At 40.2% G+C, this 144,179-nt stretch overlaps 2 non-coding genes across 2 annotated transcripts; both read left to right on the top strand.

Moving 5' to 3' along the window:
• The first annotated feature begins 43,267 nt into the window (after window positions 1-43,267).
• On the top strand, window positions 43,268-43,339 carry trnam-cau. Its single transcript has one exon. It is a non-coding gene; the product is annotated as a tRNA-Met (tRNA).
• Window positions 43,340-44,471: 1,132 nt separating this feature from the next.
• trnam-cau lies at window positions 44,472-44,543 on the top strand. Its single transcript has one exon. It is a non-coding gene; the product is annotated as a tRNA-Met (tRNA).
• The last annotated feature ends 99,636 nt before the right edge of the window (window positions 44,544-144,179 follow it).

Raw genomic sequence — 144,179 nt, forward strand, 5'->3', positions numbered from 1 at the left:
TTTGTGCCATGTAGTATGCTTTGGAAATGTGCTGTGTGCAAAGTGAGGGAAAGTGCTTCCTATGAGGAGAAATAAAAGCGTGTGTGTTGAACTTGTGTCACGCATCTGTCTGTGTCGGGTTTGGGCAACAGGAGCTCCCTCTGGTTGCCACAATACATACAAACATAAATACATCCATATATATATGTGTGTGTGTGTGTATGGCTTATTAATTACAAAGCAAAATGTTTAATTATAAAGCAATATAAGAGAACAGTATTAACCAACCATTTTCCAACCCACTGAATTCAAACACAGGGGTCTGCTGGAGCCAATCCCAGCCAACACAGGGCACAAGGCAGGAACCAATCCCAGGCAGGGTGCCAACCCACCGCAGGACACACACAAACTAGGGCCAATTTAGAATCACCAATCCACCTAACCTGCATGTCTTTAGACTGTGGGAGGAAACCGGAGCGCCCAGTGGAAGCCCACGCAGACATGGGGAGAACATGCAAGCAGGACCTGGGAAGCAAACCCAGGTCTCCTAGCTGCGAGGCAGCCGCGCTACCACTGCGCCACCGTGCCAACCTAAACACAAGCTCTAAAAAGATTATGCTGTGCTAAAATAGTCTACAACCTTTAATTAAAATGTTGAGATAATGAGGTTCCTCTAATATTGGTGAATGACTCATATCAGAGATAAGGTGTCCTATAGCTACACTACACTACACTAGTTTACTAATTTTATTTATTCTCTGAATTTTAAGGGATCCTACATTGCAGTATAGACACTAATGTGCTCCTTTATAAAATACAGCTTAGAGATGCAACATTTCACCAGCATCCTCAACTATGCACCACAAATCATTATGTGTTCCAGCTCCTATAGTTCAGGGGAGGAAAGGGTTCATATGTCTGATCAGATGCTACAGTGGTGATTTCTCTTATGCTGCTTCTAATTAGCTTCTGTTGCTACTGTTAGATCATCCACTTACCCTCTAAGTGCCTGCCTTGAAGCCACTAGGAGACCACTAGTTTCTCCTACTGCAGACTTGGCAGTGAGGTTGTTCCCCCAGAGGTATGAATATCACTAATAGAGTGCAGCCAGTAATTATTAAGGTCTTGCCCAAGATATAATTTCATTATTATATTTAAACTGTAAATTCATGTCAGACACATAGCTTCAAATTACCACACAGTATCAACAACCATTTATTTGTTGCATCACCTAAAATCACAAAAGTAATGCCTCAATGGGCTTTACCAGGGCCTGTTTTTTGACAGCTCCACAGCCTTGAGTCTCTAATAATACAAAAAAAATACTCTCAAAAAACCATGTAAGAAATAATAAAAATCTTGGGAAGGGCAATGCAGAGAAAGAGGCACCCTCCCAGGTAGGTTAAGAGTGTAATGGTTGCCAGAAATGGGATAAATGCAACACACAAAACAGAGTAATCTTCACAGATCCAGACGCCAATCTATCATTGCCACCACAGAAATACAATACAATAGTACAAACTTCTTTGTTTTGCACAGCTAGCTGTTTTACTCCTGCTCACCATTCTACATCGGAGTCAGTGCTGGGCAAGCCAATCTAATGAAAGGACCCTTCCATCCGAAGTGCTCAGCTAAAATTTGTGCATGTCTCACTGATATTGTAACCTGGATTGAGGAACAGCTCAATCTGGTAAAGACAGACCTTCTTGTTATCCTGGCTGGTCCGACTATTCAGCTCCCCATCTCTGTTCATCTTAGCCCATTATTGCTAATACCTGCCAAGTCTGTACGCAGCCATAGGATAGTGATTGATGACCAGCTGTCCTTCAGGGATCATATTTCTGCGATTGCTTAGTGTTACAGTTTTATACAACAACATCCAAAAGTTCAGGCCATATTTGACAAAGTATGCAGAACAAACCCTAGCCCAGGCTTTGGTTTTATCACATCTGGACTACTGCCTCTCTCAATTGGCAGGAGTACTGTCATGTGTCACCAAGCCATTCCTGATGATTCAAAGTGCAGCTGTAAGTCTGGTGTTCAACCAGCTAATATGGGCACATGTCATTCTTCTTTTCAGATTACTACATTGGCTCCCTACATACTGAGATTAAATCCTTGATGCTTTTCTAAAGAGTTGTCAACAGGTCATTACCTGCAGTATATATCTAGAGACACTTGTGAGGTCCTCTGCTCCTTTTCATCCACACAGCTCTCACGAATGGTGCCTGGTGAGGCCACTTCTGTGTGGAATCAGATCTTAATCCACACTGTTTCTCATGTGTAGCTCCTTGCTGATGGAACAACCTGCTTACGTCTTTGTGAAATGCTGACTTCCTCAAATTATTTAAGAAATATTTGAAGAGTCTCTTGTTTGGTAAAGTTCTGTCTAACTGATGTTACCTCTTCTAACTACAAATTGTAGCCAGCTTGCATTTGGTCCCAAGCTCATCACTTATGATGATCAATTTTGTAACACTTGTTCCAAAACAGTCCTCCAGACTGATATTAACGCAATTATTTTGACCTTTTACGTAAGTAACTTTTGATTAAATTGTCTGCTAAACAAATAAATGTAAATACAATCAGTGATGAGCAAAAAGGTAAGTTTTGATTTGCAGACAGTTTTGTGAAACTGACATTAAATGAATTTTAGTTCAACTGCAACATGTTAAACTTACTAAAAAGAGCTTTTTGAAGATTTTAAGGTTTCTTTTTTTTGAGTAGAAAAAGAAGGAATGCTGCTTCATAAAGCTTTGTTCCCACTATTGTGTTTACCCTTGTTCTTTCTTCAACTGCATAATACATGCCATTAATTACTTTTATGCATCTCTTTCACATTACCGCAAAGGAGAACAGTGTGTTTTTTAAAAGTGTGGCATGCTATATATTTTCTACAAGAAGGCATGCTAAAACACACCATCTTGCCCGTTAATGTGTTTTATCCACAGAGAAATCTCAATACATGGGAAGATGTCCCCCCACCCTTGCCATTATGTAGAATCCACCCATTGCTGTTTCTTGATGCCTACAGAAGAGGATGAAGGTATGTACTCTCTGAGCACCATGGAGTTTCAAGTTTATTTTTGGTCTCCAATGTATCTTTGGCATTGCAGTCATCAATTGGAAAAGTGGGGAGCACACTGTTACGATTTTCATAATTGGTTTCTTTTAACCAAAGGATTATGTACTTATCCTTAGTTTGCATTCAGAAAGTGTTTTTTAAAAGTTAATTTATATTATTCTTTTCCATGATGCAATTTTGTTTATTATGGGTGCTGCCATTTTGTGGAGTGGTTGTTGCGGCATTGCTTAGGGAATGTCCCGGTAGTTAATGGCTTTGACATCATTTGGTTATGGGTATAAACATAATGACAAGCACATCCTATTTATTTAAGTTTGCAAAGAAAAAGCAAAGAATTTGGTGTGTTTATTTTGTGAGCTCTTTCCTGGTTAACAGATTTTGTGCTCTGACTTTTTTGACTTTGTTTTAGGGTTTGTGTTTGGTAACAGGAACCACAGGCAGGTTCAATGAACTCATATTAAACAAGAGGGTCACAGGACTACTGACTCAGACAATGTTTTTCAGATGTTTGATTATTAATAACATTGTGTTATACAAGCATTGCTTTAATATGTTTTTAAAGTCCACATCCAGTTCTTTCTTATTACTTGGTGACCATCCTTGTTGTCAGTAGCAGATTAACTTTGTGTGCTTTTGCTCCCATGGGTTGGTGTGTTAAGCTACTACCTACCAACCCTTCAGGTAGAATAACATCTAGTAGGGATACCACAGTAATGTAGGGGTCCCTGAAACTGGTTGGATTCCAGGCCTGAGTCCTTCTGTAACTCAGCAATTACAAGTGCTTCACCCTGCTCCTGTTGTCCCCATTGTGTGCATTCTGTCTGTCAGAGTTCCTACATGTTCTTGCACTCCTTCATGTAGCTATGAGATAAGGAGTTGCTAAAGCATTGCAAGAAGATATTTTTTAGCAGTGAGAGGAGAGAGAGGACTTTTGTTGTAGGACAGAAGATAGATAACATTTTGTCAGAGTTACAGTTGCAAGGCAGAGGGAGTTTTGTCGGTGGGTGGAAGATTTTATAACATGTACACCGTATATTATAACAGTCAGTTCTGCTTGAGATAAATCAAACTATTACACAAGTTATGCTACTTGTAACATCCATCAAACAACTTTCAATAACGTGTGGGTGTAGATTTTCATTGCAACCAACTGTTTATCAGAAACAAATTTCTACCTGAAGAGAAGTGACAATAGCTGCACTAGCAATAATGTTGGCTATCTATCGAAAAATGCTGTTTCTTTTGTTCTTTCTTGGTATTATACTTTTCATATTTCATGTGATTACATTTACAAGCATTGTACTAGAAATCTGTGGTGGGCTGGCGCCCTGCCGGGGCTTGTTTCCTGCCTTGCGCTCTGTGTTGGCCGGGATTGGCTCCAGCAGACCCCCGTGACCCTGTAGTTAGGATATAGTGGGTTGGATAATGGATTGATGGATGGATATACTAGAAATCTTTTAAAATCTTGGTTGCTCTTTTAACCCCTAAAACGTGTCACTAAATCAAGCGACACAGTAAAAAACAGCATTTAATCTTTCTTTTAAAGGAACAAAGTATGCAAGACAGCCACTAATGAAGGAAATGTCAGCTCAGATTATGAGTAATAGGACATACGCTGAATTTACACACTTCACTATGAATAAAAAACTGTGTCCAACTGATTTATTTTTAGTTTACCAAGCTTAATGACAGATGATCTTGAGGAACACCTACAATCATGCTTCCTAAACATTAAACTGCACTTCCCCGACGCTTGTGCTCTGATTTTCAATGTGTCATTTATATTTACAGCTGCAATGATCATATCTCACATAAAACTAATTTTCAGCTGTCACTCAGGTTAACCTCAGGTCATTGATTATAATAAAACCAATGCATCTTCCCAGGGTAGAAGACAAGCCAACTTTCAATGTATGAAAACATAAAAGCAGCGTAGGAAAGGAAGGTTACGCTGTCAAAATGTTTGAAAAGGATCCTGTGATATTTTTAAAATAATGCCATCAGAAGTAATACCTATTGTAGAAGTGTGCACATTTATATAAAAGGTAAATAAAAATAAGACAAAATAAAATTTGACTAATGGAAAACATGGACACACTAAACCCTAGCTTCTTGTTTTATATGTATTGGGCTTTAATAAAGCATAACAGGCCTTGAATGTGAGGTTAGTCTAGTACATGTATTTACTGTTACACACATAACTAAGTGTAAACAATGTGTGGCGCAGAAATGCACATGACACAGTATGTAGAGGCTCAAAGTGTAATAAAAGGGCACTCTTTAAGTTGCCTTCTGCATTCAAAGAAAAACCAAGGAAAACATGAATAAAAGAATGCATAAACTAAAAGAGATATAAATAAAAGAGGAACTGTGGTAAATGAACATCTAAACAAAACAAGAAATCTGCAGCATCTTTAGATCTGCTTAAATAGGTTTTCTGTCTTTCTGATGGGTGTTTCATCCACTTGCCAGATAAAACCACTCTTGTATTATTACCACGGTTCTTTCTCTACTTATTCAGTACCCTGGTTTCTGTTCCTCTTTCCAGCTGAGTGTTTGCCCCACTCTCTTCCTGACTCTGCATGGAGGTGGCTTTAAACTCCTATCTGGAGTTGATTCCAGCCAAGCCTCAGAATCGCATCAAGCTCAGCTCAGCTCAGCTTAGCCAGAGAGCCCCAAACCATAGATTCAGTAATACAGCACACACTAAACAAAATAAAACAAACTTTTATTCTCTTTAGGCACTTCTTCACAGACTTCACTCCAATAAACTGCCACAATCTATACTAATAAAAGGCAAAGCCCTCACTCACTCACTCACTCACTCACTCACTCACTCACTCACTGACTCATCACTAATTCTCCAACTTCCCGTGTAGGTAGAAGGCTGAAATTTGGCAGGCTCATTCCTTACAGCTTACTTACAAAAGTTGGGCAGGTTTCATTTCGAAATTCTACGCCTAATGGTCATAACTGGAAGGTATTTTTCTCCATTAACTGTAATGGAGTTGAGCTGGAATGACGTGGGGGGCGGAGTTTCGTGTGACATCATCACGCCTCCCACGTAATCACGTGAACTGACTGTCAACGCAGTGCGTAGAAAACCAGGAAGACCTCCAAAAAGCGCTTAAGAAAACATGCATTATATAATTGAGAAGGCAGCGAAACAATAAGAAGTGAGCGAGTGACATATACTACCATATTCATCAGTGCAGCTACCTCGGAAAGAAAGCAAGGTGTAAACCTAAACTTTAAATTAAGTTCATAGACAGGCTACCGCTGGCGTTTCACATGCCCACAGGTAATGCGGGATACAAGTTTAATGAGAGGACGCAGGATATAAACGAGAGTTTTGATCACTTTGTAACTAAGTTAAAATTGTAGGTGAAGGGGTGTGCTTATGCAAATTCCGAGACTGTGTTTGTGGGGATTGACAGTTAAGGCGGGTGGGGAGTCACGTCATCATCTCCCTCCCATTCATCTCATTTCGCTCTGAGCTGAGCTCAGCGCTAACGCCTCTTCGAAGCAACTTGTCAGACTGCCACCAAATACTCACAGAAAAATCCACAAGTTAATACACACGCTGTCTCTAGAGTTTCTCCACACTGAATCCTCCAGGCACTACTTACAAAAGGTTACATTGACAATCGTGTTACGTTATTTTTAAAATCTTTCCTTTTCTTAGCACAAGCACAGCTGAGAAGCTTCGATGCATGTGCTCCATAACGCGCTAAAAATAATGCATTTAATCACACTTTGCATTACAAGCAAAGGGAGCTTTTGTCAATGCATGATTTCCTGGTACACGATTACATTGATCAGCGCATCCCGATTCATTTTACCCTCGCACCACCTTAGTTTGAGAAGAAGTATGAAAAATATGAGGTTAACACAGAAAAACAGATCACCAATTCAAGCTTTATGAATAATCGATTCGCCATCAATAATTGTTTTGGTAAAGCCATCCTCCTTCCATTTTATAATTTTTCCGCCATAGCCATGATTAAATGAGCGGTAAATAAAGTAAGAGCAAAGCAGGGTGACTTATTTAGGCAGGCATATATATGACAGCAACACTCATGACAATGTCAATCATGTTACGTTATTATTAAAATGTTTCCTTTTCTTTTCATTACTTCTTTAACACACTACTTCTCCGCTGTGGCGGGTATTTTGATATATATATATATATATAATATATGAATGACCTCCAAAGAGGCTGAGACTTTTGATATCATGAGCGTGTCTGCAAAACTGGGTCTCCTGCCCAGCAAAAGTCGAGCAGCCAGCGCGCGTGCATAGCTGTGCCGCCTTTGAGACGCTGACTGCGCTTCTGCCTTAAGTCAAAGTGAGCACTTTTAATTTTTTTCATCCTCCCCTGCGCTATAGCCCAGACAAGTGCAAACACGGGACCCCTTTTCTACACCACGGCAAAATAATATTAAGGCGATTCACACTTTCTTTTGCGATATCGATTATCAGGTCCTCACCTCGGATTATGAAGACACGCACACGAGTGGAGGACTGACAGTGCCATCACAGCCGATTAATGGCGGGGCGTCTCACCAGTCTACACAAGACCCACGCGACTGTCCCCAAAAGGCGATCATAGCGTCAGCGAACACATCTCTCTATACTATATAAAAGAAAAAGGCAACTTTCCTTTCTTTACACCTTTTTCCTTTTATCCCAAACCAAAGCCTTTCTCTCTTAACACTGCAGAGGACACAAAACTAATTTTCTTTAAATGCCGGTAAGGCACATTACCAGAGGCACAAATTTGAACGTTCACATAGAAAATGTAATTTCAATGTACCTGTTCTTCTTAAAACGTTAATGTTTTACTGTTTAATAACTTATAGACTATAATTTATTATTTTTCCCTTGCACTCAGTGACCAAACCTATACACACACATATAGACACATACAAACATACACACAAGTATATGTATGTGTATATATACACACACACACACACACACACATACATACATACATACATACATACATACACATATATATAATTTGTGTGTGTATGTATGTATGTATGTGTGTGTATATATGATGTAGATAGGTATGTATGTATATATATATATATATATATGTGTGTATATGTAGATATGTATATAGATATGTAGATATGAAGATATGTATGTGTATATATATGTATTGTGCCGAAGAAAGATGTCCCAGGGTGCCGTGATGGACCCCGGGGACATAGTAGGACCCTCTCCGGGGACGTGCTGCCCTTCGGGTTGTGCCGTTCGACCACGTGTCCTCGCTAGCGGTGGGCACTGTGGTCCCGGCCGGGCTGGGGCCCGGCCGGGCGCCAGGAGGACGAGAGGAGGGCTTGTGCCTCCTCCACACCGTGAGGGGGCGTCCGTCCTGGTTTTGTTGGGAGCCACGGGTCGAGGGCATGGAAGCCCTACCCTGTAGGGGCCCGTGGTTACGCCAGGCGGCGCCCGATGCCGTTGATCCCATGCGGTCGCCGGCCGGAGCTGGAGCCTGGCCTGGACGCCTTGGAGGACGAGAGGAGGGCTTGTGCCTCCTCCACACCGCGAGGGGGCGTCCGTCCTGGTTCTGTTGGGACCACGGGTACAGGGCATGGAAGCCCAGCCCTGTAGGGACCCGTGGCCACCGCCAGGTGGCGCCCCGGTGCCTAATTATCCCGGGAGCCGGCACTTCCGCCACACCAGGAAGTGCCGGGGAAGACTTTGTGTGGCACCGGAGAGCTGCCAGGAAGCCAGCCGATACTTCCGCCACGCTGGGGCGTGGCTAAGGACGGAACACCTGGGGCTCATCCGGGAGCCTTATTTAGGGCCGCCTCCCTCCAGTCATTGGTGGAAGTCGGGAGGAAGCAGACTGAGCTGGAGAGCGAGGACAGGAGGCGCCAGGAAGGCACTAAGGACTGTGGGCCTGGACTTTTGGGGAATTCGGTGCGAGAAGGCACTGGGGGTGCACGTGAGCAAAGACCTTGTATATAGTGTATATAAATAAATAGTGTGTGGGAAAAATATGATGTCCGTCTGTCTGTGCCGGGGCCAGTTGTCACAGTGGCGTAGCCGGCAGGATCCTCCGCCTGGTTCAAGGCGGGGACCTGTGTTATTAAATCAAAAATATTCTGTGAACGGCCCGCGCAGCAGCGACCCACACACTGGCCGCGGAGCGCCCGTGCACAACCAGCGGAGCGCTCACCCAGAAACCGCTGCCGGACAGCGAATGGCTTTCCCGGTGCGGAGGAGAACCCGACATCGCCGGGCGCAGCGGGCTCCAGTCGCGCTGTCGAGACGGACAGCCAGGCCGGCGTGGCAGCACAGAAGGCCACACCGAGGCGGGGGCCTCGGCATGACGGGATCCGGGAGGTAAGTGCCCTGCCCTGCAATCATCGGCCCTCGGGTCGGTCTTACCTTCATTCCTACAGGGAGGGACGAACGGATCCGCGTCGTGGCAGGAGCACGCCAGGCCACGGGCTGTCGGCAGCGCGGCGACGGCGGCAGCAAAGAAGGCTGCGGAGTCGGAGCCGCTGTGGCTCAAGGAATCGCCGGCAACCACAACGCTGCGAAGAGGCACGCTCCGCACTCGAGCAGGGGAGGCAAGATGGCGCGGGCGGAGGTCCCGCCGCTGACAGGCACGGGATTGGCCGGTTTGTCTTGCGATGCCGCCGATGATTGGATAGAGGCGGGCCCAAGGAATGCCAGTCTCGTGTCGGAGAAGGACCCGATTGGGCCAGAGGGAGTGGCCCAGAGGAGGCAGGCGTCGCGTGGAGCCGATCGACAGGTAAGCTCACCGACGTCTGTCTCTCTCTCTCCACCAGCGGCTCGGCGCGTCTCGGAGGAATCCTTCGGCCCGTCGAGCCGACTTTAGAGGAATTGCTACGTGTTCTCGCCGCTCAGTGTGAGCAGCTGACGGGAAAGGCGGTCGCGTCGGGAGAGACGCCGCGTGGGACGGAGGATCGGCGCGCGCTGGAACCGAGGCCGGCAGAACACGGCGGGGTGGTGAGTATTACCGTCCCCGTAAAGCAAGTGGGGGGGTTTGCCGAACATGGCTGTGACCGTTTACGGGACGATCAGCTCCAAGTAAGCAACCTCCCGACAGCAGACGCCGCGGTGCAGACGGCTAGCGCGGCGAGGAGCTCGAATATGCAGGGGCCGGTAGGATCGGGGCTGCTAAGTGCCCTGGGTCCTAGCGCCCTGCGCTCCAAGTCCGCGGCTGTCACCTGTCGCTCTGCCGGGACGCAGACGGGGTGGTTTTGAGGTTTCGCTATGCTCAGACCCAGACCGTCAGCGTCCAAGAAAGAAGGAGGAACCGAAGGGTGAATGCCGGTTCCTCCGATAGAGAGGAGTGCGCTGGGTGCGCGCGTCCGGAGAAAGGCTGTCCTCTGTGCGGGCAGAGGAAGTCCCCTGGGCGGCTGGGCGAGCTGCCTGTGAGCGGTGCCGCGGACGAGCGGACGGGCACGGAACCAGCGGCGGAGGACTTCAGCAGGCAAGTCGGGGGCTGTCGGAAGGGGGCGGGAGCACTGCGGGTACGGAGACCGGCAGGGCGCTCGGGGTGAGTGTCCTGGCAGTGCTTCTGGCCCTCTTTTTCCTTTTTCCACAGGTCCGAAGCCCCGACGAGCGCTGAGGGCGGCGTGCCAGGGACCTGCCCTCCTGAAACGGGCCGCTCTGCGGGAGAGCTCCACGCCGGGAGGCCAATAGTGACCCAGCTGGGGGGGACAACGGAGGCGAGAGCGGCGCGAGCCAGAGGGGCACGTTTGCGCCGGCGGGGGTGCCGAAGAAAGATGTCCCAGGGTGCCGTGATGGACCCTGGGGACATAGTAGGACCCTCTCCGGGGACGTGCTGCCCTTTCGGGTTGTGCCGTTCGGACCCACGTGTCCTCGCTAGCGGTGGGGCACTGTGGTCCTGTGGGACGCCCAGGAGGACGAGAGGAGGGCTTGTGCCTCCTCCACACCGTGAGGGGGCGTCCGTCCTGGTTTTGTTGGGAGCCACGGGTCGAGGGCATGGAAGCCCTACCCTGTAGGGGCCCGTGGTTACCGCCAGGCGGCGCCCCGATGCCGGTTGATCCCATGCAGTCGCCGGCCGGAGCTGGAGCCCGGCCGGGCGCTTGGAGGACGAGGAGGGCTTGTGCCTCCTCCACACCGCGAGGGGGCGTCCGTCCTGGTTCTGTTGGGGACCACGGGTACAGGGCATGGAAGCCCAGCCCTGTAGGGGCCGTGGTCTCCGCCAGGCGGCGCGCCGATGCCGGTTTATCCCGTACGGTCCGCGGCTGGGGCTGGAGCCCGGCCGGGACACCTTGGAGGACGTGAGGAGGGCGAGTGCCTCCTCCAGACGGAGTGGGGCGTCCGTCCTGGTTAGGCAGGGGGCCTCGGGTACAGGGCTTTGAAGCCCAGCCCTGTAGGGACCCGTGGCCACCGCCAGGCGGCGCCCGGTGCCTAATTATCCCGGAGCCCGGCACTTCCGCCACACCAGGAAGTGCCGGGGGGAAGACTTTGTGTGGCACCCGGAGAGCTGCCAGGAAGACAGCCGATACTTCCGCCACGCTGGGGCGTGGCTAAGGACGGAACACCTGGGGCTCATCCGGGAGCCTTATTTAAGGGCCGCCTCCCTCCAGTCATTGGTGGAAGTCGGGAGGAAGCAGACTGAGCTGGAGAGCGAGGACAGGAGGCGGCCAGGAAGGCACTAAGGACTGTGGGCCTGGACTTTTGGGGATTGGTGCGAGAGGCACTGGGGTGCACGTGAGCAAAGACCTTGTATATAGTGTATATAAATAAATAGTGTGTGGGAAAAATATGATGTCCGTCTGTCTGTGCCGGGGCCAGTTGTCACAGTATATATATATATGTATGTATGTATGTATGTATGTGTGTTTGTGTGTGTGTGTCTATATATATGACAGCAGCAATCCAAGCTGTGAGAAAACAGTAAAAAGGAGGCGTGTCAGACGTCGTGGTACATTTTCAGATGTAGCTACCGAAAACAACTTCGTGACGCTGCCGCCAAATACACAAAACAATTATTTTGACAATCATGTTACATTATTTTTAAAATGTTTCCTTTTCTTTTTCATAACTTCTTTAACACATGACATCGCTGCGAAGCGGGTATTTTGCTGTATATATATATCACAGCGACACTCATAACAGTGACAAAACAATTACATTGACAATCATGTTACGTTATTTTCAAAATGTTTCCTTTTCTTTCTCTTTCCTTCTTTAACACACTACTTCTCCGCTGCCAAGCGTGGGTATATACTGTATATATATATATATATATATATATATAGATAGATAGAGATATTTATATATAGATAGATATGAGAACAACATATATAGATATATATATATATATATAAAGATAGATAGAGATATATATAGATAGATAGATATGAGAACAACACTCATATCAATGACAAAACAATTACATTAACAACCATGTTACGTTATTTTTAAAATTTTTCCTTTTCTTTTTCGTACCTTCTTTAACACACTACTTCTCCGCTGCGAAGCGTGGGTATTCTGCTAGTAATATAATAAAGTACAATAAACCAACATTTTCTCCTGCTTCTCCACCTCCATTGAGTTTTGCATGCCGCCTCCCTACTCTGACTCACTGGAACTGAGGCAGCGGACTCCTTTTATGTTGGACCCTGGAATCCTCCATAAGACGAAATTGGGCCTGATGCTGCAGAGCAAGAAAGGCCTATTTTTTTTCGGCATTGGTGCATGTGCATTCGATACTCATTGTACATGCGCACTCAGACCGACCAAGGAGCCTTAATTGCTTGCGACACAACCAGCCAGCCTTTATTGAACATGAATAATAATAACGAGGTAGTATCATAACAATATGAGATTAACATCAAAATATGTAACATTCAATAGCAATTGTCTGAAAAGTGCACTTAAGGCAGAAAACCTAACAATGAAATACATAAAATTTTGCAATCCTCTTGCGAAACAGAGTAAGAAAAAATGAATTTGCAGAGACATTGGGTCAAAGTGACTCAGTTCAGGCTTTTGAGGGTAAAAATTTGTCCTCAATTTAAATTCCTACCTTTTATCATTGCAGAACAGTTTAAATACCTAGGGGTAAACATTACAAGTAAACATAAAGCTCTATATCAACAAAATTTCACCGTCTGCATGGAAAAAATTAAACAAGACTTGCATAGATGGTCAACTCTTCATCTCACACTAGCTGGAAGAATTAACACTGTTAAGATGAATATTCTTCCTAAACTCCTTTTTTTATTTCAAAACATCCCAATATACATTAATAAATCATTCAAATCAATTAGATTTAACAATAACCTTGTTTATTTGGAATTCAAAACATCCACGCATCAAAAGAGCGACCTTACAAAGACAAAAGGCAGAAGGCGGCATGGCTCTACCTAACTTCCAGTTTTATTACTGGGCAACAAATATACAGGTGATAAGAACCTGGACACAAATAGAAGAACATACACAGGCTTGGACCGCAATAGAAGTAAAATTCTGCAGTACTTCTTTGTATTCCTTGCTCTGTGCTCCAATAAACACACGCTATCGGCAATATACAAATAACCCAATTGTGCTCCACTCACTTAGAATCTGGAACCAATGTAGAAAGCATTCTAAGACGGAGAAGCTTCTATCTGTGGCACCCCTGCAAGAGAACCACCTCTTTCAACCTTCACAAACATATGCAGTTTTTAATATCTGAAAAAAAATTGGAATTAACTTGCTTAGAGATCTTTATATAGACAGCGTCTTTGCATCCTATGAACAATTACATTCCAAATTTAACATTCCAGCTACACATTTCTTTCACTATCTTCAATTCAGAAACTTTGTTAAATAAAACCTTCCAGATTTTCTTCATCTTGCACCCTCATCCATGCTGGAAAAAATATTGCTCAATTTCAAGGAGTTAGACTCCATCTCTACAATATATAAAATCATTTTACAATCCCTCCCTTTCAAAGATCCAAGAGGACACTGGGAAAAAGATCTCTCAATTAATATATCGGAAAAGGAGTGGAAAGTAGCAATGCAGAGAATTCACTCAAGCTTCATATGCGCAAAGCATGCAATTATCCAACTTAAAATTATATATTGAGCACATCTGTCTCGGCTAAAACTCTCCAAAATATTTTCAGGGCATGATCCAACCTGCGAAAGTTGCAACCAAGTCCCAGCCTCACTGGGTCACATGTTCTGGGCCTGCACCAAATTAACATTATTCTGGACAAAAATTTTTAATTACCTTTCAGATAGCCTTGGACTCACAATCCCTCCTAACCCATTAACAGCTGTGTTTGGGGTTCTTCCAGATGGGTTTAAAGCGGAGAAAGACAAACAAATTGTGATTGCATTCACTACACTCTTGGCACGCAGACTTATTCTGATAAACTGGAAGAACCCAAACTCTCCTCTTTAAGTCAGTGGGAAACTGATGTGTTATATTATTTAAAATTGGAAAAAATCAAATACTCAGTTAGAGGATCCGTACAGACTTTTTTCAAAACATGGCAGGATCTAATCAGTAATATTTTAAAATAAGTTCATAAAGCAAAGAGAATTTATTAATTTAGGTATGTTTACAAGCCTTAAATTTAACGCCATTTGGCTTGCTCTCTCTCTCAGGGGTGGGGATCGATCTGTTCTTAACTTAATTTTTCTTTTTGTAAAAACTTGATTGCTTTGTATGGATTGTAATAAAATTAATAAAAAAAAAAATAATAAAATAAATAAAAATAAAAATAAATATAAATTTGATAATAGACCAGAATCCTGTCAAGGATTTAAAAAATTCTAAACATCCATGCCAGGCCCGCGGGACCGCTTTTAGTTTTACCTTTACAGATAACCATTTAAATACCCAATCGATTTTTACTGTACAACTAACTTTCAAGGTGAAAAATTTACTACGTGGCACTTACCGAACAATAATAAAGTGGCAAGAATCCCCAAGGTATTGCAAAAAAAGCAGCTAAATTACTAAGTAAACTGTTTAACGTAAAATTGATAGCATTAACTTGAAATCTTCGGTTAACAATAAACACAACAACGTTATAGTTACGTCACAGCGGAAAGAACAATAGTAACTGTATAATAAGTAATGCTGTATCTAGGCGTCCGAAAGTCGGACTCCAAATTTCATTTTAAGAATTATTTTGAGGTTAATATAGCAAAGGAAAACTGTTCAGCTTCCGGAAAATTCTTGTCTGTTTTCATCTGGGCCTATTTCAGGAATGGGACTAATGCTGCAGCATAAATAGCACACACCTTAATCTGGCCCTGCCTAACAGCATCCTTTAACGAGACCCAGGGACCCCAACAGGACTGCACTTCCGGACTCTAATTCCCAAGCACCCCTGTGGGTATTCCAACTGGGATGCCATATGAGGAGCACTTGGTGTGTGGGGTATGGAACCTCTTCTGAATCTTAGCTTTTGCTGGTCCGTTCGTTATTTCCTTTCGGCCGGACACATACTTATTTTTCCAATCCACAGGCCAATTTGATTTCGTGGTCACTCTGGCCTCCGCCCGGGTAATTAATTTTTCTCCCCATCTCATCCAGGATGCCTGTTCTTCTCCTACAAGGGGTAGTGACCTTGGAATAGACCATGTTCTGTAAATCTAATCTGGAGCAGAGCTCTTGTAGTGGCTCTTGGGCCCTGGTGCTACGCTACTCTAAGATTCAGTTTTTGCAGATGAGGAAACTGAGTCAGGGAGAATGTTAACTCCTTACAGAAAAGGTTGCCAGCCCTTAGTAAGGGCATGGGTGACAAGTGATTGTTAATGAAGTTAATATTTTATGGTTTGAATGTAATCCAAAACAAATAATTTACATAATTCCAGGATTAACTTGTCCACCAACATAAAAGAAGCTTTAGAGGTTAAAGTACCTTTCGTGAATACTTTTTCATGATAAAACATTCGTTTAGATTTCTGACTCAAAGAAACTTTAGATCCCATGCTAACGTTACCTTAGCCAGTCTTAGCATGTCTCCAAAATCCCTTCTAATATCATGGGTAACACACTTCTACACAGACACCAAACTAATCCTCCCTTGCTGCTTTGAGTTTTCTATCACCAAATTTGCAGGTGGTTTATAATTTTCACATTAGTAAGGATATTAAAGTCCATATTTTCTCATACTAGATACATGCGCTGCCCATTATTGGCCAGGAGGTATTTTAACCTCCTTACCCTCATCTGAGGCTTCTTTATGTCGATATTCCTTACACCACCTGGGTCACATACTGTCAAGCATATTGAAGGAACAGTGAATGCTTTCACCCAGGCTGTAATTCTCTTTCTCTCCCCAGCAAGGGTACGCTTCTACTTGAGGTGTGTGGCCATAGGTTTAAAGTGTGCCATTGTGATCTGTGAAGTTTATTTCAAACACATTATGATATGAAGACATAAAGCTGAAGCCATACAAACCAGCTGACAGGGTGAACCTGACTGGGAGATGAAATAACACAAATGGCAGATGACACAGGACGGCTGTTTAAAAGTGCTGATGTGCCCAGATAATATTATACAGTAAGGAGAGGGCCACAGTCTGCAGAAGCCATAAGTGATTAGACCAGGTGCAAAAGGTGCTATGTGGGTCTGAAAAGAGCACAACTCAGATGCCAGTTGTCCATATCTGGCAAGGTTCATAAAAATCTTGAGTATATACCATGAGGAGAAACCATCCAGAAGCGAGAAGTTTTCCCAATGCCATACCAGACTAACATTCATTAGCATTCCCCACTTTTTGAGCCATATTTTTCTCGTCTGATTATTTCCACCGTGGTTGCTGAAGGGATATGTATAAGATTCAAGTTTGTTCTGCATTTAATAAAGAACACAATCCCAGGGAGAAAATGCCCCTGCTGGAGACAATGAGTAAGGAGTACCATAACCTTCAGGATGGAGAAGAAGCGTGACTTCTTTTTCTTAATTTCTGTTTTATTCAATTTATTAAAAGCAGGTAGCATTCCATATGATCAAGTCAAACTTGACAAAACTAAATTCAATTCAACCACCACCAGAAAGAGAGGAAGGCCAAATGTCAGAGTAAAACTTTAAGCATCACAAAAAGGGGAGAGAATATTTTCCCCAATATAAATGCTTATTCTAAAATGTTATCAATTAGATCCAGCTAAGTGAGAATTTGATTTTTTTTCCAATTTCCAAAAGTATATAACATTAGTTACCCATTAAGCCTGCATACTAATAGTGTAGTAAATGCAATCAGAGTTTGTTTGTTCTTCTCCACTTTAAGCCCATCTTGAAGTACACCAAACACAGCTGTTAATGGATTAGGAGAGATTGTGATATCAAGGCTGTCTGATAGGCATTTAAAGATTTTGGTCCAGAATTATATTAATTTCGTACTTGCCCAAAACATATGGTCCAAACAGGCTGGTGCTTGATTGGCCTGGAAACATTTTTGACAATTTTAAACAAGACAGATATACTTGATAGATGATTTTAAGTTGAATAATTGTATGCTTTGTGCATATGGAGCTACAGTGAATTCTGCGCATGGCTGCCTTCCACTCCTTTTCTGAAATGTTGAGTAAGAGATCCTTTTCCCATTGTACTCTGGGATGTTTGAAAAGAAATGACTTTAAAATGTTTTTATATATTATAGAAATGCTGTCTGACATGACTTTTGGGGCCACCTTGAACATATTCCTCCTGTGCCCCATTAAATATGTCTCCATAAAATCAGGCCATTGGAGAAAATGTATGATAGATTACCACAGTTGGGGTTTTGGGAACCTTCAGGTTAATCCTATTTAATAAGGAAAAATTAACATTCAGAATTTGTTTTTGGCATTTGGATTCTCTTGTCCAGGTTTTAATTTTCCTTCTTTAGGAGGCACTTCTGAGGTTGAGTTCCATCTCCTGTAGATGTAGGTTTGATAATGAACACCAACCTCCAGTCTAACTAATTCTTATTTATTTCAGTGGGGCAGAATTGGCAGAGTTTCCTGGAAAGTACTTGTCAAAAGGTTTGGACCCGGACACAAACAGGCAGACACAGAATGTCCCACAACTCATGTTTAATGCTCCACATAAGAATACAGTGCACCAATTACCATCAAACAGTCCTTCAGACTTCTTTCTCTCCTCTTTACCGCCTCAATCTCCTCTCAGGCAAGCTCCGTCCTCTTCCACCCAACTCTGGATCCAGAGTGGAGTGAGGCGGCCTCTTTTATACAGCACCCAGAAGTGATCCAGGTTCTCCCCAATTAACATCCGGCAGCACTGCCGGATGTGGAGGAAGTGCTGCCCATAGACACAGAATTACTAGATGCCGCATGACCAGCAGCATTGTGTGTCAACATCACCACCATATTGCAAGTGGCACTGCTGTGGAGTGAAGTAATGAATAATGTGCTGCTTGGGATTGTACAAACCGCTGTATGCTCCAAACCAGATCCCGGGGGATTGCATTTCATAGGTAAGGCTGAACAAATCCCATTTTATAACCTTAGCACTCAAGGTCACCGTGCAATAAAATTAAACAACATTAGTAAAATTAAAACAAGAAAATGATAAATTAAAAAGCAATAATTAACAAAGATAACTGGCAGTTACAGTGCAAAATTCACAATTGGTATGCCAGTTTGAAAAGATAAGTTTTGAGGGCAGTTTTAAAATGTGTTACTGAATCGAGCTGACATATATGAAAAAATTCCTGAGTTGAGGAGCACTATGAGAGACGCTTGAGCTCTCATAGAGCAGAGTTTGATGTGTGGTACAGAAAGTGGAGCTGCAGATGGGGATCTGAGTAAGTGGAAGTCTGTAGGAGATCAGTGAGGTAGTGGAGAGCTTTAAATGTTAAGGGCAGTATATTGTATTGTATTCTGTAGTTAACAGGGAGCCAGTGAAGTTGAGAGAGAATAGGTGTAATATGTTCAGTGGATTTAGAAAGGTTATTATCCTTGTAGCAGAATTTTGAAGAAGTTGTAAGCAATGGAAACATTTTTGTGGGATACCAGATAGAATAGCATAACAGTAATCTGTACGTGACGTGACTCGGGCATTAACCAATACTTCAGTACTGTGTTGTGTAAGAACAGGACGTTTAAAATTTTCGGAGAAGGAAGAAGGCAGTCAGAGAAATGTTACTTATATGGGAGGAATTATTTAATAATAATTATTATTATTATTATTTAATAATTGCCATTATTAGTGTATAAATGGATATAAATAATTGCATGTAAGCGATTCGCCAAAATCTTTTGTATGTAAACGATACTGTTTTAAATGTTATTGTTTTTTCATCAGAAAACCTTGTTTCCATGTCTACCTGTAATAGTTTAAGTGGCACTTTTGCCACTCGCAATAGGGCAGATGTGCTGACGTATCGTGTCGACTGGGCAACACAGTGAATGCAGCCTCTATCTATATATGTCTGTTGTGCTGCCTGTGAGTTCAGTTCCTCTTCTGGCAGCACTTCCGGGTGTGGCAGAAGTGCTGTGGACCACAGTTCTGGAGCTGTCCATGTCCCTTCATAGGGTTGAGCTTCCAAGCTCTGTGACCCCCATGTAATCCTGGCAGGTCGCCCTCTTGTGGTCCAGGGAAGATACTGCCCTTTTCCCGGTCCTACCCTTCTTCCAGTGTCTCGGTGGGGCAAGGTCCCTGGACATCTGTCACAAACTGTAAGTGTCATCAGTTTTCATCCTGGCAGTTGTCTTCTTATCTGAAGATGGAAAGGGAGAAGTCAAAAATTGCACTTTCTACTGTGATATTAGAATTCTTACCTTGCCAGAGGCCTGAAGATGCTCACTACACACATGTGTCTAATAGATGCACTTAACACTAGTTGGTTTTAGTCCTCTAGCTACACATACATTTATTTACAGAATTTATGAGCCCAACAAACACTTTAATTATGTGGTGAGTTTGAATGTGATAATTGAAAGTGCATTAATGCAGGAAGTCAAAAAGATTAAACCAGAAATCCTACAAAAAGCAAATAGTGGTCCATGTTCTTGGTGCACAGCCCCCAGTTATGATCATGAGGCTTTAAAGATAATGCATATTCTATCAGGGAATAAAATGATATTCCCTTCCAGGCCAGTCCTTATGTGTGCCTTTCATAGAAGGGAAATAGAAGTAGAATTGAAAGTCGCTATTAATTAAATTTAGCTATCCCTGACTAAGCATTGTAGTTATAGCACTGTTCTCCTCTGAAGAATTTTGTTCATTGTAGGAGTCAAAAGAGCACATTGAAGCAGGTGGGGATTCTTGTAACTGAAGAATATTAATGATAGACTCACCAGCTGCCTCAGGCCATTGGGTTTCTTGTTTCAAGAATAGCATTCAAAAGCTTCCTATTTACTTTTACTAATGAAGCCAATAATCCTGCCTTAAGGCTGTAGCCAAAGCTTTTTATATGGGCTTTTTAATCTCATCGTATGTGTGAAATGAGATGTACATTTTCAATTAAAAGGTATATGATATAAAAAATCTGCAGCAAAACTACTGTCATTTTCATTTTAATCTATGATGCATATTGTAATGCGAAAAAGCACCATCTCACAATTTAAAATGTGCGATTTTCCCCTTTGATGCTGTATTTTGATGAATATGGAGCAGATAACATTGTAAACCGCATTATCATAGCATTAATACTGCTCATTATGCAGATACCTTTCTTGAAAGTCTGTGTGATATTTTTCTTCAGCATTATTTGCTGCTTTCAATCAGTTAAAAAATATGAGATTGAAACTGTTTTGTCAAACATACACCAAACTGCCAAGCATCATTTATGAGGGTGACTTGTTCTGGTGATTTATAAAGCAATGTCTTTCTTCTGCAGCAGCTGCACAGCTAAAATTGGATCACTGAATTTTAATATATGGAACGAATTGAAAAAAATGATTCTGGTTTGACATTTTGTAATGCTGAATGTGTAGGATTTTGTTTGGTTAGTTTCTTTGTAATTTGTACGGCTAAAAACATTTAATGAGACTTTATGGTGTATAATGTTATTACTAAAATATCAATGTGTACATGCTTCTTTACTGTACGGGAGTCTGCTGGGAGTAATGTAATTGAATTAACCATTAATTTTCAAAGCAAACAGACTTATCATCATTTTATGCAACTCATTTAAAGATAACTAAGAAAATGCTGTTACTATGTTACACTATGATGTTATAAAGACAATTCTGTACATAGATATTTAAAGAAACAGATCAGTTACAATAAAATATTTTTCTCAAACCTGTCTAATCCAGTTTAAGGTGGTAGGAGAGCCATAGGTGACTCCAGCAGCACCAGGCAGAAGGTAGGATTCAGTCCTGAATGGAGTACCTGTTCATCATAGGGTACACTTATGCACAAATAGCCAATATAGAATCAATAATTAACATAACCTGCATATGTTTGTTTAGAAAACAACAGTATCATTTTCAGTCTTTCATAATGAGCATGATTATATGCATAACTTTGCAGAAACATGTCTATCTTATATATATATACAGTATGTGTTATATGTATATAACATTTTATTATTATAATTCACTTTAGAGAGCATTTCACTTAACACTTTTGTGTTGTTTAGTATTCCAAACACAGATACATTTTTGTCTTTCTTTTCCTTTGTTTTTTCTGTTAACCCTTAGTTTATTGTAAGGGAAAGCCTGTGACCTGGCCAAGGGATGAAATCAAGAATGGGTTTCTGGTCCAAAGGGAGCTGGTCATACCAAGGAAGTGAAGTATCCGGTGACTGTGCGGACTGGTGTCCCCCCTCAAGAGGGCAGACTCCATGTTGCTGAAGACAGACACTCAATAAGTGGCCTCATGTAGCACCATGGACTGCTAGATATATTGTTTTCTTGTTGGTTAAGTCTCTGTATTATCGTAGTATTTCCCTCTACTTACCCTTTACCTGTTTTCTTTAAGGGTAAGTGTATTTGTCAAGTTCGTTATCGGGTTGGTCTACTGCTGCACTTTCAGATTAACGCACATACATGACTATACACACAGAAACTCAACTGTGCCCTTTGAAGGACAAACACACAGCTGGTTAACCTCTGGCACTTTAAACCACACAAGTGCCTCAGCAATAACACAGCCAGTCACTCTCTCAGCACTTCTTATTATCGGCATGAACAACATATGATGTTTTAATGATGTGGAGAAGTCAGCTACTGTAATTGAGACTACAATCATGCTCAGAATTGAAGAGAAAAGAACTGACTTAAGGACTGCACAAAATGCATTGGGTTTCTGAAAATTGCTTTGCTAATATTCTTTTGCTGCTGTTTCACTTTGTTACCCTTTGGAACGTGTGATATTTGTGGTAATTGTCTGTACGTCTATTAAGTATTAGTTTGAACTGCTGATAAAAAGGTTATTACATGTGTTTTACTCTAATCTCACTTAGCCCCCCACCCTCACATTCACTGAGTTCACTTCTGACCAGTTTTAATAGTACCTGGTAAGTGTAAAGTAACACTGACAACCTCTGATTCTGATGTATTTTACTAGTGCAGTTCAATATCCTATCGATGACAAGAGATGTGTGGATATGTGCTGTTGCTAGGAATTAAGAATTTAGCTCTTATTAACCTCATGAAAGATGGGCAAGTTTTAGATACATAAGTTCCTTCCCACATCTAAGAAGAAAGCCTGGGCATTGGATCAGGCAGGGTTTGATAACAGACAAGTTTACATCATCAGGGGATAAAGAAGTAAGTTGGATAATGTTAGACGATAAGCATACTAGAGAAACAAAGTCTTCCAAGAGCACAAATCACCAAGAATGCCTCCAGTTATTGCTGAGATATCAAATAACAATAAGTGCCTCCTGGAATTGCAGAACATATTGAATGTGCTGCTGGTTTTTGTCTGTTTTTTAAAGTACAGGACAATCCAGGTTGTATGGTGTTGACTTCCACATTCTATGTGCCTTTGTTTATGGTACTAGCTATTTAATAATAATATTTAAAGATTTTCTCAGCTTGGTCAATCGGGGTGAGAAAGAAGGAGCACACCTAATTGAGAAGGAGAGGTGCCCCCAACAATAAAACAGCAATTAAAGGATCCGGTGCAGGGCATGGAGAGGGGGAACACTGACTTCTTTTGACTGAAACAGTTATGTGGCTCTCCTCTGCAAAAATCCACTAGCCTTGGCACATAGTTCTTGACAAGTCTCGGGAAAAATCTTGACATGGATCAGTTGATAGAGTTGGGGAGTGAAAGAGATATCACCTTGGATGACATGTGAGCAGAGAGAGACTCTTTTTGCTATAGGTGATGGACTGGTGACTTTGGGGTAGGCTAGTCCATTTTTCTGTCACCTCAGGGTCATTATAATATACTTACTATGGAAAGGGTTATGGTCACAACCGATACATAAACTGTTTAATTGTATTTAGTGTTTAGTGCAATGCTATTGGACAGGACAGTATTTGTGGTGCTGCTATATTTTGAAAATATATACATTTTCCAACACTTATGAAATTGCTGCCATGATCAAGGTTATATTTTGAACTTTCTCTACAGTTTGGAATTTATTTATGTGGGTGCTGGAACAATGTTTGATGTGCTACTGTGATGTAATTATCTTTATATATAGTATAGTTTAATGATTAATGTTTCAAAATGTTGCTAATATGTGTATAATAAAAATGTGTCTAATGGCTGCCTAGAGCATTTCTAGAAAAAATCTATAAAAATACATTAAACTCCTCTGTTCCGTAGCAAAGAAGCAACATATTTTTACCTGACTTGTAAAGTCTTTGATGAACAACACTATAAAACAGTATAAAATACAGTGTTCATCTAAGAAAAGATTAGAAGCCTGCAAACATGTAAAGGAGAAGCTGATGAAGAAAATGAAACATCTTTCATAACAGATGTGTAGAAGAGACAAACAAAATGCATAAAATGTTGCGGTCCTGAGGCATGCACAGTTCAATGTTAAATGATGAATCTTCTTCTTCTTTCAGATTCTCCTGTTAGGGGTTGCCACAGCGGATCATCTTCTTCCATATCTTTCTGTCCTCTGCATCTTGTTCTGTTACACCCAGCACCTGCATGTCCTCTCTCACCACATCCATAAACCTGCGCTTAGGCCTTCCTCTTTTCCTCTTCCCTGGCAGCTCTATCCTTAACATCCTTCTCCCAATAAACTCAGCATCTCTCCTCTGCACATGTCCAAACCAACGATCAAATGATGAGTGAAAGGTTAAAATGGAAAAAAATGTCAAAGTGTGCTGTTTTCAGCCAGGGTTCCGAAGTAAGACTCCGTGATGTCCAAACTCCTAGGCAGCTGGTCCTGAAATGACTGCCAACTTCTAGTTAGCGAGTGCTTTAAATAGTGGAGTGGGCGAAAGAGCCAAAACAGAAGTGATGTCAAGTGTCTCCCAGATGCTTCTTCTCCATTCTAAGGGCAAAAACAGAACAGAGGTTAGTAAATGTGTCACCACCTCTGTCTTCACCCTTTCTTTCCTCATGAGCGACACCCATGAGACACTGCTGATACCTGTGTGTACAATACAGGACACTGCGTTACTCTGCCTCACTGTGCTATATCTTGTTCTCTGCTTACCACATCCACTCCAGGCCCCCTATTATAGTATAATCATTTGTACCTTCTTTAAATGGACTTCTTTCAAGTAATCGTACCATAGACTATAAGATATCAGCATTTTAAAGGAGTCAAGTTAAGTTATTCTTCAGTTTTGTTTTATAAAGGCACTTTTTTGACATTTTACTGCTTAGATACTAGACACAGTTCCTTGAAAAGAACCTAATTTCAAGAAAACCAGTATCCCCTGCTAGTGCTGAGGATTGTGATACATTAACAACATGTATTTCTCTTTAGATACATTTTTCTTCTTGGTTTTGAAGGTGATACTGGAACATGGGAAATTAAAATTAATAATTATCCCATTTCTGAAATTAGCATTAAACAAAGTCATTTTTATTTTCATTACATCTTGCCGTTTACGGCAAAACCAATTTGTTTTTCATTGGGTGCAGCCATTTCTTAGTTTGATTGACTAAAAACAATGATCAGTTACAATGGTCAGACAGTCGAGTAGCAGTGGAACAGGTTTAAAATGTTTTACATGTAATGCAGGACAGATACATACCTGAAATTGGAATTAATTTAAAAAAACTCAGCAATGGATTAATAAAGATTTTAAAAAAAGAAGCTGCAAAGTAAGAAGCTGCTTTATAAGGCATATAAGACTAATGACTGCAAAGTGAATCGTAGAGCATATGAGAACACGAGGGCAACCATTAGGAAGGATATCAGGGAGGATAAAAGACAGTTGGAGAGGAATAAATCAGATAAGGCAAAAGAAGACCCAAGAGATTCTTTCAGTATTTTAGTAGTAAAAGAACAGTCAAGTAGGAGGTGAAGTGCATCAGAAACAGTAAAGGGGAATTAAAAGATACAGACAATGAAATGGCGGATGTCCTAAACTTACATTTTTCTGAGGTGTTCACAAGTGAGCAAGTGGATAACCTCTCAGAGGTAAGCATGACTACTAAGGAGGTACTGAGGGATTTGAAAATTGTAGAGGGAGAAGTGCTGCTCAGATTAAATAAGCTGAAATCAAACAAATCACCAGGAACAGGTAATATTTACCCTTGAGTTCTTAAGAAGGCTTATGGGTACATATATAAACCCTTGACACATATTTTAGGAAGTCACTGCACACTGGAGAGATTCCAAAGGACTGAAAAATGGCAAATATCATCCCATTATATAAAAAGAGTGACAGCGCAGTTCCAAGCAACTATAGGCCAGTAAGCTTAACATGCATCACAAGAAAATTAATGGAAGGAATTATTAAGGATAAGATTGAGCAACACCTAGTAAGAACAGGAATTATTAGGAACAGTCAGCATGGGTTCAGAAGAAGGAGACCATGTTTTACTAACATGCTGGAATTCTATGAGGAGGCAACAAAAGAATATGATCAAAGTGGAGCAAATTATATCATACAGTATATCTTGACTTTCAGAACACATTTGATAAAGTGCCACATGAGAGGTTGTGCATCAAAGTAAAAAAGATGGGCGTTCAGGGTGATGTTTATAGATGGGTGCAGAATTGGCTCAGACACAGGAAGCAGAGGGTGATGGTGCGAGGAACCTCATCAGAATTGGCTGATGCTAAGAGTGGTGTTCCACAGGGGTCAGTGCTAGGGCTGCTGCTATTTTTAATATATATAAATGATTTGGATAAGAATATAAGTAACAAGCTGGTTAAGTTTGCAGATGATACCAAGATAGGTGGATTAGCAGAATAATTTAGAATACGTTATATCATTACAGGATGACTTGGATAGCATACAGGCTTGGGCATATTTGTGGCAGATGAAATTTAATGTCAGTAAATGTAAAGTATTACAAATAGGAAGTAAAGATGTTAGGTTTGAATACACAATGGGCATTTGGAAAATCGAGAGAACGCCTTATGAGAAGGATTTAGGAATCATAGTGGACTCTAAGCTATCAACTTCCAGACAGTGTTCAGAAGCCATCAAAACATGAAACACTGTTCTGCTCATAGGTAAAGAATAATAACAGAAGCAGCAGAATGAGTAATTTTCAAGCTACTGATCTGTTTAAACATTTTCTCAACTTATTAATTCCACCCAAGTTTTCGATTTGTGTCAAATGGGCCAAAGCTTATCTCTGGAGCAGTCAGTTGTAAGCTTCATCTGGCAGTTAAACCCGGGTGAATTGTCGGACCACAACAATTCACTTTCTTACATAGAGCCACAATGATTCATATGGTGCTTTTCTGTAGCACTGATTAATCCAAAATGCATGTCTTTGTGATGTGGGAAATAATGCCAAAATAATACCTATGAGAAAAATCTATACAAAACTATTGTGGACCACCAGGGGGCAAACAGCTCCCCAGACCCCGGACACAACAGACACAGAGACTAAGTCCAGCACTCAACACACGTGTATTTATAGTGGGGAAGCGCTTTTCTCTCGTAATACAGCACCAACAAGCATCAAATACTCAAGTAAGCACAGTCCCTTTCTTTTTATTGTCTTTTCTTCTTCATTCTCTCAGTCCTAATCCACCTTCACTCCTCCTGGCAAGGTTTTTCTCCCTTCCTTCCAACTCTGGTTCTTTGAGTAGTGGCAGATGGCCCCTTTTATAGTACACCCGGAAGTTCTCCAGGACCTTCTTCCGGCATCACTTCCGGTTGTGACGGAAGTGCTGCCACAGAGGGCTCAGCCGTACCTGCAGCACCCCCTGGCAGCGCCCAAGGAACCCAACAGGGCTGTTCCAAACTCCAACTCTCTGTGTGCCCTGTGGGAATCCGTGGTGCTGCAGCAACAGGGGGGCTGCCCTCTAGTGTCCCAGGGAAGATAATGCCCCAAACGTGCTCTCTCCTTCGATCCTTCCATCCAGCTGGCGTCTCAGCCACATAATGGCCCTGGCCATCTGTCACACTATGAACAAAGTGAAAAGTTCACACACATGCACTTAAAAGCTCTGGTTGTAGTAATTCCTCGCTGATGCCCAGAGTGCCACTGTTTACTAATGCCTCTTTTCTTCCTCCCTCAATGATTAGTCATTCCTTAGATGACTAGATGATTGTCAAACTTGGAACCTCTGAAATTTCTGGTGTCTGTCCACCTGGACCTATCTCTTCCTATCTGGCCTGTATTTAACCTTAAGTGTCATCATCTTGGGCAGTCTACTTTCAAACTCACGTCTAAAGAGACGTCTCTTTAGCTGAAAATCTAAAGAGACGTCTCTTTACAATATACAGGGTTATGGTGGTGCCCCAAACCTTTATTTGTCTTTGTCCTCTTTTACAGTGGTGTAGTTGGCAGGATTTACGAAGTTTTGCAGGATGAGTGAATTCCACAATGGCATGGATAACTGATTCGAACTAAATTTGAGTAGTTGAATGTAGGGGTGTAACAGATTATGCAAGACAATTTTCCACACATTTTGAAACTGTGCCTGTTGACCCTATCACTTCTGATAACAATTTAAAGAAATTTTAATGGTGTCCCAACCCTTTTTGAGAATATTATTTGTCTCTTAGACATATGATATGCTATGGTACAGCACTCATGGAAATAAAGAGAACACCAAAACTTTGATTTAACAAATTGGAAGTGAGAGTCAGAATGAGGTCGGGTAAACTACCCATGGAAGTCAACTGGAAGTCAATAAATGTAATAAGCAAAGCTCAGGACACAAACCAATAGTCACATTCAGAAAATGAGAAACCAAAGGTTTACATAACCAGAGCAAAGACATAAGACAAAAAGTTGTAGTCAGGACACAAATAAGAAATTTGTAACCAGAGAGCCATATAAAAACCAATAGTTAAACTATGGTTTTTAGGCTGAATCCACAATCCTGGACAAGTTGGAAGTGCACAATGCTGGCTTTTAGAACTTAAGAACATAACAAATTTAACAAACGAGAGGAGGGCATTCAGTCTATCAAGCCTGTTTGTTTAGCTAATACCTAAGCTGTCCTAATATCTCATTCAAATTCTTCTTAAAGGTTATCAAGGTTTCTGCCATAACTACATGTCTTGGTAATCTGTACCAGAGTCTCTTAAATGCACTTCCCCTAAATTTCCACTTATGTCCGTGAGTTCATGATTCACCCTTAAGCTGAAAGAATGTTTCTGCATCTATTTTATCAATGCCTTTGATGATTTTAAATACTTGGATTAGGTCCCCATGCAGTCCCTGATGCTTGAGACTAAACAGGCTTAATTCTTCGAGTCTGTCAGAGTACAGGTACACAGGTCTGTACGCTGGTACTGTGAGTGTTGTGCAGAGTGGAAGCAGGACTTCTGTGTTTTTCCCAGTTGATTCTGGGGTTCGACAGGGGTGTGTTCTTGCTCCCTCTCTGTTCAATGCTTGTATAGACTGGGTTTGGGCAAGATCGTGGGGTCCAGCGGCTGTTGGGCATCTGTTGGTGAAGAAAGATTCAAAGATCTTGACTTTGTTGACGATGCTGTGATCTTCGCGGAGTCAATGGAGACTCTGATTGGGGCAATCGAGAGACTGAGTGAGGAGTCTGAGTGTCTGGACTTGCAAATGTCCTGGATAAAAACCAAGATCCAGGCCTTTAATGACCTCTTGGGCACATCCATCAGCACTGTGTCTGTCTGCGGAGAGAGTGTCGACCTTGTCGAGAGGTTTACTTACCTTGGCAGTGACATTCATGTCTCTGGTGACTCTTCCTATGAAGTCAGTAGACGGATTGAGAGAGCATGGGGGGGTCATGGGGGGTCATTGCTGGAAAAGGGTGTGTGGCACTCTCGATATCTATGCAAAAGGACGAAGGTCCAAGTCTTTAGAGTCCTGGTGCTTCCTGTCTTGCTATATGGTTGCGAGACATGGATGCTATCCAGTGGCCTGAGATGAAGACTGGAGTCCTTTGGTACTATGTCTCTCTGGAAAATCCTGGGATACTGTTGGTTTAACTTTGTGTCTATTGAGCGGTTGCTCATGGAGTCCCAAATGAGGCACATTACCTGCATTGTGAGGGAGCATCAGTTACGACACTACGGCCATGTGGCGCATTTCCCCGAGGGTGATCCAGCGCATAAGATCCTCATTTTTGGGGACCCGAGTGGCTGGACCAGGCCAAAGGGTCGCCCATGTAACACCTGGCTGCGGCAGATAGAGGTTAATTTCCGGAGGGTGGGACTGGACCACGTGTCTGCCTGGGGGGTTGCCAACCGGGATCCCGAGTTGTTTCGTCGTGTAGTGGGTGTGGCAATGCTCTGTACCAGTTCATGCTCCCCAACTTGACTTGACTTGACTTAAGTTGACTCTGTCAGAGTAAGACATGTCCTTAAGTCCTGGGATGCACTTGGTTGCCCTCTTCTACACAGCTTCAAGCGCTGCCATGTTTTTTATTTTGCACCATAGACCTGGTGATGTCACATACCACACTTTTCCAGTTGACCATACCTAGCGATGATTTATCAACTGTCCATAAAAGAAGGCAATACAGGAGAATGCAAAAAATTACCAACCAAAGTGAAAATGCATTGAAATAAAAAAACATAAATGTAACCTTTGGATTCCAGACTCTTGATAATAAACAAAATGATGTATAAATTATTTTAGAGCTCCAGGAACAGTTTAAAAATTGAAAAACAAAACTGTCAAATGATGACATTGATGAGAAGATCAAACCCCACCATCAAACTGTCTCTCTCGGAAAACTGCACTCAGGCAGTATTACTTTGGAAAATTGTCCAGACCCATACAGCTGGAATGACTTCCATATGTGACATTATGTAACAATGGCACCGCTTTGGTTTAATATTGTATTAATGCAGTTCAGAGAGTCAAACTCGTCATTACCTTTCAAAAACCTTTCTTTTAAATTTTTTATTATACAAAGCTGTACTGTTCTGTATTTACCATTTTCTTCCTGCATTTACAGAAGCCATCATAAAAAATTAAGGAGGTTTCATAGACTGAACAGAGTTTGAACTTATGACTTACAGTTTTATTGCCATGGTTAGTATTACTCTCACTTGCAGAAACTAAATTATTCTCCGAAAGGCACAGAAAAAGGAAGCAAGGCCATGGTGTGACTCTAATCCTTTAACTGCTATTTGTTTAAACCAGATTTTAATCCACTAATGAAAACACATACTGCACTGTATGTCAATAAGGAGAGTAAATGGAAATATATTTATAAAAAAGGCTTTTAATAGAAGATAAAACTCCTCTGGCTCTCTGTTGTTAATTCATATACTGTAGCATGAAAAACTCTCTGTTAATTTGAAATTAATAGTTTCACTACCTTCTATTCTCCTCACTTTGGTGATACATGCAATTAAACACAGACTAAAGGTGAAAGATCAGTCCTTATGTTTTATAGTACAAACCTTCAAGAAAGTAAATAGAAATAGCAACATTCTTCTACTGGCAAGATCATGTAAAGACATTATTGACTTTACTTTGAGAAAACAATGGTTTACAGGAGACATATAGGTATCTGCATGCAGGAGACTAGCATTAGCATAGCTTCCCTTGCAGGTGCTGTAGGGACAATCAGGAACAATACAATGGATTCAGAAAGTATTTAGATCCCTTAACCTTCTGCACACTTTATTTACTGAGGATGTAATTTTAAATGGATAAATGTGCCATTTTCACCATCAATCTCAGTAACCTATAAAGACAATGTGATAATCATTTTTTCAGAAATGTTTGTAGATTTATTAAAAATCAAAAACTGGAATCTCTCATTCATATAAATATTCATACCCTTTATGCAGTACTTTGTGTAAGCCCCTTTGGCAGCAATTACAACTTCAAGTTTTGTCTAGTAAGCCTCTGCAGACTCTGCACACAAGGATTTGAGAAGTTTATTTGATTCTTTCTGGCAGATCCCCCCAAGTTCCATTCAATTCTTTGTGAAGCATGCCATCTTCAAGTCTCTCCACAGATGTTCAATAGGGTTTAAAGTCTGGGATTTGGCTGGGCAACTCAAGGACAGTCAGTAACTTGTCTTAAAGCCACTTCAGCATTATCTTAGCTGTATGCTTTGGGTCATTGTCATGCTGAAAGTTGAACTGTCACCCCAATCTGAAGTTGCATGCACTCTGGAGCAGGATTTCTTCAAAAAATATTTAATTGCATTTTTCCTTCCTTGAGGTTGAAAGCTACTAAGAAGAACCCACATAGAATGATGCTGCCACCACCATGTTTCATTATATGGATCGTATTAGGCCAGTGATTGGTGATCAGGTGAGCAGTGCTTGGTGTTTGCCAGACATAGTGCTCAGAATTCTGTCCAAAGAGACCAGTTTTTGTCTCATCAGACCAAAGAATTTTTTTCCACATGCTCTCAAAGTCTTTTAATTGATAGTAGGTAAACTCCAAGTGGGCTGTCATATACCGTTTATTCAAGAGTGGCTTCTATCTGATTGATGGAGTGGGGCTGACATGGATATCCATACAACAGGTTCTATCATCTCAGTAGAAGACTTCTGAAGCTGTGTTAGAGTGACCATTGGGTTCTTGATCACCTCCCTGACCAAGAGTCTTCCTGCCTGGAATCAGCCTAATAGCTCTTCTACTTTTTCTAGTGCTGCTTTGTCCTTTTTGAACCCTGGAGACCATTGCATTATAAAGCTTGAGCATAACCTCCTTGGGCTTACAGTATACTCCACACATTGTGTTATGTTCAAGTAGGTTTTCTGCTGCATAGACATAGTATTTTATGTCTTAACACTCTCCTAAACTGAGGCTCCCAAAAGAAGAGACACATGGATTTTAATACTCTGAAAAGCTAATTTTATGACCCAAACATAAAAATATGCTTAACATGTCACTTCAAACTCTTCAGTTCCCATGGTCCCGGAACTGCCTAATACATAAAAGATGTTTTACTTGCTTGCTTTTTTTCAAAATTTTGCAAAAATGTCTTCCAGTACAGTGGTTCAACACTGTTATTTTAAAATGAGTTCATCAAGAACATGGAGACACCGTTACAAAATTGTTAGAGGAAATTTTACACAAACATTAGGAAATTTTCCTTTACACAGAGAACCATAGACACTAGTAGTGTGGTAGTCAGTAGGACTTTAGGAACTTTCAAAACTTACTTGATCTTATTTTAGAAGAATAAAGTGGTTAGCAAGGGTGAGCTTTGTTAGGCTGAATGGCCTGATCGTGTTTAGATTGTTCTAATATTCAAACTTAGAACTATTCCATCTGAGGGCACAAATACCAATAGTCAGTCATATTTTGTCAATTAAGAGTTGCCAATAATTTTATCCTCATTGTTGAGGACCTGAGTGGCTGGACCAGGTCAAGGGGATGCCCATGTAACACCTGGCTGCGGCAGATAGAGGGTTATTTCCGGAGAGTGGGACTGGACTGTATGTCTGCTGAGGGGGGGTTGCCAACCAGGATCCCGAGCTGTTTCATCGTGTGGTGGGTGCCGCAACACGCTGTACCAATGCATGCTCCCCAACCTGACCTGACTGAATCATTTTAACATGTATATGTTTGGGATGTAGGAGGTAAAACAGGAATAATTAGAAAGCAAAAGATACTGGGTGAATGTGCAAACTCTCCTACTAGCCTAGATTTCTTGGAGCCTGAGGCAAAAGTATTTCACAAACAAAACAAAAAATGGAGTGTGAAAGATAGGGGGTGCTGTCGTCCCCTTGAACCCTCAGATCAGATGCCAGACACCAGATAAAAGTTCAATAATTATTTATTTTATAATAATAATGTGCACCAAGCACCCTACACTCCACAATACTCACCTCCCGACTCAGTTCAACTCTGGGATCTCCCACAGTCCTTTATATAGTCCGTGACCTGGAAGTGCTTCTGAACCCTCAGTCCATGTGACTTCCTAGCACTTCTGGGTCAGATCAAAATTCTTCTTTTTCATCCCGGAAGTATGTCATTTCTTCTGTCACTGTAATTAAGATGTACTTCCGGGTTAGAGGTAACATAGAGGTCTCCAAGCCTCCCTGCAGCATCCCCTGGTGGCCCCGACGTTATCCAGCAGGGCTGTGCAGGAAAACTCCAATGTCCACGATGCTCTGCTGGAATTCGGGGAATCTCCATGTCGCAGGGATGGCTCTCTCTGGTGGCCTGGGGGTATTGGCCGGGATGAATGTGCGCCCATAGTCCACAGTACTCAAGTGAAGAACCATGTTTCAGAGCGGCAGCCCTGCGAGGGACATCTTCCTCCAATGAGGATCTTTTGGTCGGGCCTTGGCAATGTCAGTAACAATATCGTGAAAACCTAAGAGGAACAATATAAAAATGAGTTCTTTGCAACTCTGTCCTCCTAGGACAACTTCACCATACGTGGCCCGGCCTGTGGCATTCATAGCACAGCCGCGGCCCTCCTGTTTGTATTTCTCTGCGAGACTGAAAGCACCTTGGGAATTCTGGCTCCGCCCCTTTTTCCACTGAGGAGGGTTCCATAGCCACCTCTAAAGTCTTAACACCCTTTTCTATTTTATCAGGAGACCCCCGTTTTGGGATCTCCTTCTTAATCTGGGGCTTGTCTACAGTTTGGGTCCCTCTATGAGAGCCCTTTTACTGTCTGAATCCCCTTTGATTTTTGAGTGACCAGTGGCAGCATCTTTAGAACTGCATCACTCCGGGAGACAGCACTGTCCAGCTGCACCGGCTCGATCGATTCTTCCCCCGCCCATTCAGTCATTACCCACACGTCCTTTGTAGGGCTCGAGGTTACTTGGCACCCGTTACTAATAACTCGCGGGCCTGTTTAACTCTGTGTTCCTCTATGATGTACGGTACAGGTCTTGCTTACCTGTACCGCCGCATTATTTAATATTGGAGGCTCTGTGATCTGCCGCAGGTACTCGTTTACCTTCTTCAAAGGCATTTCGGCCGTCTCCCCCAGTTCCTTGATGATCTTCTTGATCGTCTCTAACATCTGAAAAAAGCTCTGTACGGGCTTGATTAGTTTTTTCGAGTTCCCACATGTTTATAACATTAATTAATTCGGCCAGAGGCAGGCTTAAATCATCATTTTCCTTATCTTCCAGCCGGGAGCCAATAAGCACGCCTGACACTGGCATGTGCTCGGTTGGGTTGCGCGAAGGCTTCTGGGAATTGGAGTTCTCTTTAGAGGAACGGGCCGCCATCTTTGGCTGACTGCGATCCACCTGTATTAAATTTGTTGGCGGATCGATCAACCATTTCCTGGCCCTCTTTACCTTTTTGCGGGGTGAGAGGTGCTTCGCTCGCCTCCCCCTTCCCCTTCGGAAAGTCTGAGACCGTCTCTTTGTGGGCGAAGTCACAAGCAGTGGGACGCGGACCTTCTCCTTCCCACAATACACCGGGGTAAATCACGTGGTCCTCACCAACACCCAACATGCGGAAGTCCCTTTCGCTTGTAGGCTCGAACAGGACATCACTGTCTTCGGGGAATTCTCCTGCCCCCCGCAGGGCCTCCAGGTGATCTTCTCCGAGGTACGTGCACGGGACAAAGTGAGTTATTTTAAATATATTTTCAATTAAATCCCTGGCACGTACCTTGTGGCGGTCGTCTGTCTCCGGAGGCTTCTCCCGACCTATGTAGCCACTCTGTTGCTCCTCCCAAGCGCCTGCCATTATGAGCGTGGCTCTCTTGCTTGCACTGTCGGTCTGCTTGCCTTTTTTCTTCCCCATGACGTACTCGGACAATAGGGTTTGTGGCATTTTTTTCTGTGTGTCCTGATGCTGTCCTCTTGGGGTTCTCTGTCCACAGAAATTTATTTTCAGGTCCTCTGCCAAACCGACAGCCAGAGTATCCTGCTGGCTACACCACTGTGACAGATAGGAGGCGCTGTTGTCTCCTTGAACCCTCAGATCAGATGCCAGACACCAGATAAGAGTCCAATAATTATTTATTTTATAATAATAATGTGCACCAAGCACCCTACACTCCACAATACTCATATAACTCACAATATAATACAATAACCAATAATCCTCCACTCCCAGATGTGTTGCCACACCTCCTGACTCAGTTCAACTCTGGGATCTCCCACAGTCCTTTATATAGTCCGTGACCCGGAAGTGCTTCTGAACCCTCAGTCCATGTGACTTCCTAGCACTTCTGGGTCAGATCAAAATTCTTCTTTTTCATCCCGGAAGTACGTCATTTCTTCTGTCGCTGTAATTAAGACGGTACTTCCAGGTTAGAGGTAACATAGAGGTCTCGGAGCCTCCCAGTAGCGTCCCCTGGTGGCCCCGAAGTTATCCAGCAGGGCTGTACAGGAAAACTCCAATGTCCATTATGCCCTGCTGGAATTCGGGGCATCTTCATGTCACAGGGATGTCTCCCTCTGGCGGCCTGGGGGTATTGGCCAGGATGAATGTGCGGCCATAGTCCACAGCAGACAATCCTTTATAAATTCTTATAGGTTGATGTTTTAAAGGTTTACAGCCATGATAGCTAACCTTTCTATAAATCAAAAGCGAAATGTGGAATACATGTACTGTATAGACACCTTGCTAGAGTTATGAATCTGGGATTTAATTATGTGCTATATTCATTGTTGGAATTTGCTTACTTTAAAATCTGATTACTTTTTAATGTTACTTTTTAATGGTTTCATTGCAAAGTTTTTGTTTGTATGCCCATTTTATGGGATTGTGTTTTGGCAACAGCTTTTGTTGCTTTCCAACAGCAAATGGAATTTGTGGTGGGTTACATCAGAGACAAGAACATTTTTAACACAGCAGTTTGCTACTGTTGACATTCAAGTTGGTGAATAATTCAAAGGGAAGCTTTACATGCATTCGGTTGTGTGTATGTCTACAAGGAAGCCAGATTTTCTCATGTGTTTTTTGATTTTTAGTTAGATTGTAGGTTTTGGGGCATATGATCTTTTGACTTCCCAGTATGACCTCAAATTACAATTTGTTTAATCATTTCCTAGTCCTTTTTCTTGTGCCCACTGGCCTGCCAATTCTCTATACTTTGCAAAACAGTTTAACCTTGCAATAAGAGCTGGACAATCACGAACATACTAAGTGAATAATCTTCTTTCAGCTGCTCCCATTACGGGTCGCCATAGTGGATCACCTTTTGCCATATCTTCCTGTCCTCTTCATCTTGCTTTGTTACACCCACCACCTGCATGTCCTCTCTCACCACATCCATAAACACCCTCTTAGGCCTTACTCTTTTTCTCATCTCTGGCAGGTCTATCCTTAGCATCCTTCTCCCAATATACACAGCATCTCTCCTCTGCACATGTCTAAACCAAAGCAATCTCGCCTCTCTGACTTTGTCTCCTAACCATCCAACCTGAGTTGACCCTCTAATGTACTCATTTCTAATCCTATCCATCCTTGTCACACCCACTGCAAACCTTAACATCTTTAATTCTGCCACCTCCAGCTCTGTCCCCTGCTTTCTGATCAGTGCCACCGTCTCTAACCCATATAACACAGATAGTCTCACTACTGTCTTGTAGACCTTCCCTTTCACTCTTGCTGGTACCTGTATGTCACAAATCATTCCTGACTCTCTTCACCACCCACTCCCCACTACCTGCACTATCTTCTTCACCTCTTTGAATGCATCCATCACTCCTACAGTATACCTCACCACTGTCACACCTTTGCACTACATATCACATCCTGTACCATGCTTACATACTTCTCTGCCATTCTCATCTTCTTCGTACAATACCACAACTCCTCTCGAGCCACCCTGTCATATGCTTTCTATAAGTTCACAATGACACAATGCAACTCCTTCTGTCCTTCTCTATACTTCTCCATCAACACCCTCAGACTAAACATCGCATCTGTGGTGCTCACTATTCATCACCTCACTCCTTAACCTAGCTTCTACTACTCCTTACCATAACTTCATGCTGTGGCTCATCAATTTTATGCCACTCTAGTTACTACAGTTCTGCACATCCCCCCTCTTCCTTATAAATCAGTACCAGTACACTTCTTCTGCACTTCTTAGGCATCCTCTCACTTTCCAAATATACTGTACATTAAACAATTTGGCTGACAAACTGCACTGCCATCTCTCCTAAACACCTCCATTCTTCCACAGGTATGTCATCTGGACCAATTGCCTTTCCATTCTTCATTCTCTTCATAGCTGTCCTTACTTCCTCCTGGATAATCTGTTTCACTTCCTGATTCGCTTTCTCCACATCATCCACCCTTCTCCCTCTCTAATTATCTTCATTCATCAGCCTCTCAAAGTACTCTTTCCATCTGCTCAACACATCCTCCTTGCTTGTGAGTATGTTTCCATCTTTATCTTTTGTCACCCTAACCTGCTGCACATGTTTCCCAGCTTGGTCCCCCTGTCTAGCGAATTGGTACAGGTCATTTTCTCCCTCCTTAGTGTCCAACCTCTCATACAACTCATCATACACCTTTTCTTTAGTGTTCACCACCTCTCTCTTCACGCCTTATCTCCTTGTGCTCTTATCTACTTTCTGCATCTCTCTGACTATCCCACTTCTGCTTTGCCAACCTCTTCCACTGTATACTCTCCTGTACTTCCCCATTCCACCATCAGGTTTATTTGTCCTCCTTCCTCAGTCCAGATGTTATACCAAGCTAACTTCTAGCTGTCTCCCTTACCACTTCTGCTGTAGTTTCCCAGCTATTTGGTAACTCTTCACTGCCACCCAGTGCCTGTCTTATCTCCTCCCTGAACTCAACCTTGCAGACTTCCTTTTTCAAATTCCACCATTTGATCCCTGGCTCTGCCTTCACTTTCTTCTTCTTCTTGATATCCAGCATCATACGACAGACCACCATCCTATGCTAGGTAGTGTAACAAAGGCGCTATATAGGCGCCTGACCCGACACAGATAGACATGGAGGCACGTATAAAAGTACAAAGACTTTATTTTGCTTCAGCTATGGGGCACATCCTCCCCGTGCCACACAGCCCAAACACAGTCCAGAAGCACAAGCACAAATGCACAACACTTCTCTTCCTTTACCACCACTCCTTCTCAAGCTTCGTCTTCTTCCTCCCAACTCTGGTTCGAGTGGTGGTGGCTGGGCCCTTTTATAGCCCAACCGGAAGCATTCCAGGTGATTAACCACCTGGTCCTAATTGCACTTCCGGGGGGGCTGAAGACTCATCCAACCGGGCTGTTGAAAGCAGACAGCCCCCCCTAACGGCCACCCCAGGCCCCAAACAAGCTGTGGAGGACTCCATCTCCCATGGAGCCCTGCAGATGGTTGGGGAATCACCGTCGGCCAGGGAGGCTGCCACCAAGCGTCCCGGGGGAGGTATTGGACTGCCCATGGCGGCATCCCCGGAACATGGGACCCGGCTGTCCTTCACAGTAGCTATGCTTTCCCCTCCCACCACTTTGCAGTTTTCAATCACCTTCAGACTGACGCTTCTGCCTGTGTGCATCCTTCTCTTGTACATCACTCTGTGTTCCTCCCTCTTCTTAATTAATATCTTCTTAATATTTACCACAGCCATGTCCATCCTTTTTGCAAAATACACTACCATCTGACCTTCTGCATTCCTCTCCTTGACACCATACCTACTCATCACCTCCTCATCTCCTCTGTTCCCTTCAGCGACATATCCATTGAAATCCGCTCCAATCACCACTCTTTCTCCCTTGGGGACACTGTCCACCACTTCAATCTCACTGTGGAAATCTTCTTTCTCATCCATTACACACCCAACTTGAAGGGCATATACACTCACAATTTTCATCATCACACATTCAGTTACCAGCTTCATAAACATCACTCTGTCTGACACTCTTTTCACCCCCAAAACACTCTTAAAATACTGTTCCTTCAGAGTACCCCCTACCCCATTTCTCTTCCCATCCACACCATGATAGAACAATTTGAACCCCCCCTCCAATACACCTGGCCTTACTCCTCTTCCATTTAGTCTCTTGCACGCACAATATATCAGCCTTCCTCCTCTCCATCACATCAGCTAACTGTCTCCCCTTACTAGTCCTACTGCCAACATTTAAAGTTCTTACCCTCACTTCCACTCTGCATCCTCTCCTCCTACCACTTGACATGCCTTCCCCCTCCTCTTCTTCTTCTTCCTTGGCCAACAGTAGCCCAATTTCCATCAGCACCCTATTGGCTAACAGCAGTGCAGGATTTACGTATAAGCTACACAAGCTATAGCTTAGGGCCCCCGCCTTCTTGGGGGCCCCCAAAACAAATTTGTCCGAGTGAGCAATTGTCATATATACTTATAAAGGGCCCCATGTCTCAAATAGCTAAATCTGAAGAAGAATGTAGAAATGAAGGTTCAGCTGCACACTTGGTTTGGGAGAAAGTCACAGTGTAAAATGTGAAAGAAAAATTTTTTTTTATTTTGAGGAAAATTAATGACATAGCAGTGTGTGGAGTTATGAGGAAGCACAGAAGAGTAAAGGAAGCAGATACAAGATTAAAGACATATATTTGTTTTGATAAAGAATTATTGTGATCGGCCAAAAATAAACTGACCTTTTATGATAAGTACAAGACCATATGATATAGGCAGAAGGACACGTGAACAAAAATAAGAGAACATCAAAGAGTAACCTACGAACAAACAAAAAAAAAGAATGGAACGGAGAAAGAAAAGAGGGTTGGTGACTCAAGTTGTTTAATGGAATGTTCAGATGAATGTTTAGAATCAAATGCAAATTACAGTATTCCAGGCTTCAACTTTTGTCTGTTTGAATGAGTTGTTAGTCTGGGATTGGAAAACAATACTCTTTGAGGACGGTTTTATCTTCTTTTGGGACAAAAAAACTGCTGATGAACTGAGTTAAATAATGAGCCGGCCAGGGTTCTTCTTCATGGTTGGCAGATCTTGAACCTGCTCCATCTACGCTGTGTTCTGTCTAATTTAGGACTCCAGAAAACAGAGGAATTGTTATTGGTTGGACAACACAGAATTAATTGTCACGGGCCCATCCGGGACGCCTATATGGCGCCTCTGCCATGAGAGGACAGCCACCCTGGTTGCTATGGGGGTCATGGAAACCGAGCTGGGAAGCTCAACCCTATAAGGGCACGTGGCCACCACCAGGGGGTGGGTTCTGGATCCTGAAGCCATGGACGCCAGCACTTCCACCTCACCAGCTGGCGGAAGATATTGCAGGGTCACCCGGAGTGCTTCCGGTTGCTCAGCCGGCACTTCTGCCACACCAGGATGTGCCAGCGAAAGTTCATCAATGGGCACCTGGAGCATATCCGGGGCAACATAAAAGGGGCCGCCTTCCAACAGTCGGGGAGCTGGTGTTGGGTGGCAGAAGACAAGGCTTCGGAGAGTGGGAGAAGGCGGCCTGAAGAGGACCATTGAGGGGTCGAGAAAGAGAGGTGTTTGGTGCTGGAAGCACTGTGTGCTGTGGGGGACTGTGGACATTGTAAAAAAATCGTGTGTGGTGGACTTAAGACATTGTCTATCTGTCTGTCTGTGGTCAGGCTGGCTTTCACATAATCAAGCTACTGTGGTAAAGAAAGAATAAAATATACTGTAAAATATAAAATATATAAAATATACAATACTGTAAGTGCAGTGGGAAAAATAGTCTTTTGGAAGTGATTACAGTTAGCAGATCTGCAGAATTAATGAAAGTACAAATATATTGTCCAAGTCTCTAGATAATACTGAACAGAATGAAGGAAAAGAAAATCAAAGCATTTCAGACTGTAACTTTCCTATCTGAATAATGTCATTTCAGAAATGAATTTAAAATAAACAGATGAACAGAAGCAACATTTGCTGTACACATTAATTTTGCAAAAACTACTGCAGTGCGTGTTTCTTTACTATACTGTGATGAATGTGGTTCCTTCTTTCAAACCTTTATGACAGCCAAAATCTTTGGCTTCCAAAAACCATGAATCAGACAAAGTGGGCTGCGTAAATTAGCTACTGAAAACTGTAAGCATTTGCATCTATCATTAAAATATATAATAATGCACAAAAATGGAGTTTCATACATATTTAATATCAAATAAGTAAAAAAACACTGCTCTTTGAAAAAATGAAGTGATAAACCTTTGAATGACAAATGTGTTTTATCTCCAAGTTTAGAAGTTGCCAAATGTTAAACATACATTAAGGTTTTATTTATATGGAGTGTTTATGACAAAAGGATTTGCAAATGGCTGGGAACTTTGGAGAGAATGATTATCTGCTGAAAGGTTTAATTACCTCTCCCACTAATAAGAATAAAACATCTAAAACTCACTAAAAGCCATTAAACAAATGGATTATATAAATACTAGCAAAAAGCTGTTTTATGATACATTAAGTGAGTGCAATTTTAAAAACATAAAAGTGGTCTCCAACAGCACTAATTTAAATAAACGTACAACAGCATTTAAATATACACCACAATAACATTCTGACTGACCTACTGGACACCTGCATAAAATGACAATGCAGCATTTACCAGTTCAAACAAACAGATAGGTAGAATACGTTAAGCAACAATTAGCCCCAGAAGTTGTATAACAGAGACCTTTTTTGTTCTGACAGATTGAGAAAGGCATAGGGAGAAATAAATGACCAGCAAAGACCAGAAAATGTCAAATGTCAGTGATAATAACCACAAAATGACCACAAATTAAAACACAGGTCTGCTTTAGAAATATATTTGTCTCAATACATTTTGCAAGCAAAATCTGCACTCAACCAGATATCATAAGCCTAAAATATGTTTGGATCATTTACAAAGCAATGGCCCCTTCTGAACAGCTCCAAGTGGAAGTGGTTTCATTGACTGTTCTTCCTCAATACAAGCAGCTTAATAATTCACCACTGTCAATGTCTGTATAATGTTTAAAAGAGTAAAAGGTAATTTGCTGCATTGCAAGCAAAAGCAACACATTTATAGACATCCATCCATCCATTATTCAACCCGCTATATCCTAACTACAGTAACGGGGGTCTGCTGGAGCCAATCCCATCCAACACAGGGCACAAGGCAGGAAACAAACCCTGGGCAGGGCACACAAACACACCCACACACCAAGCACACACTAGGGACAATTTAGAATCGCTAATCCACCTAACCTGCATGTCTTTGGACTGTGGGAGGAAATCGGAGCACCCGGAGGAAACCCACGCAGACACGGGGAGAACATGCAAACTCCACACAGTGAGGACCCGGGAAGCAAACCTGAAGCAACAGTGCTACCACTGAGCCACTGTGCCGCCAACTACTATTCTGCCTGTAAAAAACTGGTTCAATGGACAGATGCAGCAATCTAGAAATGTACTGCAACAATTTTATTCTCACTTTACACTTTCTTACAATATTTATTTTATTTCATATTTAGAGTAACTTAGAGTTAAAACTTTAGCCTGAAAAACTTTTATTATGGGATCCACATTGCAGACAGTTGAGAAACTTCAGCAGATGTGGTAAGGGTGGCAGCAAGAAGGGTCCATGGCATGACATCTGGACACAGGAAGGAGGAAAAGGAAACCTCATGGTGGAATGGGGAAGTACAGGAGAGTATACAGAGGAAGAGGATGGCAAGGAAGAATTGGGATAGTCAGAGAGATGCAGAAAGTAGACAAGAGTACAAGGAGATAAGGCATAAGGTGTAGAGAGAGGTGGCAAAGACGACAGAAGAGTTCTTTATCCACGACTGTGAAACCATTAGCAAGTTGTTCACCAAGAGCTGCTTGTATCCAAGTGAATTGGCATTCAGAAACAAAGAGGGTGGGAGTTAGCAGAGTGGCGCAGCGGAAGCGTGCTGGGCCCATAACCCAGAGGTCGATGGATCGAAACCATCCTCTGCTATGCCGTCTTGATGGCAGGTTGGCCCTCACCTGTCTTTCTCATTTCCTTATGCAGTCATTGCCACTGAATTTTGTAGCAGAAGCAACGGTAGAGAAAACCACTGCATTGTTGAAAGTATTACAAGAAAGAAACGCTCCTCCATGAGCTAAACGGTTCTCTTCTCTTTTTTCCTCTCCCATCTGATTAGAAGAATCAAGAAATGTACACTTCCAGGAAGAGCATTTTGTCCCAGTGGCCTAATGTATAAGGCATTGGTCTCCTAAGCCAGGGATTGTGGGTTCGAGTCCCATCTGGGATGTCTTGCTCAAAACTGCCCTTTCACAGTACATTCAGTGTGAGGCCTTTTGCCAAAAGCCTAGGTAACTTGGTAGAAAATGTCAGATGCCATTTCCTTCTTCCCCTTTCCCTTTGTCTGTGTCTGTTTCCATTTGTGTCTCTCAATCTCTATCTCTCTCTTTCAGAATAAAGAGTAAAGACATCTAACAAAATTCCAATGACAATCTCTGATTTTAAGCCGGTTTCCTCTATTCCTCCTTCTTCTTTATCTTATTCTGTTTTCAGCTCTTAAACCTTGACTGGCTCCCTCCAATGGAAGGAATTTGGAGGGGGCAGATATGGAAATTAAATCCCACCTGCCTAATGGTGTGTGTTCTATTTTTGATTTTTCCAGCACAATTTCTTACCTCTTATTACTGCTTGGAGGCTCTTCCAAAGTGTGTTGGTGGAGGCTGAACTCTTCCGCCTAACAAGCTAATTCACGTTAAGCACTTGACAGAATTAAGAAGAAAACAGCATCTGAAATCAAAGCTGCATGCAAATATCCACACAATGTAGGACCCTATTACGGCTGATATCTTGAATGATTGTACCTAAGGCATAAATCTTCAACAATTCACGTGGTTGAATTTTCTTTCTCTTCACGGTTTCCTGTCACGTTCTCCCGAGGCTTCATACCTTTAATTTGTGCTGTGAAATCTTAACTGTCTGAGAAGTCCTAAAGTCACATCAATCTTCTTACCTGTTTTTACAAAAGAGTTCTTTATCCACGACTGTGAAACCATTAGCAAGTTGTTCACCAAGAGCTGCTTGTATCCAAGTGAATTGGCATTCAGAAACAAAGAGGGTGGGAGTTAGCAGAGTGGCGCAGCGGAAGCGTGCTGGGCCCATAACCCAGAGGTCGATGGATCGAAACCATCCTCTGCTATGCCGTCTTGATGGCAGGGTGGCCCTCACCTGTTTTTCTCATTTCCTTATGCAGTCATTGCCATTGAATTTTGTAGCAGAAGCAACGGTAGAGAAAACCACTGCATTGTTGAAAGTATTACAAGAAAGAAACGCTCCTCCATGAGCTAAACGTTTCTCTTCTCTTTTTTTCCGTCTCCCATCTGATTAGAAGAATCAAGAAATGTACAATTCCAGGAAGAGCATTTTGTCCCAGTGGCCTAATGGATAAGGCATTGGCCACCTAAGCCAGGGATTGTGGGTTTGAGTCCCATCTGGGATGTCTTGCTCAAAACTGCCCTTTCACAGTACATTCAGTGTGAGGCCTTTTGCCAAAAGCCTAGGTAACTTGGTAGAAAATGTCAGATGCCATTTCCTTCTTCCCCTTTCCCTTTGTCTGTGTCTGTTTCCATTTGTGTCTCTCAATCTCTATCTCTCTCTTTCAGAATAAAGAGTAAAGACATCTAGCAAAATTCCAATGACAATCTCTGATTTTAATCCAGTTTCCTCTATTCCTCCTTCTTCTTTATCTTATTCTGTTTTCAGCTGTTAAACCTTGACTGGCTCCCTTCAAAGGAAGGAATTTGGAGGGGGCAGATACAGAATTTAAATCCCACCAGCCAATTTCTTACCTTTTATTACTGGTTGGATGCTCTTCCAAAGTGTGTTGGTGGAGGCTGAACTCTTCCGCCTAACAAGCTAATTCACGTTAAGCACTTGACAGAATTAAGTAGAAAACAGCATCTGAAATCAAAGCTGCATGCAAATATCCACACAATGTAGGACCCTATTACGACTGATATCTTGAATAAGTCATTGCCACTGAATTTTGTAGCAGAAGCAACGGTAGAGAAAACCACTGCATTGTTGAAAGGCTAAAGAAAAGACATATGATGAGTTATATAAGAGGCTGTACACTAAGGAGGGAGAAAAGGACCCATACTGATTGACTTGACAGAGGGATCAAGCTGGGAATATTGAGCAGTAGGTTAGGATAATGAAGGATAAAGATGGAACCATTTTCACAACTGAGGAGGGTGTGTTGAGCAGATGGAACCAGTACTTTGAGAGGCTGATTAATAAAGTGAATGAGAGAGAGTGAAGGTGGGATGATGTGGAGATAGTGAATCAGGAAGTACACCTGATTAGCAAGGAGGAAGTAAGGACAGCTATGAAAAGGATGAAGAATTGACATACCTGTGGAAGCATGGAGGTGTTTAGTTGAGATGATAGGGGTTTTTAACCAGATTGTTTAATGGAATCATGGAAAGTGAGAGGATGCCTGAGGAGTGCAGAAGCAGTGTACTGGTACCGATTTTTAAGAATAAGAGGGATGTGCAGAGCTGTAGTAATGATAAGTAATGTAGTAAGTGATGAGCCACAGCATAAAGTTATGCGAAAGAATAGTGGAAGCTATGTTAAGAAGTTAGGTGAAGATTATTGAGCAGCAGTAAGTTCTTAAGCGTGTTGTAGCCTCCCAGCTCACCAATTACTTAACCACTAATAACTTGATGGAACCCTTTCAATCTGGTTTCAGGGCGCGGCACAGCTGTGAAACTGCTCTGCTATGGGTAACCAATAATTTCCTTATGGCAGCACACTCTGGACAAACCAGCATATTAATTCTTTTAGACCTCAGTGCAGCATTTGACACTGTCAGACATTACATTCTACTGTCCAGAATGGAGAACATGTTGGGGTATCTCTGGCACTGACATCCAGTGGTTCAAGTCCTATCTGACTGATAGGCAAGAGTTTGTTAGTTTTGGCAACAGCCAATCCAGCTCGGTGCCAGTCACACAAAGAGATCCTCAGGGCCCTGTCCTCAGCCCTCTTCTCTTCTGTATTTATATGCTTCCCCTTGGCCATATTATTCGTAGCTATGGACTGGGCTATCATTTTTATGCAGATGATACTCAAATCTACTTCAATCTACACAACCTGCCTTAGTGAAATTAAAACCTGGATGAAGCAGAACTCTTTAAAATTAAATTGCCACAACACTGAACTCTTGCAAATTGGGACTAAAATGCACCTTAATAAAATGAGCTCTTTCCCAGTCCATCTTGGAGGTGATCTCATCAGACCTGCCTCTACTGTAAAGAATCTTGGTGTCATTTTTGATTCCTCCCTCTCTTATTCTGCCCACATAAATCACATTAAGAAACTTTCTTACTTTCACCTCCGTAACATATCCCGAGTTCACTCCTTCCCCTCCTTTTCTAATGCTGAGAAACTTGTCCATGCTTTTATCACATCCTGCATCAATTATTGTAACTCGCTGCTGGCAGGTGCCCCTACTAATCTTATATCACAGCTCCAGCTTATTCAAAACTCAGCTGCAAGTGTCCTTACACGAAGCAGCAGCAGTGAGCACATCACACACATCCTGCTCCGTCTTCACTGGCTCCCTGTGTCTTACAGAATCGAACATAAAATCCTACTAATAACCTACAAAGCCTTAAATAACCTCGCGCCAAACTACATCAGTGACTTACTCCATCAATATGTGCCTGCCCGCCCACTAAGGTCCTCTGATTCTGGCAATCTTGTTGTGCCCCACACTAATCTACACTCTATGGGTGACAGGGCCTTCAGCTGTATAGCGCCCAGACTCTGGAATGACCTACCGAAATTAATCAGATCAGCTGACCCCATGAATTCTTTTAAAAAACAACTCAAAACTCATCTGTTCAGGAAGGCTTTTAGCTCTACTTGACTTTATTACCCCTCTCTCAGTTTAACACTCTGTCAAGATGCTCATGTAACCTGCATGTGTGTGTGTGCGAGACCATCAATTATGTTGTCTGTTAGGCTTTCTCTGAATTTACTGTCTTAATCTTCTTTATTTATTTATTTGGTTTGTACAATGCTATATACTGTATACCCTGCCATTCTTTTTTATATTCTGTAAGTGCCTTGAGCATGGGAAAGGCGCTATATAAATAAAATGTATTATCATTATTACTATTAATGGAGAAGCATACAGAAGGGCAGAAGGAGTTGCATTGTGTCTTTTTGGACCCGGAGAAAGCATATGACAGGGTGCTTCAAGAGGAGTTGTGGTATTGTATGAGGAAGTCAGGAATGGCAGAGAAGTACATGAGTTATACAGGATATGTATAAGGGAAGTGTGACAGTGGTGAGGTCTGCGTTAGTAGTGACGGATGCATTCAATGTGGAGGTGGGATTACATCGGGGTAGGCTCTGAGCCCTTTCTTATTTGCAATGGTGATGGACAGGTTAGTATTTTTCCAGCAATGTTTGTTGATGACATTATGATCTGTAGTGAGAGTAGGGAGCAGGTGGAGGAGACCCTGAAGAGATGCAGATATGCTCTAGAGAGGAGAGGAATGAAGGTCAGTAGGAACAATTCAGAAAATACATGTGTGTAAATGAGAGGGAGGTCAGTGGAATAGTGAGGATGCAGGGTAGTAGAGTTGGTGAAGGTAGATGAGTTTAAATACTTAGGATCAACATTACAGAGTAACGGGGATTGTGGAAGAGAAGTAAAAAAGAGAAGGGTGGAATGGGTGGAGAAGAGTGTCAGGAGTAATTTATGACAGATAGGTATCAGGAAGAGTGAAAAGGAAGGTCTACAGGATGGTAGTGAGACCAGCTATGTTATATGGGCTAGAGATGGTGGCACTGACCAGAAAGCAGGAGACAGAGCTGGAAGCGGCAGAATTAAAGATGCTAAGATTTGCATTGGGTGTGACAAGGATGGATAGGATTAGAAATGAGTATATTTGAAGGTCAGCTCAAGTTGGACAGTTGCCAGACAAAGTCAGAGAGTCAAGATTGCGTTGGTTTGGACATGTGCAGAGGAGAGATGCTGGGTATATTGGGAGAAGAATGTTAAGGACTGAGCTGGCAGGCAAGAGGAAAAGAGGAAGGTCGAAGCGGAGGTTTACGGATGTGGTGAGAGAGAACATGCAAGTGATGGGTAGAACAAAAAAGATGCAGAGGACAAGGAAGATATGGAAAAAATTGATCCGCTCTGGCAACCCTCAATGGCAACAGCTGAAAGAGGAAGAAGAAGAAGTGGAAAAAAAGACTCTTTAACATCTATGTAACAGCAGATCTCTGCAAAGTGGTCTAAATTAATGACAAATATTAAACATAAAAAAAAATTGATGGCATAAGTATTAACTCACTTTAAGTCAATATTTAGTAGATGTAAATTTGGAAGCCATTACAGCCTTGAATCGTTGTGAACATGTCTCTATCAGCTTTGCACATCTGGACACTGCCATTTGTCCCCATTTTTCTTTCCATGAACTGTTCAAGCTCTGTCAGGCTGCATTGGGATTGAGAGTGATCAGCCTTTTTCAAGTCAAGCTCAAATTTTCCTTTGGATTGAGATCTTGTCACTGACTCAGCTACTCCAGGACGTTAACATTGCTGTTTTTAAGCCATTCTTGTGTAGCTTTGGCTTTATGTTTTATGGTCATAGTCTTGCTGGAAAACAAATATTCTCCCACGGTGCAGGTTCTTCCAGACTACATCAGGTTTTCCACCTGGATTTCCTTGTATTTTGCAGCAGCCATTTTACAAACTACCCTCACAAGCCTTCCGGGGTCTGCTGCAGGGAAGCATCTCCACAGCATGACCATTACACAACTATGATTCATTGTGGGAATGGTGTGTTTTTTTGTAATGTGCAGTGTCTGGCTTACGTCAAACATGTTGCTTAGTATGATAGCCAGAAAGTTTTTTTTTTTCTCATCAGACCATAGAATATTCATCTTTCTGACTTCAGAGTCTTTTCCATGCCTTTTGCCAAAATGTTTTATGCATTTTTTTTAAACAGTGTTTGTCTCTTTGCTGCTCTCTCATAAAGCTGTGACTGGTGAAGCAACAGGTAACAGTAATTATATGCCCAGTCTCTTCACTCTTAGCCACTGTAGCTTGTAGCTACTTCAGATGTATCATTAGTCTCTTGATAGCCTTCCTCTCTAGTCATCTTCTTGTATGATTGCTCATTTGTTGTGGAAAGTCTGCTCTAGGCAGGTTAACAGCTGCACCATACTTTTTTGATCTCTTAATTTTTGATTTACCTGGACTCCAAGTGATGTTCAATGACATTAATATTTTCTTGTATCCATACCTTGACTTGTACTTTTCAATCGCCTTTTCATGGAGTTTCTTGGCGTGGTTTTTTATCTTCATTGTGTAGATTAGGGGTGCCCAATGCGTCGATCGTGATCGACCGGTAGATCGGAATGGGAGTGCAGGTAGATCGCGTTGCATTCAAAAAAAATTTTTTTAAAATGTTAGTCTGTCATATATCCTCCCTATGGCATTTGCCACTTGATTGACATACAGGGCGGCCAGATCTCTTTTCTTCTAACCCACTGGTCATCCCGCACGCACGATCAAACGCACGTGCTGCTGCAAAACTCCAGCTATCTAAGTGATCTAGTTAGCTTTCCAATTTATATCAATTAAAGAAGGGTTTTAAAAAAAATAATTGTGGGGAGGGTATGGGCTGGATGTGGAATTGGAAGAGGATTTTTTTTCTCACAGTGTCACAAACTGCGTTTGTCTGATCTGTCAATCTATCATTGCTATTCCAAAGAAGGAAAATGTGGAAAGACACTTTTAAACTGTTCATAAAAACTACGAAACTGACTTCTTTCCGAAAAGCGATCTGAGAAAGAGAAAGGAGAGGGAACTAAAATCGCAGTGCATCAGACAGCCGACATTTTTCACTTGGCTGAATTCAAAAGCAAAGGCAGACAAGCATCGTTCTGGGTGAGTCACTCAATCATTAAGCATAAGAAGATGTTAAGGCAGATGGCCAGGGAGAAATTCATGCTGAGATTTCGAGACCCCTGGCCAGAGAAAAAGGAGTTTCTCCTTGTCATTAAACATGTAGAATACAAGCAACTTAATAACGATCTGACCAACATGTTGAATGAGCTTAATTTACAGCTGCAAGGAAAAGACAAAACCATGGTCAATATGATTAGGTCAGTTAATGCTTTCAACGAAAAATGCAACATCTGTCTTCAAAGCCGCAGCACCTTGATTTGGGCAACATCCAAAACCTTGCGTCAGAGCTGGAGACGCAATGGAAGGCGTGTGCGCAACTTGACAGCATTAACTACACAGAGCAGATTGAAAATTGTCAGACTTTGACAGATGGTTTCAATACTCAGCTTTACTTGAGCCAATTGCTACATTTAAGTGCTATCCATTTAGGGAAGATGATTCACCTGCATCAAAAATTGTAACACTGTTTCACCTAAAACTCCTCAACAGTGGAGGATGAGATTTTGACCGTACAGGATGACATTCAGCTGAAGTCTGGGGCTCTTGGTCAGTTTTGGAACTTACTCACAGAGGAAAAGTACCCAAACATGAGGAAATGTGCTACCTCCTTGACTGCATTATTCGGCTCTACTTATTCATGCAAGTCAGCCTTTTCTCACATGAAGATTATTAAATCTAAATACTGTACTGACCATAAATGTATTGAATTGTTATTGTGCCATAAGGGTTATTCAGTTATGTAGGGTACGACAACATATATTTTATGTATAAAGTATATTCAGTGTATATATACAGTAAAAATATAAGCATTTTTAATGTAGGTAGATCATTTTTCGACCTGGTCATTTTAAAAGTAGCTCGCAAGCCGAAAAAGTGTGGCCACCCCTGGTGTAGATAAAGTCATGATACTGACCTGCCACAAAATGAACCTCCCAGATAAGGCATATTTTAGACTACAATCAACTGAGACCCTTGGACTACAAATAGGTGATTTGAATTTAACTAATTATGCGACTTCTAAAACTATTTGGGTGCACCATTGATGATTTAGGTAAATACTTACGCAATCAACTATTTTGTGTTTTATATTTGTAATTAATTTTGACCACCTTGCAGAGATCGGATTTTACTTTGATTTTAAAGAATATTTTTCAGTGACAAAAAAGCCAAATGAAATCTATTGTGATTATTAAATGCTGTACAACTATAAAATGCGAAAATGTCTAAGGGATGAATGATTTTTACGGGCATTGAATATAAAGTAAAGAGAATCTGTTGCATCAACTACTCCTGAGTACTGCAGACAATCATGACAGATAGTTATCTTCTCTTCAGACTTTTGCTCCTTTTGAAAACAATTTAAAAAAGTGTAAAGTAAACAAACAAATAACAATGCCTCATCGGCCAACCAAATTGTCAAGCCTGTTTGAAAGAATGCTATGATCAGTTGTAGCAAATGCAGTACTCATATCTAAAAGCATAATAATAATGTTACATCTTTCATTGGAGGAGATTGGAATGCTGGTTGCAATACAAGTTAAAACAATTTTTGTTCTGCAAGTTAAATGAAAATCAGACTGATTTTTCTGATAAGCACTGCATTTTTTAAGATGACATTTAAATAGCATGATTACAATTTTCTGTAAAACTTTAGAAAGAAAACTATATTGGAAATTGGTGTATAATTCTTAGTAATATTCTGTTTTCTTTAATAGAAGTCTAACCATGGCTACTTTGAAGGAAACATGGACAATGCCATTTACTGTACTACTGATTTAGTATTTATGTCCACTATTGGTTGTGAGGATACTGCGTGTGAGTTTTTCCTACATATTAACTGGAATTGGATCTGTAATACCTGGAGAAAATTTCATTTTGGAGTTAAGTGTAAATTTCATGATCTGTAATTAGCTGAAATTTACTAAGGTGGTTTGTGCAAAGGGAAGTATGATGTGATACAGTGCTACTAGTTCCAGGACATCACTATTCAGACTTCAATCTAATGTTATTTAATTTATCAATCAAGAATTGTGTAAGACATCTCAGATTTCTAATCTGGTAATTTGGGAAAATGTTTTGAGTAAAACTTGAGGGTTATTAATCTATACTAATAAAAGGCAAAGCCCTCACTCACTCAGTCACTCACTCACTCACTCACTGACTCACTCACTGACTCACTCACTCACTGACTCATCATTAATTCTCCAACTTCCCGTGTGGGTGGAAGGCTGAAATTTGGCAGGTTCATTCCTTACAGCTTCCTTACAAAAGTTGGGCAGGTTTTATATCGAAATTCTACGCGTAATGGTCATAACTGGAAGCTGTTTTTCTCCATTTACTGTAATGGAGATGAGCTTGAACGCCGTGGGGGCGGAGTTTCGTGTGACATCATCACGCCTCCCACGTAATCACGCAGTACGTAGAAAATCAGGAAGACCTCCAAAAAGCGCTGAAGAAAACATGCATTATATAATTGAGAAGGCAGCGAAACAATAAGAAGCGGCAGTGACATATACAACTATATTGATGAGTTCTGCTACTTCGGAACAAAGCACGATGTAAACCTACACTTTAAATTAAGTTCATAGACAAGCTGCCGCTGGCATTTGTAATTTAGTGCCTGCCCATATAAGGCCGTCCGTCAGCGGCAATCCAATAGCAAACTCCCACTAAATATTCACGGGTTAAGGACTGTGTTTATGGAGAGGAAGATGAGATGGTCAGGGTGGTGTTTGACACAAACTCAGCGAAACTGCGAGAGAAAGTTTTAAAGTGCCAGGACTAAGGTAACATTAAATACAGCTATGGACATAGCACGAGATGGCACCAGCACAGCTGGGGAACTTCGCTGCATGTACAACGAGCGCTCACGTGAACTGACGCAGTGCACAGATAAAAGCAACAGTTCCAAAGAGCTGAACAAAACCGAATTACACAATTGAAAAGGCAGCAAAAATATGAAGCGCCTGATACATACAGCATATTCATAAATGCTGCTACTGTGGAAACAAAGCACACGGTGGAAAAGTCAATGTCCCGCTAAAGGAAGACAGTGTAACAAAAACCCGTGCATGCAGTGTGTCAGGTCTCAGATAAAGAGAAGACGAGCTGTTTATTGATGCAGTAAGAAACTAATCGATGAATGAAACCTGTCATCTTTACAACGATTGACAAACACGGAATGTAACTTGAACACAACACATCCTACAAATACGAACCTGATTGAAAGAAATAATGATAATCAAATCCTTGATGACAGCAACACTCAGTAACACTCACAAAACAAATACTGTATATTGACAGTCATGTTACGTTATTTTTAAAATGTTCCCTTTTCTTTTTCATAACTTCTACTTCTCCACTGCGATACGCGGGTATATATTTAAATGTATATATATACCCCGATCTACAGTACATAATCTCACATGGACAAGCCACACGCTGTGGCAATTGTAGAGTCTTAAGCCTCTAATGCCGACATTGAGGTTGATTCCCGAGAGGGATGCACTGAGTATGTATGCGCTACCTGATTCATTTTACCTTCGATCTCCTTGGTTTGGGACGTATGAAAAATATTCGGTTAACGCAGAATCATGTTACGCTATTTTTAAAATGTTTCCCTTTATTAGCACAAGCACAGCTGAGAAGCTTCGATGCATGTCCTCCATAACGCGTTAAAAAAATAACGCATTTAATCACACTTTCAATTCCAAGCAAACGGAACTTTTGTCAATGCATGATTTCCTGGTACATCCATTACACTGATGCACACATCACAGCTACAAAAATGTTAGAGTCGGAATAAAGCGCGTTCCTACGACTGATCATTTCGACTTCCGAAAGCCTTGATAAAAGCATGGTTTTGTGCACACTGAAAAGCAAGCAAAATTAGATGCATTACAGAAAGCAGACTTTGTGGCTCTTACTGGGGATCATTGGACTTCCGTGACCGTTAGTAATTCTAATTACATCTAATTACAAAATGTTCAATGATCACACTGTTTTAGCCTAATGTACAAAATAATTTTGGCTAAGGTTACTCAGAGTTTAAAGATTAAGTTGGTCAAATTACCTTTATGTTTCTGACTTATTTTTTTAAGAAGAAAACTGCACTTTATGTTGAAATTTTGGTTATTATTATTTAAAGACAATACTATTCTGAAAATCTACTTAAAGTACTTAAACTACCACTTTATTTTTAAGTCTGCCCAATTTTAACCAGGGATGATATTTTTGTTTCTGTTTTGAATTCAAATGCAGTTTAAAGGCTTTTTTTTCAGAAATTAAAACAGCTTCAGTTTACAATATTCATGTACATGTCTATTATTTGATTCTGTCGCCCACTAAAACACTTTTAAATTAAAAAAAAACATTTGCGATTTGGGGCAAATTTACGTGCGATTACATACGATTAATCAAGATTAATTCTTACACAGCCTCTAATTAATTGGATTAATTTTTTTAATCGAGTCCCACCCCTAATATATATATATGTGGATATATATATGTAGATATGTATATGTGTATATACAGTATGTATATATATGTGTGTGTGTATATATACAGTATGTATATATATGTATGTGTGTATGTGTATATATATATATATATAACTGTGTATATATATGTGTATAGATGTATATATATATATATATATTTATATATATGTTTGTATATGTGTCTGTGTGTGTGTATATATATATATATATATATATATATATATATATATATATATACCAGCAACACTCATGACAATGACAAAACAATTACATTGTCAATCATGTTACGTTATTATTAAAATGTTTCCTTTTCTTTTACTTCTCGCTGCCAATCACAGGTATTTTGCTATTTATATATATATATATATATATATATATATATATATATATATATATATATATATATATATATAAATATATACAGATATATATATATATAAATAGATAGATATGACAACAACACTCATATCAATGACAAAACAATTACATTAACAATCATCTTACGTTATTTTTAAAATGTTTGCTTTTCTTTTTCATAACTTCTTTAACACACTACTTCTCCGCTGCGAAGCGCGGGTATTTTGCTAGTATGATAATAAACTGCAACATTGCGGAAATATTTGGGAACTTTGCCGAACTTGGCAAAATGCATTGAAGTCAATAGGGTAGGATAAACTTAACCAGTTTAAGTGGATTATAAAGGTGCAATGGTCTTTTAAGTGTAGCTGAGGGCTATGGAAGTGTCTGCCAACTATATTGGACTGATTACTGCGCTAATCACTGTGCCATCATGACTTTCTACGATAATATCAGAGCAATAGAATTTCTTGCAGACAGTGGCTACAGGAGAAGAAAGCATTTATTAACTGAAACGTTGCCTCCACAGATGCCATAGCAGATTTTCACCTTTTTTTGAACTGAAAAGTACAGTTTGGCTTTTTAACCCTGACGTGCTTGCTCACTCACTGCTATTGCTATGAAATAAGTACAACGCTAAAGCACCTCGAGTCTTGGCACTTTCCTTTTTATATCAACTGCACAGCACTCCAGGTAATACTATTAAAGGGGTAGGCTCAATATTCCACACAGGTTACATGCAAGTCTATACAAATCGGCATTACCTTTAAAACACAAGTACACCAACACATTCCCAGTTTCCATTTGTGTTTAAATGTATTTGTTTTCCCCTACTTTTTATTATACCAGTAAAAACAGTTTTTATTAAATCCATAACGAAAATAGAATTTCTATATAGCAGTTGATCCAGTATATCATCTACTACTAGGATCAGTGTAATGTACTCAGGGGTCTATCCCACTAACATTGGCTGCTGCAGCTCTGTGATTTCACAATAGCTTTATAAAGCATTATTGGACACTGAAGAAAAAAAGTTAATCTAAGCCAGCCAACAGTTTTTTTAGGAAAATATCTAGTGAGAAGGTCAATAGCAAACACAGCATATTCACTGCAAAAAACACTTGAATTTTGTTGATTTACACTAATAATAGTCTGCCTAGGAAAGTGATTTCTTAGAAAATTTAATAATTTAATGTCATGCAGAGGGTGGTACGGTGGCACAGTGGGTAGCACTGCTACCTTGCAGTTAGGAGACCCGGGTTTGCTTCCAGGGTCCTCCCTACGTGGAGTTTGCATGTTCTCCCTGTGTCTGCGTGTGTTTCCTCCCACAGTCCAAAGACATGCAGGTTAGGTGGATTGGCAATTCTAAATCGTCCCTGGTGTGTGTGTGTGCGCCCTGCGGTGGGTTGGTACCCTGCCCGGGGTTTGTTTCCTGCTTTGTGCCCTGTCTGGGATTGGCTCCAGCAGACCCCTGTGACCCTGCATTAGGATATAGCAGGTTGGATAATGGATGGATGGATTTCATGCAGAATGATAGACTTGCAACTTTCGGGATCTCCATTTTCTCTCAGATTTTTGAATTTCTATTTTGATCTAACATATGTACTCATCAAAGCAAGAGGAACATTTTTGTACTATGATTACCATATTTGAAAATCATATCTTTCACCTTTATTTTTTGGTCTTGTCTGTTTGTCAAGGATATGTGCTTGACACACCTCTATTCTTTTTTATAACTTCCTTTTTGTTCACTTACTAGAAATATTTTATCATCTATTATAACTATTAAGGTTTCCAATAACAATGAGCATACTTTACTTCCAAAGTGTAACTTTATAAAATCCAGCAAAGCCAAATGTCCTTATATAAATTAATCTTATACAGTAAATAATGGTGAAAAAATTCTTTTAGGATAGATAGAATTCAATTTTTGCTAAATTTAGTATATAAATAGGACACTATTAAAAAGAAAGGGTTAGGGTTTGCAAAGATCCAAAGCAGAGGGTGGCATGGCACTACCTAACTTCCAATTTTATACTAGGTTGCAAATATTTGTTCCTTCAGATGTTGGAGAAGGCAGAAGGCAACAAAGCCACTGATTGGTCAGATATTTAAAAAATAAATGTTTTTTAAATTCTTCTCTGTATGGTTTGTTGTGTGCTCCCCCAATGCTAAGTAAAAAAATATAGTAATACCTTGTAAAATCATGGGGATTAGGAGTGTAGGACTCCCAGAAATGCAAAAATCCGCAAATAAGTTTTGGAACCGTGATTACTGTATATTTTAAGTTTATAGCACAAAATAGGATAAAAAAAGTTGTGAGAAATGCAGGATAGAATGACCATTGCATGATCAAATCACGTGTGTAAGACTAATTACCAGGGCAATGAGTATTATCTAGACAAAGGGTGTAGTTCAGCAGTTCTTTAGTGTACTGTAAGTTGTTACAAAATGTAACTTATTATAGTAAACTTGTATGTATATTTATTGTAGTAAAAGACAAAAATGACTAATAGTACAGACAGAAAGTACTTCCTAGAAAACACTAAGTACAAAATGAGAAATGCGGCACAGTCCAGTTTCGCAGATGCAGATGACGGTGGTGTAGTTATGAAATGAAATCTGCTGTGCACAGCCTCCTGAAAGTTATGTAACATTTTGTCCTACTATAATGCTGATGTATGTGAAGAATGGTAGAGGCTGAGAGAGCTCCCCAGACAAACACATTTCCCAGCACAGACGAAATCATACAAACAAGCAGGCACAGGACAAGAATATAAATCCAGAGAAACTGTAATCCAGTAGGTGTAATTGTAATCCAATTGTGCAGTGAAGCATTGAAACAAATAGAAATCATTAACTGGGATTCTTCTTATGGCTCACTTAAAACTGTCATCTTTTACCCAGCAGCTGTTGCGGCAATCACCGAAGCTGCCCAGTGACACAGTACTTCCGGGATTGCTGGCATTTGCAGTCTGTTTAAGTAGCAGGGCTACAGTGTCGCTGCAGTTTTACACAATAGATGGCAAAATAGTTTCCATTGAATTATTGATGATAAACCCATGAATAGTAAACCGACAATTCTCAAGGGCCAACATGCACTAAGTACTAAGTTTACCAGCAATCTTTTGGTGTGGCATTTGCTCAAAAATATGGTATTCACTGTAGGGCACACTTTAAGGTAGAGATTCTGTTGTAAGCTGCCCCTGTGCATGATGTCATACATTCCAGCCTTCTTTTACCTACTCTGTATTAAATCTATGAAATCTCACTAAGTATTTGGACCTTTAGAAAACTCTGTATACAGCAGATAATGTGGATGCATTCTTTGAACAAGTACACTTCACATATAATCTTCTACTAGCATTCAACTTTTTACATGCCCAAGTTAGAAACTGTCAATAATAAACACAAAAAAACTGCCCAACTTTCCAATCTTCCATCAATATCTATCCCTTGAAAATATACTAGCAAGTAATGATGAAGATATAGGTAACATTTTCAGATTATACTAATGAATTGACATGATAAAGTAACTAGGTATCCAGGTTTAATGTCCAACATGGAATAAAACAAAAGTATATGTTATACAGACGTTTCACAAAACACTTTGAAATGAATAATTCGGTCCTTGTGAAGGCTAGGTCAGCAATGACAAGGTCTTCGGGTAGTTGGCAGCTTTATATAGAGGAGCAGAAGTGGCAGATTAGGGTTGACCAGAGCTCCTGACGAGACTGATGTTAGTGGTCCGTCAGATTGTCCTGCCCCACTCTAGGACAAACAGAACTTGGGATAGTGGTGACACCTTCAAATTCTTCCTTGTAACATTTGAGCAAACTGTCTCTATAAGACACAACTAATCCTTAAAAATATATTGTGCAAATAAAGAGCTTTAACAGCTTCTCTTAAAAAGACATATCTATAGAACTAAAGTATATTAACATATAGTACATTAGATTATTGTTGTTATTTATACATATATAAGTGGAAGCAGCGTGTGTCATTGTGATGTGGAATTATGGAACTATCTTTGCCATATGTAAACTCTCCATACTGATGTTAAAGTACATAAAAAAGAAAACCTTGCACTATAGCTCAGGCTGGTTGAAAAAGAAAAAGAGTGATTGCAAGATATGCAGAAGTGTAGAATAACAAGCCAAGTCAACTCAAGTTGGGGAGCATGCACTGGTAGCGTGCACTGCCGCACCCACTACATGGCGAAACAACTCGGGATCTCGGTTTGCAACCCCCCAGGCAGACACGCGGTCCAGTCCCAGCTGCCGGAAATGACCCTCTATCTGCCGCAGCCAGGTGTTACGTGGGCGACCCCTTGGCCTAGTCCAGCCACGCGGGTCCCCAACAATGAGGATCTTATGAGCTGGATCCTAGATCCTCGGGATTACCAACAATGCAGGTAATGTGCCTCATTCGGGACTCCATGAGCAACCACTCATTCGACACAAAGTCAAACCAACGGTACCCAAGGATTTTCCGGAGAGACACAGTAGCATAAGTGTCACAACCATATACCAAGACAGGAAGCACCAGGATTCTAAAGATCTTTTGCATAGATATCGGGAGCGCCACACACCCCTTTCCAGCGACCTCATGACCCCCCCATGCTCTCCCAATCCGTCTACTGACTTCACAGGAAGAGTCACCAGAGACATGAATGTCACTGCCAAGGTAAGTAAACCTCTCAACAAGGTCAACACTCTCTCCACAAACAGACACACTGCTGAAGGCTGTGCCCAAGAGCTCATTAAAGGCCTGGATCTTGGTTTTTATCCAGGACACTCGCAAACCCAGACACTCAGACTCCTCACTGAGTCTCTTAAGCGTCCTGATCAGAGTCTCCATTGACTCCGCAAAGATCACAGCATCATCAGCAAAGTCAAGATATGTGAATCTTTCTTCACCAACAGGTGCCCCACAGCTGCTGGATCCCACAACCTTGCCCAACACCCAGTCTATACAAAATTGAACAGAGCAAGAGCAAGAACACACCCCTGACAAACCCCAGAATCAACTGGGAAAAACGCACAGGTCCTTCCTCCACTCTGCACAGTACTCACAGTACCAGTGTACAATGATATCCAGCAACAGAGTAACAGAGGAGACATAAACAAAGGAGTGTGTTGAAAAACATATAGTCAGAGCATCATCTTCTTCCATATCTTTCTGTCCTCTGCATCTTGTTCTGTTACACCCATCACCTGCATGTCCTCTCTCACCACATCCATAAACCTTTGCTTAGGCCTTCCTCTTCTCTGGCAGCTCTATCCTTAGCATCCTTCTCCCAATATATCCAGCATCTCTTCTCTGCACATGTCCAAACCAAAGCAATCTCACCTCTCTGACTTTGTCTCCCAACCGCCCAACTTGAGCTGACCCTCTAATGTACTCATTTCTAATCATATCCATTCTCGTCACACCCAATTTCTAATCTTAGCATCTTTTACTCTGCCACCTCCAGCTCTGTCTCCTGCTTTCTGGTCAGTGTCACCATCTCCAACCCATATAACATAGCTGGTCTCACTACTGTCCTGTAGAACTTCCCTTTCACTCTTGCTGATACTCATCTGTCACAAATTACTCCTGACACTCTTCTCCACCCATTCCACCCTGCCTGCACTATCTTCTTCACCTCTCTTCCACAATCCCCATTACTCTGTACTGTTGATCCCAAGTATTTAAACTCATCCACCTTCACCAACTGTACTCCCTGCATCCTCACCATTCCACTGACCTCCCTTTCATTTATACACATGTATTCTGTCTTGTTCCAACTGACCTTCATTCCTCTCCTCTCTAGAGCATATCTCCACCTCTCCAGGGTCTCCTTAACCTTCTCCCTACTATGGCTACAGATCATAATGTCATCAGCAAACATCATAGTCCACGGGGACTCCTGTCTAATCTTGTCTGTCAGCCTGTCCATCACCGTTGCAAATAAGAAAGGGCTCAGAGCCGATCCCTGATGTAATCCCACCTTCAAGTTGAATGTATCCTTCGCTCCTACCGCAGACCTCACCACTGTCACACTTCCCTTATACATATCCTGTACAACTCCTACGTACTTCTCTGCCACTCCCAACTTCCTCATACAATGCCATAGCCCCTCTCGGGGCACCCTGTCATATGCTTCCTCCCGGTCTACAAAGACGCAATTCAACTCCTTCTGGCTTTCTCTAAACTTCTCCATCAACATCCTCTGAGCAAACATTGCATCTGTGGTGCTCTTTCTTGGCATGAAACCATACAACTGCTCACTAATCATCACCTCACTTCTTAACCTAGCTTCCACTTTTTTCCATAACTTCATGCTGTGGCTCATCAGTTTTATTCCCCTGTAGTTACTGCAGTCCTGCACATCCCTCTTATTCTTAAATATCGGCACCAGTACACTTCTTTTCCACTCCTCAGGTGTCCTCTCAGTTTCCAAGATTCCATTAAACAATCTCCACTGCCATCTCTTCTAAACACCTCCATGCTTCCATAGGTATGTCATCTGGACCAACGGCCTTTCCATTTTTCACCCTCTTCATAGCTGTCCTTGCTTCCTCCTTGTTAATCCATTGCACTTCCTGATTCACTATCTCCACATCATCCACCTCTTCTCTCTCTCGTTCTCTTTATTGATCAGCCTCTCAAAGTACTCTTTCCATCTGCTCAACACACTCTCCTTGCTTGTGAGTACGTTTCTATCTTTATCCTTTATCACCCCAACCTGCTGCACATCTTTCCCAGTTTGGTCCCTCTGTCTAGCCAATCGGTACTGGTTCTTTTCTCCCTCCTTAATGTCCAACCTCTTGTACAACTCATCATAAACCTTTTCTTCAGCCTTGGCCATCTCTCTTATACAACTCATCATACTCCTTTTCTTTAGCCTTGGCCACCTCTCTCTTCACCTTGCGCCTTATTTATTGGTACTCTTATCTACTTTCTGCATCTCTCTGACTATCCCACTTCTTCGTTGTCATCCTCTTCTTCTGTATACTCTCCTGTATTTCCTTATTCCACTACCAAGTTTCCTTTTCCTCCTTCCTCTTTCCAGATGTCTCGCCAAGCAACCCTTCTTGCTGTCACCCGTATTACATCTGCTGTAGTTTCTCAGCTGTCTGGTAACTCTTCACTGCCACCCAGTGTCTGTCTCACCTCCTCCCTAAACTCAACCTTGCAGTCTTCCTTTTTCAACTTCCACCATTTGATCCTTGGCTCTGTCCTCAGTCTCTTCCTCTTCTTGATCTCCAATGTCATCCTATAGACCACTATCCTATGTTGTTTAACTACACTTTCCCCTGCCACCACTTTGCAGTCTTCAATCTCCTTCAGATTGACTCTTCTGCATAGGATATAATCTACCTGTGTGCATCTTCCCCCACTCTTGTACATCACCCTATGTTCCTCCCTCTTCTTAAAATACATATTCACCAGAGCCATGTCCATCCTTTTGGCAAAATCCACTATCCTCTGACCTTCTTCATTCCTCTCCTTGACACCATACCTACCCATCACCTCCTCGTCTCCTATGTTCCCTTCACACACGTGTCCATTGAAATACGTTCCAATCACCACTTACTGTCCCTTTGGTACACTGTTCATCACTTCATTCAACTCACTACAAAAATCTTCTTTCTCACCCATTGCACACCAAACTTGCGGGGCATATGCACTAACAACATTCATCATCACACCTCCAATTTCCAACTTCATAATCATTACTCTGTCTGACACTCTTTTCACCTCCAAAACACTCTTGACATACTGTTCCTTCAGAATAACCCCTACTCCATTTCTCCTCCCATCCATACCATGATGGAACAATTTGAATCTACCTCCGATCCACCTGGCCTTACTCCCCTTCCATTTAGTCTCTTGCGCACACAATATGTCAACCATCCTTCTCTCCATCAAATTAGCTAAATCTCTGCCCTTACCAGTCATACTGCCCACATTCAAAGTTCCTACCCTCAGTTCCACACTCTTTCCTTTCCTCCTCTCCTCCTGCCTCCGGACATGTCTCCCCCCTCTTCTTGTCCTTCTTCTTCTTTGGCCAACAGTAGCCCAATTTCCGCCAGCACCCTGTTGACTAACAGTACTGGTGGCGGTCGTTGTTAAACCGGGGTTCGACCAATCCGGTATGGAAATTTGTATTGTTGCCCGCATATTGATTTGGTAAAAGTTTACACTGGATGCCCTTCGTGACATAACCCTTCCCATTTATCTGGGCTTGGGACCGGCACAAAGAAACAAACAAAAGTTATTAAAAGATAGTATGGGGTATGACAGTTTCACATCCTGTGGCACTGGTCTTATGAGAGAGCAGTACTATCCAATTTTCTGCCATACCATCCTTGTTGCAATAGCCGGGGACAAAACAAAACAACTTTCTTCTGGGAGCCAAGAGACAGCCAGTAATAAGCTATGACAGGGCAAATGGTAATGAGATTAAATAAAATTATGAGGAAACAAGTACAATTCCTCTAGGATGGTAGACAGAAGCAACAATTTTATTCTAAGGGGCTAGGATGATATTGTTGACTAAAATATAAAATATGCAGCTTTGGAGCTATCATGGAAGTGGTTGTTTTTAATGACACAGACACTGTGACTGCATTAGGGACCTATAACCTTGAGTTTATGTAGATGAAGAGGACCATTGACCTTAAAAGTGATTCTTGGGAATGACTTAAAAGTGAATTCATGCAGAGGTTTAAAAGCAATTCCTGTCTGATGGAGCTGGGAATGGCTAAGGCAGCTGAGACAATGGCTTATTGGTAAGAGAAAGGGCAGCTGTGGTCAAGAAAAAGTAATGGCTAGAGTTGTGGGGAGCACAAGTGAGTGCCATCTGACACAACAGAAAGGAAACACACAGAGGTGCAATTCTCTCAAACTTTCTGTGTGTGTGTGTGTGTTGATTTTATCCCAAACACATGTGCTTTACTTGTTTAGTGTAAAAACCTGAAAAGAGCGAACCTGGGCATTAAATAAGAGTGCCTTGGTGTTCTCCCCAGCTCCATCACCTTGTAATGGATTAGGGGGATATGAAAATAAATAGATGGGTGGGTGCCTAGTTCAGGTTTGGTTAATACCTTGCTACTGTATGTCAAGATAGGGATAGTTTCCTTGCAAAGCCAGTAATATAAAAATGTTTCAGAAAAAGGATGATCAGACAGAATAATGAAGGCTTGAGAAAAATGGTAACAGGCAAGGAGTGCATTCATTCCAGCATAGGAGTCATATGGCTTAGTACTCAGCTGTCATGTTCAGATGGACTTATTTGAAATTCATCAGTTCTGAAAACAACTGAAATTAAGTGTCATTTGCAAGATGTGAAAAATCCTGGTTATAAGACTGAATGCCTAATTTGGAATAAAACCAGAAAATGCAAATGTAAAATGAGAAATGCTGTCAGTCTAGTAATTGTCATACATCATCATGGTTCACAACTGGCTAATGCAAAAGTCTTTTGCTTTTAAAAGCAGATGTTTATTAAAAAAAACTATTGTCATTGAAAAATAATAACATATTCAATTATTTTTTATTGTAATAATATGCAACATATAACAAAATAAATAAAATGTAATATAATGAAACTGAATGATAATGAGCTGATTCAACAGCATTGCAGCCTGGTTAATAATTCAATAATAAGTGACAAAACTGTCACCAGCTGCTGTTAATGGCCAATTTGATAGTTAACAGCCTGAGGCAAATTAGGGAGCTGTTAACATCACTGAACCAGTCTTTAGCCATGGTTGACACATGCTTTTGAGGGTATCATTAAGTTTTTATGTGGAAAGGATGATTTACATCAGGGTGTCTGTGTTCGAAGTCACTCCTGTGCTGAATTAACTGTAATTTGACACATGAAAGTTTGAATTTAGAGAAATGTATTTTTTCATGTGGACATATTGTGACCTATTCTACATTTAATCATACACTATTTCAGCATCTCACTAACTTAAAGTAAAGAAACAGTGATGTCCAGACACGGCTAAAATTCAGGGCAACCACTGATTACATTTTATTCTCTCTGCCTTCCCTAAGTTGTCAGTCTGTAGTGGTGTGAAATTCTCAATTTATGTATTGTGAAAGCTGTTGATGCTGTTTTTTCTTATCTGTCTTATCCTGTGCCCTGTCTGTCCACTAATGCACTATCATTAGAAGAATACATGGACCATTATAGCCTCATATTATAGAACAGTCTTAACAAGTTTGCCCCCGAGAAAAATGTATTGTGTCTTTTCATCATTTTTCTCCAGGGTTCAGTGAACAAATTATTGCTCTTAAAAGGCTGGGCCACAGGTTAGAAAGCAATTGGAGAAAGTTGGATTGAACTGTGCATTAGCATTTGTGCTCTGTTGCACTTAATTATTATTCTGTGCTCATAAATACTAATAACAATGTTCTGTTTTCAACAATACATTGCATGATCAAGGCTAATTAACTGATCCCTAGGCAACCTCTTGTCTTATTTTTATACAAACTTTAGAAACATCAGGGAACAAGTAAAACCTGTAGTTATCAATTAATCCAAATTTGCTCCTGCTCCAAACCTTCATTCAGAGTTTTTTTCAGATGTCACTAAGGTTACCAGATTGAGCTCTTCTTCTAATTCCTGTATATTCTTCTGACCCCTTCTGCATCAACCACATGAAACAGCTTAGGATCCTGGTTGGCAACAACTCAGGTAGACACACAGGCCATTCCCAGCCCCCAGAAATGAACATCTATCTGCTGCAGTCACGTGTTATGTGGGCATCCCCTTGGCCTGGTTCAGCTGCTAAAAAGTGCCACTAACTTCCTGTTTAGGGCTTCTTCTATACATTGTCATCTGAAAGGAGTGGAAGTCCAGTTAACAGATTATATTGTCATTTTAGTCATATGTACAGAGTACTGTGAAAATATTCATGCATGTTCTAATAGTGTGCGTAAATGTAATTTCACAAATCCACTTCTGGAGTGTTCTCTTCCAGACTAAGTGTAGACTTTGGAGTAGTAGCTGTGCAACACCAGACTTCCCAGAGTGCTACTCTTCACATTCATTTCAAGTTCACATTGATTTCTTCTTTCTATTACTTCAGGAATTTATGTTATGCCTGGTTCAGAGAAGCTGGTGTATGCTGTCATATCATCCAATTTTGACTATTGTAATTGTCTTGTATCTCCCATTAAATGCCATTCAGAGGTTACAGTTGATGAAAACCAGTACTAAGGGAGTTCTTACAAAAACTTGTTATTGCACTCACTTTCCTACAATTGTATCATCCTTATACTGACTTTCTATAAAAGAGGAGATTAACTTCAAGATCATTGTTACTGTTTATAAACTTATTAATGGTAGCCCTCCTGTCTACTGTATCTCCCAGATTTACTTAAATTACATACACTCAAAGGTTCCTGCAGGTCTGAATCACCTACCACTTTGGTTTATTCATTGGGAAAACTGTGCATTGTGGGTGACCATGCATTATGCTGTGCTGGTTCCCACCTATATAACAAATTAATACGTTCAGCAGCTCATATGAACATTTATAAAAAAACAATTATATTATGAACTTGTTTTTTATTTGTTTTTACTATATTGTTGAATTAATTATTTTATGTTTACCTTTTTATGTAAAACTCTATAGATTTAATTTATTATTATTGGTACCACTATAAGGATCACAATTATTATCCAAACTGTAAATTAATTTCTCCCTGCTTCAAATGAGTAAAATATAAACATAGATGCAGAAAATGCACTCAGAAATAAGCTTATATTAAGAAAAACCAACTGTTAGAGCAATTATTTCATTCAATAAATACTGAATAAATAAAATTAGAGTGTACACATAACCAAAAAATACTACCACATCACGTCATACATGAAACTTCATCCTCCACAATGTCAAACCCTGGAGCAAGGCTGAGTAAAATAATAAGCCAGACACAACTGTTAGAGATTTCAGGCACAAAAATCCAAGGGGACCCAGGAAGACTTCCTTTTACATTATGCAGAGCTAGTGAAGATCTAGAGAAGAATAAATGAGTTATCCACCTATGGTTTTCGAGAATCTCTCTTTTACAGGGTGGGAACTCTTTGTACATAACATAAGACATACAGTAATAAAATTACAACAAATACAGTCCGTTAGCAACATTTTAAACAACTTTAAACACTGAAATAAAACTGAAATAGGACATGGTGTTGTCATGGATGCAAAAATGGAAATACTCTCCAAAAGAAGCCAGTTTAGCAAGGAAGAAGTCTACCTGGCCTGCCCAGCAGATGCAACCTTGACTTTAACCAGGACACCAAGGCTACCAAGGCCCAAGAATGTGGACATGGCAAAAATAACTATGATTGTCCCAAGGTAAACAAAAGCCCTACAAGCTTTAGGAAATGTGACAACCTTCACTCATATTAATAAAGCAAACAAAAAATCTTTACAAATTAGGGATTTATTTGCAAAAATCACTAAAGATGTAATTTTAAAGCTCCACATAGTACAAAGGAATTCCCAAATAGGCAATCCAACCAAACAAAGTCCCAATATGAAATCCACAAATCTGAATCCTGAAAACAGAGCAAAAAAAACCAAGAAAGCCAGAAACTTCAAGACAGAAAACACAATGCTTAGTATAACTCCACCATAGATAAATGTATAGTCCTAGGCCTTCTCAATTAATTTATATAGCTAGAAAGAGGGCTCAGAAGTAGTGGCATCAGGATGGCCCTGCCTCCTGGGGGTTCCACCCACAAAGGACATGGAACATATGAACATTTTGAGGGGCAGAGCACAATAATGAACATAACAGCAAATACCTAAAATAAAACACATAATCATTCAAAAACAACAAAGCAAAAATATGATACATACTGTATAATACTACATATAATATGCATAATAACATAACAGGTGTTACCTTCCGTCTTGAATTTGACAAATGCTTTTACAAACAATATCAGCCTGCCTATCTGCTTCAAACAAATAAAAGCGTTGGTAACCACCAGGAGGAAATTGTTGTAATCGATCAAACCAAAATAGCTACAGAGGTGTGAGGCCTTCAGAAAAAGCCAGGGAAGCAGGCTCAAATTCCACCAGTCTACCCAGAGCAGGTATACCAAAAAGCAGCCTAACTTCTACTTGAGGGCCTGGCTTGGGCCTAAACTGCGCTAAAATGAGCTTAACTCTTAAAATCCAAAAATATACTCCGAGGCTTACTAAGATGCACATAAAATTCTCCACTATGGGAAGGAAAGTATCAAGGCAAGGCAACAAAAAAACATTTAGAAAAGTTTAACAATCATAAAATAACAAAATGCTTAAAAGAGTGAAAAAAATGCAAAAGAGTTGCCAACAATGTGATTGTAAGCAATCAAGTTCCAAAACACAATTCAGAAATCAAAATCCCAAAAACAGAAGCAAAGAGTCAAAAAAGCCAGTAAATACTAGAAGTAGCAATGGCAATACAAGAAAAAACTTGCCAACCACCAAACACATACAATGTACTGCAGAAGGACTTCCTTCTTCTTCTGTTTAATGGTGTTTGGCAATCCAACTTATGGTGCATTACCGCCACCAACTGGACTGGAGTATGAAGCAGAAAGGGGAAAAAATCTAATTATAATCAGAAATAACCAAGAAGACATAATTGTACTACCCAATTATATGCAAATGATAGCCCTATAGTTTTTAAATAACAGAATATGACTCTATGAATAAGTTTAAACTTATCTCCATACCTTAATAATTGTTGCAAGCAATTATTACAAATGAGATTTAAAATATTGAAATTGTTGTAAATTATATGCTTCACACCCTAATAAAATATGTTTATCTATCTCTTCTTGATTACAAGATCTACATACCTCAGAGTGATGTTATCCTAAGTCTACTCAAAGTGCCAGAGTCTGGAGGAAGAGGACAAAGCTGCCCAGGAGGAGTGGAGGAGAAGGACAAGTGATTTCTGTGGTGTTTTTCTTTTGTGTGTGCTTTGGCCAGTGGGACACGTCTTCCCCGAAAATAAAGTCTTTTTGTTCATTTTACCCGTGTCTCCGCTGTGAGTCTGTGTCGGGTCGGCGCCTATAAAGCGCTATATTCCACACCATGGTTACACCGCTATGGTGGGTAAGGAGCATCACACACAGTTATAAGAAAATAAGTCAAGACACAAAAACTTACAAGTGTTTCATACATATTATAATTTATGAACTAAATACATTTTTAAATTATTATGAACACTATACTAATACTGAGTAGGGTATCCTTTTACTCTCAAAATTTTCTCAATTTTTTGTGTCATGGATTCCACAAGATATGGGAAACATTCCTTTGAGATTCTGGTCCATGTTGGTAAGATTGCATCATAAAATTTCTGCAGATTTGTCAATTGCAGATTCATGCTATGAATCGCCTGTTCTTCCACATCCCAAAGAGGTTCTGTTAGATTCAGATCCTTTGACTAGGAATATCGCTGAAGAAATATGATAGTAATGACTGTTAAGCAAAGACAGGCAGGAGGAAGTTTAAATCACAATCTTTAATAAATAGCAATGTAACAAAGAGACTTCACCATCCATCCATCCATTTTCTAACCCGCTGAATCCGAATACAGGGTCACGGGGGTCTGCTGGAGCCAATCCCAGCCAACACAGGGCACAAGGCAGGAACCAACCCTGGGCAGGGTGCCAACCCACCGTAGGACTTCACCATGGTGCAAGCAATTAAACTAAGAAGTGCGTCAGTTTATATTACATTTCTTATCATCTATGCAAAATATTCTCCTCTTTCAAGTTCTTCCCACCATTACCTAATGTCCATCACCTGACCAAAACTGGCCATCATTATTTCATACCCTGTGCAGGTGTCTGAAACTTATTTCTTGATCAGTTCTCACCATTAGGGTCAAGACTTCACATAAAATAAGAGCTGCTCAAATGAATAATTACTTTCTAACCACCTCTCAAGGTTAAAGTCTTAGTAGATACATTTCTAAAACAATGGCCTTACTGTATGTTTTCTTCTATTACACACTGTCCTTCACTTGTCATTATCTGATGCTAGTGTAGGTACAAGTAGGCAAACACGTCTTTAAAAATTAACTCTTATATAACCTTAAGTTAGCTAATACAACACATTTTGATTTAACTTAATTGAGAATTCAGTGATCAATAAGTTTAAATTCTCTGTACAAGCAGCTTATCAAATGCTAATACATTCTAATCATCAATACCAAAATTTAATCAATTAGGCTAATTCCACAGATCACTGAATGCATTGGCATGTTCATGAAACCAGTTTGAGATTAGTTTTACTTTGAGACATGGTGCATTATCATACCGGAGATAGCGAGTGACATCATCCATTCCGCAGTTGCTAAGTTACAAATGCAGCACCCTGAGGCTCTTGTGCTAATCGCTGGAGACTTTAACCATGTAACACTGGATAAAACATTACCTGCCTTCTCCCAATATGTGGACTGTAACACCCGGGGAAATAGGACTATTGACCTACTGTATGCAAACATTAAAGACGCATACAGCGCCACCCTGCTGCCTGCGCTTGGGAAAGCAGATCATAACCTGGTTCTGCTTCAGCCTCACTACAAACCAAGAGTAAGGGTGCTACCTACAACTACACGCTCATTCAGGAAGTGGTCCCCTGGCGCCTCTCAGCAGCCGAGAGTCGAGGTCATTCTTGGTAGCGAGAACCAATCGGATCGCTCTCCGCTACCAAGATTCTACCAAGAATTGAAAGCACGGGCCAATCGCGGCCCGTATCGGCTACCAAGAATTGACCAATCGCGCCCCGTTTCGGCTACCAAGAATTGGCCAATGACGGCTCGCTCTGCTATCAAGAATTGACGAATCACGACTACCAAAACTCGGAGAGGGCGGGCCAACCTCTTGTCAGTTAATGTATTCTGCAAAAGCTTCTTCGAGTCGGCACACACACTAACGCTTCGCGATTTGCGTGCGCCTTTTGAACTGTCTAAAAATGTTACTCACTAGTGTCGGTTTGTGCAGATATATTTACGTTCACCTACACATGTTCTGAATGATTTTTTTAAACATTCTTGGTTAAGTTTCTTACATTTACTAAATATTTGTGCAACACGTGTAAAGACAGATATAATAATGTATAAATACAGTATAATAAACATTGAATTGTATAATCATAGTTTAATTTTACAGAGTGAGCTTTAAAAATACTAATATGAAGTGCTCATTAATTATAAAAATACAAATCATAGAGAAAATCAACTATGTGTACATATTTCCTACAAAAGACCCTTGGGAAGTCTTTCTGGTATATAAATATATATGTATATATATGTACCTGTAAAAACAAAAGATTGGTATGCTTTTTTAATACTTAACACTAAGTTATTCTTATAAAACAGACCTACACCTTTAATACTCAGATGATTCTACTCATGCTGTAGAATTGCATATATATTATAGATATACATGCTGTAAAATAGCATGCATATTATAGATATATATAGTTAATTATATATATATATATATATATATATATATATATATATATATATATATATATATATATATATATATATATATATATATATATATATATATATTTATTTATATATATATTATATATATATATATATATATATACACTCAGCAAAAAGAAACGTCCCTTTTCAGGACTGTGTATTTCAACAATAATGTTTTAAAAATCCAAATAACTTTACAGATCTTCATTGTAAAGGGTTTAAACAATGTTTTCCATGCATGTTCAATTAACCATAATCAATTAATTAACATGCACCTGTGGAATGGTCGTTAAGACCTTAACAGCTTACAGAAAGTAGGCATTTAAGGTCACAGTTCTAAAAACGCAGGACACTAAAGAGACTTGTCTACCGACTGTGAAAGATGCCCAGGGTCCCTGCTCATCTGCGTGAACGTGCATTAGGCCTGCTGCAGGGAGGCATGAGGACTGCTGATGTGGCTAGGGCAATAAATTGCCATGTCTGCACTGTGAGACGCCTAAGACAGTGCTACAGGTAGACAGTGGAAGAGCCCGGATCTCAATCCTATTGAGCACGTCTGGGACCTGTTGGATCGCAGGGTGAGGGCTAGGGCCATTCCCCCCAGAAATGTCCAGGAACTTGCAGGTACCTTGGTGGAAGAGTGGGGTAACATCTCACAGCAAGAACTGACAAATCTGGTCCAGTCCATGAGGAGGAGATGCACTGCAGTACTTCAAGCAGCTGGTGGCCACACCAGATACTGACTGGTACTTTTGAATTTGAGCCTCCCTTCATTCAGGGACACATTGTGAAACATTTTTAGTTTATGTCTTATGGTGTTGACTCTTTTAGTGTTCATACAAATATTTACATATTAAGTTTACTGAAAGTAAAACAGTTGAAAGTCAGAGGACGTTCTTTTTGCTGAGTGTATATCTATCTATCTATCTATAGATATAGATATATATCTTATATATATATATCTTATATATAGATAGATAGATAGATATACTGTATATAGATAGATATAGATAGATAGATATATCATGCAGTAGAATAGCATATATATATAGTTAATTATGCTTGTTTACTAGAACACATATAGCTGTTTTGCACTAAGTATATAAACATTTCCCTCTGCAATATTTCCAAATATTTATTTTTACCTACTTCAAGAATGTCAGTTTGTGCAGATATAATTACATTTACCTGCACATTTTTTGAATGATTTTTTAAACATTCTTGGTTAAGTTTATTACATTTATTAAATATTTATGCAACAAGTGTAAAGACATGTATAATAATCTATAAATATAATAAACATTGAATTGTATAATCAGTTCAATTTTACACAGTGAGCTTTTAAAATAATATGAAGTGCTCTATAATTATAAAAATACAAATCATAGAAAGTGAAAAGTTTTTTTTTCTTTACTTTATCTTTGCCAATTTAAAAACTTTAAACTGAATTGTTTGGGTGAGTTAATTTTTATCTGAAAATGATAAATCAACTATGTGTACATATTTCCTACAAAAGACTCTTGGAAAGTCTTTCTGGTATATAAAGACCAATGAATTACTGCAGTAAAATTATATATATACTGTGTATATATGTACCTGTAAAAACAAGAGACCGGTATGCTTTTTTTTTTAATACTTAACACTAATTTCACAAATCGTTCATATCAAGGCCAATATAGAATAATAATAATACTCTATATTAACATTGATGTTATAAATTATGCTTATAAAGTAGACCTACACCTTTAATACTCAGACAATGCTATATATATATAAGTGCTGTTTACTGTTTACTTTGCAATATTTCCAATTTACCTACTTCAAATTAATTGTCAGCATCAACTAGAATATACAGGTATTACTTTCCAAATGTTACAAATATATACAAACACAAATCTGTGCACTATTATTTATTAAAGTGCTTTCATTTTTATTTCATCCTTCTTGATTATGCTGTGCAGCCGTCTCAGACGATAGTAAAGGCACTTTATAAGGAAGTGAAATGCATTATTATTTGTTATAATTATGATTCAATAGAATGGGCAGGCAGTTTGTTTAAGTGTGATTTTTAACTTTGCTTGTTGTCTGTGTGTTCCTTGACAAATCATACACTAAACAGTTTTCGTTTAATCAAAAAAGAAAAATAAACAAACTACAACTGCAATGTAGGATTCAAAGCACCGTTCGTTGAAGAGAAAGTTTTTTTTTTCCATTCGGCAATGTGCCTTGAGCGGGATTCGAACTCGTGTCCCTGCAGTAATTTTTGGTAGTTCGTCTCTCAAGAATTGCAGCCGTACCTCGACTCATGCGCGATATCCTAGGCGCCTCCCAGCAGCCGAGAGTCGAGGTCATTCTTGGTAGCGAGAACCAATCGGATCGCTCTCCGCTACCAAGATTCTACCAAGAATTGAAAGCACGGGCCAATCGCGGCCCGTATCGGCTACCAAGAATTGACCAATCGCGCCCCGTTTCGGCTACCAAGAATTGGCCAATGACGGCTCGCTCTGCTACCAAGAATTGACGAATCACGACTACCAAAACTCGGAGAGGGCGGGCCAACCTCTTGTCAGTTAATGTATTCTGCAAAAGCTTCTTCGAGTCGGCACACACACTAACGCTTCGCGATTTGCGTGCGCCTTTTGAACTGTCTAAAAATGTTACTCACTAGTGTCGGTTTGTGCAGATATATTTACGTTCACCTACACATGTTCTGAATGATTTTTTTAAACATTCTTGGTTAAGTTTCTTACATTTACTAAATATTTGTGCAACACGTGTAAAGACAGATATAATAATGTATAAATACAGTATAATAAACATTGAATTGTATAATCATAGTTTAATTTTACAGAGTGAGCTTTAAAAATACTAATATGAAGTGCTCATTAATTATAAAAATACAAATCATAGAGAAAATCAACTATGTGTACATATTTCCTACAAAAGACCCTTGGGAAGTCTTTCTGGTATATAAATATATATGTATATATATGTACCTGTAAAAACAAAAGATTGGTATGCTTTTTTTTAATACTTAACACTAAGTTATTCTTATAAAACAGACCTACACCTTTAATACTCAGATGATTCTACTCATGCTGTAGAATTGCATATATATTATAGATATACATGCTGTAAAATAGCATGCATATTATAGATATATATAGTTAATTATATATATATATATATATATTTATTTATATATATATATATATTTATATATATATATATATTTATATATATATATATTTATATATATATATATTTATATATATATATATATATATATTTATTTATATATATATTTATATATATATATATATATATACACTCAGCAAAAAGAAACGTCCCTTTTTCAGGACTGTGTATTTCAACAATAATGTTTTAAAAATCCAAATAACTTTACAGATCTTCATTGTAAAGGGTTTAAACAATGTTTTCCATGCATGTTCAATTAACCATAATCAATTAATTAACATGCACCTGTGGAATGGTCGTTAAGACCTTAACAGCTTACAGAAAGTAGGCATTTAAGGTCACAGTTCTAAAACGCAGGACACTAAAGAGACTTGTCTACCGACTGTGAAAGATGCCCAGGGTCCCTGCTCATCTGCGTGAACGTGCATTAGGCCTGCTGCAGGGAGGCATGAGGACTGCTGATGTGGCTAGGGCAATAAATTGCCATGTCTGCACTGTGAGACGCCTAAGACAGTGCTACAGGTAGACAGTGGAAGAGCCCGGATCTCAATCCTATTGAGCACGTCTGGGACCTGTTGGATCGCAGGGTGAGGGCTAGGGCCATTCCCCCCAGAAATGTCCAGGAACTTGCAGGTACCTTGGTGGAAGAGTGGGGTAACATCTCACAGCAAGAACTGACAAATCTGGTCCAGTCCATGAGGAGGAGATGCACTGCAGTACTTCAAGCAGCTGGTGGCCACACCAGATACTGACTGGTACTTTTGAATTTGAGCCTCCCTTCATTCAGGGACACATTGTGAAACATTTTAGTTTATGTCTTATGGTGTTGACTCTTTTAGTGTTCATACAAATATTTACATATTAAGTTTACTGAAAGTAAAACAGTTGAAAGTCAGAGGACGTTCTTTTTTTGCTGAGTGTATATCTATCTATCTATCTATAGATATAGATATATATCTTATATATATATATCTTATATATAGATAGATAGATAGATATACTGTATATAGATAGATATAGATAGATAGATATATCATGCAGTAGAATAGCATATATATATAGTTAATTATGCTTGTTTACTAGAACACATATAGCTGTTTTGCACTAAGTATATAAACATTTCCCTCTGCAATATTTCCAAATATTTATTTTACCTACTTCAAGAATGTCAGTTTGTGCAGATATAATTACATTTACCTGCACATTTTTGAATGATTTTTAAACATTCTTGGTTAAGTTTATTACATTTATTAAATATTTATGCAACAAGTGTAAAGACATGTATAATAATCTATAAATATAATAAACATTGAATTGTATAATCAGTTCAATTTTACACAGTGAGCTTTTAAAATAATATGAAGTGCTCTATAATTATAAAAATACAAATCATAGAAAGTGAAAAGTTTTTTTTTCTTTACTTTATCTTTGCCAATTTAAAACTTTAAACTGAATTGTTTGGGTGAGTTAATTTTTATCTGAAAATGATAAATCAACTATGTGTACATATTTCCTACAAAAGACTCTTGGAAAGTCTTTCTGGTATATAAAGACCAATGAATTACTGCAGTAAAAATTATATATATACTGTGTATATATGTACCTGTAAAAACAAGAGACCGGTATGCTTTTTTTTTTAATACTTAACACTAATTTCACAAATCGTTCATATCAAGGCCAATATAGAATAATAATAATACTCTATATTAACATTGATGTTATAAATTATGCTTATAAAGTAGACCTACACCTTTAATACTCAGACAATGCTATATATATATAAGTGCTGTTTACTGTTTACTTTGCAATATTTCCAATTTACCTACTTCAAATTAATTGTCAGCATCAACTAGAATATACAGGTATTACTTTCCAAATGTTACAAATATATACAAACACAAATCTGTGCACTATTATTTATTAAAGTGCTTTCATTTTTATTTCATCCTTCTTGATTATGCTGTGCAGCCGTCTCAGACGATAGTAAAGGCACTTTATAAGGAAGTGAAATGCATTATTATTTGTTATAATTATGATTCAATAGAATGGGCAGGCAGTTTGTTTAAGTGTGATTTTTAACTTTGCTTGTTGTCTGTGTGTTCCTTGACAAATCATACACTAAACAGTTTTCGTTTAATCAAAAAAGAAAAATAAACAAACTACAACTGCAATGTAGGATTCAAAGCACCGTTCGTTGAAGAGAAAGTTTTTTTTTTCCATTCGGCAATGTGCCTTGAGCGGGATTCGAACTCGTGTCCCTGCAGTAATTTTTGGTAGTTCGTCTCTCAAGAATTGCAGCCGTACCTCGACTCATGCGCGATATCCTTGGCAGAGCAGGCTCTGAGAGACTGCTTTGGAACTACAGACTGGGATATATTGCAGGGATCACATAGTGAGAACATTGAAGAGGCTGTTGACTGCACAACTGATAACATCAACTTCTGTATGGACATTGTAGTTCCAGTAAGAACCGTACGCTGCTATGATAACAACAAGGCATGGATTACAAGTGACATCAAGGGCCTTTTGAACCAGAAGAAAAGGGCTTTTAAAGCCAGTGATCAGCATGGGCTCAAGCGCGTGCAGTAGGAACTCCGAGTCCAGCTCAGGGCAGCGAAGGAGCAGTACAGGAGAAAGCTGGAGCAGAAGTTGCAGAATAACAGCATGAAGAAAGTGTGGGATGGGATGAAGATCATCACTGGCTGCAGCTCGAAGCGAGGTGCCACCATCGAGAGAGATGTGGAGAGAGCAAACCAAATGAACAACTTCTTTAACAAATTTAACCACCCTAACTCACTCTCACCTCGGAGTACTGCATCCTCCAACCATCCTTCTGCTGATACCAGCATAGGTGAGACATCCCCACCCACAATTACAGCAGCCTAGGTGAGCAGAGAGCTGAGGAGACTTCGTGCCAGCAAAGCAGCGGGTCCAGATGGAGTATCACCACGACTGCTGAAGGCCTGTGCGTTGGAACTGGGGAGTCCTCTACAGCGCATCTTCAATCTGAGCCTGGAACAGAGGAGAGTCCAGAGGCTTTGGAAAACATCTTGTATCACCCCAGTCCCAAAGGTATCACGTCCTAGTGAGCTGAATGACTTCCGACCTGTTGCTCTGACTTCACATGTGATGAAGACCATGGAGCGGCTGCTGCTTCACCACCTGAGGCCACAGGTCCGCCACGCCCTCGACCCTCTGCAGTTCGCATACCAGGAGAAGGTGGGTGTGGAGGATGCCATCATCTATATGCTACACCGATCCCTCTCCCACTTGGACATAGGCAGTGGTGCTGTAAGAATTATGTTTTTGGACTTCTCTAGCGCCTTCAACGCCATCCAACCTCTGCTCCTTAGGGACAAGCTGACTGAGATAGAAGTAGACTCACACCTGGTGGTATGGATCGTGGACTATCTTACAGACAGACCTCAGTATGTGTGTCTCAGAAACTGCAGGTCTGACATTGTGGTCAGCAACACAGGAGCACCGCAGGGGACTGTGCTTTCTCCGGTCCTGTTCAATCTATATACATCAGACATCCAATACAACTCGGAGTCCTGCCACATGCAAAGGTACGCTGATGACACTGTTATCGTGGGCTGCATCAGGAGTGGGCAGGAGGAGGAGTTCAGGAAGCTAATCAAAGACTTTGTTAAATGGTGTGACTCAAACCACTTACACCTGAACACCAGCAACACCATCGAACTGGTGGTGGATTTTAGGAGGCCCAGGCCCCTCATGGACCCCGTGATCATCAGAGGTGACTGTCTACAGAGGGTACAGACCTATAAATACCTGGGAGTGCAACTGGATGACAAATTGGACTGGTCTGCCAATACTGATGCTCTGTGTAAGAAAGGTCAGAGCCGACTATGCTTCCTTAGAAGGTTGGCGTCCTTCAACATCTGCAATAAGATGCTGCAGATGTTCTACCAGACGGTTGTGGCGAGTGCCCTCTTCTACGCTATGGTGTGCTGGGGAGGCAGCATAGAGAAGAAGGACGTCTCACGCCTGGACAAACTTGTTAGGAAGGCAGGCTCTATTGTAGGAATAAAGCTGGGCAGTTTAACATCTGTAGCAGAGCGACGGGCATTAAGCAACTGCCGTCAATCATGAAGAATCCACTGCATCCACTTAACAGTGTCATCTCCAGGCAGAGGAGTCGCTTCAGTGACAGACTTTTGTCACTGTCTTGCTCCACTGAGAGACTGAGGAGATCGTTCCTCCCCCACATTATGCGACTCTTCAATTCCAATAAAGTAAATGCTAACATTATTCAAAGTTATCGTCTGTTTTTAAATGCATTTTTATTACTCTTTAATTTAATATTTTTTTTTTTTGTATCAGTATACTGCTGCTGGATTATGTGAATTTCCCCTTGGGATTAATAAAGTATCTATCTATCTATCTATCTATCTATCTATCTATCTATCTATACAATACAATACAATACAGTTTATTTTTGTATAGCCCAAAATCACACAGGAAGTGCCGCAATGGGCTTTAACAGGCCCTGCCTTTTGACAGCCCCCCAGCCTTGACTCTCTGAGAAGACAAGGAAAAACTCCCAAAAAACCTTGTAGGGAAAATGGAAGAAACCTCGGAAAGGCAGTTCAAAGAGAGACCCCTTTCCAGGTAGGTTGGGCGTGCAGTGGGTGTCAAAAGTAGGGGGTCAATACAGTACAATACACAGAACAGAACAATTCCTTAAGACAGCATAATAAAAATTTTAGAAGTACGGTTTAACAGTAGATGATATGACATAATTAGGTTTGGATATTTTTAGAGTCCTGGAGACCTCATCCATCTAGCTGCCTCCCCATTTGGCCATGCCACGGCTGAAACGTTGCTCCGATGAAAGGACCCCTCTTTCCCATGATTCCTGTGATCCTCCATCAGGGATGACTTTACCATAGGCAGGCAAACAACTTGGCAGGTGGGCGTGGCACCAATGCCACATTTGGGTACCGAGAAAGAAACAGAATAGGTGAGGGTTAGTATTCAAATATAATTATCATGTTACTTATGTTATAGTGCTAATGACTAACAACAGAGATGCAGTATGTACAGTTAATCAGCAGCTCTAGTCAGGATATGCTAAACTGAAGTAGTGAGTCTTCAGCCGGGATTTAAAGGCTGAGACTGAAGGGGCATCTCTTATGGAAGCAGGAAGACCATTCCACAGTTTAGGGGCCCTGTAACTAAAAGCTCGACCTCCCACTGTTATTTTATTAATCCTTGGAATCCTAAGCAGACCGGCATCTTGAGATCTTAATGTGCGCTCAGGTTTGTAAGTCATGATAAGTTCAGACAAGTAAGCGGACCTTGGCCATTTAATGCTTTATATGTTAAAAGGAGGATTTTGAAATCTGCCCTTAACTTAACTGGGAGCCAGTGTAAAGATTTAAGAACTGGGGTTATGTGTTCGTATTTTCTTGTTCTTGTAATAATTCTTGCAGCGCATTTTGGATTAACTGGAGGCTGTATAGAGAACAGTTTGAACAGCCAGTGAACACCGCATTGCAGTAGTCAATCCTACTAGAGATAAATGCATGAATTAATTTCTCACAATCCTGTTTATTTAGAAAGCGCCTTAATTTCCTAACATTTTTAAGATGGAAAAACATGTTTTGGACGACTTTGTAATATGCGCTTTAAATGACATGCTAGAGTCAAAGATAACTCCTAGATTGCGGGCTGATTCAGTAAAATTAATTGGGATTCCAACTGAGTTAAATGACACAAAATATTGCTGTGATCAGCGTCATTCCCTCCAACAATTAACATCTCTGTTTTATCTGTATTTAAAGACAAGTAGTTCTCATTCATCCATTCCTTTAATTCACTAACACAACTAATTAAAGACAACATCGGAGAAACTTCATTTGATTTAAATGAAAGGTATAACTGGGTGTCATCTGCATACGAGTGAAAATTAACATTATGTTTCCTAATGAGAGATCCCAGTGGAAGCATGTAAAGTGAAAACAGTAAAGGTCCCAGTACTGAGCCCTGGGACACCATATTGAACTTCTGTGTATAATGATGGAGTACTGTCTGCACATTTCTGTACATACTGGAATCGATTTGATAAATAAGAACTGAACCAAGCGAGCACGGGCCTGTAAGCCCAACATCGTTTTCTAGCCTGTGCAGTAAAATAGAATGGTCAATGGTGTCAAATGCTGCACTTAAGTCCAACAACATAATTACAGTGGAATTTCCTTCATCAGAGGATATCAGAATGTCATTTACAACCCGTGTTAGTGCCGTTTCTGTACTATGACCAGTGCGAAAGCCAGACTGGAATTTCTCAAATAAATTGTAATGCGTAAGGTGTGACTGAAGCTGACTGGCGACTACTTTCTCTAGTATTTTAGAGAGAAATGGTAAATTTGAAATAGGCCTATAGTTATTTAGTATGTGTGGGTCTAGGTCTGACTTTTTAAGTAAAGGTTTAATGACTGACACTTTTAGTGCATCAGGTACGTGCCATGCAGTAATGAACTATTGATAATGGTTAGAATAGGTGCTGCAAGAACATCCATTGCACTTTTACTAGTTTTGTTGGCACTGGATCTAGGGAACAAGTAGTGGGCTTCATTTTAGTAATTAAAGTTAAGACTTCCTGGTGAGTTACAGGATTAAAATTATTAAAGTGCTGAATGCAATGTGCAGGGTCTGCTAAGCTAGTATTTGGTTTGTACTGTGATGCTGAGATCTGGGATCTTATATTTTTAATTTTCTCATTGAAGAAGTTCATAAAGTCTGTACTGCTAATATCTGTTGGTATTTTGCACTGTTGATCTGAATTCCCATTTGTTAATTTAGCCACTGCTCTAAAAAGTACCCTAGGATTTTTATTATTGCTATCTATTATTGTAGAATAGTATTCTGAGCGAGCTTTAAAGAGGGCTTTTTTATATTTATTTACACTCTCTGTCCATGCAATTTTAAAGACATGTAGCTTTGTTGTTCTCCATCTGCGCTCCAGTTTTCGACACTCTAATTTAAGAGCTCGAGTGTTTTCATTAAACCAGGGAGAGTTTCTATGTGCTTTGATCACTTTTGTTTTTAGGGGAGCCACTGTGTCCAGAGCATCTCTCAAGGTCACATTATAATGTGATATTAGCTATCTATCTATCTATCTATCTATCTATCTATCTATCTATCTATCTATCTATCTATCTATCTATCTATCTATCTATCTATCTATCTATCTATCTATCTATCTAGATAAATCCTGATCCTTCAGACCAAGCTATGTTCTTCCAGTCTTCAGCTGTTCAGTTTTGGTGAGGTTGTGTCCCCTGCAGCCTCAGCTTTCTGTTATTAGGTGACAGGAGTGGAATCCAATGTTGTCTTCTGCTGTTGTAACTCATCCACCTCAAGGTTGGACATGTTTTACATTTTAGAAGCTTTTCTGCTCACCACATTTGTATCAAGGGATTACTTGAGTTATGATTCCCTTTCTGTCAGTTTGAACTAGTCTGGCCATTTTCCTCTGACCTCTCTCATCAACAATGCATTTTCATCCACAGAACTGTTGCTCACCCAATGTTTTTTGTACCATTCTGAGTAAACTCTACAGACTGTTGTTATGCATGAAAATCCCAGGAGAGCTGATCACTTACAGAAATATCCAAACCAGCACCAACAATCATACCACATTTGAAGTCACTGAGATCACATTTTTCCCCATTTTGGTGTTTAATATGAACATTAACTGACACTCCTGACCTGTATTTGCAAGATTTTACTCGTTGCGCTGTTGCCAGATGATTGGCTAATTAAATAATTGTGAGGATAAACAGGTGTAAAGGTGTTCATAATAAGAGGGTGTGCAGTGTCTATGGTTGCTTTTCTCCTAATTCTACTGGAATGTGTACAAGATTGCCTTTATTGGAATAAAGAGGACTGAAAAGGATGGATAGATGGATAAAAAGTACTTCAGTGATTCATTTCTTGACTGTCAGTAAAAAGACATGGCTCAGTTAATACTGCATATGAATATTAAAATTTTTAAATTGCCTGGCTCCAGGGTACACTTTGAAATCTTTAATTCAGTGGAATAACCTTCAAAATAGCCTCTTAAGCCATTACGCACTACATTGCATAGAACATATCTGGACTGGGAACAGACAGAAGATTAAACAAATACAGCAGTTGTGAATTATGACTTCATTTCAGAAGGGCAATGAAGTTCCAGCATATACAGTACAAAAAATTTCAACTTTATAAGAAATACATTTTAAAAGTAAACTTTCCTGTGATGAAACTGTGGCTTTGTAGTTTTAATTGAAAATTGCAACTGTGTGAAATACTTCATATAAAAAGACACACTAACTGCATAAGGTGATCCGAAAGCACCATAAGAATGAGAGGAGGCACAGAAGAGTTTTCAGTTTTGAAGCATAAGCAGAGCTCAAGGTGTTCTCAACTCATACAAGAAAGCACATTGCAAAAAAACGCCAAAGGCAAAGCAATAGAGTTTAATTAGAAGTGAAGCGGACACAGGAATATGATTGTAATGCACAGTTAGTAAAATGTATAAAATGGCCAGAAATTAATACCTTTATTTAATTTTTGTGAGATTTTCTATTGAAATATGACTTTATGCAAACCTTTTTGTATTTCTTGGTTTTTGGTAATAACACAAATGACTGAACACAATTTAAAAAAATTATTTGTAGGGCATAATCTAATAATTACAAGTATGTCAAATAACAGATTTCGGACTGTATACGGTGGTGTCACATACGTGCGCATGGGAGACAGCTAAAGGGCCTGAATGAGAGTAATTCCACGCCAGACCAGTGGATGGCAGAGTGCACTGACTCTTTATCTCACTTCTCTGCAGACGAGTTATGGGAAATTCCGCCTGGCCCTGATGACATCACTTCCGGTTCTGGACCTAATGACATCACTTCTGGCTCCGCCCCAGTACTGACGTCACTTCCAGTCCCAGCCCTGATGACACCACTTCCGGTTCTGGCTCCATTGATGATGTCACTTCCTCTGCTTGCCTTTAAAACCACCATTTTGACCATCTCAAATCAGTTCTATTGTGGACTCTAAGTTGTAATACATTTATTCAGCCAATTTTGCAGCCAGGAAACCAATATATGGGTGGCTGCCCCCAAACCTGTTTTTCAAGTTTATGATTTATAAAGTGGACCAAAATTTGCAAAATATGAGTACAAGAAACAATCAGCTCATGGAAACAAGAAGGTAAAAATATTCTCGATAAGTCTATAGTTAAGGTTTAACTTCTAAGTGCACATGAAAGATACTGTTTTTTTCTGGACAACCACCTATTACCCTGAACACCCCTCTTTTTCATGCCATTATTATTCTTCATTAGTTTCTTCACAGTTAGTTAAAAAAATACTGCAAAATATAACAAAGCGTGACTGAACTGTCATAGATTACTTTTGTGTATTTTGTCTCTATTTTTTCTTGAAATTATTGTCTTTGACCTCACCTCACATTGAGTTGGTTTATAAGGATGCCTTTAACACTCTTTTATTAAAAGAAATATAAGTTGTAGCTTAAAATTGTAGGACTGTTGCCTTTTCAGCTACAGTTCTTGTTTTGCGTGATTTATGGAAAATTGTCTGATCAATTGACTCCTGCCTGTCTGTTGGTTTTGACTTACCATTTATTAACCTCCACCACTCAGACAAATAAGAAAAAGACAATATTTTACTGAAAAGATGTTTTCTTTGGTCACAGTAATATATACAGAAATATACATTTGTAGTCTGATGGTGACCTAATAATTGAAGAGTGTGGTTTGCTTGTGATTTAACTTCAGAATAAAAGTAAGGTCACCACCTTTAATAGAACTGAAGACCTTAGCCTACACAGTTTTGTAATGTGTGAAAACACATAAATTAGTATAAAATATAAACCAGACCTTTGAGCTTTCCATGCAACTATAAGTATCCCGGTATAAAAAGTAAAATAAAAGATTTTTTTTTTTACTTTTTATGGGTGGGAGAAATTTATTTCTCCAAAGAAACATTATATTTGGAGCTGTAGGCTGGCATTCATATTATAAGCTAAGTGCACCTTTTATTTTCGTTAGGGCTATATACTTTTTGCAGTTTTGGCATTAACAACCAGGTTTTAATTTCAGTTTAGCTATAATTTTAAGAGAACATATTTCACAGGCAGTGAATGCCAACCCAAATTAATATAAATATGATTTATTTTATGAGTGATGTAATATACAGTATTATTAATACACCTCAAGAAAATGAAATTGATAGGGGATAGTAATCACCATTTCTGTTCTTTCAACCTTAAGTGTTATGCTGATGAGAAACAGAATGGTTGTTCATGTACAGTGAAAGGCAGAAGATAACTGAATTAAAAAGTGGAGGGGATGAGGTATAGGGAAGTCAAAGAAGATCTGGTTGGAGGTGGTATCAGATGGTATCAAAATAACTGGTCTCATACCAAAAGGATTACGGGAGAGGAGGACTAGGGTGTTGTACCGTGTTAGCCATTATGGATGTAATGAGACATCAAGCAAAATGACACCTTTTATTGGCTAACTAAAAAGATTACAAGCTTTCAAGGCAGCTCAGGCCCCTTCTTCAGGAGAGAGGAGGAAAAAGTTATGGTGGCCAACTAGCTAGTCTAAATCATATCTGCTTTACTTCTATCCAATTATTCTATAAAAGTACTTAAGTTAAATGTAATTTTCAACACTGTTTTTCTGTTTAAACATTATGTTTCTCGATTTGTGTAGATGGGTAGTTGGTGCTGCAAGTATAGGCTCTGGCAAACCAAAGTTATGAATTCAATTTAGGTAGTTGGATGAACAATTTGTTCTGTATTTATTATAACACAGAATCTTATCTATTAGTGTGCAAGCCCTTAATACAGTCATGCTAGAGATTGAATGCCAGCAATTGAAAAGAGTAGGACAAGAAGAGATATAAGAAAACAAAACTAGAGTAAAACCTGGGTGAGTCAAAAAATACTGTTGTCAAGGTGAAAATGTTGAACAAGAATTGTGGTCAAAATGTCAGGGCAAAAGGGTCATAAGACTATTAGAAAGAATATCACTAGTGAAAAGGTTGTGCTATCCACACACTCAGATGAAGAAAGATCATCATTGCCGACCTTTTAACTTGTCACATCAATGATTTCAAAGCAATGACCTCTAAAAACACATCCCCAGCAAACTGGAGCCACGTCCTAACAACATAAAATGGCCGCATCCAAAACTCAAACAAAACACCATCAGAAGCAGCGTAGAATAATTTTTATAACCTTTAAATATTTATTGCATTCCAAAGCTGAAATCGTATTTGATCTTCTTACACTTGAAAAAACCTGTATGGATACAGAATATATGCACAAACATGACAAAAAGCCTTGCAAAGTATATCAGATCAAAAACTCAAAATTAATAATGATTCATTTCTTAACAAATAAGATGTACTAGTTATTTGGATTGGTTCTACACCTTATCTCTGTAAATTTTAACTTTCTTTTTCTCCCTTCCATATATCTGTTGCTTCCTTCCCTATGCTCTGAATATGGTCTCTTTTTATGAAAGGAAGTCACATAACCATTGGCAGCCTGTTCAGGTTGGGTTCCTGCCATTTCAGCCAATGTTGCCTTCATAGATTCTGACTCCTTGCTACCTTGAAATGATTTAATGTCTGTTTAATGCATTGATTGTTATCTCTTGTATTTGTCTCATTTAATTGTTTTTAAAATTACTTTATGTATTTCTCCTGATTTGTTAATTAATGCATTTTAAGGATGCTGTAAGAGCAATTTTCATAGTTATTTAAGATTCATAAATAACTTACTAGATGATAATGCATAATCTATGGGAGGTTCCTAAAACCCCCATAAGTAGAATTGTATTGGTATATTCTTGCCATTTCTAACAGCTTTGAGCAAACATTATTCTTCAGTTAGTGACAGCCTTGCCATGTGTAAGGCATAGAGGGCATACGATTTTAAACCGTGCTCGTGCCCGTGCCTAAGGGCTCTTTGAATGCGTAAAGTAACACGTAAAGATAACGTGCTTATATAAGCACAAAGCCATACGTTTAAAGTGTACAGAAGAAGAAATTAAGAACTTAGAAGTATAGAAATAACTAAAGTTTCACAAGCAAAGTTAAGTTTAGAGATAATACATTTTTTTCTTTTTTTTGCCTTTTATTCTACATGTGTAACTACCTTTTTCTTTATTCTTGTGTGGATTATTTGCTTTTAACTTTCACAAAATATTTTGAAAACGAACTTTTGGACTGTGAGATTTCTTTTGGCACGCGTTTTGCCCGTGCTCGACTTCGCCTTATACTTCGGCGGCTACAGATGCCTTTGATTAGGTAATTCCTCTCAGATACTTTGGTTTAGTCATTCTGCAGGACCTTATGGCTATACATATTTTGGTTTGTCACTCTTTAACCTCCTTAGCATTAAACCCAGGCATCACTCGGGTTGTAAAAACAATGCTAAAAGCGTTAGTCCCCAGTGCCACTTGGACAATGCTACAGACGCGTCTTGCATAAGCATTAGACCCGAGGATTACTCCAGCTGTAACAGTGCAAACAGCGTTAGTGCCAAGCATTATTTGGGCAATGGTATAGAAATGTCTTGTGTAAGCGTCAGGCCCGAGCATTACCCAGGCAATAGTGCAGACACGTCTTCATCTAGCCTCATAATGACATCTCGTAAAAAAACACCTCTCAGCTACAGTGATGACGAGGTGAATCTGTCTTCATGCAGTGTTCTGTTCACATTATTATTGTTATTATTATTATTATTTGTATCATTACTTTCTACACTTTTGACTTTGTACTTTTAGTGTTTTGCATGTTTTATTGTAGAAAGATGAAATTTAATAAAAATGTAATTTTTTAAGTCAAAAAATGCAATGCTTTTTTTATGTTTTTTTTTTTGAGAAAAAAAATGGAACGCCAAGGAGGTTAAACTGCTCTTTAAAAAGTTCACTATGCCTTTGCCACCATCTTTGATATTTTTAATCTTGTGTTTTTTTGAGAAGGTCTTTTGACAATGTTGTTTTCTCCGTTCTGGTTTTGATATTTTTTTTATTTAGCTTATAGATTTAGGATTTTGGATAGGGTGGTCATTTCTGGATTTTTGGTTTTGTATGTTTGATCATTTTGAATTTAAAATTTTGTTTCTTTTGAACATTTGTGTTATAGCACTTCTTTGTTTTTTTGCCCCTTTTTGCAATGTATTATTAATTGAGACCTTTTCTATTGGTTTACCCTTTGAGTCTTTTGATGTTACATACAATTTTTGTTGTTCTTTTAAATATTAAGTATTAGTATTTTATTTTCATTGTACCTTTTCCCTTTTCTTTTGGTATTTAGTTATTATGGTTTTTGATTTTTTATTTTGAACAGAAGCTTGTTTTTCAGATTAACATCCATTAATTAAATAAATTTCTTTACTTACATATTTGGAATGACAAGGGGTTTTCTTTACATCCTCCCTGTCATTTTTGGTACCTTGTGCCAAAACATAACTTCTGAAAGTCTCACTCATTAATACATTTACTCAAATAGCTATACAGGTTTTAACCCTTGCTAACACAACCACACAGCCTGTTACTACGTTTCCTTAGTGCCATCTTTGAGGACAGGAAATGAAGGCTTCCTTTTGTGAAAAGCACAAAGCTGGTGTGATTTCCCTAAAAATTCAAAGCCTTCTTGACATGTATTTATTTACATATTTTTTTAACAAATATGACTGTGTTTTTATTCATTGCCTTAGTTTAAAACTAGGTAAAAGGGTTGTCAGTCCATTGATACACTTTCTTTACTAGGCTTGTGGGGGGAAAAAGCCATTCATAGCAGAAGTAGGTGTTGGTCAGAAAGTAAAAATAGCAAGTCCAACAGAGAGAATATTCCCACACAAACTCATATAAGGGAAATAATAATAAAAAAAATCATAACATAATACTCTCAAACATGCTAAATCCAGTTTAGGGTTGATGGGGGCTGAAGCCTATCCCAGCAGCTTTGGAGGCAAGGCAAAAGCCATCCCTAGACAGGTCCCTGTCTAGCATACGGCCTGCTCATTCACACACACACACACAATTAACTTTATTATGATCCATCAGTATTTTCATTTTATTTTATGTTTACTTTGAAATATAATAACATGTGTGGTATAATTAGGAGTTTATTACCATGCAGAATATAATCATTATTATTTTTAACTTTTGATTTGGTTTTGACTTAATTAAAACTAATATGCATAAAGTTCTTTTGTTATCTACTGTCATTCTGTTTTTACATGGGCACTACCAGCTTGTAAATTTTTGCAACTGTTATTGCTACCATGTGACAACAGAAGTTATGTGACATGTGATGTTATCTTTGCCACAATATACTGTATATGTTCAGTGTTGTGCACTTCCAGGGTGTCTAAGATTGTGCAAGTAACTTCATTTATTTAGAAATCAGGGTTAATGAACTTTTGGCTTCTACTTTTGTATAGTATTTATGGTTTGGTGCTCGGTGTGTTTCTGAAGTTTAAAGAACAAAATATGAAGGTCTCTTTAGCAGGAGTTGTGTTTATCCATCCATCCATCCATTGTCTAACCCGCTGAATCCGAATACAGGGTCACGGGGGTCTGCCGGAGCCAATCCCAGCCAACACAGGGCACAAGGCAGGAACCAATCCTGGGCAGGGTGCCAACCCACCGCAGGACACACACAAACACTAGGGCCAATTTAGAATCGCCAATCCACCTAACCGGCATGTCTTTGGATTGTGGGAGGAAACCGGAGCCGGAGGAAACCCACGCAGACACGGGGAGAACATGCAAACTCCACGCAGGGAGGACCCGGGAAGAGGACCCGGATCTCCTAACTGCGAGGCAGCAGCGCTACCACTGCGCCACCGTGCCGCCGAGTTGTGTTTAGTGATTTGGTAAATCGATTTTTTCTTCTCTGTCAGTTCTGAACCTTTATCGATCAATTAACGTTGTCATTTCCCCATCCCTGAACCACCTACAAATCTTTACTGGCACCTGGTATCAGTACAAATATAAAATTTAAATCCTTTAAAAGTGAGGAGAAAATTAGAGTACCAGGTGAAAAATAAACCAGATATGAAAAAAAAACATGCAAAATGTATACAGATGGCAGAGGAATGATACATTTTTGAAAAAATAATTATAACTGGTAATAAAGATGAGTAGCAATCCAATATAAAACTGTTGGTGTCTGTACCTACAGTAGAATTTAAATGTACACTGGAAAAGAAAACAAACCCATTTTGATTTTGTAGGAGAATTTTATGTTATTATATTATATTTCATTCTGAGGTGTACAATATTTATTTCAAATTTCCAAGCAGGGATGACATAATGTGTTGAATTGGTTTGATAGAAGGCTTTACTTTCTTGAAAAGGTTTGGTCACCAGTCCTTAAGGATTATTGCTGTATTTCTTCTTCTTCTTTTTATTATTATTATGGTTTCAGCGGCTGTCTGATAGAACTGCCTTTATATTGTGTGTGGTATTAGTTCAGGTAGTTGTGTTATGAAAAAGCAGTAAAATCATGGTGGAAGATCAGTTCATCCAGCATTCAAGTGTTCTGCTTTACCTTTGCCCCCTATGTATAAAGGCTAGATTGTGTAGCTGTTTTATTATCCTCAAGTGAATGCACTTCAAAATTATTTCCTAGGCCTCTTTCAGAATATATACTGTATATCTGGGCTATTCAATTTACACTTAAATGTGCCAGTCCATCAGCTGTATTTTAAATGGAATTCATCTAACTATAATATAATAGTATTTATACTGTCCTAGATCTCAGTAGTAGGGTGAAGACATAGACCATAAAGTACAAAGAAACAGAACAAGAGGGGGTAAAAAAAGATTTGCCCCACTAGACCTGCCTTTACAGGCAGCAGACATGTGTCATAAGAGGTGTGGATTGCCCACTGACTCATCTCTCAAGCAATATACCAAAACTGTCTCTTTTCTTTCCCTTTCTTTTTTTTTTCTCATTCTCTCTTTTTCTGTCAACGTCCTGAACAGTAATCTTACACCACCTGAATATAAGCTCAGTTTATATCAGGCTTAATATTCAGTATGACAAGTGATCCACAACAGAAAGTCTGTACATCAATGACCATAGCTAAAGTTTTATTGTCAACTGGTATTTAGCATAACATTCCAGGGCATATTTACCCCAAGTACATAACATACCTCCATCTGTGCTGGGCCATCCAGTGCTCTTCTGTCTTTTCTGGCTTTTCTACTCTCTGAGCTAGCTTCCTTGCCGGTGGCAACCCTGGGTGTTCCATCATTCGCCGCTCTCCCACTCCAGCTGGTCCTCTTTTTCTCCATTGTGAGTCTCCTTGTCGAACCTGTCCTCTGCCGCAACACTGCTATGTTAGTGTTTCAGCCGCAAGATTGTTTACAAAAACAGATCCCAGCCAGCAGACGGCCTGGAATCCTCCTGACTTCGCCACTTGTGGCCACCAGGGGATGCTGCAGCTCCCCAAACACCTGACAAAGATAAGTGCCAATAAGCAAGAGCTTTTACTGTGGTAAACCCTTCCAGTAATGGTTTCCCACAATACAAACACAGTTACAAAACAGCACACAGCAATTCTTTGTCTTCTATCTGTCTCTCTTTGCCTCCTCCACTCCTCCCAATCAAGATGCTGAGGATTACAGTAATGGAATACGCAAATTTGAAAATGAATAGATGACTAGATGGGTGTAATACTCAAGTGCTAGGGAAGGAATTCAGCTATAATATATTGCCTGTATGAAGGTATTTGATATTTAGTCTCTCAGTTTTTCCAATTCCATCACACTCCCCGCTGTGGAGTTTAATTCTACCTCCATGCAGCAAACTGAGGCAGCCTTTTCCAATTTTGCTCACAGACTGGGCTAAGGTAGTTTAGCAGAATATCATTTGGATAATCCAGCTGTCTTCTTTATAAGGGTAAAGAAAAGAGGTGAATGTAATTAATTATGTTATAGTACATTAGAATGCAAAAATAATGATAAAACTGACCACCTTTAGTAGAGCATAAGATCTGAAATCCTTAGTTAACACAATTAGTAGATGTATACAGAGCAACCTGAAAGAATGCCTTCATTCAAGTGATCAGGCTTTGGGATACAAATAATTTTTGATGTATATACTAGCCTTGGTTTATTCCTGCCTTGCATCCTGTGCTAGCTGGGATTGGCACCCGCAACTATGATCGTGATTAAGCAGGTTAGAAATGATATGAAATGACTTACTTTATGGATTGCTTACAATCCCTGACTAACAGGATTACTTACAGTTAACCTAAATAGAATAACCTACCAAAATCAAATATACTTTGCTTAGTGTTGAGCTACTTTCATATGGTCTTAGTGGAATTCCTTTAATACTCCAGATTTGTTTTGCTTTAAAGTATTAAATTCTCAGAATATTAATTTAATATACTCAGAACTCATATCAGTTAGTTAAAAATTCACACCTATGTATTCATAGTCAGCTCAATAAGTTATTTGGACAGTGACACAATTTTCATAATTTTGGCTCTGTACACTACGACAATGGTTTTCAAATAAGGCAATCAAGATGTAATTGAAGTATAGAGTTTTAGCTTTAATTCAAAGGGTTTAACAAAAATATTGTATGAACTGTTTAGATGTACTTTTTTGTACATGGTCCTCCTATTTTCAGGGTATGTAAATGGTATGTACTGTATACATTTTCCAAACCTGCTTATTCTTAGTAAGCCGGAGCTTATCACAGCAATTATTGGGCAGAAGGCGGGGGCATTCCTTGGAAAGGATATACACACCTTTTCCCCAAAATTCACAAACCAGACAATCCTGGACAATCTATTATTTCTGCATGCAACTTTCAAACTACTCATATTTTGGCTTTCTTCAACAATCTAATAAGTACATTGGTTAAATGTCTCCCTTTATACCTAAAAGATCGACTGCTTTATGTTTATTGTGGACATTATTACTCTATAAACAGTCCTTACTCCCTAAGAAGGTCTCATTGCCCTCAGACAGGCATTCATTAAACATTCAGTCTAGGATCCTCCCACAAACATCTTCACCAATCAGAACTGGTCATTATCATTAATTCTTTCTTTATTAATAATAATTGTTTACATCTGGTCAATACAATGTGTTGCAGAGTTTCTTTATTTGCTACCTAGACCTTGTATTGGAGTGTACAAAAGATATATAAGTGTTGGTGTTGTCTCCTGCTCCAGAAGGCAGGTACAGAAATTCATGAATGAAATAACTAATTTCCATTCATCTTTTAGGTTTACAGTCAGTGTTTCTACCATTTTTATATATCAGTCTCTTTATCAGCTTTTCATATCTTTAGACCTGTGTCAATTATGAGGCAACTGACTCATACAGCTATCTTCTCCATACCTCCTTCCATCACTGGCATATGAAACCTCTCTACCTGTTTCATAGTTCCTTAGACTTTTCCAGCTCTGCAGTAATAAGTTTGACTTCTGTAATGAAGCACTTCGAAAAAAGAGTTTCTTCATTGATAGAGGATAATTTTCTCATATTGTGGACAGGACCCTCAATCAAGCCAGGAGCAGACATTATAACATCCACTCTAAGTAGAACCCCAAAAATGAAACCACATCCCACTTCTTATCCTATTCCACCCTAACACTCAACCACTCACACGGACTATCAAACAAAATTTCGTAATTTTGCAGACTGATCCTTCCACGGGAAACTTTTTTCCTAATTTTCCCTTGATATCTTTCTGTCAATGACCTAAACCTATGCAAACTTCTTCTCCTCAGGTCACTTCACAGAGGAGAACCACAATCCTCATCAGGCACTTTGAGCTGTAGTAGGAGCCACTGTGTCACTTGCAAATATGTCACCAACAATACTCTTGTATCTGGTCCCTCTAGTAAATTTGATAGTAAACAACAGGCCTCTTGCCAGTCTAAAAATCTTATTTATTGGATTTTTTTGTAGGAAGTGTCCAGTTATCTGCACAGGTGAAACAAGGAAACAGATGTTCTAGCTGTTAAGAGTAAAGACCTTTGTAGCTGAACACCTGATGAAAACTTTACAGCCAATCGCATTTTGTCTTTAACCTTCTTTCCTTTTCAGTTTGGAAATAACCTTTAACCTTTTTTCCTTTACATTATATAATACTCCATACACTATATATACACATAACAAGCATATTGTAAAGAAGGATGTGGATAGACTGGCATCCTGACCGGGTTTGCTGATGGCACCTTTCCCAGAGATTACTGGGACTCCCGGGAGCTGCTGGGTACAGACTATGAAAGTGCACCATGGCAACATGCTTATATGGCTGTAGTCGGGCAATGGTGAGCTCCAGGAACTGATGTGTGGGTGAATTGAGAAGGCAAGTGAGAGTGCGTGAGTTTCTGAGAGGAAGCAGCATGTGCACACCAGGGCCCCATTGGGAGCATCAATTTAAAAAGTGTTGGCACAGTGGGGTGAAAAGTAAAAAAAAGCAGTGAGGCAGAACAAAACAGTGTGTGGAGAGAGCAGCATCAGGGGGCAACATGAGTCCAGACAGCTAGTGGGGGAAAGGCAGCGCAATCATGGGCCCTGTGAAGGAGCAATGCAGTGGCATTCCAGGGGCTGGTTTGACCCACTGATTATTTGTGTAGTGTGGGTGCAGGCATAATGGAGTCCTCCCTCAGGGATCCGAGGTATCACTGCAGGTGTGTGAAGGATGATGAGAGGATCACTAACTACAGGCGGTCTGGCCAGAGCCATGTGAGGCAGCTAAGACGGGGTGAGGTGAAATCTCCACCAGCCGAGTGACCAATGGGTGAGCTGGAGAGATGAGGATGGAGTTGTGTCAGGCTTGTCTGACTATACACTAAGGACCCGATGGCTGTGTTGTTCCTATTTTTCGTTTCTCCTTTTAAGGATGGATTTTTAAATACATGGATTTTACTTTTTTATTTATTGTACTTATTTATTGAATATTGCTCCTGTGCACACCGTTTTGATTTTGGGTTTTTTCTTATTATAAAAGCACTGTGACACTTTTATACCTATTTCTTGGTATGTATGTCCTCAGTTGCCCGGCTTGTCTTGGTTACGTTACTGATGGTTGTGGGATCAAGAGGCTGTGTGGAGTCAACCTGCTCTGTCATATGTGCTCCTCTGTTGCCAAGGTGTCCTGCCTGACTTTGACGTGCTTCATGGAATCACCATCTTTGTTGCTCTGTGGAACATATATATCAGAGCATGACAGGCAAACAACAGACTATCAGGATGTACTGAACAAGGTGTTGGAGCTGTTTCAGGACCAGCCACTCAAATGTCTTCATGATGTATCAAGTAAGAGGAACTGGTTTGATATCCTTGGCATCACTGGAATGCCATTTCTTTGGCAATGGGACCACACAAGATGTTTTCCACAGTTTCAGAACCTTCTGAAGACTCAGGTAAAGGCAGAACAAACACTGAAGGACCCCAAACTGCTGGCTGGCAGTAACCTAGGGCTGATACCATGCAGTAATGCAGCCTTGTTCATGAAGAGTTTCCTCAGCTCTCTCCTTATTTGATCAGCAGAGACAAACAGAGATATCATGGTAAGGGAAGATCGTGCAGGGTAGAGATGGCCTAGTAATACATTATTATGCTAATGTATTCTTATTAATGGTGTAGTTGCATGTGGGCTTACATGACATCTAGCCAATATCTATGACATTTGAATCTCTTCCCTGTATCTGTGTGGCATTTTTCTGTGTAATCTAGCTTTCAGCATCATCCTTGAGTCTTTTCTGTGAATGTTCTACAATTAAAACAATACAGGTGTCATCATGTGGAGCAAACTAAAAAAGGATTAATTTATTATTCAGTACTATGTAGGGCAAGATGCCTTGTTAGACTATAGGGTGCTATGATTTCACCTCATGCTGGCACGATATCTAACTCATTGTAAGTACTGAAGGTATCAGGGAAGAAAGCTCCAAATATACAAAAGTAATATCTATTTAATCACTTATAGCTTATAAAAACACTTTATAAAATGATATGATTATCATACGTAACATTCAAAATGAATATTGTTCTTGGAACAAAGGAAGAAATGATACAGAAATGCAAATGTTAAACAACTTCAAAGCATTAAAGGTTGATTGAATGTAGCAATACAGTATTGGATTTTTTTGGTGTCCTTTTATTTATGAGATAAACTGATGCAATGCTTTATGATCAATAGAGTTAATCTATAGTGCATCCTTTGCATTTTCAGGATAGTGCACTAATTGCCCCTCACTAACTACTATAATAATGTGGCCACCCACTGAAATGGTTAAACAGGTTATCAAATCACAAAGAGTTGCTATGACAGGAAAACAAAAGAGTGACTGCTTTAAATTGCACAACACAGAACAGAGAATGACTCCAAGACTGTTGACAAGAGTAATTTTCCACCGTGAATACATTATAACGCGACTCCTGCAGCTCCTACTGTGATTTTATCTACGAAACTAACATTAGAACATCAATCCCAAACCACTTTGTTATGTGCTATCATTGGCTTAGGATAAAAACACATTCATTTTTCATATAAATTGCACAAGTGCTTCAAAGACTTTAATGGAGCATGTTCAACAGAATTGAGAAAAATATCACTCTGCGTCATCTACTAATCATTACCTGAATTTTTTGTTTATAGGCAAAGCTGAAAAAGGCCAGGAGGGGGCAGCAAATTCATACAAAACTCACACACTGGTTGGGCAGCAGTAAAACATTATGTGAGCTTGCAGATAGACAGCCTGTTATCCTTTTTCTCCCAAGCTGACATTTGAAAACGGTTGCTTCGCTATAATTTAATCCCCAACATTTGGATATTTTGATGTGATTGTGTCCAACTGTTACATGCAAAATAACAAAATAAAAGGGAAAGGCAAAATCATCTTTGTACACTCCAGCACAAGGTTGCTTCTTCAAAAAAAAATCTTTCACCTTCTTCAACATAGATCAGCTGGTATTCTCAAAAATTAAACAGAGGACAATGGCACTGAAGATTGAAGGAGCTGTCAAGGTGTATTAAATCAAATATGCATCAGCTGCTCCTCGACTCAACTGGAAAACAATATCAAATCCTCCATATTTCCTAGCACAGCTTACTTTTAAAGAGCCTGTAGTGCCACACGGAGCACTATGTGTTATAGACAATTTGCATTATATACTTATGTAAAGTATATTTATGTTAACTTTGAATAAATATAACCAGCAAATACCAAACTGTGCATGTATTTATGCATTTAATAATGTAAAGCTATCTGAATTATTCAAAATATATATATTTAACGATATTCAAACATTTTATTTTATTTTTAGTTGCCACGTGTTTGATGTGCTTAAATTATTTATCATTTCCACTCTGTTCAGCTTAATGTGATTTAAAGAAGTATACTTAAGCAGGCCTGTTGTAAGAAAATGGAATATGCTTCATGTGCCACAAAACTCTAGGTTTTTAGTTTTGTGTTAATGGTTGTGATATAATTGTGGAAGCATGCAATGTTTAGACTGAAACTATGAAATGTGTTTCAGGCTTCCAGAAATCACTTACAATTATGAAGTTTAATAAGCTTTCCAAAGCCATCCTGACTGCTAAGCATCTAGCAGAAAATCCCAAAAGCTACACAATTGAAGATGTTTAATGGACAATACAGCTGTGTGTACTGTACTGCGCAGATGTCTTAGTCATTTCAGATAGTTCACAATAATATTTCTCTTACATAGTTATTCTGTGTCTTCTTGATTACTGTGTTATTAGAAATAGATAGATAGACAGATAGATAGATAGATAGATACTTTATTAATCCCAGGGGGAAATTCACATCATTTCCAAACATTCTTATTGCAAAAAGTGAAGCAATACAATAAGATATATGCATATCCTTAAAAAATAAACTAAAATAGTAACAGACTTTTTCCAGGTGAAGAAATAAAATAAAACATGAAGTCTTTTGTAGGCATGTAGCGCAGTGATTGATTAAGCAAATATAACTGGTGCTGATGAGCAATGGCGTAATGTGTAGGTTAAGCTAAATTGATTAAATGAAACAGAAACAGCTATGTTAGGTATAACCATGCTAAAAAGCTGGGTTTGTGGCAGATGTTTAGTTTTAATGAGCAAATCTTGCACAATGGCAAATGCACAGTAATACAGTGACAAGACAAAATTCCATAATCCTACATCATCAATTTCACAGCAGACAGATGTTTCTAGATGTGCTTTCCAAGCCTCTTCTGCAGAAGCACAAACTCATAATAAGTCTTTCCTTTATTTACCGCTAACATCAGACAAACTGTATGTAGATCAAATTTATAAAGATGGTCAACTCATGATGTCAGATGGCCATAACAACAAGCAGCATAACAATTAGAGTAAATAACAGGGCTGCAAATGATGTCATGTGAGTATAACATGAGGAAAAATAAATAATAAAATCAAAATGCTACAGTTTCCTGTTTGATTCTGACACTTTGTTGTTGTGAAGGTGAGGGTTCCCCATTATCTTGGGTTGTTAGATTTGAGATCAAACCTACTGAAGTATGACTGTTCAGTACCAATTGTTTTGGTGTACATGGCCATATCAAAGGAGTAGCTGAAAGCTATGTTCAAATACATTTGACTTAACTTCTAAATAGTCAGCCCTGGGCCGGACCTTGTTATGAATACTTTAAAGACTTAATAAAACAGTGTGTGCATTATGAGTACAGAATTACAATTATAGTTTAACATTCTATAATATTTTCAGACTCTCTTAATACTTTTTACTGTTGCAGAAGCCTAGATCCTACCTTAGAAGAATTGGATGAGAGATAGGAACCAACCAAGTAGGATATAGCTCCATCATAGGGTTTAAAGGAGGAAATCCAGGCTGCTTGGAGAAACACTCACACAGATGCTGGTAGAATATGCAAAGTCCACCTAGACAGTAACTACATGTGGAATCTGAATTCAGAATTTAGGATCTGTAATTCTAACCACTAATTCATTATGATATGAACTTATACCTCAATAGTATATGTAAAACCTGAAATTCCATCACAGCTAAACCTACAGATGTTATTTTTCATTAGGGTCAAAGGCTGGAGTTCACATTTCTTTTTTATGCCTTTTTTGCTCATTTTTGATTTTTTTGTTTATGTGTCTATGTATCTTCTGTTATGTTTTGTGTGTCTTGTGGGTGGGTTTCCCAAGAGGCGGGGCCACCTGTCTATCACCATCAAGGGGCTGCCCTCAGCCCTATAAAGCCTGGGATATAAAGCTGTCCCTTGTGGTTCATTTGAATGAGTATGATGGTTTTGGTGAGTTATAGTGATTTATTGTACTTTTGTGTATTTCCCCAATTTTTGATGTCCATGTTCTATTTTTGACCTTTCTTTCTGGATATCCGTGTTTGAGACTTATTTACTTTGAGATTGCCTGTTTTTGGCTCTGTGAAACATTTTTTTAATAACAGCATTTTTTATGAAATACATACAGTATTTAATTTACAAAGAATCTTTGTCTGCCCTTAATATATACAAAGTTGATAGATCTTTCCTCTTGTGGGAGATTTCGGCTACAGTTTGTTGGGACTTTATAGTAAGGTTCTCCCAAGTTTAACAACAGCAAAAAATATCAAAATGTATGTGAAAAAAATCTTAAATTACTTATGCTGCATAATCCACATGTCACATATCTAGTCTTTATTATGGTTAAGCCAGGGTTCCTCCACTATCTGCAGATGAAGTGCTTCTTTTGGTCTTCTTTGTGTTCTTTTCATTAATGTTTATTGTTTTGTATCATTTTCATAATCTATTTCTGTTCATTTATTATTTGGCTAACTATATTATATCTGGTAATTTTATTCTGTATAGTTATTATGCAGTTTCTATGTGTGAGAATATACATGTCTTGCCAAAAGATGGACAGCTGGTTTATTTACTGTAAAACTGTAAAAACTGTAAAAAAATGAAACTAAAACAAATAAAAACAAACCTAGGTACTAAATTCTAATGAGAAGCAAGAACTGAAGTAAAAACACAGGCTCAAAGGTGAAACAAAACACAATAACAAAAGGTTTCTTTTTAATTTTTTTTTTTATTTAGGAGATTTCATCATGTCAGCCCCAAGCCTGGATAAATAGGGAGGGTTACATCAGGAAGGGCTTCTGGTGTAAAGTTTTACTAGATCGATATGCAATGTGAAATAATGAGTCTCAACACACTAAAAGAAGGTTTGGGGCAGCCACCTGTATATTGTTCCTAGCTGCAAAAGGATTTAGAGAGCACAATTGATGTTGCTGGTTTGAGTTCCCAAAATGAACTGCCCTTGGTTTGGCAAGATGGAGGATTTATAGTCTGTAACCCGGAAGTGACATCAGTCTGGGGGCCGGAACCGGAAGTGACGTCAGTCTGGGAGCAGGAACTGGAAGTGATGTCAAATCAGACAGGTTTTTCCGCATTTGATCGGCAGAATTAACAGAAATAGGTTTAGGGCATCCCGCCACCTCCTGGCCCGGCGGGTAATCACTTCCACTTGGTCCACTCAGCTCTCTCCTAGTCGCAAGTGTGTGACACGGCCCCCCCCTCAGTCCAGACCCATTGGGTCCGGCATACCTGTTCGTGAGGTCGTGGCACCGAGAAAGGGCATCAGCATTGGCCTGCAACAGACCTCGATAATAAATGACCGAAAATTTATAAGGCTGTAGGTCCAAAAAACACCTCGTGACTCGTGGATTTCAATCCCTGTGAAATGCCATCCACTGTAATGGTGCATGGTCAGTCACCAGGGTGAAGTCCTGACCCAGGAGGTAGTATCTCAGCTGCATAATCAGCCATTTAATCGCCTAAGCCTCCCACTCCACTGCCGCATACCTGGTCTCTCGGTCCAACAGTTTCCGACTCAGGTACATAACGGGGTGTTCCACTCCATCGATGCTTTGGCTCAGCACGGCACCAAGACCTGTGTCCGAAGCATCCATCTGGAGAATGAAAGGCAAAGTAAAATCAGGAGCTTTCAAAATAGGAGCTGACGTAAGGGCCTGCTTAAGGTAACTAAATGCAGTGTCAGTATCATAATCCCAAATCACGTGATTAGGTTTCCCCTTCCTTGTTAGGTTTGTCAAGGGCGTTGCTCTCTCGGAAAACCGGGGTACAAACCGGCGATAGTAACCCACTAAGCCGAGAAATTCTTGTACCTGCCGCTTGGTTATTGGACGGGGCCAATTCACTATGGCATCTATTTTGGAGCATTGTGGTTTGACCATTCCCCAGCCCATTAGGTAACCTAAATATTTGGCTTCGACCAACCCAAAATAACATTTCTTAGGATTAATACGAAGTCCGGGATTCGCTAGTGTCCATAATACAGCTTCAACCTCCAGTAGGTGTTCCTTCCCATGTGCTGGAATAGATGACAATGTCATCCAGGTAGGCAGCACTGTACGAATTATGGGGTCTGAGCACTTTGTCCACCAGACATTGGAAGGTAGCGGGTGCCCCATGTAATCCGAATGGAAATACACGATACTGCCAATGTCCGCTAGGAGTGCTAAACACAGTCTTTTCCGTTAAGGGAACCTGCCAGTACCCCTTGGTCATATCAAGAGTAGTCAAAAATTTGGCATGTCCTAGCTGCTCAAGAAGGTTGTCCACTCGCGGCATAGGATAGGCATCGAATTGGGAGACTTGGTTAAGCCAACGGAAGTCATTGCAAAACCTCCAACTTCCATCTGGCTTTTTAATCAATATGATGGGACTGCACCAGGGACTAAAACTTTCCTCTATCACACCTAGGTCCAGCATTCGTTTGATCTCCAACTGCACTTCTGCCTTTTTTGCTTCAGGAATCCGATATGGGCGTTTTCTGACTATAATCCCTGGTTCCGTCACTATGTCATGCTCAACCAGGGAGGTTCATCCAGGATTTTTGTTCACTACCTCTGAGAAAGACAGGATAACTGCTTCGAGCTCCTGTCGTTGTTGAGTCAAATTATCACCGAAGTTAAGGTGTAATTTATGAGCGAAGAGGGAACAGGGCTGTTCTTCCACGGTTTCAGCAAGTTGACATAATAAATCCACTCCTTAGGTCGATGATTAGGTTGGATAACTAAATAATCGACCAAACCTTTCCTCTCTTTAACTTCATGTGGGCCTTGCCAATGAGCCAGTAATTTGGAATGTGAGGTAGGAACTAATACCATGACTCGATCCCCTGGACGGAACTCCCGGAGAGATGTGCCACGGTTATAACACCGAGCCTGGGCTGCTTGCACCTTTTCCATGTGAGAATGTAAGTGTAGCCCAGGTAGAAATGTGCTTAACAAACTGATTTATGTAAATAAGTTACTGATGTAAAAAATGTAAATGTGTTTTAAACTGTTCATTTTAGTATAGTAGTTCGTTTACGTGGTTATGCAGACTTTTATTTTGATAACCGGATGGGTAGAGAAAACGGAAGGGGGTGGAAGAACTGGCTGTAGAGGAGAACGGAGAGCGAGGAGGAAAAGAGAGAGCGTGACACTGAGGTGGTGTAATAGAAAGTTTTGGAGACAAATTATCAGCAAGATAATTTAACGGAATACGAACTGCTGATATAGACGGAGAATTTCGATTAGACGTTCGCAGTGTCTATCCCGTGATGAGCCACTCGTTAACTCAGCGAGGGGAAGTAGCAAGGTGAAGAGGCAGCAGCTAACTCAGCTCAACGCGCTTCTGGTGGACGTTTGTTTAATTGGAGACGCTTTTGGATTAGTTCAGGAGTTGTTCCCTGCTCACGGACAGAGGCAGAGGGGTCAGGAGGATTTGTTGGACTGATACCACTATTGCCAACTAAGGTACCGCTTTCATTTTATTTGTTGCTCCTGGTGGAGTGAAAGGACCGCTAATTTTTTGGTTGCAACGCTCACAAGCACCAAATCAGGCCTGCAACATTTTGTTTCAAAACAAGTGACAAGACTGAATGTGTTTTTATTTTATAATTGATAGTGTAATATAGTTCCTGATTATTTCCAGTTTATTAATTGTGTTTTGTTGGTTTATAATTAAATGGGGAATTTATCATTGTTTTATAACCCAGTTTTTTGGTGTTTATTATAAGTTTGTGTAGTATGAACAATTGGTTTGGGAACAAAAGTTTACAGGTAACTTCTTCTACTTTGATTTATTTGTTATTACCTGACCAGTGTATTGCTAGAATTAATTAATAATGTTTTGTTCATAGTGACCCAAGACTCAAAATGTTAAAGTAATTAAAATCATAATAATTTAGGCATTGGAGTAAAGAACTCAGGGCCTCTTTCTACACACAGTTAGAGTAGACGGGCTACATAAGATAGGTCTAATTTTTGCAAATCTATTCTGTAATTGCACAATATATTCAAGTATATTTACAGAGGGAAGGACCTCCTCTTCCCAGCCTTCTTTTACTATATCCAATAAACCGCAGGGTTGTCTTCCGTACAATAATTCAAAGGGTGAGTACCCCGTGGAGGTTTGGGGGACTTCCAGATATACATAAAGGACGAGGGGGAGGAGCTGATCCCAGTTCCTTCCGTCCTCATTGAATACCTTGTGTAACATCTGCTTGAGAGTTTGGTTAAACCTCTCAACTAGGTCATCTGTTTGAGGATGATATACAGAGATCTTTAATTGTTTTATTTTCAGTAACTTAGCAGTTTCCCTGAACGTTTCCGAGGTAAATGGAGTCCCTTGATCCGTCAGGATTTCTTTAGGGATTCCGACTCGTGCAAGTACTCCTACCAACTCCCGTACAATATTTTTGGAAGTGGCTGAGCGTAAGGGAACAGCTTCAGGATATCGGGTGGCATAATCCACCAGGACCATTATATATTTATTTCCTCTGGCTGAAGGCTCTAGGGATCCCACCAGATCAACCCCTATACGTTCAAAAGGGACATTAATTAGGGGTAAAGGGATTAAAGGAGCATGGTCCCTTCTAGGAATCTGCCGTAATCGACATTCCGGACAGGACATGCAAAAGCGGCAGACCTCCTCATTAATCCCAGGCCGAAAAAATCGTAGCTTGATTTGCTCTAAAGTTTTCTCAGGACCCAGATGAACTCCCAGGAGGTGGGTATGAGCTAGTTCACAGACTTGTCGCCGGTAAGTCTGTGGAACTAAGACCAGTGACCTCACCCCTCCTTCATGATCTGCCACCCGATATAAAAGGTCATTATTTCATACAAAGTGGGGACCTTGTGACACGGGATGTGTGGTGTGTTGGCCATCTACTAAGACCACTGCATTTTTTGCAAATTTAAGGGAGTCATCATTCCATTGCTTCCTTTTAAATGAAGCTGGTGTCTGCCTAAACTGAAACTGCAGACGTTTGGCTCTGCGATGGTCCGGCTGTTTCCATGTCATTCTCTAAGGCCGTATTCTGTTCCCCTACCGGCTGTGTACACGGCATGAAGGTAGCTGAGGACGCAGAATTGCCGTCCATAATAAGACCGAGTGCTTTATGAGGGATAGCGAGCGTTATGCCGCAGTTTATATCTGACCAATCTCTACCCAGTATCAAGGGCAATGGAGGATTGTCATGTATCACCACTGTTATCTTCTTTATAACACCGTTTTGGCAGATTTAACAGCGGGTGGACTTATACGACCGAACGTCCCCATGAATACTGGTTAGACGGGTCTTTATTTTTAATCTTTGTCGCGGCAACACTAAATGGCCAGAGTCAAATAAAGATGGTACTTTAAAGCCATTGACTAGCGCTTCTCCCATATGAGAAAAGGCCAGAGGATTAGTATGTGGACCCTGCCCCCTGCTCTGTGTTTCTCTGCAGACCCTCGTGTCACCTCGCGAAGCCCTCCGGTGTGCATCAGAGTTTTCCAAAGCATGCTCCGCAATGTAAGAGTAAGACTCTAAGTTAGTGGCACAACTCCCTCTGGGTTCACAGGGATTCCCTTCTGGGTCTCCCAATAGGTTTCCTCCCGCAAGGTGTTAATGATCCCTACAAGGGTGACCATGTTGTTATATGAATGTCCCCAGGTCAGCTGGGCGAGATTAGCAGGTAGGCCCTTCATTACTATGGCACAGGCCACTTTTTCCACAATTAGTCAAGCATTTTTATTATATGGCCATAGCCAACACCCGACTTTCTGCCATAGTGTCATGGCCTGTTCTCGGAGGGATTCCTCTGGGTTGTATTCCCAAGTCATTATTTACCTCACCTGCCGACCCAGGGCACCCCCACCTTTCTCAAAGTATTTTTTCTTTGTGGGGTTCTTTGGGTCTGTCCCTGTCCTCGAGAGCCCATAATAAGTCCCCACTGTGTTCCTTTCAGAACCTGGCCTTCGTCTGTAGGTCTTCTGCCTATGCTCCCAGGTTCTCTTTAAGGAGAACTGGGTCGGAATATACTCCAGATCCCCCCGACACACACCGTCAGACCCCAGCTCGGCAACACAAGAACGGTACTTTCCTACCTGATAGGTCTTGAGGGGTTCATCACGTTGGTGTGTTAAGACATAAAAAGTTGGTTCGGCTTCCGATTCCACCAGGAGGCCATCCTTGCCGACTATGCCACTAAGAAATAATGAGTCTCAACACACTAAAAGAAGGTTTGGAGCAGCCACCCGTATATTGTTCCTAGCTGCAAAAGGATTTAGAGAGCACAATTGATGATGCTGGTTTGAGTTCCCAAAATGAACTGCGCTTGGTTTGGCAAGGTGGAGGATTTATAGTCCATAACCCGGAAGTGACGTCAGTATGGGAGCTGGAACCGGAAGTGACGTCAGTCTGGGAGCCAGACCCAGAAGTGACGTCAGTCTGGGACCCAGAACCGGAAGTGACGTTGAGTCAGGCAGGCTTTCCCATATTTGATCTGCAGAATTAACAGAAACAGGTTTAGAGCACCCCGCCACCCCCTGGCCCGGCGGGTAATCACCTCCACTTGGTCCACTCAGCTCACTCCTAGTCACACGTGTGTGACAGCAGAAAACAGCCAGAGTCCTGGGTTGACAACGGCCACTTCCAGTACTGTTAGCTAACAGGATGTCTAAGGAGAAACTAGGCTACTGTTGGTTGAAGGGGAAGAAGGAGAAGTCATATCTGAAGGCAGAAGGAGAGGAGGAAGGCTAGGAAAATGAAAGTAAGGGTTGGAACTTTGAATGCTGTCAGTAAGATTGGTAAAGGGAGAGAGATAGCCGATATGATGGAGAGAAGGAATGTTGAAATATTATGCATGCAAGAAACTAGGTGGAAGGGGAGTAAGGCCAGATATAACAGAGGTGGGTTCAAATCATTCTACCATGGTGTGGATGGGATGAGAAATTGGGTAAGGGTTATCCCGAGATAGCATTATGTCAAGAGTTTTTTGGAGGGAAAAAGAGTGTTAGACAAAGTGATGATTGTGAAGCTGGAAACTGAAAGCATGGTAATGAATTTTGTTAGTACATACGGACTGCATGATGGATGTAAGATGGATGAGAAAGAACATTTCTGAAGTGATGAAGAGTGTATCCAACAGTGAGTGGTGATTAGAGAGCATGGACATATTGGTGAAGGGAACAGAAAGAATGATGAGGTGATAAGTAGGTATGGTATCAAGGAGAGAAATGTAGAAAGTCAGATGATAGTGGATTTTGTGGTAAGAATGGACATGGCTGTAGTCAATACATATTTTAAGAAGAGGGAATAACATAGGGTGATGTACAAGAATGGAGGAAGATGCACACAGGTGGATTATATCTTATGCAGGAGACTCAGTCTGAAGGATACTGAAGACTGCAAAGTAGTGGCAGGGGAGAGGTGTAGTTAGGCAGCATTGGATGGTGGTCTGTAGGATGAAACTGGACATCAAGAAGAGGAGTAGAGTGAGGGAAGAGCCAATGATTAAATGATGAAAGTTGAAAATGAATGTCTATAATGTGGAGTTCAGGGAAGAGGTAAGACAGGCACTAGGTAGCAGTGAAGAGCTACCAGATAGCTGGGCAACTACAATTATTGGTAAGGGAGAGAGCTAGATTGGTGTGACATCAGGACAGAGAAAGGAGAAAAAGGAAAGCTGGTGGTGGAATGAGGAAATACAGGAGAGTATACAGAGGAAGAGGATGGCAAAGAAGAAGTGGGGTAGTCAGAAAGATGCAGAAAGTAGACAAGAGTACAAAGAGATAAGGTGCAAGGTGAAGAGAGAGGTGGCGAAGGCTAAAGAAAAGGCGTATGATGAGTTGTATGACAGGCTGATATGCTAGGCTAAGGGCCCGAGCTGGGAAAGAAGAGTAACAGGTTAGGGCGTTAAAGGATAATGATGGAAACATACTCACAAGTGAGGAGAGTGTGTTAAACAGATGAAAAGAGTACTTTGAGAGGTTGATGAAGTAAGAGAATGAGAGAGAGAGAGAAGGGTGCATGATATGGATATAGTGAACCAGGAAGTGCAACAGATTAGCAAGCAGGAGATAAGGACAGTTATGAAGAGGATTAAGAATGGAAAGTCCGATGACATACCTGTGGAAGCATGGAGGTGTTTAAGAAAGATGGCAGTGTAGTTTTTAACTAGATTATTTAATGCAATTTTGGAAAGTGAGAGGATGCCTCAGGGGTGGAGATGAATTGTACTGGTATCGATTTTTAAGTATAAGGGTGATGTCCAGAGCTGTAGTAACTACAGAGGGATTGATCTGCCACAGTATGATGTTATCGGAAAGAATAGTGGAAGTTAGGTTAAGGAGGGATACTGCAAATAGCAGTACGGTTTCATGCCAGGAAAGAGCACTACAGATGTGATGTTTGATCTTAGAATGTTGATGCAGAAGTATAGGATAGGCCACAAGGAGTTGCATTGTGTCTTTCTGGACTTGGAGAAAGCATATGACATGGTGCCTAGAGAGGAGTTGTGGTATTGTATGAGGAAGTCAGGCATGGCAGAGAAGTGTATGAGTGGTACATGATATGTACGAGGAATGTGTGACAGTGGGGAAGTCTGCAGTAGGAGTGATGGATGCATTCAAGGCGGAGGTAGGATTAAATCAGGGATCGGCTCTGAGCCTTTTCTTACTTGTAATGGTGATAGACATATTGACAGATGAGATTAGACAGGAGTCACCATGGACTATGATGTCTGTGGATAACACTGATTTGCAACGAGAGTAGGGAGCAGGTTGAGAAGACCCTGGAGAGGTGGAAATGTGCCTTAGAGAGGAGAAGAATGAAGGACCAAGACAGAATACATATATGTGAATGACAGGGATTTCAGAGGAATGGTGAGGATGAAGGGAGTAGAGCTGGCGAAGGTGGATGAATTTAAATACTTGAGAGTTAAAGATGTTTAGATTTGCATTAGGTATGATGAGTTTGAACAGGATTAGAAATGATTATTTAGGGTCAGCTTAGATTGGACGGTTTAGTGACAAAGCTAGAATGGTGAGTGTGCGTTGGTTTGGACATGTACAAAGGAGAGATGCTGGGTATATTGGTCGAAGGATGATAAGGATAGAGCTGCCAGGTAAGAGAAAAAGAGGAAGGCCTAAGAGGAAGTTTATAGATGTAGTGAGATAGTACATGCAGGTGCTGAGTGTGACAGAGGAAGATGCAGAGTGCAGGAAAATATAGAAACATGGTCCGCTGCGGCAACCCCTAATGGGAGCAGCCAAAAGACAAAGAATTTAGGAGGTTTGTATCCTCAAATCAGATCATTGAAAAAACTCTCAGCTAACATTTTATCCTGTGGTGCTGATTACTCAGTCTTAAAAGCCTCAGCTCTAGCAACACAGGAAGCTGCGCCAATGAGGACTCTCAGAACAGCAGCAACAGAACAAAAAGCATTCAAGATGTACAAAATATCGGATGAATTCAAGTGAAACCTAATTATGACAATGTCCTGTCATGTTCCTTGAAGTATTTAGGTGGATCTCCAAAAGATGATGCCACCCATCTGTCGTAGTTTAGGGACCACCTCCAACCCTATAAAGTCTTCTGGAAATTGAACACTGGTGTGATATATTTGAGTGTGCTCTGGTGTTTGGTTTCTCTGTGAATATTGTATTTTCTTTGGTTTTGATCTTTTTTTCCATTACTTTGCTCTATATTTTAGAATTATTCTTGTGGATTTTATTTTCAGACTTATTTACATTGAAATGTCATTTGCCTGATTTTTTGTTCTTTTGGAATATTCTGTTATTTTTGTTCTTTCTTGTAAATAAATCTTCATAAAGATTCTTTGTGGGAGCACAGACTACTACATTGGAATGTTACCTTTTCAGGGCAGGCTGATGAGGATACTGGCCTGCTCTTGGAAAAATTTTGAAGGCCTCAAACCTTTTCCATTTGTGTACTGCTGCAATCATCCAAACACAGGCAGTTTTGCTGAAATATTTTTAAATAAAGCACATCTTGAAAATTCTCTCCTGTGAAAGTGTATTCAAGTGTATTCAAACTGAGCTGCCTGTTTGGATTGACAACCCATGTGTTCAGCATTACCCCCCAAAACCGTCCCCCAAAGTTATCACATCGGAAGTCCTTTGTATTAGGAAATTTGTTATCCCCGTTCTTTGTGAGAACATATGGTTAAAAATTCTTGTTGGCCAATACTATAAACAACACTAGCTAAGTAACAGATACAAAAATGAAGATTTGTGAGTGAAATATTCATTTAAAATTGCATTTTCTTATTATGTATATATATGCAAGTTGTGCACTGACTGCCTGTTGAAAACTGCAATCAACAGTGAACTCAAAAAGCAGTCTAGAGAACTTCAAGATACAAAAACCCCTTTTTAACATTGGAGTTCTATGACATGTATCCAGTTTATGATAATTAAACATAAATAAAATCAAGGCTTTTCTTTAGCCCATTACAGATAGGCACAAAACAGCAAACTGGTCTAGCAACATCATTAAAATCCTTCAAAGAGCGCATCACACAGATGCTTTCATTCACTTATACCAGACCAATAGAGAGACACCAGTAACTTAACACACATACAGTACATATGATGTGGGAGAAAACAAAAGGATGTGGAGAAGCCTACTTAGCCACGGGAGAGACTGTGCCAACTCCACACAGACTGTAATCTGAATGGGAATTGAACCTTGCTCCTTGAAACTATGAACTACAGCTGTGAAAGAAAGATGTCTGCTTGTGAAGTAAATCGCATAGAGTGAAACAGGCAGGCAACAGAATATAATGAAACCTAAATTAAAAATGTAAGGATTAAATAAACAACTGCTCAAAATATTAAGACACAAAGTAAACAATCACCTAATCCTTTACCCTTCCACATATCATACAATTAACTTTCAAGAACTGTTAATCTTATTTGTACCTATAGCTAAAATCAGTGTTTGCTATTGAATTAAATTCCATCTGTGCCCCAGCACACATAAAATGACAATTTTTACTCATAGAAAAACAAATCATTTCCTTGGACTCTTGCAACCTGACAGCAGGCGGGTAAGGCACACCTGCCCCCTAGTCCTGAGGCAGTCCTCACATACCTATATTAATAGTCTGTCTGTGAAACTGTGTTCTCCAGCGTTATCTGCTTCTTCATTTAAAAACACAAGTAGCGCAATTTGTATACATTCAAGCCACTCTAAGAAACTAAAGGCATTTCTTTCCACATATTATAAGTTTGAGGGATGCACATGGAATATCTCAAACATAATACAAATGAAAGAAAGAACTAGACAATTCTATGCATCCAGCTAAGGACACCTTAATAAGAAAAAAAGAACACATGAAGAAAAAGTGAAAATATATATGAGCTACTTTCATTCCATCCTTGTGATAAGCTAAAACAAAATGTAATAAGTCAAAAAATATTAATAAATTTGTATTTAAATTTAATAAAATGTATTCATCTGTTCTCTGAATTATGTGCAAAACCTTAATTAGATTCCATAATAAAATTTTGCTTATGTTTGAAAGGCAAGAATGGTGTATGCACAAAAAAAATCTGTTTTATAAAACTGTATGTACATGAAGTCACCCTGTGGTATTTGATGCCAAGATATTAGCAGCAGATCCTTTAAGTACTGTAAGTTGCGAGGTATGGCCTCCATGGATCGGACTTGCTTTTCTAGCACAGTTGTTCAATTGGATTGAAATGTGAGGTATTTGGAGGCCATGTCAACCCCTAGAACTATTTTTTATGTTCTTCAAACCATTTCTGAACAAATTCTGCAGTGTGACAGGGTGCATTATCATGCTGAAAGAGGCCACAATCTTTACATGGCCGGTACTTGTCAAAGTAATATCCACATGAATGTCAAAACATTGCCCAAAGTATTACACTGTCTCCACCAGCTTGCATTTTTCCCATAGTGCATCTTGCTGCCATTTCTTCCCCAGGTAAATGGCACACACATGGCTGTCCACATACCACATATCTAAAAGAAAATGTAATTCATCAGAACAGGCCTTACTTCTTCCATTGCTCCATGGTCCAGTTCTGATGCTTACATGGCCAGTGAAAGTGCTTTTAGTGGTCCAGATCCAGACATGCTACATAGCCTCATATGCAGCAAGCTTTGATGCACTGAGTGTTCTGACACATTTCTCTCAAAATGTGCTACATTAGCTCTTTTGTGGGATCGAACAAAATGGACAAACCATTGCTCACCACATGCATCAATGAGCCTCAGACACCTATGACCCTGTCACAGGTTGCCCATCCTTGTACCACTTTTGGTAGGTACCAACCACTATATACTGGTAAGACCATGTAAGACCTGTCATTTTGGAGTTACTCTGAGTCAGCCATCTAGCCATCACAATTTGGATGTTGTTAAAATGTCTCACATCTTTACACTTGCCAGTTTGTCCTGCTTCCAACACATCACCTTCAAGAATTGACTGTTCATTTGCTGTCAATATCCCACCCCTTGACATGTATATATATATATATATATATATATATATATATATATATATATATATATATATATACTGTATAGTCACACACGTGCACATGGGAGGAAGCTAATGGGCTCAAAAGAAAGTAATTCCCAGTCAGACCAGGGTGTGGCAGAGTGTACTAATCATTTCTCTTCCAATCACCTCTCCCGCAGACCACATACGGGAAATTCTGCCCTTCTCCCATGACGTCACTTCCGGTTCCGCCCCAGAAGAAATCACTTCCAGACCAGCAGAAGAGCCCACCTCCTAATGATATAATTTCCACAACCCGAGAAGTTGCAGCCTGATGACCTCATTTCCAGTTCCAGTCCCAAGATCCCTCCTCTTCCTGATTTTCAACTATGTATCTGCCATGTTTACAAACCTCTTCAGTTTTTTTCAGCGAAATTATCTATAAAGACCATTTCATCAAACTTTTTGCATCTGCAGCTAACTTTCAATTTTACAGGATGCTGCCCCAAACCTTTTTGTTGTGTTAAGGCTTGATTATTTACCACAATTTTTCTCTCTCTCGCTCTGCCTCTTCCACTCCACCCAGCAAGCTTCATCCTACTTCTTCCAATTCTGGTTCCAGGAGCTGAGATAGGCAGTTCCTTTTATCCTGCATCCGGGAGTACTTCTGGTGGCATGAGGTTGTAGCTCAGAAGCACTTCCAGGTACATTTGAAGCATCATGAAATGGGTACTCCCAATCCACACAGCTCCCCATGGTGGATCCCCCAGAACCTAACAGGGCTCTTTCCTAGGACTACTCCACCCAACATGCCTCGTGAGAACCAACACGAATAAGTTCCCTTCCCCAATCCTAGAATAGCTTTATTAGAATTCATTACAATAGCTTCCCAGCTGGGCTGTCCCACACTAGATAGATAGATAGATAGATAGATAGATAGATAGATAGATAGATAGATAGATAGATAGATAGATAGATAGATAGATAGATAGATTGTAGGAATAGAATTAATTTTAACTTGTTCTCATGAGGGATGGCAAAATAATGTAGTGTAGGGTATATTATCATTCAGTTAATTAATTATCAGTTTTAACTTTGGGAATGCTACTAATTAATTAAAACAATCAACAAGACTCCTGAAGGGTTTTCTCGGTAAATGTAGGTTGAATGAATGATTCTGTTGCACTTTCCGGCCAAGATGCCAGAAATATGAAGAGATCTGTACAATTTATGAACATGGTTGATAAATCAGCAGAAGTCTGGCCAAAGACTTACTTTCACAAATAAACTAGGCATGCTTGTTGAAATAAACAAATACATAAAAAAAATCAAGGCCTCTACGCTCTGTTACCACTAACCCCCTCACAGAACTCTCTATCTCTATCTGTCTCTCTCTCTCTCTTCCTGTGCATGTGTGTGAGATAAGAAACTTATAACAAATTGCTAGAATGTATCATTCACAAGGTTATTATCATTTAGTTTCAGCTAAACCAATACCATAATACATTAGCTGGCTTTGTCCTGTTTATTAAATCTAAATAAATAGCTGGTTACGTTAAGCAATGTCTTGATCCTTTCCTTGCCAACTTTCTACAGACACATGCAGAAAATCTTCTGCATGCTTTCTTACTTTTTTAGTGGCTTGTCACTTTCTTTGCCTTTGGTCGCACCTTCTGGTTATGAGCGGTACTGTAGTTTCTCTACGAGGATTTTACATACACAGTGTCCTTAAGTGTAACCAATGTTACACCTGCTGGAACAGCTGGTGATCAGTCAGCCCCTGTTCTTAGCAAGGCAAACATATGGTTTATCCAGGACTCTCTGTTTTGCTTGTGCACATTCTGTTCCTCAGCAATGCTGGACTAATGGCAACCTTGTCCAAAGTCTAATACAGACAAGTATTCTGCCCTTCCAATCCAGCAAAGTTGCCTTTTGAAGTAAAAAGATTGCTTTAACCTCTCTTGCAGCTACACCTTCTTAGCTATGGAATTAGCAATGTACAAATAAAGCTAAGCAGGTTGAGCAGTGGCTTGATGAGAAGAGCAGTTAGTTAGGGTGGGATTGATGGTTTAAAAGGAAGGTCTTGTCATTGTCTTCTTGGGTGCACATAATCCATCCTTTTGGTTGAGATTTTAGTCGCTAAAATGCCAACACCAGAAAAAATATGCATAGGATTTGTAACTTTAAACCAATTTCCATGCAAAGTCTGGGTTTTATAAATCCCAACTTTTGCATAATGATAGCTTATACACGTTTGTGAGTGTAAGCAGGTTTTATACACGAGGGCCCTTCAGCATGCACTTGCAGCATTAGGAGCAAAACAGAAACTAACACTGGACACACTCACTTATTCACTCTTATGTTCACCTACTTAATGTAAAATGGTCACTAAGCATATCTGTGGGTTATAGGAATAAAAAAAAAAACTGGATAAAACACACTCAGGCACAGAGAGGATGGGCACAATCCACAAACATATTCACTTTGCCCAGTCCTTGGAGCTGTGAGGCACTAAACACTATACCCATGAACCCATCACACATATAATAAAAGATAATACTATAATTAAAATAACAATACAAATAATTTCATGTTGCAGGTGACAAAGCGTGTAGCACTGCTGCCTCAGATGAGTTTGATTTCCAGCTTGGTCATTATTTGTATGGAGTCTAAACATTTTCCCTGTGTCTTCTCCTGGTACTCTAGTTTTCCTTCTGCATGCCAAAGACGTGTTCTAGGATGAATGCCAACTTTAAATTGGCCCAACATAAGTGCACATGAGTGCATCCTGCATACCTCTCTACTCTCTGCATGCAATCTGCACGTTCTTGTCATGCTGTGTAGGTTTTTCTCCAGATGTACTGATTATGCTTTGATTAGTGACTCTAAATATGTGCTGTGTGAGTGAATGTGTTGGATATACCCAGCACAGCTGTCTGTGTACAGTCTGCACATTCTTCCTGTAACTGTGTAGGTTTATTTCCAGTCATTCTGATTTTAATTTTATATTCTAAAGACATGTATACTATGTTTAGGTGGTCCCAACATATCTCTGCTGTCTGCGTAAAGTCTACATGCTCTCCAGTGCCTTATAGTTTTTTCTCCAAGGACTCTACTTTTCCTTCTGCATCAGAAAAATTTAAATGCTAGGTTAATAGCCAGCTGTAAATAAAGATGGTTTTGGGAAGTGGGTGTGTGTGTATGTGTGTGTGAGTACCCCCTGAAAGCCTCTACTATCTACATGAAGTCTACACATTCTCCCTGTGTCTGTTTGGATTATTCTCCTTGTACTCTGGTTTTCCTTCTGTATGCCAAAGGTATGTGTTCTCAGTTGAATGCCAACCAAGTGTAAGTGAGTGTGAGTGTGTCCTGCATGAAGCCTGCACATTTTCCTCATGTCTCTAAGATTTTCCTCCAGACATCCTGTTTCTGTTTCTGAATGACAAAGATGTATATTCTCCCGATTAGTGACTCTAAATATGTGTGGTGCGGGTGGCCATGTGAATATACCCTGAAACTCCACTGTCTGTGTGGAGTCTGAAGATTTTTTCTGTAAGTGTTTGGGTTTTCTTTCCCAGATGTTCTAATTTTAATTTTGTATTCCAAATACATGCCTTCTAGGTTGAAGTGTACACAGTGAATCTTTCTTTTCTACATGGAGTGCACATGTTCTCCAGTGTCTTCCATGTTTTTCTCCTTGGATTCTGGTTTTCCTTCTTCATCATAATAAGATAAACTCTAGGTTGTAGTGGTCCGGTGCCACTAAGATTCACACCGTCGAGAAGACGGTGATTTATTTATTTAATTTTTTGGTGGAGACCCGCAAGCACTCACAAACAGAGACAAAAACAAAGCAAACCGGTAATAAAACAACAATTAAAGAATGCAATGAAAACAAATTAAATAATAATAATACAGTAAATGAAAACAAGAATGCCACCCCTGTTCCCTTTACGGTGATTATACATTAAATACACAAAGCACAAATAAAACACACACAGTAAAGTCTATGAAAAACCGCAACGGCTGAAATGTAATAATGGGAATAGATAGTCCAGAGATCCGCACATTGAATGGAAATGTTAAGATAGTCCTACCGGTAGTTCCTGAAATGGTGACGATGGGTGGAAGGGTTCAGGAGCGCTCCTTTCTTCGCAGGATGGCAATGAACCCACTTACAGTCCTCATGTACATATTCAGATAGCAGACAATCCAGACCCCAACCACGAAACGATCCAGGACCAAAAACAGGTAACCCAACAGAAGGCAGACAGACAGCAACTTGAAACACAAATTACATTTTTCTTTTCGTCACCGACCCTCTTTTTAAAAGCCGCGCTGCCATCCTCTGACCCCAAAAGCCCCTGCACGCTCAGCAGAAGACCAATCAGAGCCACTGCTGGGAGTGACAGTTTCAAATTCTAGTAGCACTGCTACAAGGTTGATGGTCAGTTGGGAAGTGTGGATGCACGTGTGTACACCCTGCAAGCTTCATTGTCTGCACATTGTCCCAACATGATTGTTCCCTGATCCAGGGCCTTTGGTTTTAAGTCTACATTTCCAAAGATTAGCATGTTAGGTTGATTGGCAACTCTAAATGAGCAAAGTGCTAACATGAGTATACCCTGGTCCAGGTAGGCCCGTGGTTTAAATGGGTTTAGAATATTTAAAATTGCACAAAATCATGTATCTCATTAACCTTAAAACATTTTGTTTCAGGATTGTAAAAAAAAAGTCTCACAGCTGACTTAATGTACAGGGTGCACATTTTAACACAATCTTTTTTAAAAGATGCTTTTATTATTTATGTCTTTCAATTTATTTTTTATTAGGTGTTGAGCAGTATTTTTTTCCAGTATCTAGAGAGTAGAGCCATGTTATGAAGCAGAACTACCTGCATAATATTTAAATTACTTGATATATAGAGTGTAACAAGCAAAGTAAACTTTATTAAATTTATTATCACTTATCAGGTGTTATACAGTATTATATAGAGTATTTCAACAGTGCAAGCAGGGTTCTTTTATTGTTAAATCAAGGAGCCTTCATCTAACATAAATTTTCTTTTGTTACTCGGTAATTGTGCTCAGAATGCTGCATGGCTTCCTTTTATTGAGGGTACGATATAAATAAATGTGTGCATGCAAGTAAACCATTGCTGTCTTGTCACTACCTCTTCTGAGGTACTAAACAAAGATTGATGAGCTAAGAAAGGATTCAGTAAGACTTAAAGGAATATATTTGCTCACACTTTGTCTTCTACCTTAGCCAAAATGATTACAAAATGTCACATGTACTTTACATGCAGCTTAATCACTATTGCAGAGGTCATCTTTGATCTACTAGTGTATTAATTATTACCTTTACCCAGAGAGACACAACCCCATGCCTGCTCCATTGCCCTGCTAGCCCTGACTGCTATCATGTGGTAAGTTCCTCTTACTGTATATAGAGTGTGTTACTTCTCATTTGGCTGAACTGCATTAATGAGGCTGAAGTATGCAAATCAGCCTGGAAATGCAGCTAATGAGGCATCTTCACTTTATCTGAGACTCACCAAGGGCAAGAAGCGTACCCGTTTCTTTCCAGTGTAGTTTAATTAGCACAAATAGGGATCAGGAATTGATGCTTTAGAAAGGCTCCACACAATGTGCTGTTCAAAGTTCAGTTAGCCACGGGCAGGTGCTTGATGAGCTCTGAGGGAAGAAAAGACAGACCTTTAGAGTAAATGTTGGACCACCACTTATAGTTAATTGTTGTCTCCTTTATCATTATTTTAGTCCTTCACAAGATCCTAAGATTATTTCATCAATCTGCTGACTTTATCAAAAATAGCTTGCTCTGTAAGCATTATTTTTTACCCCATTTTTTTAAAATATGTTTTTAACTTGATTAAACAAAGCAAAAACAGTTTTCTATATTTTCCACTCTTCTTGCAATGTTACATTTCACTTGAAGTCTGGGGAACATAATGAATATGCAAGCAGCTGGTCTGAGCACCACAACACCATATGCTATGAATGCTAAGTATGTACAGTATATAGAATAGTTCTAGTAAGGCACTATATAAGGTAGCTGTTTTCAAAAGCACATTCTTGTCCTCAGCTTTTGCAGTCCTATAGGAGTTTCAAATGTAAACAATTTTTGCAAACTGAAAATTAAATAATTTTTGACAATATATTACAGATAAATATATATAGTACTTGTATAGAAGACAGAAGCTAAATTACATTTTAAAATTAATTTCCACATAAAAATGATTTAATGGCACCATTCTGAATTTATTTATTTATATGGCATTTTACTTTTCATCATTGTAGCAGAAATATGAAACCAGTATTCTGTCAGCATGAGAAGAATAGGGCTTTCAGCCCACATAAAAGGAACACTCAATAAAAGGCTATCAAGACCTTGCTTCTATTGATTTTTCCAACTAATATGTTATAAATATAGAAATGTAAAGCCTATAAACTACTGCTGCATTGTTATGGCTTAATGAGATAAGCTTTTCCTTTTATTGTGTCAATATTGCTTAAAAAGCAAAAATATACTATTTATGCAAACAATAATTGCCCTTTCTTTCTTTCTTTCTTTCTTTCTTTCTTTCTTTCTTTCTTTCTGTCCTACTGCTCCAGGGCAATAATAGTTTTCACCTTTAAAGGAATAGTCCACCAAAAAGTGATTTTTTTTTTAAATCTGTTACCTACAATAACATTATTTGTAGTGATGGCCAAAAAAAACTTTCACTGTCCTATTTTCAAAGAGAGCAGAGATGCCACTGGTTTATAGTCACTGCTCATCTCCAATGAAGATCACTTTTGCTATGGCTCTTCACCCACTTGATGCAAAATCTTGCCTCAGAAAGGTCATGCTGAATGTTTTTACCAAGTGTGCATTTATTCTGAAATTCCTCCCAAAGTTCTATCAATACATCAGGCACACCACGCCAACATTATCTGCTTCTTGTTGTGGAGAAATGAAACACTCCAAATCGTTTTGAAGAGTTGGTGAAATGCCCCATATAATGTCTGTTGGGCAAGGTCAAAATAAAATGTTTAAACAATGGATTCAAAACAAACATTTGACGCCCGCTGCAGAAACATGGAGATTATTTATACAAACAAAATGGGGACAGGAAATTGAAACAAAGGAAGTGACGTCTTCGAAGGAAACAAAGGAAGTGACGTCATCAAAACGGTTGACGGGAAAGGAAGTGCCAAGGTCATTTTGGGTGCTGGAACAGGTAAGGGCAGTTTATATTTTCTTCCTTTCGGCTGAGAAAAAAGAGAGGGAATCGTTAGTACCGTTCAACAAACCCTTATCGCGTGATGTTTGCCTTACCTCTGGGCTTTTTGGCTGCCCCCAAATTGTGTGTGTGTGACATGAGAGCCTAGACCCATCAGGTCGGGTGATCTGCACTGAGAGGTCGTAAACCTGAGAGAGGGCATCAGCGTTGGCCTGTAAGGAACCCCTGCGATAAACGACAGTGAATCTATATGGCTGAAGTTCCAAAAATCACAGGGTGACACGGGGGTTATACTCCCAGTGCACGGCCATCCACTGTAAGGTGGCATGATCCATGATCAGGGTAAACTCCCACCACAATAAGGGGTACCTTATGTACATCACCATCCATTTGATCACCAAGGCCTCACATTCCACCTCTGCATACCTGGTCTTTCAGTCCAGCAGTTTCCGGCTTAGATACATCACGGGGTGTTCAGCGCCATCAATGCACTGGCTCAACACGGCACCCAGTCCTGTGTCTGATGCATTTGTATGGAGAATAAATGGAAGAGTGAAGTCAGGTGTTTGTAACACCGGTGCTGACGTTAGGGCCATTTTCAAGTCACAAAATGTGGTCTCAGTTTTATCATCCCAAACCACTTTCAGTAGTGCCATTTTCTTCGTCAGGTTACTTAAGAGCACAACCATTTCAGAGAACCAGGGCACAAAACAACGGTGGTAACCAACTAGTCCTAAAAAATGCTTGTACATGCCTCTTATTGGTTGGATGGGGCCATTTAAGAATGACTTCAATTTTCGAACACTGTGGCTTAACTGCTCCCCCTCCCACTAGATAGCCCAATTATTTGGCTTCTCTGAAGCCAAAGAAACATTACTTTGGCTTGATGCACAGCCCAGCTTGAGCTAGCGTAGAGAGAACAGCCTTAACCAAAAGTATATGTTCCTCCCAGGTGTCAAAAAAGATAAGCACATCGTCCAGGTAGACCTCACCTCACCCTCGTGTTCTGCCACTTTATAACGAAGTAGGACATTCGTGGATTGGGATTCAGGGACGAGTGTCCGTTAACTGAGACAACTGCTTTTCTAGCATGTTTCAGGGAATCGTCATTTCACTGCTTCCATTTAAAGGAGGATGGCGTCAGCTTGAAGCGTGAAGCCAGTTCCTGGATGGGATCAGGTCAACCTCAAAGGGGGAGTTTCAGGTGCGTCGGTTGTATTAACTACTTCCGGCATACCGCGGGGTCCTTCCACACTGCTTCCTCGACTCTGGGGTCCTAGTGGCCATTGTATACGGTGTGGAGGCAGCCAGACCATTGCTTTCCCTGTCCAATAACAATCCTAGCCTTGGTACAGGAGTCATGTCTTTACCGTTTACACTGTTTGACATGTGCCTTCCTAGTATCATGGGATAGGGTGGTTTTGGCAGGAGAGCTACAACCTGGTGGGTCATAACACTATCTATCATAACCACACAACTGACAGACTTATAGAACCAGGTGTCCCCATGAATACACCTTAAACTAGTCTTAAAATCAAGCCACTGTTGCAGTAGGATAAGACGGCGAGCAACAATAGATATGTTATTCCTGGAGTCAAACGTAGCCGTAGCCTGGTGACCATTTAACAATACAACTCCTGTATAATGGAGCAATAAAGGGTTAGTGAGGCTGTCTGCCTTGAGGTGGGAGCAATCCATGGGCTTGACAGGGCAAGCCGGCAACATATGTCCAATCTCCCCACACTTGAAACAGAGGGGGGGATTGACCAGTTTCTCCTTCCTCCTGGTTGGAGATTCTGAGTATTGTTGGGTGGGCTCAGGGGCTGCAGTACGAACCTGTCTGGAGTAACGAGTGGACCCCTCTGATCCCCCCGACTTAAAGATCGCCCAATGACGCTCTATCATCTCAATCAGGGTGTCCATTTTCGGGTAACTTTGTTTGCGGACCTGCTAAGCGACTTTATCTGGGAGGGTGTTGACAAAGGTCTTGCAGGGTAGCTGCTCAACCACTTCCTAGGCAGAATTAACATCCGGCCTTAGTCAGCACCCTAGCTTTCCCCAGACTTCGAAAGCCTGCAATCTTATTGGCCTTTCTAGGTCAAACTGCCACTCCCACCAGTCCCCAGCCTGCTGCGCCGCAGATACGGCATAGCATTTGTACACCTCTGACTTCAGGGTGGAGTAATCAGCGGTCTGCTCCTCGTGAGATTGTAATAAGCCCCCTGTGCTACTCATTTCAGATACGGCGGCAGGAGGTACACCCACTTTGACCTCGGCCAAGCATTGCGCTTTGCAGTGCGCTCACAAATGAGAAAGTAGGATTCCATATCATCCCCCTCAGTAAGAGGGGGCAGAGACCGAGCAGTCCCCGACCTTACCACTGTGGCCGCCTGTGCCTCTGCTTCCACCAGCTGGGTCCTGGTTTCTCCCGGGTGTATTTTTACCATCATGAGCTCCACCACTATGGTGCCCAGGACAGTGTTTAGGTCTTGTTCCTCCATCATAACTGGAACAATGTGTCCTGCCGGCTACGCCAATTGTGGTGAAATAAAACACTCCAAATCGTTTCAAAGAGTTAGGGAAATGCCCCATATAATGTTCATTAGACAAGGTCAAAATAAAATATTTAAACAATGGGTTCAAAACAAACATTTGACGCCTACTACATAAACGCAGGGATTATTTATACAAACAAAATGAGGGCAGGAAGTTGAAACAAAGGAAGTGACGTCTTCGAAGGAAACAAAAGAAGTGACATCTTCAAAATGGGGATGAGAAAAGAAGTGTAGCCGAGGCCATTTTGGGTGCTGGAACAGGTAAGGGCAGTTTATTTTTCTTCCTTTTGGCATCAGAAAAAAGAGAGAGAAGCATTAGTACCGTTCAATAACCCCTTATCACGCAATGTTTGCCTTACCTTTGGGCTTGTTAGCTGCCTCCGAATCGCGCGTGTGTGACATTGTATTTCACCTGAAGGTAGAAGTTTTTTTTTTTATCTTTAGAGTACACCAATGGTCAATTTCAAGATTTTTCTCAAAAGCCTCAACTATATCTTCTATAACTTTTCCACGTGTTACAATAAGGCCAAACTCCATTAAATATATTGCGGACTCAAGATGTATTCTGTCAAAAGACATCGGAATTAAAGGAAGGTCTATAAACATTGTAATTATGTTGATGTCATACATGAATGATATGAATACTGGATCATTACATGGATCAATTTCTTATTCAGTACACAGCACATCTTCTATTAAACACTCTTCAGATACCCTGAGAATGCCATTATTTATTAAATTAGAATTAGATTTTCTTCATTTACTTTTTTCCGCAGATTTTTTAGCACTGTTTTTTCCATGCTGGCCCATATGTTTTGATGGTAGTTTACCAACAGGGCTAAGGTCTTTTCAACTCACCTAGTTTCTTGTATTAATTGTGTATCAGCTTTTTTAGATATTTTATGTGCCTGAAATGATTACCTCATGCAGAATAGAGTGGTGCACCATTCTATTGTTTGGGTCACAGAAAACACCACCTAAATAATAAACATTCAAGTTGCCTGCCATACACCTACCTCACTTCATCTTCCTAGGTTTTTCCTGCACCATTGCAATTAACATTCAATATTTTATTGAGACATTTTTCCCAGAATCCTTTGAGTAGCTCTCTGGCCCAACATAATTATATATTTGTAACATTGTATAATTGGGAGTTGTTTATTTTTCATCTAGGATAAAAAGGAAATCCCTCTCAAAAAATCATGTACAGTACAATGAAAATGGCTGCTAAAACAGAATGCACTTGAAGTAAAAATAACAATCATCCATTTATAACCTGCTTTTTCAGAGAGAGTCATGGAGAGCCAATGCTCTGGAAAAAAATCATTTGACTCAAACAAAGAAACCCCCCCTAAAACATTATAGCTTTTACAGCAAAACTGAAGCGTAGAAATAATGCAATACTTTTGCCAAATAACAAAATCCTAATTGCAAAAAAATGCAATACTTTTATGAACTTACACAATATTATTGTGAAGTAATGCCTTTTTTTAGTGGTGGGAATAAGCTTTCATTTGTGTCTTCATGCAGATCGACATTATAAGGCTGAAAAAGCTGCTGTTAATGCCAAGTGTCTGTGGATTTGTACATGCAGACTGAGTCTCTATTCAGAGTACTATAGAAAATCAGAATAATATAAACAGTCACATTTATACATATGCCCTTAATAGGCTAGGTGCTATATATTAACAAATCCAGCTTGCTATTTATCCTGGAGGTGAATACAAACAAAAAAAAAATTGTCTGGTTGCATGCTGTGAAATCAATTACCATTAATCAGTACATCGCAGTAGATGATGCTTACATGGCATTGCAGACCACTAGAATTTCTTTTTTTCATCTTAATGCTTTATTTTTAGTATATTTCCACATAGATTAAGCTGACATTTACATATTATTTTACAAATTGGCTCTCTTCTCTCTTCTTTTCTTTTCTTTCAATGATGCCTACCATGGCTATTACAGAGTGTCTATTCTATTGTAGACTACAAGTGAACTGATAATATTTGCACCTTTATCATCCCTCTGTGTCACTTGACCATACTTGACCATGTCCAGAAAAGAGCCTCTAGGGCAAAGCTTTCCATCGTTCAGTCTTGGTAACCAAACTGTAAAACACCTATTTTATTGAGGTTCCAGTAATCCAGTCCTCTCCTAGAGAGAAGTAAATCAAGTTTTGAGGCATGCAGGCATGCCCTTGACAATGCATACTGAGTATTGTGACCAAGGTGAAAACTTGCTGGTCAGAAGACTGAAAAATAATCTTTATCTTTAAATAGACCCAAAAGTTTGTAACTAGCAAGTCTAATAAAAATAGCACCAAACCAGTCAAAAGTCAAAGTAGTCAGGCACAGGTCATAACATAACTAAATCTCCTTTTTTAACTAAGAACTGGTCAAAAATTTGCTGTAGATTATTATTATTTGTGAAAAAAATTTGGAAACTATAAAATACACCATCTTAAATACTGCATGCATCTGATGTCACATGTCATGTCAATATCACATTGTGCGCCTGGCAACAGGCACGGTAACATCAAACAAAAGGGCCATGGCCACACAAAATGACATCTGCAAAAAATAACAGCTGGAGAAATAGTGTCACAATGATATTTATTTGCAAACATGATGGAGCATTCAGAGCACTGATTCTATTTGAAAATGATTTTAAGCAGTCTAAAGCAGTGGTTGTTACAGATTTTTTCTTGTGACACAATTTTGACTTTTTTGTATCTTCTATTGGGCAATTGCTTCATCCTGGGTATGACGTTAACCTGCATCCAGTCCTGCAAGCAGGTCCTCCAACTTACTGGGAAAACCTAGGGGATGGGGGCAGGATTGGCACTCCAGCCAACATAAAAAAAAAAAAAATAACACTCTTCTAGTCTGGAGCTGAGGTGTCACCCATTGCATGGCTATACTCAGGTCCCAATCCGGGTGGATCGTCGTGTGGTGGTTTGCAGCAACACACTGTAAGCAGCACATGCTCCCAACCTCTCATCTCTCTGTCCCTTCGTGACCCATAAACACTACGGAGCATCATCCATCGGATTCATCCCGCTTGAAGAATCATCATTTTATGGCCTCCCATTCGAGAATTACTGATGATCTTCATTTCATACAGTCGAGTGGTAGCTTTACATTGCCCATGGCTGCCATAACAAGACATTGAACAAAATGTTGTGACTGTTTCCAGTTCAGTACTATTTTGATTCATGACTCAGCGTGACGCAACTTCAAAATTGGTCAAGACCTATAGTTTAAGAAACACTGGTCTACAGGAAATTACATGATGTAAGCATCTAAAGTAAGAGAGACTAAAAATAAAAGTTCACAGTTTGAGAAGGCCTCTCCATGAAAATACAGGTAAGCAAGGACTAGAACTGGACGTTATGCACTGCCATGGCAGGTAATTCAGTAGTTCATAACTCCCAGCCCTCGATGACACAGAGAAAGAGAGAAAGGTTGGGGAGCTGCCAGTCTGGCAGCAGACACATCTTCGGTTTGGAACTGTTACCCAACAAAGAGGGTGAGCAGTTCAAAAATTAACATGGGCTTGTTCACATGGGAGTCGTTTTTTTGTCTCGGTTTACTAGGTGTCACTAGGTGTTAGCAACCCTATTAATCACTCGTAAAAGCAGCTTAAACGTGAGTGGGTTTGGTGAAGATCACCTGATGAGAAGAAGAAAGTCATCAGTTTTGTAAGTGAGAGAGAGGTCAATGCAAATGCTGTTTTTGAAGGAGTTAAATTTGGGAAATACACTCCTCCTGGTCATCAGCATGGTGAAGCAGAAGATTTTACTTTTACTCTACTTCATTCATCTATCTCTTCTAAATAGCATATTGATTGACCTAAACTAGCTATATAAGTAAGACTACCAGCGTTAAATAGAATGTCCCAAGTATGCCAGATATTCTTTAAAATGAAATGTTAAAAAAAGAAAAATAGAATTAATGTCCAAAAGAGAATGAAGCAAATTAATGTAAACATGGCTGAAGTCGCAAAGCAGTGTTTTGGTAGATTGAGGCCTTAAAAATCTTCTAACTAGGACATTGTATAAAAAAAGGACAACTCAAAGGTCTTAAGAGGCTACAAAAGCCTTCCATAATAAAAGTAGGAGAGCTGACAAGACAACTAGCTTTTCATTTATTCGTTGTATTGCTACTGGAATGACCTACAGGCTTTAATAAACATGATTGTTCTGGACCCAGCAGTCATACTTCTGTAACTTAAATAACTTGTTCTGTTGGGCATATCAGGACAGAATACAGGTACCTCTCTTGTGGTTTCAGTTTTGATTAAATACTAGTCAGAGCTCTCTATTTCAGCTACTGATACAAATCTTTTTCCAATAATAATTTTAGAATATTGCTCAGTATTTTCTATACACTGTACAGTAATTTCATTTATTATTTTTTTCCCTCGGGCCATTGTTATAAATTTATGTCTAAATGAATAGTCTGTCATTTTACTTAGTCAGCCTCTCATCTAATACACTAAGAAGTAAAGGAATCTTTTTTCTTAAGGCACATTGTACTTCTAGGTAGTTCGGGTTCAAAAGTAAGTGTATTTAGTATTGCCAACTGATAGAACAACTCTTTAACAGAGAACGAAAATGAAAGGTTATTTTTATGCCAACACAATTTCTCTTATTTTTGGGTGAAATTTTACATTTTGTTAAAGATTGCTAATACTGATATATCTGGAAAAATATATAAAATCCAAACCATAGTTTCATGGCTGGAAGTAGTTGTTTTATGTTAAATTTATGGTATCACTTTTCAAGCACTCTTCAAGCTTTTGTTTTGTTACACTTATGTGTCAGTGTTTATCATTACTCATACACTCATTTCTAGGTGTGCAATAGACCATTATAGGTCTGTGCATCTTTAAACTTTATGCTGTCAAAACTTCCATCAGGAATTATACAAAATGAGTGAGAAATCCAGGTAAGGGGCTTTCATGTCTCACATCTTTTGAAACCTGTAGGTGTTACAGTCTGCTTTTCCATGTTTAATACATAGAATGGAGCATCACTGAATACATAACAACATCACAGAAAAGAGGCAACTGAAGTAGACCTGTTAGTATTTCACATTATTCTGTGAGCACCAACCCCCATCACATGGAACTTATCAAAATTATAGTAAAATGTTTACTGTAAGTGAAATCTCCATTTCATGGTTTGGATAAAGGCTGGTCTTCACTGGGATTTTAATTCTTTTTGACCTACCTTCTGCTCTTTCTTTTCTCACTGTCCTCATTTTTCTTTTCTCTCTTTTGAATATTAAGTCAATCTCATTTCATTGGATTCCAATTAGCTTTTCATTGCTTTGTAAAGCAACCTGTGAGGTTATACTCTATGAAAGATTTAACTTCAAATTACTCAAAATGAAATTCACTCCACCTTAACAGTTAGATCAATTAACTCACTACTTCACTACTACTACTGCTGATTAAACATCTTGCAACCCAAAGCAGACTTTCATTTTTCAAGTGAGCTTTGATTCAAGAATAATTTCACAGTATAATCCTTCATAGGAGGTTTACCTCCTGCAAACCATCAAACATATAAAGAAAGATCATTTTAAGCTCAGCTCTACACCTGCTGCACCTCCAGTGGTGCCTGCTCAGTTAGCTGCAGGGTCATCATCTGGGAACGCACCATTCTTTGATGTTTCTCCCCTTATCCCAGAACATCTCCTGGTGGTGGGACAGTGAACAGTGATGTCTCTTTGACACCCCCTTGCAGACAACCTTTCCTCATGAATTATTTGCTCTCCTAGCCTTGTCTCTGCTTCTCCCATCGATTCCCTGGCTTCCTTTGGCAGTCTGCCTCTCCCAGGTCTTTCAGCAGGCATGTTATTAATAGGCCCACAAACCCTTGTCACATCTGGGTAGATCCTCACGTACCTCATGCGTCCCTGCACTTTGCAACCAGGTCCAAGCATTGTATTCTATTTTTCTCAACCATCGCCTCTATACCTTTTTTTCTCATGGTACTGTCAAAATTTTAATTTTACAGCTACAGCTAACGGCTGTCTGTCTGGCCACGGTGAGGTACTTCAGATCTCGGAGCTGCATGCTCAGGTCCACCTCCATCTTCCACTCCGCTCCTGGAGCCAGAAGCTTTGGTGCTGGCTTTCTGCTGAAGGTATCCCAGAGGCTCTTCACGCCTAAGGAAAGAGATCTGCAAGTTTGCCAATGGACTCTTGTGGCTAGCTTCAAGCTATCAATTTTTGTCAGCTTTATAAGCAATTGATCATGCCACTATCTGAACTGACCTTGTGCCTGTGAGACTTTACAGTCAGACAGTATGTGTCACAGAGTGGCATTAATAGTGCTGCATAGGTCACAAGCTTGCTCTAAGCCAAAACACTGCTAGAGATTGGGGGTTTGGTAAGGTCTCATAAGTAGCTCTGCTAAGGAAACTGAGTCAAGCTTGTAGTAGTTTCCATAAGTCTGCCTAGTTTACTGCAGGATTCTCATTGACTCCCAACAATGTCCAATGGTTCTGTCAACCTGGTGCCACTGCGTTCACCCTGTACTCCTGCTCCATTCTGGTCACCTCTGTGATGATAAGATCCTTCTTCTCTTTCTTATTGGCCTTTGACCACAGACTGAGTGGATCACCCAATCCAAGGCCTGCCCCCTTGTTTTGAAATGTTCATGGAAACTGACCCTAATTTAATTAAGCGTTTAGGCTCGTAATTTAGAGTTTCAAAAACTGGAGTGTAGATAAGTACAACAAAGCTACATATCTTTTGAGCTGCATGGACATAGAGTATTTAAAAATATATAAAAAAGCTCTCTTTAAAGCCCGCTCAGACTATTATTCTAAAATAAAAGATAACAACAATAATAATCCTTGTGTACTGTTTACAACAGTGGCTAATCTAACAAATGGGAGTTCAGAACTATGGTGCTAAGTACTGACATTAGCAGTACAGATTGTATTAACTTCTTTAATAAGAAAATCGAAAACATAAGATCCCAGATCTCAGAATCACAGTTCAAACCTTATACTAGCTTAGCAAACCCTGTCTCTAAAATGTAACATACAACCTGTTCCTTAGATCCAGTGGCAACAAAGTTAGTAAAAAGTTAAAAGTGTTGGTTATCGAACCTTTGCTTAAAACGTCAGACCTGTGCCTGTGTGTGTGTGTCTCTCTCGCACGCTGCCTGTGTGTGTGTGTCTCTCTTGCACTGCCTGTGTGTGTGTGTCTCTCACGCACTGTCTGTGTGTATGTGTGTCTCTCTCTCGTGCTGCCTGTGTGTGTGTGTTTCTCTCTCTCGCGCGCTTGTGTATGTGTGTGCCTCTATCTCGTGTGTGTCGTGCTCTCTAGCTCTCTCTCTCTTGCTCGCTGCACAGGAAATGCACAGGGAGAGACTGAACACGTACAAACCGAAAGGGAAACTGGCTTGTTCATATACCGAGTGTGTGGTCGTGAACCAAGGCAAAAGTTTGGCGAACTTTTTGGTTGTAAACCGATTTGTATTTGTAAACTGTTATTAACCCTCACCTATTCTGTTTCTCTACTTAGTATTCTCATGTGGTACTTGGGGCCCCTACTCTGTTACCAAATGGTATGCCTATGAAAATGTCATCTCAGATAAAGAAGCACTGGAACCCTTGGGTAGAAGTGGCCCAGCACTGACTCAGCTGTAAAATTACCAGTAGAGGGGAAGTGGCAAGTTGCTGTTGAGGAGTCTGACTGTGTCTGGTTTGTCATACTTCTTTTCTATAATTTGGAAGTGATTCTACAATTAGCTGATGGACAGGTATTGTTGTCTTTCATTTATGTTAATTAGTTTCTACTTTGTTTTGATGTATTTGAATAAATCTGGGGTTGGGGGTTATCTTTTTAGGCAGTCAAGGCTGGGGAACTGTCAAAATGCGGGGCCTGTTAAAGCCCATTCCTTGTGTGTTTTTGGGCTATACAAGGGATACATTCTTCTTGTTGATGTATTGACTCTGCCCATTGCCTCCTGGTGTTGAAGCCTGGACACAGCCTTGTCCATATTCTCCTCAGCTCCCTACTTTCTCCCAGTTGCCACTCGGGCACCCATGTTCTTCATTACTTCATCAGAAGAGTCCCTCAGTTCCATCACCAGCCTTGCTTTCTCTTGCCTGTACCTAATAGTGATGTGTTTCACAGGAATTTGAAGTCTGTTCCACCTGTACAGGCTTGCTGCAGAGAAGATTCAAGTGAGCCCCATCTGCCCATTTGATGGAGGCTGCTTTTGCATACATTCTCCTTAGTGTTGATGGGGTGACTTTACACAGCTTCAGTGGCCACATTATCCTTGGATTCAGATTGAAGCAATAACACCACACCTTGTACATTCTAGGTAACTGTCTAGAGTTGACACTGGTCTGTGAAGTCGGGGATGTTTTCTCCACCAATAGTAAAGATGGGTTTATTATTTCTTACATCTTTTTGCAAGGAAAGGCTCTATTACTTGCACTGCTTGAATTTCATCCTGGCCCATGTTTGGTCTCGTCCGATGCGAGAGATGGATGTCTGAAGTGGAGCTCCGCTAGCAGTGGTGCTATTTTTCATATTATTTGCTTATTATTCTGAGATATCCTGTATTTATTCAACCCGAGAGGGACCGCTACAGTATATGTAAACACATATAAACATGGCCAACAAGAAGGGGGTCCAAAGAATCAAGACTAAAGCTACATCCAAGCTGCGATCAGCAAGCCCTAGTTCGAGATACGGCCTCTCAGAGACAGACCTGGATCAGATGGGCGAAAGTACAGACTCCTCGGGACCACGGTCCGCTACATCGTCGCCGGCTGAGAGCGAAAAGGGGAGCGAAGGTGCGATCGTGAGTGCAGATGTGGATAGCTCGCCGATTGGAGAGGATTACCTGAAACTGGAAAAGGCCGGGAGGTCCGCGGCTTCAGTTACGCAATTACGCGGGACTGGAGCAGCGGGACACCGCTTCAGCAGAGTCTGCTGCTTCATCTACGGTACAAGAAGGCACATTTGAGCTATCTGAACTGAAAGTGTTGCTCGCTGAGCTCACGCAAGATATAAAGAAAAGCGAGAAGGCTAATGAGAAAGCAACGGCAAAGGCACTTGAGAGACTGAAACAGGAATTAAAACAGGAGATGAAACAGGCCAATGAATGTCTGCGACAGGAAATCCAACAGGCAAATGAAAGGCTGCGACAGGAATCCAACAGGCAAATGAAAGGCTGCGTCAAGAGGTACAACTTGAACTTCGACAGGTGCTGGGTAAAATTGAAGAGCGCATTGAGAAAAACTCGGCTAAACTGAGCACGCTTGCTGATCGATTGGAGCATCTTAGTGAGACATTCACGAATCGGATCGAAATAGCCGAACATCTAGCTGCCAGTGCCGAGGAAAGAGCAGTAAATGTCAGTTCGGAATGTAAAAACTCGGAGAAAAACTTGGAGACAGACTGGCTGCTTTAGAAGATGGGAATAGAAGGTATAATGTCAGAATTGAAGGCCTGCCGGAGAATCGAAAGTTTAAACCCGTGAAATTCGCAACTGAACTTTTTCTAAAATAATCGGGGCGACTTTAAAGCAGAATCTGAGATAGCAGCGGCTTACAGCGACGCTGATCAAACACCGTCAGACCCCGACCAAGATCTTTTATAGTTCGTTTTGAACGATTATCATTTAAGTTAGAGGTGATGGAACTCCTCAGGAAAAAAGGAAGATATTATATATGAAGATTGCCACATTCGTCTTCCCTGACTTCTCTCCAGCAACAGCTATCAAACGCGCCTTCTATAATATTAAACAGCGCTACGCAAGCCAATGTCAAATACGGCCTCCTGTATCCGCAAAACTGAAAGTGGAATGGCAGGGTCATTTCTATGTTTTCGCTAGCAAGGAGGAGGCAGAAAATGAGTTAAGAAAGCTGATCCCGGGACTATTCTGATACATAATTGTGAGTCATGGCGGTAAATGATAAAGCTAGGATTAATAATCTACTGTCTGATCTATTTGTTTTAAAATACGGGTTTTTATCAGCATATATTCTCATATTCTTATATTATTATTACTTACTTATTACTTATCATTACTTAGTATTACTAGGGCTAAATGTTTATGTTTTATTGTGCTTAATTACGTTTTCCTCCTCTTTTTCTTTTCTAATTATTTCATGTGTACCCTAAATGAGACTGTTCAATATCATACCCTTGGTTTGCTGTTATTGCTATTACTGCATTAAGACTTGTTATGCTTGTTTTGGACACATCTTTAACACCATCACCTGGGTTTATTATCTGGGGATATCATCTTAATGCACTAAAATTGATGAAGATTATATATATATATATATATATATATATATATATTATAGTGCAAAATTCTTTTTTTTTTTTTTTTTTTTCCTCTTTTAAAGACTATATTGGTAACAGATATCTCTATCTTTTAACCTTAAAGCGCCACTGCATGGGGGCTTGATGTGCTTTGGACGTGCTCTGTCTCTGGGTATGTCAGAGGACTGGGACTGCATGAAGTGGGTTTTAGCCTCACCTGGGGAGGCAAAAAGGGAGGGTGGGGGTTAAGGGGAAGAGAAAGAGAGCAGGCTTGATCTATATCTAATCTATCATCTCAATCTTTATAATTATAACTATCAACGTAATAATAAGCTGCATGGCAACAACTCTTGGGGGAATAGGAAATTAAGACCTAAACTATTTCACTTCCAGTTAAGACTATAATATGACACCAAAAACTCAGAATCAGTGTCTCCATGATGGGACAGTTAACTTCGTAAGCTGGAATGTTAAAGGCCTGAATCACGAATTAAAGAGAAAGAAAGTACTTTCTCACCTAACAGGTCTAAATGCTAAAATAGTATTTTTACAGGAAACCCACTTACTAAGTAAGGATCAGTTCCGCTGCAAAAGACTGGACTGGCCAAATGTTCCATTCTAGTTTTACAAAGAAAACTAGAGGGGTGGGAATTCTCATACATAGAACAGTACCATTTGTAGCATCAGATGTAGTATTGGATCCTGAAGGGAGATATGTGATGGTCATGGGAGACTTATCTAACTGTAAAATGATTTTGATAAATGTTTATGCACCTAATGTTGATGATAAGGAATTTATACAAAATTTATTTGCATCCATTCCCAATCTGAACACTCATAAACTTATAATGGCTGGGGACTTTAATTGTGTTCTAAATCCACTTTTAGATAAGACTTCCTCCACAGGGGAACGCAACTAACACCGCAAAGATAATTACAAAGTTTATAACTGATCACAACTTATCAGATCCCTGGAGGTTTTAAACCCAAATTCAAGAACATATTCTTTCTACTCACCAGTACATCATTGCTACTCAAGGATTGATTACTTCTTTATAGATAATAACTTCTTGCCTAAGATTAAATCTTGTAAATACGATGCTATTGTTATTTCAGACCATGCTCCATGATCTTGGAGCTGAAATTACTAAGCCCCATACACTCACCCGCAGATGGCGCTCAATCCGCTTCTATTAGCTGACGAGAATTGTACTGAATTTATATCCAAACAAATTGAATTCTTTCTAGAGACAAATACATCCCCTGAGATCTCTGCAGGAATACTCTGGGAAACTCTTAAGGCCTTTTTAAGATGACAGATTATCTCATATCTTTCCCACAGAAATAAATCCGCAAGAAAGTAGCAGAGATAAAAGCGAAATTACTAAAATAGATGAAGAACATGCCAGACTACCAAGCGAGACTCTACATAAGAGGAGGCAGGCTCTACATTCAGAATTAAACCTCTTGACAACTAAAGAAACCGAACAACTAATTTACAAATCCAGACATCATTATTATGAACATGGAGAGAAAGCTAATAAGCTTTTAGCGCAACAAATTCACAAGCAAGATGTGCAACGCAATCTCGTAATTACTAACACGAACGGAGATAAAATCATCGAACACAAAAATATAATGTACACTTTTAGAGACTACTATAAATCCCTATATACTACTGAGTTTAAAGAAGACAATATACAATCTAATGCATTTCTGGATAAATTACAGATACCACAAATTGACGCTATTAGTGTGGAGGAGCTCGATAAACCTCTGTCATTATCAGAATTACTGGATGCTATAAAGTCACTCCAAGGTGGAAAAGCAGCAGGCCCTGACGGCTACCCTGCAGAGTTTTACAAGAAATTCTCCGCTCAGCTAGCTCCCTCCTATTAGCAACATTTACAGAAGCCAGAGATAACCAATCTCTTCCACAAACCTTTCGCCAAGCACTAATCACTGTCTTTCCAAAACAAAATAAGGACTTATTACAATGTGCATCATACAGACCAATTTCACTTCTGAATAACGACGTTAAAATACTCTCTAAAATCATAGCTAGAAGGATGGAGAAAGTGCTCCCTCAGTAATATCACAAGACCAAACTGGATTTATTAGGGGCCGACACTTATCTTCAAATCTTCGACGCCTGTTTAATGTAATATACTCACCAACTAAATCAAACACCCCAGAAATATTATTATCATTGGATGCAGAAAAGCATTCGACATGATTGAATGGAAATACCTTTTACTATTTTGGAGAAGTTTGGGTTTGGCCCAACATTTGTGCATGGATTAAATTACTGTATACTAACCCAGAAGCTTCAGTTTGCATCAATAACATTTGCTCAGACTACTTTAAACTAGAACGTGGCACAAGACAAGGATGCCCTTTGTCACCACTGCTGTTTGCAATTGCCATTGAACCACTGGCAATACATTGTCGAAATACTGATCAGATAAAGGGGATTAGCAGAGAAGGACTGGAACAGAAAATCTCATTATATGCAGATGACATGGTACTGTATATATCGGATCCAGAAAATTCTGTGCCTGCAGTCTTAGCAGCACTCACAGAATTTCAAAAGCTCTCTGGTCTCAGAATTAATCTGAATAAAAGTGTACTCTTTCCGTGAATTCGCAAGCATATAATATTAGATTAGACACCCTTCCTTTTATCATTGCAGAACAGTTTAAATACCTCGGGTAAACATCACAAGTAAACATAAAGCTCTTTATCAACAAAATTTCGTGTCTGTATGGAAAAAATTAAACAAGACTTGCATAGATGGTCAACCCTTCATCTCACACTAGCTGGAAGAATTAACACTGTTAAGATGAATATTCTTCCTAAGCTCCTTTTTATTTCAAAACATACCAATATACATTAATAAATCGTTCTTTAAGCAATTAGATTCAACAATAACCTCATTTATTTGGAATTCTAAACATCCACGCATCAAAAGAGCGACCCTACAAAGACAAAAGGCAGAAGGGGCATGGCTCTACCTAACTTCCAGTTTTATTACTGGGCAAATATACAGTCGATAAGAACCTGGACACAAATAGAAGAACATACACAGGCATGGACCGCAATAGAAGTAAAATCCTGCAGTACTTCTTTGTATTCCTTGCTTTGTGCTCCAATAAACACACGTTATCGGCAATACACTAATAACCCAATTGTGCTCCACTCACTTAGAATCTGGAACCAATGTAGAAAGCATTTTAAGACGGAGAAGCTTCTTTCTGTGGCACCCTGCAAAAGAACCACCTCTTTCAACCCTCACAAACATATGCAGTTTTAATATCTGGAAAAATTTGGAATTAACTTGCTTAGAGATCTTTATATAGACAACGTCTTTGCATCCTATGAACAATTACATTCCAAATTTAACATTCCAGCTACAAATTTCTTTCACTATCTTCAAATCAGGAACTTTGTTAAACAGAACCTTCCAGATTTTCCTCATCTTGCACCCTCATCCACGCTGGAAAAATTATTGCTCAATTTCAAGGAGTTAGACTCCATCTCTACAATATATAAAATCCTTTTACAATCCCTTCCTTTCAAAGATCCAAGAGGACACTGGGAAAATGACCTCTCAATTAATATATCAGAAAAGGAGTGGAAAGTAGCAATGCAGAGAATTCACTCAAGCTCCATATGCAAAGCATACAATTATACAACTCAAAATTATATATCGAGCACATCTGTCTCGACTAAAACTCTCCAAAATGTTTCCAGGGCATGATCCAACCTGCGAACGTTGCAACCAAGCCCCAGCCTCACTAGGTCACATGTTCTGGGCCTGCTCCAAATTAACATTATTCTGGACAAAAATTTTAATTACCTCTCAGACAGTCTTGGACTCACAATCCCTCCTAACCCATTAACAGCTGTGTTTGGGGTTCTTCCAGAGGGTCTTAAAGTGGAGAAAGACAAACAAATTGTGATTGCATTCACTACACTGTTGGCACGCAGACTTATTCTGATAAACTGGAAGAACCCAAACTCTCCTCTTTTAAGTCAGTGGGAAACTGATGTGTTATATTATTTAAAATTGGAAAAATCAAATACTCAGTTAGAGGATCTGTGCAGACTTTTTTCAAAACATGGCAGGATCTAATCAGTAATATTTTGAAATGATTTTATAAAGCACAGAGAATTTGTTGATTTAGGTATTTTTAAAAGCCTTAAATTTTACACCGTTTGGCTTGCTCTCTCTCTCAAGGGTGGGGATCGATCTGTTCTTAGCATAATTCTTTTTTTGTAAAAACTTGATTGCTATGTATTGATTGTAATAAAATTAATAAATAAATAAAAAAAAAAAAAAAGAATTTCATCCTGGCCCAGGATGACGTAATGCTGGTCCCTAGCTGGAGGCCTATGATTTTGCAGAACAACCCCTGTTAGGTTTCATTTCATACCTGCCATCTTGGTAAGTAGGCATAATTCTTTGTGCTGTAGTGGCATTTTGGCCTGAAAAATCTACTGTGGTATGTGATCTGTAGCAACACCACAAACCGAAAACACAACTATAGTGACAAAATTCTTGGGTTCAGATGAAAAATGTATTAAACATAAATGCCTCAACAAGGCTTCTTTAATATTTGAAACAGCACCAACAATTCTTCTTCCTTCTCTCTGTCTATCTGTCTTTCCTACTCCACACCTCCCAAGGAAGCTTTGTCTGTCCTTGACTCCCAACTCCAACTCGCCCTGGGGGAGTAATTCCAGTTCTAGGACATGGTCGGTAGAAGCACTTCTGGGTCCTATGGAGATCTCCTAAAATAAGGATGTAACCATTTCATGTGATGGGGAATAAAGTACTCCACAGTTGTTGTCTCTCTCAATCCTTCCATTGCACAGGCGTTCTGGCTGGGTAAGGGCCCTTGTTCCATGCTGGCCAGGATGGCAGCCAGTGCATGCCATCTGTTACAGGCTATACCTGAACTTTATGTTTGCAGACTTCTCTAACATTAGCATTAACTATTAATGTCTGTCCTTCTTTTGGTAATGACTAGTAAGATAAGTTCACACACTTTTCACATCATAAAAAAATCAATCAGACAATGGGATGCTGGTACTTCATCTGTCTCTGCTTGCATCAGATCAATAAACTCTGCTATCATCATCATTTGACAGCTACAGCCATATAAATTTGAACACTTTAAAGAATAAAATGAGAACCTCACAACCACCTATTACTCAGGAAAACAGAATAAACTGTCTAAACTGGCAGGGTAAACTGTCAAATTTAGGAACAAACAGTATTGAGGTGAAAAAGGACAAGCCACAATAATATGGTAAGAATATGTAAACTAGACACACTGCATGACTTAAACTACCTGCTGCATTTCTGGTAGCAGTACTAACTACCTTATGGCCAGGTGTTTGCTGGTTAGTGTGAGGCCAGAAAACAATTGAAAAAATTATTTTCTGCATAAATACTTTCTTTCTGCACCAGAACTGTGCACTTCTTTAAAACAGGAAAATTATACTCCTTCTTTTCTACAAGATGGAAAGGGCTACATGTAGGCTTCCTGGATGACTTTTTCAAATTAAATGTAGTTCTTCTCAGAGGTGGATGAAAATCAAGAAAAATGTGATGTCTTTTGAACTTTGCATTTGTAATACTGATCTCCTTTTTTTCAAATTATTGTGGTTACCTTTAAGGAAGAAGTGATACCTCTTAAATAGCATGAGCAACATGGCCACTACTGGGAAAAGCCTGAACCAGAACAAGAAATGTGCGATTAAAAAAATAAAACAACAGGTGGTCTTCATTTTAATATGGGTGATGACATTCAAGCCCCATTGTAAACTCAGAAGTACAGGTTGCATATGTGTACACACACCCAATTGTATAGAGAACACTGTAAAGCCAATTGGTCTGCCTGAATAAAAGACAAATACTTCAAGAAGCAATATTTTTCTAATAAGTAATTACATTAAGCCTAAGATACAAAATTACAATTTACTTAAGAATAGAAATGTAAATTTTACTGTAAACATTTTAATACTACGGCTACTGTGGACACTTTTTCTATAGTGTCGTTTCTTGTGACTGAAGACAGAGAGATATAATTAAAGTTAGTAAAAATCTTTTATTGAAACACACCAGGCAAAGGTAAAATGACAGAGAAGCACAGTCCTAGGACACCTGCCCTTCGTCTGCCCCGAGGGGTTGGTATCCCAAGTTTTTATAGGGCTTTTGTCTTATGACTTTAGATACACAAGTATTTCAAAATATTAGCCTGAATCAGCACTACCAGAAATCTAAAGGTGGAATACATCTGTTAGTTTCCTTAGTTTGGGGCTCGATGAGTCCACACTTGTGGTTTTTTGTGTAGTAACCTTAAAACAAGAAGTAGCACTTAGCACGCATACTTTGGGCACGCAGGGTCTTCATGACCCTTGTCACGTACACCATGGGCAAGCAGGGTCTGCATGGCTCTTGTCACCTACACCAGATTGATCAAGCTGTTTTGCATTTTTCCACATTCCCCCCTTTTGAACAATCTGGGTGGGGATAAGGGAAAGTTAGAGGGCGGAGGTAAGAAGTGGGGAAGGAGGAGGAGAGGGGGAAGGGGATGAGGAAACTGAAGAAGCAATTTGGAGTATATGTTCCTCGTGTAGCATATAGGCATTGGCCATGGAAGCAGTGAAGTGCTTAGATACAATATAGTAAATAAGTAGAGAAGGCAAGGTAACCCAGTGGGGTCAGAAATGTTGGATAGTGGGAAAGGGACTGTAGCTAAATGAGAGTGTGTGGCTGCGCAAGCGTAGCAATGTGAACGGTTAACCTGTTTTGCTGAATAGATTACCCACTGCAACCATCTATTCTGATCCCCATAGCCTGTCTCCACAGAGAAAGTACTGGTTAAGGTAGTTAGATTCAAAATCTGAACCAGGGGTTTTTCGTCGCTTGCGGACACAGTGGTGAGAAACTGAGTAGGAGAGGGGGACGGGGGAGAGAGAGCGGGTGTCCTAACCTTAATTTGAAAAAATTCCTCGGGGATCATAACCACTTGCATATGCAGCTAAGACATAAGTTCCTGAATCATGCAAAGAAGGATTCTTCAGAGTAATGATTAATGGGTTACAATGATTCTCGGCACACTCATGAGGGGCGTGTCCTTTTAAAATAGAGAATCGAGTTTTTAGGCCATACTGAGTAGCCTGCCAGGGTTTATAACCCCAGTCATTTGGTCCTGTATTTGCAAAACACATCACTCCAGAAGCCACATTCAGAGTCAGATGAAGCAAAACTTGAGTCAGAGTCATAATAAGGGTAGCTCACACAGACATATTTGTCAAACTCTTCCCATTGTTCCTGTTTGCCCCTACACGGGGCGATTTCACAGAAGTCAACCTGGAATGAAGCAGTCTTCCCCACCTGGAAAGTCAATGTCACACGTGAAATGGATAATGGAAGGAAAAAGCAGTAAAAGTGTACTCAGAATGAGTATGAATGTTAGGGATGCCATCTTTTGCAGTGTGATGTTAATGTTGATTTATTTTGTTTTCTTATTGTGTCTTTTATTTTTCTATTCTTTATTATAATGTAAAGCACTTTGAGCTACTGTTTGTATGAAAATGTGCTATATAAATAAATGTTGTTGTTGTTGTGTGAAGCGTGAATCCAGGCGGGCAATCCTTCAACTTTCACTGCGTGCGGTGTGGACAGAAGAACGTGAAATGGTCCTCTCCACCTAGGCTGATGCCAGTGTTTCCTTCGGGTGTCTCGAACCAGGGTCCAAGTGCCTAAGGGAATCGGCGAGTTAGTCGACGGAGCCTAGTCCTCCAGGCCTGATTAACCTGCTCATGGACTTCCTTCAGAGAAGCTCAGAGACCTGTAAGACTAGAGAAGAGATCATTGTCCACTGTATGCAGGTTCACATTTCCTATAACCATGCCAACAGGCATGGGTCATCCGGTCAGAATTTCAAACAGTCCTAATTGTCGGTGTGTTCTTCCCCTTAATCCCATTAGGGCCAGAGGCAAAACATCCGGCCAGGGCAAATTTGTCTGTTCACAGATTTTTGCTCATTTAGATTTTAGGGTGACATTGCACCGTTCCACAATGCCTCCACTCTGAGGCTGGTATTTGCAATAATGATGTACATTTATCTGGAGCCAAGTAGTCAATTAATTTATAACAGAATTCACAAAATGAGTGCCATTATCAGTTTGCAATTTCTAGGGTATGCCCCACCTAGGAATAATTTCTTTGATTAAAGCTTTGGCTACAGTTTTAGCATCATTGTGTTTAGAAGGGAAAGCTTCTACCCATCGGGAGAACACATCAACAATTACTAGCCAATAACGGTAACCTTTAGACGGTGTTAGTTCAATGAAATCCATTTGGAGGTGTTCAAACGGACCCATTGGATTAGGAGTAACGGCGGGACTTACCTGGGTGCCTTTACCTACATTAAACTTTTGACATAATGCACTGCATCTGCAGAACTGCTCTGGATATGTAGAGAAGCCTACACCTTCCTAATGTTTTTCAACATCTCGAACCATGGCATCTCTTCCAGCATGGTCGAGGCCATGGGCGATTTTTGCCATACCTGGAAAGAAAGCCTTTGGGAGAAAAGGTTTGTTAGTTTGCTTATGAGTCCAGACTCCATCAGAGAGGGACCCTTCTTTGGACCACTTTTTCTTTTCAATGTCCGTGGCTGCACTCTGTAAAGAAATAATTTGATTATCAGAGTCCTGGTCATTTCTCTGTTGGAATAAAGAGATTGGTGTGTTACTATATGCAGCCTATCAGCTAATTCATTTCCTTTGCTGACAGGATCCTGTTTTCCTGTGTGAGCTTGACATTTAATGATCGTTAGCTTTGATGGTTTAGTTATGGCTTCTAAAAGGGATTCGATTAGCTTTTGATGTTGGATGGGCTTGCCAGTACTGGTCTTAAATCCCCTCAATTTCCATAATGCTCCATGATCATGGCAGACTCCAAAGGCATATCTGGAATCTGTGTAGATTGTTATGATTTTTCCTTCGGACAGCTGGCATGCTCGAGTGAGCGCTATTAATTCAGCTGCTTGTGCACTTAAACTTGATGAGATTCGATTTGCTTCCAGCAGGCGGTCCCCTTGGACCACTGCGTAACTGGTTGAGGGTGCTCCGTTTTCCAATCGCAAGGAACATCCATACACAAAAATAATTTCTCCAGTTTCTAAAGGTGTTTCCTGCAGATCTACTCTAGGCTTTACAACCTTAGCTATTTCATCATGGCAATTATGCGGTTCACCTTCGTTGTAAGTTGGGAGGAGAGTGGCTGGATTTAAAGTGGAGCATCTTTCAATTGTGATGCTTGACAAAGTACAGAGTACATTCTGATAGTGTATTGCCCTAGCAGTAGTGAGATGTGAGGTCTTAGCCTGTACTAAAATGGAATGTACAGCGTGAGGCACTTTTACTGTTAGGGGGCTCATGAGCACTATATCTGTACTGGCTAGCACAGCTTCTGTTGTGGCAGCCACAGCCCTAAGGCAAGGCGGAAGTGCTGCAGCCACAGGATCCAATTTTTTCGAAAAATAAGCTATTGGCCTTTGTTTGTCCCCATGTATTTGTGTTAGGACAGCATTCATATATCCCCCCTTTTCGTCCACAAACAGAGTAAATGGACGAGTGTGATCTAGAAGGCCAAGCGCAGGCGCAGAGATAAGGGCACTTTTTAAGTCACAGAGAGCCTTCTCAGCCTGTTCATTCCATTGCACCTGGCCAGAGAGGGGGATGCCAGGAGTATTAGCCAATTGTTGCAACGGCTGTGCTCTTTCAGTAAAATTTAGAATCCATTGCCGGCAGTAACCTAGAATACCCAATACAGACATAACCTGTTGTTTTGTGACAGGTCTGAGAAGATTTTGAATGGTGTTAATGCGATCGCTAGAGAGAGCTCTTGTTCCACAAGTGATGTCATGACCTAGATAATTTACAGTTGTTTGAATTAACTGCAGTTTAGCCTTTGAGACTTTATGGCCATTGTCTCCCAGAAACAACAATAGTTTCTGAGTATCATGTGCACAATCTTCTTCTGTAGCACTACATAACATAATGTCATCTACATACTGTATTAATGTACTACCTCGATCTGGCCAGAACCCTTCTAAATTTTGAGCAAGCGCTTGTCCATATACACAAGGGGCTTCAGTATATCCCTGAGGCATGACAGTCCATGTCCAGCGGCTTTGGAAAGTAAAAGCAAACCAAAATTGAGAATCAGGGAGTACAGGGATGGAAAAGAAAGCATTAGCTAAATCAATCACTGAAAAGTAATGAGCAGAGGGAGGGATTGTAGAAAGAATAGTGGAAGGATAAGGAACAAGAGGGGTCCTACGAAAAATTGCAGAATTTACTTGTCGTAAGTCTTGAACAAAACGCCATGAACCGTCAGCCTTTTTTAAAGGTAAATTAGGGGAATTGACTGGAGAATATTTAATTGGAATAATCGATCCGCGTTTCACGAGATCGGAATGTATGGCGGAGATGCCAGCCTCTGCTTCGGGAGACAGAGGATACTGGGCACGGTGCAGGCGGAAGGAAGATTTTGGATAGATCACCAGAGGCTCACAATCATTCTTTCCCTGGGACCACAGTGAATCAAAGAGCATAGAGAACCAAGAAGGGGAAGTGGTTTGCAATGAAAAAACAGAAAGGGAAGGACGACACAAAGCACGATGTACTAAAAAATCAGTTTGAAGCACAACTTTAGTTATCAAATGGTCTGAGGTATCAAAAATACCTGGGGCAACATGTAACCAGTCTGTTCTATTAAGATATTGTTCTACCCATGGTCCGATTTCCACCCAATGGACAGTACTTGATTTGGCTAAAGAAACATGGGGTACTGCACCTCCAAGATAGAAAATACTTTGTGAACACGTAAGATGGATGAACGCAGCAGCTCTTGTGGATGAAATGAAGATACAGGGGATGTGAAGGGTTTCGGGGCAAGTGCCTGAAGAAAGAAAAGATTCTAGCCAGGGGGTTTCTACTTTTACAGGGAAATATTGAGCAGTACAGTGTAAAGTGTCAGGGACCTGTTAGTGGGGAAAAAGACAGGAGGGAAAAGAGTGTAGAGCTTTAAGGAGGATGGTGTGTGGGGAAATATTTAGAGTCCATGCTGCAAAAGAGGGTTTGGGGTGAGGGGCGATTTGGCACAGTAACTCGGGGGATAAGCAGGAAAATCCTTGGTCAGTCATAGAAATAGAGAGAGAAAGCTTCGTCATGAGATCCCTTCCTAGAAGATTAACAGGGCAGAGCTGATTTAAAAGAAATTGGTGTGTTAAAGTTGAACCACCAGAAAGCAGCTGAACTCGAAGGGGTTTTGAGACCAGTAAAACATGTGGTTGTCCAGATGCAGTAAGCACGGTTACAATTTCGTCCGAGGCAGGGACCTTAGCCAGCGAGAGGGTGGACTGAGTGGCCCCAAGAAAAGCAGTCTCAGTGCCATTAACAAGCAATGTCAATAAAGGATCAGTCTCTGAGTTATGAGTGAGCAGTGGCAACTGAAGCGAGTGACTGGGGGTCCCTGTGTGTTCCTATGCCCAATGCTGTTGATCTGGTGTGTCAGAAAAAACAGGCGAGGGAGGGTGTGCCAGGGAGTTTTGCTGTTTCTGAGGACATTCCCGACAGAAATGTCCAGGTTCGCCACAATAATAACAGGAATACGGAGTCATCTTGGGATTAAAGGAGGAGGGTGTAAAGGGGTTTCTTGATTGTGCAACGGACGGGGCTCCAAAACCTCGGCCTCGCCCTCTTCCTCTTCCTCGACCCCGGAAACCAGCTCCTCGTCCTCTTGCTAAAGCCCCTCCTGTGTAATAGTTCATCTGGGCGGCTATTAGCTTAGTTTGAGTGTCAGACTCTTTTTGCTTGCTCTGTTGTACTTCCTCAAATGCGGCAACCTCCCATCCAATACAGGATACCTTGTTTTGAATGTCGCTTCTAAGTCCGGAAACAAAAGGAGGAACTGCAGCTTTAGTTCGGTTGTCTGGATTTTCAAGGCCCGAGTGTGTTGCCATTAACTCTTAAATTCAGTGTGCCCATTCATCTACTGTCTCATCTTTTTTCTGTTTGGCAGCCGAGATAAGAGACCAGTCTCTGCCTTTCTTATACTTGTCCTTAATATTATTTTAACATGTTCCTATTGCGTAATAAAGGGACCTTCATCCTGGCCCCGAGGCAACGCCTCATTCCACTGCCACGGGTTTCCGTTATGCTGTCCATGATTGACAGTGGCCCATGTGGTGCAAAGCTTTCTCC

Source organism: Polypterus senegalus, chromosome 4 (genome assembly GCF_016835505.1).
Source record: "Polypterus senegalus isolate Bchr_013 chromosome 4, ASM1683550v1, whole genome shotgun sequence".
Lineage (NCBI taxonomy): Eukaryota > Metazoa > Chordata > Cladistia > Polypteriformes > Polypteridae > Polypterus > Polypterus senegalus.